The following is a 144,179-nucleotide window of genomic DNA, read 5'->3' as shown; positions in this document are numbered from 1 at the left end:
CTAGTTAAATCCAGGCAGGTCAACTCTGGCTAAGTCATTGTCATGGAGAATGAACCAGAGAATCTCCCAAGCTTTGGTTTAGTTGGAAAATGTACAATACATGGACATGTTTCCACAGGACAGGGCCCTGAGTGAATATATGTAGCTTCTGGCATGCATAAGTGAGCCAGACTGTGAGCTCAGCTGATAAACTTAAATTGGTTTTCAATTCTTAGTACAACCAGAATTGTTGAGCAATTGTTCTCCAGCTGTGACTTCAGATCGGCAGCAGTGTGCAGGTTAGATGGATTAGCCATGCTAAATTGACCCTTAATGTCTCAAGATATGTAGGTTAGGGGGATTAAATGCCAGGATGGGGCACAGGTGGGCCTGGATACAATGCTCTGTCCAAGAATCAGTGCAGACTTGATGGGCTGAATGGCCTCATTCTGCACTGTAGGAATTCTATGAGGATTCTATAACTCTTAACTGCTCTCTGAAGTAGCTTTGTAAACCATCTAGTTTAAGGGCAATTAGGGATGGTCAACAAATGCTGGCCTTACCAGTGAGGCCCACATCCCGTGCAAGAATAAATAGAGAAACTGCCTTTTGAAAAAGGCTTTGCTGAAAAATAATACCTGCCACGAGGCACTTTTCATCTTCTGAAGCAATCAGGAACGTGACTGACAAGTTGACCTTTGCTGTGACACAGCTCCCATCCAGAGAGACCTGTTAAAAAGAAAAGGGAATTCCTTAGAAATTCAATCCATGATACCCCTTGGACAGCTTGCAGAACCTTATAAAATATAGCACTAGCTGTGAAATCACAAAATCAAGGAAGGCCATTTGACCCGCCTGCCCTGAAACCTTTCCCCATCGCACTGACTATTGTCAGCTCTGTCCATCCCAGAATGCCATTTGTGTGCAGAGATTTTTTCTGAGCATGAATGAACTGGTGTCCACCCTCTGCCTGGTGGAGTTTGTTTTCAATAAGGGTAAAAATTTGAAGTTCCTCTGCCAGTATAGAATCTCACAAGATGCAAGCACTAATTGAAAAACTGGGGCTGTAACCATTGCCCTGGCATTGGATCAGTGCTCAGCACTGATGGGGAACCATCCCCGACAGTACAATCTTGTATTTTCCAGAGGGCATTTTGTTTGATCTGTACTTTATCAGCTTCCCAATATGTTGGTGGAATGGTATTTTCACTGGTCCAGTAATACAGAGACCGAAGCTAATGCTCTGGGGACCCAGGTTCAAATCTCATCACAACAGAATTTGCACAAGAGCAGTGGGAGAGATCACATCCTGAGTGAGACAAAGCCAGAGTGAATGTGGTTATCTGGGAATGTGGAACATCGTGGGATTTTGGTGCAGAGGGGAAGAGGTGCTTTTGGGTTTCTGACTTTTTAATCTTGTCCTGCTGCAGTAGAGGCTACAAGGGAGAGAGCTGATTGCTAAGTAAAGGGTAAGTATGGGTAAGTATTTATTACTTTAATTGCTTATAGTTTGTAAGGTCTTTTTTGTGGTTTATAATTTGTACGGACTATTTTCTATAATACAAAGAACAAGGAAGGACGGCCCTAGATTTATTGATGTTAGTTGATATTAAACACCTTCCAGAAGGTTTAATTCAAAGGGTAAGTCATGGGAGGAGAGCTCAAAGCCGTGGTGTGCTCCTCATGCTGTATGTGGGAAGTATTTCCTCTGTTCAGGGCCAACACATGTGCAGGAAGTGTCTGTAGCTACAGCTCCTGGAAACCCAAGTTTCAGAGTTGGCGCAGCGGCTAGGGATACTGTAGAACATCAACGAGGCGGAGAGTAGAGTGATTGGCACATACTGAGAGGTGGTCACACTGCAGGCTCGGATTCCACAGGCAGGAAAAGAAAAGGTGACCAACAGGCAGAGCAAGAGAACTAGGCAAGCAGTGCAGGAATTTTTTGTGGTCATTCCCCTCCAAAACACATATACCATTTTAGATACTGTTGAGGGGAATGGCCTGTCAGGGGAAAGCAGCAGCAGCCAAATTTGTTGCACCACAATTGACTCTGTTGTGCGGGGAGAAGTAAAAAGTGTGGGAATGCAATAGTCATAGGGGATTCAATTGTAAGGGGAATAGATAGGCATTTCTGGAGCAAATGAGGCTCCAGGATGGTACATTTCCTCCCTAGTGCTCAGCTCAAGGATGTCTCTGAATGGTTACAATAGTGAACAACAGTAGTTATGGTGCACATTGATGCAAATGACTGCTGGTAAAATAGATTTAAAAAAGGGATGAGGTCCTGAAAGAAGAATATAGGGAGGTAGAAAATAAGTTAAATCAAACATCAAAGTAGTGACCTCAGGATTAATACGAGTCTAGTCAGAGCAGAAATAGCAAGATATACCAGATGAATACATGGCTGAAGTGGTGGTGTGAGGGGGAAGGGCTTTAGATTTTTTTGGACGTTGGGATAGGATTTGGCGGGGAGTGGGACCAGTACAAACTGGGCTGGTTACATCTGAGCAGGACCGAAATTGATGTCCTGGGAGAGCACTTGCTAGAGTAGTCGGGAGGGTTTAAACTAACATAGTAAGAAGTCTCACAACACCAGGTTGTGAGATTTTAAACTAATACAACAGGAGTATGGGAATGTATGTAACGAGTCAGAGGAGGGGGAATGAAGAACAAGAACAAAAGACAGAAAGGGGAAAAAGTGATAGGCAGAGCCTATCACAGGACCACAGTCAAAAATATTAAGACTAGGACAAGTAATGTTACAAAGGCTTTGTGCATAACGTGCAGGGTATTCACAATAATCAGACTAATTAATTGAGCAAATAGATGTGAATGGGTATGATGTAGTCAGGACTACAGAGACATGGCTGTAGGGTGACCAGGGATGCTGTATTAGCATCCGGGGGTATTCAGTATTTAGGATAGAGAGACAAAAAGGAAAAGGTGTTAGAGCTCATTGAACACAAAAACATAAAAACTAGAAGCCCCTTGTGCCTGCTCCACCATCCAATAATCACTTGTGTATCTTCACTGGTATATACTTTTGTTGAGCACTGTGAAAAATTGCTTTGAAAGTCCACTGTCAAATGTCCCACCATAAAGTCTTTCTTCCCAGTCTACTTTTGCCATCTCCTCTCCCACCCCAAGTGTCCTTTGTTAAAGCACAAGATAATGGTATTGGACTTTACCTTCTCACGATCCATCTGTATTTTAAATTCAACCACACTGTGATTGCTCCTTCCAAGAGGATCCCTAATGTGAGATAATTATTCCTGTCTCATTACACAGGACCAGATCTAGGATAGCTTGCTCCCTTGTAGATACCAATGCATTCTGTTGAAGGAAATTATTGCACATTCTATGAGCTCCTCCTCAAGGCTGCCTTGATCAATTTGGTTTGACCAATTAACATGTAGATTAAAATCCTCCATGATAATTGCTGTACCTGTTTTACATGCATTAGTTATTTCTTTGTTTATAGCCTGCCTGACTGTGATGTTATTATTTGGTGGACTTTAGACTATGCCTATCAGTGACTTTTTTGCCTTACTATTTCTAATATCCACCCAAATGGATTCAACATTTTTCTCCCTGGAATCTTTATAATCTCTCACTAGTGCCCTGATGTCATCCTTAAATATCAGAGCTACATCACCTCCCTTACCTTGCTGTCTGTCCTTCCAAATAGTCTGATATCCCTGGATATTTAACTCCCAGTTGTGACCACTCTGTAAGCATGTCTCTGTAATGGCCACTAAATCATTTTCATTCGCGATAAGTTGTGCTGTCAATGCATTGACCTTGTTTTGAATGCTATGAGCATTTAGTGCCCTTATGCTAGTTTTTATGCTTTCCTTTTTGAATCCTAACACCTGCATTGATAACATCGCCTGAATTCTCCTTCCTTTCAGCATTTCTATAATTTTCCACATAGTTGAAACCTCCTCCCCACAAGCTAACCTGCTGCTTTGTTTCCTGTTAACCATTACGCTTCCTTTAATTTTACCCTTCCTTTCCCTCCCACTTGCTACTTTAAAGCTCTTGTGAGCACCCTATTTATCCTTTCAAGAACAACATTGGTCCTAGATTGGTTCAGGTAAAGACCATTCCAACGGTACAGATCCCTCCTGTTCTATTACTGATGCTAATGCTCCATGAAATGGAACCCCTCTTTCCTGCACCATTCCTTTAGCCTCGTGTTTACTTCTCTAATTTTCTGGTCAAAGAGGAAATTAACACAATAGTGAGGAAAGATATTAGCTCCAATGATGTGGAATGTGTATGGGTAAAGCTAAGAAAATCCAAAAGGGTGAGGAACATTAGTAGGATTGTATTCAGTCCCCAAACTATAATAATGTTGAGAATGGCACTAAACATGAAATTTGAGATGCATGTGATAAAGGAACATCTGTAATTATGGGTGACTTTAATCTGCAAATTAGTCACAAAACTGTAGAGGAGGAATTCTTGGAATGTACACAGGATAGTTTTCTGGACCAATATGTTGAGGAACCAATTGGAGAGCAGGCCATTCTAGACTGGGTATTGTGTAATGAGAAAGGAATAATTGGCAATCTACTGTATGAGACACCTTGAGGATGAGAACCATAATATGGTAGAATTCTTCATCAGAATAGAGAGTGACATAGTTGCTTCTGAGACTAGGATCCTGAATCTTAATAAAGGAAACTACGATGATATGAGGCCAAGTTGGCTATGATGGATTGGGAAACATTGCTTAAAGGGATGACGATAACAAACCTTCAAAGAGCACATGGATGAATGCAACAAATATTTATTCCTGCTGACACTAACTTAAAAGGGGAAACGTGTCCAATCTGTGTCTTACAATAGAAATTAGAGGTGGTATTGGATCCAAGGAAGAGGCAACGAATTAGCTATAAAAAACAACAGACCTGAGGATTGGGAATAGTTTAGAATTTAGCAAAGAACAATCAAGGGGCTGATTGAGAAGGGGAAAACTGAGCGCAAAAGTAAGCTTTAGGGACATAAAGACTGAAACCTGTAAGTTTCTATAGGTATGTGAAGAGAAAACGACTGAAGACAAATGTAGATTCCTTACAGTCAGAAAGAGGAGCATTTATAATGGGAAAGAAAGAAATGTCCGACCAACTCAATACAGACTTTGGTTCTGTCTTCACAAAGGAGGACACAAGTAAGATACCTGAAATGTTGGGCAACACAAGGTTTAGTGAGAAGGGAGGAACTGAAGGAAATCAACTGCAGTAGAATCATAGAATCCTATAATGCAGAAGAGGCCATTCAGCCCATTGAGTCTGCCCGACAACAATCCCACTCAGTCCCTATCTCCATAACTCCATGCAATTACCCTACCAGTCCCCCTGACAGTAAGAGGCAATTTAGCATGGCCAATCCACCTAATCCTGCACATTTTTGGACTGGACTTTGGGCTAGAGACACGGTGTTGGAGAAATTGATGGGATTGAAGTCCGATAAGGCCTCAGGGCCTGATGATGTACATCCCAGATTACTTATTGAAGTGACCCTAGTAATAGTGGATGCATTGGTGGTCATCTTCCAAGATTCCATAGACGCTGGAACACTTCTTACAGATCGGAGGACAGCTAAAGCTAAAGGAAGGTAGAGACAAAACAGGAAATTATGGACCAGCCAGCCTGATGTTGGTAGTGGAGAAAATTCTAGAGTCCATTATCAAATGTTTTATAGCAGATCATTTGGAAAACAATGGCAGGATTGGACAGAGTCAGCATGAATTTATGAAAGGGAAATCATGCTTGACAAATCTATTGGAATTCTTTGAGGATGGAACGAGCTAATGGATGTGGTTTATTTGGACTATCAGAAGGCTTTTGACAAAATCCCACAAAAGGGAATAGTGTGTAAAATTAAAACATATAGGATTGGAGGTAGTGTATTGAGATGGTTAGAAACTAGTTTGCAAACAGGAAATAAAGAGTAGAAATAAACGGGCCATTTTCTGAACAGTAGGCAGTGACTAATGGGATCAGTGCTAGGACCCCAAATGCTCACTATATATATATAATGTATATATTAAAGATTTAGATGAGGGAACTAAATGTAACATCATCAAATTTGCAAATGGCACAAATCTGGGTGGGAGGTTGAATGGGAGAAGGATGCAGAGATCTTTCAGTGTCATTTGAACAAGCTGAATGAGTGGGCTAATGCATTGAAGATGTAGTATAATTTGGACAAATGTGAGGTTATCCAATTTGGTAGCAAAAACAGGAAGGTAGGTTATTATCTGAATGGTTATAAATTAAGAGAGGGGAAGGCACAATGAGACCTGGGTGTCCTTGAACAGCAGTTACTGAAGATAAGTATGCAGGGGCAGCAGGTGGTAAAGAAGGCAAATGCTATGTTGGCCTTCATAGTGAGAGGATTCAAGCACAGGAGCAGAACGTCTTGCTGCAATTACAGTAAGAAGTCTCACAATACCAGGTTAAAGTCTAACAGGTTTATGTGATAGCACAAGCCACTTGCTTTCAGAGCACTGTTCCTTCATCAGGTAAGTGGGAGTTCTGTTTACAAACAGGGCATATAAAGACACAAACTCAATTTACAAAATAATGGTTGGAATGTGAGTCTTTACAGGTAATCAAGTCTTAAAAGTATAGACAACGTGAGTGGAGAGAGGGTTACCTAGCAGCACTCCGAAAGCTAGTGGCTTGTGCTACCAAATAAACCTGTTGGACTTTAACCTGGTGTTGTGAGACTTCTTATTGTGTTTACCCCAGTTCAACATTGGCATCTCCATATCATTGCTGTAATTACGCAGGGCTTTGGTGAAGCCATACCTGCAGCTTTGGTCTCCTTAGCTGAGGAAGAATGTTCTTACTCTAGAGGGCATGCAGAGAAGGTTTACCAGACTGATTCCTGGGATGGCGGGACTGACGTACAAGGAGAGATTGAGTCAGTTAGGATTATTTGCCAGAGTTGAGGAAAATGAGGGAAGATCTCATAGAAACCTATAAAATTCTAACAGCGCTAAACAGGTAGTTGCAGGGAGGATGTTTCCAATGGTAGGGGAGTCCAGAACCAGGGGTCATAGTCTGAGGATGCAGGTAGACGATAGGATAGAGATGAGAAGTTTATTCACCGAAGGAGTGGTGAACCTGTGGAATTTGTTACCAATGAAAGCAGTTGAGGCCAAAACATTGTAAGTTTTCAAGAAGGAGTTAGATATAGGTCTTGAGGTGAAACAGATTAAAGGATATGAGGGTAAGGCTATTGAGTTGGATGATCAGCCATGGTCATAATGACTGGCAGAGCAGGCTTGAAGGACCAATTGGCCTCCTCCTGCACCTATTTTCTACGTGCATATGTTTCTATGCACTCTGTGAATTTCCCTGGATCCCGAGTGAGGCTTTACCCAGGGTAATAGACTTCATTTCAGATCTGTTGCAAGTGCTAACAGTTCCTCATTAAGTCGATACTGCAGCTCTTCAACTAACTGTAGGAGCCCTCATAAATCCCTCATGCATGAGCTGCATTGGCCACAGTGGCACGGGTGGAATTCGCTACACCTGGGCCAATTGGGCAGGAATGGCCGTGTACATGAAGTCGGGTGACACAGATTTCAGGCCGTATAGAACATAGAACATAGAACATAGAACATTACAGCGCAGAACAGGCCCTTCGGCCCACGATGTTGCGCCGACCATTTAAAAAAAAACAACAACAATGACCCACTAACCTAAACCAATCCCTTTTCGTCCATAAACCTGTCCACAGACCTCTTAAACGCCCCCAAACTAGGCGCATTTACAACTGCAGCAGGCAGGGCACTCCAATCCCTCACCACCCTCTGGGTAAAGAACCTACCCCTGACATCTGTCCTATAACTACCCCCCCTTAGTTTAAAGCCATGCCCCCTCGTGCTAGATTTTTCCATCAGAGGAAAAAGGCTATCACTATCCACCCTATCTAAACCTCTAATCATCTTATATGTTTCAATAAGATCCCCTCTTAGCCGCCTTCTTTCCAGCGAAAACAACCCCAAATCCCTCAGCCTCTCCTCATAGGATCTCCCCTCCATACCAGGCAACATCCTGGTAAACCTCCTCTGCACCCTCTCCAAAGCCTCCACATCCTTCCTGTAATGTGGGGACCAGAACTGCACACAATACTCCAAGTGCGGCCGCACCAGAGTTGTGTACAGTTGCAACATAACGCTACGACTCCTAAATTCAATCCCCCTACCAATAAACGCCAAGACACTGTATGCCTTCTTAACAACCTTTATAGGTGAGGTGTGAGCATCTACTTGTCCATCATATAATACGCAACAAAGCACTTGACTTCTCCAGTCTAGAGGGTCAAAGTTTAAAGCAGGGGTTAGAAGCTTTGCTTTTTCCAGTGCTGTTCCTGCCTGATTGGTGAAGTTCTACAAGTTTGACACCAACGCTACTGATAAAGCATTGAGCCAAAGGGGTAGACCTCAAATACTGATTTTCCATACCATTGCCACAAATCCTTCATCGAATCCTACTGCTACTTTCTTCTGGTTTCTCAATGGAAAGATGCAGGTCGGGGTTGAGATGCTCAGGCCAGTGAGGCAGTGAGCGTTCTGCAGAGTGCCCTTGGTCTTGTCCCACACACATAATTTTCCCCCAAAAGACACGGTGAGCAGTGAGCTGTTGGGCCCGAGCACTGCTGTGCATGTTGTGTAGTCCAGGTTACCATCAGATATTTGGAACAGGGGTTCTCCATTCTTCAGGTGCCAAGCTTTAATCTAAATGGAAGTGACATTGCGAGACAGTTAATGAACAGCATTAGACTCTGCACGCAAGTGGGAATCTCTCAATAATAAATTGTGCAATGATCTGTCACCAACACCCTGCTCCCCCCCACCACCACCCCCCCTCCGCCCCTCCCTTCCCCTAGGTCATAGCAGAGATTGAGAGCAAACATGAGGATCTCATAAACCTGAAGGAGAAAAAGCTGCTCTCAACATCTGGCCTACAGTTTGATCAACTCCTCCATCTATGAATGGTCTCATCTGAAACACTACTCTCCTCTCTGCGGATAGATCTACCATCGATGCCTGTTTTTATCTCAGCGTATCTTTAATGAAATACAGAATCTGGTGTTGGAAGCTCGTATTAAAAATGGGAAAGATAGCATCAGTGCCGTCTCATGTAGGGAATGTCCGAATTGCTGATATGTGCTCGTGACATAAGAGGTTTGGTCAGGAGTTTCCATTCACTAAAACAGTGCTGTCATATACAGAGCCTTAAGTTTATCTCTGATCTTGATGTACAACACAAAGGCCAACTTGCTCTGCTGTGGATAGCACGAGGGAATTACTGAATATGGAATAAAGGTAGGTTAATAAATTTAAGATTCAGATCGGCCATAATGGCAGAAGAGGTTCTGGAGCTGAATGGCCTCTTTCTGTGTTAATAAATTCAAAACAATGTACTAGGCTTTCCACAAGTGTTCTGGAGCTACCTAAATCAGTTAGGGTTTATTAAAAGTGTCATTAAACTTTCTTTAATGAAAACATTGGAATGAGGACACTGGGACCAATAAGTGTCAATTGATGGTGAATGGGGCTGAAGCCATGTAGATGAGGAAGAACCCTTGTTTAATAGATGCAGGAAGGATGTTCCTGATGGTAGGGGAGTCCAGAACTAGGGTTCACAGTCTGAGGATTCGGGATAGACCATTTAGGACAGAGACGAGGAGACATTTCTTCACCCAAAGAGAGATGAGCCTATGGAATTCATTACAAAAGAAGCAGTTGATGCCAAAACTTTGAATGTATCCAAGAGGCGGCTAGATATACCACTTGGGGCAAATGGAATCAAAGGTTATGGGGAGATAGCAGGATTAGGCTATTGAGTTGGACGATCAGCCATGATTGTGATGAATGGCAGAGCAGGCTCAAAGGGCCGACTGGCCTCCTGCTGCTTCTATCTTCTACGTTTCTATGTTTGATACCTATCTGGGCAAAATTAAAATGGACGAATCCTTCAATCCCCACCAGTGCCCACTTGCTGCCTGACTAAGCGTTCATACCCACAGTGCAGATTCCTGCCACTACTCTGTAGGAAAAACAAGCCCCATTTCAGGGTTACCTCCCCAGATAAGGATCCTGAGGCTGATTGTAGCACGATCCTGTCCGAGATCAGCTCGACACAGAATGAGCTTCCTAAGCTCAGTAAAGTAGATTCTTTAAACTGAATGCATTGAGGGAAGATCCCACCAGTTCTCTTTTGGAATTGGAAAATGGAGTTTAAGGATTTTATTGACAAAAGGCAATCAGAGGACTCTTCTACCTGTGCGCCTGAGACCGAGTAGATCACGTCAGTAGCTTCATCCACCTGGAGCAGTGCAAAGTGATCATAGTTAGAGTGATCCTCTGGGATGGAGTAGATCTCTTTCCCAGTCAGTAGATTCCACAGACGCAGCGTATGGTCAAAGGAGCCAGACACAGCATGAGCCTTGTTGTGAATCACCTTGATGCATCGTACCTCAGCTATAACAGATAACCATCACATAGTGGGGATGGGTCATATTAAGTGTATTCCATATTTTCCTTAAATCCTGAAACTACTTGTTTCATTCAATCACGTTTTGTATGACCGTATTTACTGCCCATCTCTAATTGCCCTTGGGGAGGTAGCAGTGAGCTGCCTTCTTGAACTGCTGCAGTCCATGCAGTGTAGGTACGCCCACTATGCTGTTAGGGAGGGAATTCCAGGATTTTGACTCATTAATAGTGAAGGAACAGCGATATATTTCCAAGTCACGATGGTGATGACTTGGAGGGGAACCGCCAGGTGGTGATGTTCCCATGTGCCTGCTGTCCTTGTCCGTTCTTGATGGTAGTGACAACAGATTTGGAAGGTTGAAGGAACATTGGTGAGCTGCTGCAGTGCATCTTGTAGATGGTACACACTGTGTGTTGGTGATGGATGGAGTGAATGTTGAAGGTGGTGGGTGGGGGGGAGTAGATCAGAATAGTGTGTTCAACCCAGAGTTTCCATCTCAGTTGAATGTTTCTAGGGGTTGGGCAGATTAATCACATGATCCCCTATCTCCACTGCCCCACACCCTCCGACACTACTATCATTGGTCAGCCAACACAGCCTAGTGTTGTCCCGGCTTTCCAGCCCAATTGGAAGGCCCTTCCCAATCCAATTCGATGATTTGTTTGACTGAAATTCAAACAGGCTTTTCTCCACATCACCAATACTCTTATAATGAATGAATAAAATGAACAGCATTTTTTAATATCCCTTTGATTTTTCTCTGGTTTGTTTCCTGCAAGTATTCAGGAGATTAACCTTCAATTCCAGGACACTCCAGGAGAATCTTGGAGAGTTGGCAACTCCAGGGATTGTGAAGTCATGACAGGGACTGAGAACGATCTCTTCACATGTTCCAAGGGCTGGAATTTTACCAGAATGGTTGCCTAAGACCAAATGGCAATGCCGTTCTGCGAGCCTCGTCCGCCCTGATTTCGGGGCGTGTGGGCCAGTAAAATCAGGGTCTCGGTATTTGGGATAACACAGTGGATTAAACTTGTCCTTAACTTCAGCTTCAGATGCTACCTTGAAAGGAGCTGCACTATCTCAGGACATCTTTACACTGATGTACAAACATCGGAACAGAAGTAGGCCATTCGGCCCCTTGAGCCTGAGTTCCGTAAATTCATGGCTGACTTTTTTGAGTTTCAAGTTCCATCTTCCTGTCTACCCTTGATCACTTTTGATTCCCTTGACTAACAAGAATCTATTTATCTCCATCTAAAAGATATTCAGTGATCCCACCTCCACCACCTCCTAAGGCAGAGGATTACAAAGTTGCACAACCTTCTGAGAGAAAAAAAACTTGCCTTATTCCTGTCCTAAAAGGGTGATCCCTAATTTTAAAATAATGTACCCTCTGGACTTGCCCATAAGAAGAAACACCCTTTCTATGTCCATAATAGGACACTCAAACAATGTCAAGATCATTCAGGATCATATGTATTTCAGTCAAATCACTCCTTTTAAGCTCTAGTGGATGGAACTGAGTGTGGATAGGCAGTCCAAAACCAGCTCTTTCTGGTTTTGCTTTCTTTAGCTATCTTTCATTTTGTTGGTGAATTCCATGGGCAACAGCAGCCTTTAACTGCCTCACCAGTCTGCTGCTCTCCCCATGTGAACCCAGATAGAAAGTACTATCAGCCTATATAACCAGAACCAAATTGTAACAGCGCAGAAGGAGGCCAATCAGCTTGATGAGTCTATGCCAGCTCTCTGAGTGTCATGCCCTCTCCTGTAACCTTGCACATTCTTCTATTTCAGATAATGACCCAATTCCTTCTTGAAAACCTTGATTGACCCTGCTTCCACCACACTTGCAAGCAGCGCATTCCAAACCCTAGCCACTTGCGCTGTGAAACAACATTTTCCTCAAGTCGCTATTGCTTCTTTTGCCAATTATCTTAAAACTCAATGCTTCTGCCAATAGGAACAGTTCCTCCCTATTGACTCTGACTGGATCCCTTCCATAAAATCTTCCCTCAGCCTTCTCTTCTCCAAAGAAAACAGTCTCAGCTTTTCCATTTTATCCCACTGATATTCTTCATCCCTGAAACCATTCTCATGATTCTAGGAGTTGCGCAATCTGGTTTCCAGCCTACATTTGCACCTTGCAGACATTGATGAGGAGCAGTTGATTCCACTGTACACCCATTCCCCCCTTTCCTTCTCAGGCTGACTGTTGCTAATACTCTTATTCCTCATCAGCTGCAAATATACTTGACTTTCTTCTTTCCTATAACTCCTCTGTTCTGAAAACATGTCTTATTCCAGCAGCTCCTGCTCAATCAGAACCTCAAAAGATGCCAATCACCCCCTCCCCATCTTCCCCTCCCTACAATCCTGGCCCTTTCCAGCACAAACTTGACCTCACCAAATCATTCATTGGTGATTTACCTCAATTTGTCTTTCCTTCTTTTCAACTCGGCTGCATTTTGATCTTTCCATTAAAAAGGCTGACACTACAAGACAACTACTACACTACCAATCTGGGCTGGGAAGACCAAAACTAAGGAAGGTACTCACAGGCACTTAGGAAGAGACATTTATTCTAGAATTGCAGTGGCAAGAGGCTGTGCTCATTTTGTGTGCCCCGGCCTATGTTCAACCTCAGACTTCGCAAAATAATACATAGTGTCAAAAGGCATAGATTCACTCTGCAATGTCATGAACATTTAACAAACAGAACATCATTTATCAAGCAGGAGGTGTTAGCTCTACTTGGTATGACATTAAGGGAAGATCATTGAGAAATGTTCTGCCTCACCAGAATGGCCCATTAATGTGTGAATTACTTCAATGTCCTGTAGATTCCACACAATCATTGTTCCATCTCGTGAACCTGCCATCAGCACAGTGCCATCAGGACTTAGCTCCATCACAGTCACACCTGTAGGACAGAAGGGAGTTTATGAGTACACGAGAACCCCACAGATGCTGATATTTAGTGCTAGCTGAAAATTCTACAGAGGGCCTTTTCTGAAGCTGTGAATAAGAATAAGCTGTCATTGGATGCACCCAAACAAGGATGTGTGGAACATTTCAGGAGACTGGGAGTTAGCATTCAACTTAGGGGTGACACCATAATCTCACCTGTTATGTTTTCCATAGAGACAAATAACTTTTAAAGAGAAATTTAATCTTCCAGTGAAAGAATAACATGTCAAAGACTCACATTTCAAAAATTTTACTGTAACAAATGATTATGAAACGCTTTTGACTGAACACTATTTCCTTTTCATAGGCAACTTCTTCTTTAACTTACAGAAGAGATTTCCCTTTTAACTTTTAACTTGACTGAAAATTTCCTGAAATTACTTCCAGCTCCTGATGGCTTGCTTCTCTTTTCACTTTTCCAGCTTGGAAACATCTAATCCCAAAATCTGGGAGTTATAATGTCAATTACTTTCCTTTAGCTAAACTAAGTGAATTTTCTAGGCTTCTTTAAATCCTCATTAACTCAGTCTTTAATGTGAGCACAAGCATTGACTCATGGTGTCCGATAGTCCATATTTTCTCTGCTTAAGCCGAAAGCCTGGCTACTTCCATCTTGCTCATATCTCCCAGATAACCATAGACCACACAAGACAAAACTGCAAACTACTATCTGTGGTATTCCTAGGGAATATCTAAACTCAAAATGCCCATGGCAATGGGAAATGCATTATCTTTGTATCAAATTAGGAATACTAATTAGTTATCTTTCATGCCAAAAATCTAGTAAAACTAATCATTTACAATTTACAACTCAATACCTATAACATCTTTCTGGGACTTTAAAGACTCAGTTTCTACTCATCATATACCCAGAGACTGTACTTCTTGTCTTCAAGTGTAAATACCTTGCACCTTCCTTTCAGTAAAATAATCTAAGCCTTCCTTTGATCTCTCACAGTCAAACCAACCAGGTATACTGTAGGTAGACTGTAGGAGTGTAACAGAGCTGCCTTCGTTTACCCGAACTTTAAAGACACAGTCCGGAATTTTCCAATTCTTTTCAGTGTCACTGAGGAGAGGAGAGCAGCCAGTAGCCCATCAGCAGCTGAGTTTTCCTACCATATTTTTAGATACTCTGGGAAAAGAGTAAATGGGCATGTCCCACATCACTCAAAGCTATTCCACCTACAACTTAGGCTTTAAAGGTCAGGGCGTACTTACCAATCTAAAAAAGATAAAAACAGAAGGAAACTCCCCTCCCATGGCACAGATACCCTCCACCGACACGGAACCCCCCGCACCTCCCCAGGGGAACCTTTCCATGAGTGCCTGGGTGGTGCTCAGAGGCAATGCATGGGGCAGTGCAAAGGCAATGCCAGGGTACTGCCAGGCATGAACCTACATCCCTCGACAACTGTTCCCACCTGTGCTCCTCTGGCACATTCTGTTTGCCAGGTCTATGTCATGAGGTCCTGTTGGGTGGGATTTTATGGCCTCATTCATCTCAAAGCCATAAATTTGTGCCTGAGGTCAAAGGATCTTTCCATGGTCCACCCTTTGCCCGCTCTGATTCCTGTGGCAGGTGGGAAGTTAAAATTCTGGCCATCGTGATTCACATAGGTGTGCCACCAAGGGAGTCTATCAGTTGTAAACACCTGATATGCATTGGTAATTAGATATAAATGGAGATTGTTGGTGGGAGATGGGGTCAATCGAGCTAGGACAGCATCGTGGCACAGTGGTTAGCACTACTGCCTCACAGCACCAGGACGCGGGTTCGGTTCCCAGCTGGGGTGACTGTGCAGAGTTGGCACATTCTCCTCATGTCTGCATAGGTTTCCTCTGGATGCTCCAGTTTCCTCCCAAGTCCAAAAGACGTGCTGGTTAGGTGCAGTGACCGGAATAGGCACTGGAACGTGGCGACTAGGGGATTTTCACAGTAACTTCATTGCAGTGTTAATGAAAGCTTACTTGCGACACTAATAAATAAACTTTAAAATCCCGCTGGCATGAAAACCACTTTAGGACCCCCACTTGACTCTCTGCCCTCCCTGCCATTCACGCCTTCCAAAGATGGGGTCGGAAAACTCCCTCCCACAGTCCTAAAAACAAATGGGCTGGATTACCCAACCTTGCCTGCACCTGGGATTCTCTGGCCCCACTACAGTGAATGAAGATCTGGCTGAGTGCCAAATCCTCCATTCTCATTGGCAGCGGTGACTAGGCTCAAACAGCTAGAGAGATCTTGTAAACTAAAGAATACAGCTTTATATAATAATCCTATAAATTTCTGGTTTTTCCTCACTACAGCTTTCCAGCTCTCAGTTTCACTTTTCTCCTTTGAGACATTCCTTAAAACTCAGCCCCTTTATCAACTCTTTGGGCACTTTACCCAATAACTGTTGGGGTGGCTTGCAGAGATATATTGTTATACAATGCTCCTGTGAAGTATTTTTGGATGCTCCATTAAGTTAAAGATCCTATAAAATTGTAAATTGTTATTTTGAATCCTAGAGTGCAAAAGGAGACCATTCAGCCTAACTCTCCAAAAGAACATAATAACATAAGAACATAAGAACATAAGAAATAGGAGCAGGAGTAGGCCATCTAGCCCTTCGAGCCTGCCCCGCCATTCAATAAGATCATGGCTGATCTGTTGTGGCTCAGTTCCACATTCCCGCCCTCTCCCCATAACCCTTAATCCCCTTGCTTATCAAAAACCCATCAACCCGCGTCTTAAAAATATTTAGCGAGGCAGCCTCCACCACTTCAACGGGCAGAGAATTCCAGAGATTCACCACCCTTTGAGTGAAGAAGTTCCTCCTCAACTCCGTTCTAAACCGCCCCCCCTTTATCTTGAGGCTGTGCCCCCTAGTCCTACTGTCCTTTCTGAGCGGGAAGAGTCTCTCCGCCTCTATCCTATCCATCCCATTCATCATCTTATACGTCTCAATGAGATCTCCCCTCATTCTTCTAAATTCTAATGAGTACAAGCCTAGTTTATTGAGCCTCTCCTCATAGCTCAACCCCCTCAACTCCAGTATCAGCCTAGTAAACCTCCTCTGCACTCCCTCCAAGGCCAAAATATCCTTGCGTAAGTACGGTGACCAAAACTGCACACAGTACTCCAGCTGCGGCCTCACCAGTGCCCTATACAGCCGCAGCAAGACCTCCTTACTTTTATATTCAATCCCCCTCGCTATGAAGGCCAGCATCCCATTCGCCTTCCTGACCACCTGCTGCACCTGCAAGCTGGGTTTTTGCGACTCATGCACAAGGTCCCCGAGGTCCCTCTGCACCATCGCCTGCTGCAGTTTTTCGCCACGTAAGTAATAGTCCTTCCTACCATTATTCCTACCAAAGTGGACAACCTCGCACTTGCCAACATTAAATTCCATTTGCCATTTCTTGGCCCATTCGCCCAGCCTATCTAGATCCTTCTGCAGACTCTCCACACCCTCCGCGCAATTTGCCGTTCCACCAATCTTGGTGTCATCAGCAAATTTCGACACCATACACTCGGTTCCCTCCTCCGGATCATCTATATAAATGGTAAATAGCTGAGGCTTCAGCACCGACCCCTGGGGCACTCCACTAGTCACCAACCGCCAATCCGAATAGCACCCATTAACCCCCACTCTCTGCCTCCTATTTGACAACCAATCCTCTATCCACGCTAACACCCTACCCCCCACTCCATGTCCCCTGACCTTCTGCAATAACCTCTTGTGAGGTACCTTGTCAAACGCCTTCTGAAAATCAAGAAAGACCACATCCACCGGCTCTCCTCTATCCACCGCCCTAGACATATCCTCATAGAACTCCAATAAATTTGTCAGACACAACTTCCCCTTAACGAAACCGTGCTGCGTCTGCTCTATCAAGCAATTCCCCTCAAGATGCCTCGCTATTTCCTCCTTGATGACAGATTCTAACATTTTACCTACAACAGACGTTAAACTAACCGGCCTATAATTCCCCGCCTTTTGCCTGGCACCCTTCTTAAACAACGGCGTAACATTAGCCGTTTTCCAATCTTCCGGCACTTCCCCAGAATCCAGCGACGTCTGGAAAATAACCACCAAGGCATCCACTATCACCTCCGCCATTTCTTTCAGAACCCTCGGATGCATTCTATCCGGTCCTGGGGACTTGTCCACAATCAGCCCCTCCAGTCTGTTGAGCACCGCCTCTCTAGTAACAATAATGTCATTGAGACCCTCCAGCCCTACCACCTTTCCATCGCTAACACCCGGCAAATTATTCACTTCTTCCTCCGTGAAGACCGAAACAAAAAAGTTATTCAAGACTTCAGCCATTTCCCCATCCCCTACCACTAAGTCCCCCCTCTCATCCTCTAAGGGTCCAACGTTCCCAGGCCCATCCTACATCCTATTCCCATACCCTACACATTTACCCCGCTAATCCCCCAAACCTACATGTCTTTAAACACTAAGGGGAGTTTAGCATGGCCAGTCTACCTAACCTGCACATCTTTGGACAGTGGGTGGAAATTGGAGCACCTGGAGGGAGCCCATGCGGACATGGGAGAGTTGGGGAGTGGAGAGGGTGTGGGGGGTGGGGGTGTGGGAGAAATGTGCAAACTTCACACAGTCACCCAAGGCTGTAATTGAATCCGGCTCCCTGGTGCAGTGACTCATGATTATGCAAATTAGTTTTAAAGGTGACATGAAGCAGAATCTAATTACTGCAATTGAAAGTGTCATTTTACCAAGTGGAATTTCTACCCAGCACCCTCCATGATCAAAAACAATAAAAATAATCATCAAACATTGGATATTTTGCCAAATATGGCAAAATGTGTTAGCCATATTTGGGGAGTGTGTGGGTTGCGCTTCATCCAACCAATCAGCTGTCCACTGGTTACAGGTCTATGTAATCCATTGGGTCTGATATCTTCTAAATGTCAGAACAAACTCAAGTAGGTTTAGGCTTCACTACACAAACAGAACATGGAGTGTACCTTTGCTAAACCCAGTCAATGTTGTCCTTAGTGGCCCACCAGGTGGCTGGAAGAAGCCACATAGTGGAGTGAAGATTGGATTGGGGCACGCAGCACACCATTTTTCACACTGCAGACAGAGCTCACCAATCATTGGGTAAGAAACCTTGAAGAAATCAAGACGTGCCAACATCTCTGTGTAGAGGACACTCTCATCTACAAAGAAAATACAAAACAAACTCAATATTATTAAGGCTTTTTTCTGGCTAATCATGAAAGTATAGATCATGCTTTTCTAAGAATAACAGTTCCAATTCAAAGAGCATTTTTATCTCAACTGTTTCTGTTTTATCAGAGCCCAGGTATGAGCATGAACTCACTCACTTCTCCCTGATAATGCTAACTCACTCAGCTCTCTAAAAGAATTCTTATTCTCAAAGCAAATATCAACCCTTCCATTCTCTAAAGCTTTATAAGACACCCATTCTTCACAGGAGAGTTAACCCACTCCACTCTCTGTCTGTGTAATAATCTGTACCATTCTCCAAAAGACTGTTAAACAATTCCATTCTAAGTATATAATAATCCACTTATTCTCTCGAGGCTGTGTTAATTCACTCTAGTTTCCAAGATAATGATTACCCATTCTATAATCTATGATTGTTCTTACCTATTCCATTCTCCATGAAGTCTATTGTAGGCCAGATGAGTAACAGTGCATCTTGAATAAGCTTCACTTCTGGACAATCAACTTGCTTGGTACATGCATAAAAATCCTCAAGCAGGCTCTTTATTCCTGTGGCTTGTATCTTACAAACTATCCATTCCATATTCCCTGGGAATTCAAAATAATCCGAGGTGTTATCTCAAGTAGATATTACATTTTGAGCTAAGTATGAAGAACAAAGAAAATTATAGCACAGGAACAGGCCCTCCGGCCTTCCAAGCCTGCATCAGCCATGCTGCCCAAATAAACTAAAACCCCCTACCTTTCCAGAGACCATATCCCTCATTCCCATCCTATTCATGTGTTTGTCAAGATGCCCCTTAGAAGTCACTATTGTATCCGCTTCCACTACTTTCCCCGGCAGTGAGTTTCAGGCACCCACACCTTCTGTGTAAAAAATTTGCCTCGTACATTCCCTTTAAACCTTGCCCCTCACACCTTAAATCTATGCATCCTAGTAATTGACTCTTCCACCCTGGGAAAAAGCTTCTGACTATCCACTCTGTCCATGCCCCTCATAATTTTGTAGACATCTATCAGGTCGCCCCTCCATCTCCATCATTCCAATGAGAACAACCCAAATTTCTTCAGCCTCTCCTCATAGCTAATGCTCTCCATACCAGGCAACATTCTGGTAAATCTTTTCTATACTCTTTCCAAAGCCTCCATGTCCTTCTGGTAGTGTGGCGACCAGAATTGAACACTATGTTCCAAGTGTGGCCTAACTAAGGTTCTATAAAGCTGCAACATGACTTGCTAGTTTTAAACTCAATACCCCAGCTGATGAGGCGAAGGATGCCATATGCCTTCTTGATTACCCTCTCCATCACTTTCAGTGACCTGTGTACCTGTACACCCAGATCCCTCTGCCTATCAATACTCTGCTATTTACTGTATATTTCCTATCGGTATTAGACCTTCCAAAATGCATTACCTCACATTTGCCCAGATGAAATTCCATTCGCCATCTCTCCGTCCAAGTCTCCAGCTGATCTATATCCTGATGTATCCTCTGATGGTCCTCATCGCTATCCGCAAATCCACCAACCTTGTGTCATCCACAAACTTACTAATCAATCCAGTTACATTTTCCTCCAAATCATTTATATATATTACAATAGCAAAGGTCCAGCATTGATCCCTGCCACCAGTCATAACCCTCTATTCAGAAACGCATCCTTCCACTCTTACCCTCTATCTTCTATGACTGAGCCAGCTCTGTATCCACCTTGCCAGCTCACCTCTGATCCCATGCAGCTTCACCTTCTGCACCAGTCTGCCATGAGGTACTTTGTCAAAGGCTTTACTGAAGTCCATGTAGACAACATCCTCTATCTTACCCTCATCAATCATCTTCATCACTTCCTCGAAAAACCCGATCAAGTTAGTGAGGCACAACCTCCCCTTCACAAAACCATGTTGCCTCTCACTAATACATCCACTTATTTCCAAGTGGGAATAAATCCTGTCTTGAAGAATCCTCTCCAATAATTTCCCTACCACTGATGTAAGGCTCACCAGACTGTAATTATCTAGATTATTCTTGCTAGCCTTCTTAAACAAAGGAACAATATTGGCTATTCTCCAATCCTCTGGGACCTCCCCTGTAAAAAGTCTGACAACACCAGGTTTTAGTCCAACCTATTTATTTGATAATATACTCACAAGCTTTCAGGGTTAGTCCCTTCGTCAGGTGAATGGAGAGTTCTGGCCTCAGACAGAGCATATAAAGCACAGACAGTTTAGAGATTACTGATTAGAATGCGAATCCTTACACCTAACCTGCTGTTCAAGACCTGAAGCGGCTGATAATGTGAGTGGAAGGAGCACTGATCACAGTTTAAAGAGATGTGTATTGTCTCCAGACAGTACAGTAAGTGAGGTTTTGCAAACCCAGGCAAGTCACGGGGGTTACAGATAGTGCGACATGAACCCAAGATCCCTGTTGAGACCGTCCTCATGTGTGCGGAACTTGGCTATCAGTCTCTGCTCAGCGACTCTGCGCTGTCGTGTGTCGTGAAGGCCGCCTTGGAGAACGCTTACCCGAAGGTCAGAGGCTGAATGCCCGTGACCACTGAAGTGTTCGCCAACAGGAAGGGAACAGTCTTGCCTGGTGACTGTCGAGCGATGTTCATTCATCCGTTGTCGTAGCGTCTGCATTGGGGAGACCATGCAGACGCTACGACAACGGATGAATGAACATCGCTCGACAGTCACCAGGCAAGACTGTTCCCTTCCTGTTGGCGAACACTTCAGTGGTCACGGGCATTCAGCCTCTGACCTTCAGGTAAGCATTCTCCAAGGTGGCCTTCACGACACATGACAGCGCAGAGTCGCTGAACAGAGACTGATAGCCAAGTTCCGCACACATGAGGACGGTCTCAACAGGGATCTTGGGTTCCTGTCGCACTATCTGTAACCCCCGTGACTTGCCTGGGTTTGCAAAACCTCACTTACTGTACACTGTCTGGAGACAATACACATCTCTTTAAACTGTGATCAGTGCTCCTTCCACTCACATTATCAGCCGCTTCAGGTCTTGAACAGCAGGTTAGGTGTAAGGATTCGCATTCTAATCAGTAATCTCTAAACTGTCTGTGCTTTATATGCTCTGTCTGAGGCCAGAACTCTCCATTCACCTGACGAAGGGACTAACCCCGAAAGCTTGTGAGTATATTATCAAATAAATAGGTTGGACTAAAACCTGGTGTTGTCAGACTTTTTACTGTGTTTACGCCAGTCCAACGCCGGCATACCCACATCATGACCTCCCCTGTAGCCAGTGAGGATACAAAGATTTTTCTCAAGGCCCCAGCAATTTCCTCTCTTGCCTCTCTCAGTATTCTGGGGCATATCCCATCAGGCTCTGGGGATTTGACTACCTTAACGTTTCTCAAGAACCCCAATACCTCCTCCTTTTTGATCTCAACATGACTCAAACTATCTACACATCCTTTCCCAGACTCATCATCCACCAAGTCCTTCTCTTTGGTGAATACTGACGCAAAGTACTCATTTAATACCTCACCCATTTCCTCTGGCTCCAAGCATAGATTCCCTCCCTTGTCCTTGAGTGGGCCAACCCTCCCCCGGCTACCCTCTTGCTCCTTATAGATGTATAAAAAACCTGTATGTATAAAAGTATGTCGTATTAAATAAGGAGTGTATGGTACTGTTGTTAATTTCAGTCATTGTGGGTGGGAAAATGTCAGTGAGGTGTTAGAGATAGGCAATTGAATGTTGATGTTGGTACGATTACAGGACAAAACTATTTAAATAAATGACAAGGCGTGATGTAGGTGTACCTTTGGGTTTTTAAATATCTTGCTCTCTGTAGTTCACAGCCTTAGCTGATGTCATTTATGACGAGTCCTTTTATTGCTCCTTAAGTGGCTTTAATGGGGTTGTTTATTTTTACTTTGGGACCTAGTTTTATGTTCCTGCAGTATCAGGAGGAAAAATGTTTGCATGTCAGATGAGGGGACTCTTTCATTTTCAGTTCTGAGCTGCAGATTTTTGTTTCAGAAGGGGCATCAAGCTGGAAAGCAGTGCTGCTCTCTTTCTCTCTATCTGGTTTTGGGAAATTCTGCTGGTTAGCTGAAAGCCTTCCCGGAGCAGAAATTTGGCTATTGATGGCTTGACCAGAGTCTCTCCCTGGTGTTCTGGGAAGCTGTTCTGACTTCAAACTTGTTTTGAGTGTATGTGGCATTCATCCGAAGGTCTCAGTTCCACTATCAAGTCAGCATTTGTCTTTGCTATGTTAAACCTGTGGAAAGGGTTTTTTTGTCTAAAGGAAGTTTATATATTATCATGGTTGTTTTGTTTTTGTTTGTAATTGATAAAAATTAGTGCTAATTCTCTTTCCATGCATGTTAACTATATTTTAAAATAAATTTTGTTTGATAAAAGCTCCCTAGTGGGTCATTTGAATCATACCTGAAGTAAAATATATCATGCTTATCCTAGCCAAGTTCAAAGTGCAAAAAGTCTGATCCAGGCTGGCTCCATAAAACACTTTGAAGTTTCTGACCTGAACCAGAATTAAAACAAGAAACCCACAGATTTCTTGAAGGTAATTACGCTCACTCCTCTCAAATACAATAGAGACAATCAGAAAAAAGTGGTTCTGAAATGGTCCTGAACCAATAAGACGAAGAGTCAAAAGACTCAAATCATTAACTTTGTTACTCTTCTAATAGATGCTGTCAGACCTGCTGAGTCTTCCAACATCCTCTGTTCTTGAACAAAAGAAACTGTTCTTATCACCTGAAAGGAATATTTACTGAAACACCAGGAGCTTTGTGTTCTCTGTCCAGCTGCCTGTTATCTTATGAGAATAACTGACCAGCTCAAATAAGCCATTCAGTCTCAATTTCTGTGTTTCAGTGTGCCTTCTGTCTCAGTAAGAAGTCTCACAACACTAAGTTAAAGTCCAACAGGTTGATTTGGTAGCAAATGCCACTAGCTTTCAGAAGGCTGTTCCTTCGTCAGGTGAGCGGAGAGTTCTGATCAGATACAGGGTATATAAAAGCTCACACAGTTTACAGAATACTGATTAGAATGCGAGTCTTTACAGCTAATCTGCTATTCAAGTCTTCAAAGTGCAGACAATGTGAGTGGAGACAGCATTAAGCATAGGTTAAAGAGATGTGTATTGTCTCCAGACAAGACAGTAAGTGAGATGTTGCAAGTTCAGGCAAGTCATGGGGGTTACAGATAGTGTGACATGAACCCAAGATCCTGGTTGAGGCCGTCCTCATGTGTGCGGAACTTGGCTATCAACTTCTGCTCAGTGACTCTGCGCTGTCGTGAAGGCCGCCTTGGAGAACATTTACCGGAAGATCAGAGGCTGAATGCCGATAACAGCTGAAATGTTCGCCAACAGGAAGAGAACAGACTTGCCTAGGGATTGTCGAGCGGTGTTCATTCATCCGTTGTCATAGCGCCTGCATGGTCTCCCCAATGTACCATGCTTCGGGACATCCTTTCCTGCAGCGTATTAGGTAGACAATGTTGGCCGAGTTGCAAGGGTATGTGCTGTGTACCTGGTGGATGGTATTCTCATGTGAGATGATGTCATCCATGTCAATGATCCGGCATGTCTTGCAGAGGTTGCTGTGGCAGGGTTGTGTGGTGTTGTGGTCACTGTTCTCCTGAAGACTGGGTAGTTTGCTGTGAACAATGGTCTGTTTGAGGTTGTGGGGTTGTTTGAAGGCAAGAAGTGGGGGTGTGGGGATGGCCCTGGCGAGATGTTCATCTTCATCACTGACATGTTGAAGACTCCGGAGAAGATGTCGTAGCTTCTCCGCTCCGGGGAAGTACTGGATGACGAAGGGTACTCTATCCACCGTGTCCCGTGTTTGTCTTCTGAGGAGGTTGGTGCCGTCGACCGAGGTTGGTGTCGTTGGATCTGTCGACCGATGAGCACCATATTCTGTTCTTGTGAGGGCATCTTTCAGTGTCTGGAGGTGTCTGTTGTGATCCTCCTCATATGAGCAGATCCTGTGTATACGGAGGGATTGTCCGTAGGGGATGGCTTCTTTAACGTGTTTAGGATGGAAGCTGGAGAAGTGGAGCATCGTGAGATTATCTGTGGGCTTGCAGTACAGTGAGGTGCTGAGGTGACCGTCCTTATTAGAGATGCGTGTGTCCAAGAATGCAACTATTTCCGAAGAGTAGTCCATGGTGAGTCTGATGATGGGATGGAACTTGTTGATATCATCATATAGTTGTTTCAGTGATTGTTCACCATGAGTCCAAAGGAAGAAAATGTCATTGATGTATTTAGTGTATAGCGTCAGTTGAAGGTTCTGTGCAGTGATGAAGTCTTGTTCAAACCTGTGCATGAAGATGTTGGCATATTGAGGTGTGAATTTGGTCCCCATGGCCATTCCACGTGTCTGGATGAAGAACTGGTTATTGAAGGTGAAGACATTGTGGCCCAGGATGAAGTGAATGAGTTGTAAAATTGCATCTGGAAACTGGCAGTTGTCAGCATTGAGTACTGAGGCAGTTGCAGAAATGCCATTGTCATACAGGATGCTGGTGTAGAGTGCTGAGACATCCATTGTGACGAGGAGTGCCCCTCGTTCAACTGCTGCATGTGTGCTGAGTTCCTGTAGGAAGTCTATAGTGACGTGACAAAAGCTGGGGGTTCTTTGTACAATGGGTTTCAGGATGACCTCGACATAGCCAGAGAGGTTCTCGCACAGGGTCCCATTGCCCGATACGATGGGACAGCTGGTGTGTTTGCCTTGGGAGGCAGTAGAGAACAGTGACCACAACACCACACAACCCTGCCACAGCAACCTCTGTGAGACATGCCGGATCATTGACATGGATGCCATCATCTCACTTGAGAACACCATCCACCAGAGACCTGGGGGTGCAAGTGCACAAGTCCCTGAAGGTGTCGGTGCAGGTGCAGAATGTGATGAGGAAAGCGTATGGTATGTTAGCCTTCATAGGAAGAGGTATAGAATATAAGAGTAGGAGTCTGATGTTGCAGTTGTATAGAGCGTTGGTTAGGCCTCACTTGGAGTACTGCGTCCAGTTCTGGTCGCCGTACTACCGGAAGGATGTAGAGATCCTGGAGAGAGTGCAGAGGAGATTTACCAGGATGTTGCCTGGTATGGAAGGGCTGTCTTACGAGGAAAGATTGAATGAACTTGGGCTGTTTTCCCTTGAGAGACGTCGGCTGAGGGGGGATCTAATAGAGGTTTATAAGATTATGAAGGGGATAGATAGAGTAAATGGTGGTAAGCTTTTTCCGCTATTAAAAATGGATAGAACGAGGGGTCACGGGCTTAGGGTGAGGGGGGCTAGCTATAAGACAAATATTAGAGGGCAGTTTTTCATGCAAAGGGTAGTGGGGGTGTGGAATGCACTGCCGAGTAAGGTGGTGGAAGCAGGCACGCTAGGGTTGTTTAAGAGTCACTTAGACAGCCATATGAGCGGGCTACATATAGGGGGATATAGTAGGCCTTACTAAACATTGTAGGCTTGGGAATACGTTTTGCCTCAGGGATGTTAGTCTTTGCCTGTTTAATAATGAATTTTTTTGTCTCCACAGGCATTTAAGTCCAGCAAGGGGCATGCATGCGGCAGGTTGTAGTGGGCTGCTCTTGGACGTTGCTTCGGGAGTTGCCTATTGCTTCATGTCGTTAGTGTGCTTAAACTGGACCATCTCGAGGGCAACATGACAGCTCAAAGACTATCTCTGTTGCTGTGCGGACACATGGATTTGGGCCTGTGTCTGTGGGAGTTTGCACGTTCTCCCCGTGGTTGCGTGGGTTTCCTCCGGGTACTCCGGTTTCCTCCCACATCCCCCAAAGATGTGCTTTTAGGCTGATTGATTGGGTACTAAATTGTCCCTAAATTGGACCTCCCTATCCTCGCACGTTAGGCGTAGACTAAAATCATGAATAGGTCACTGAGACAGTGGGACAGCGGCGCGGGCTCGTTGGGCCGAAGGGCCTGTTTCCCGTGCTGTGTTGTTCTTTGTTCTTTGTTCTTTGTATGTAGATAGCATATACTCTTGCAACTCAGCCAACATTGTCTACCTGATACGCTGCAGGAAAGGGTGTCTCAAGGCATTGTATATTGGGGAGACCCTGCAGATGCTACGACAACGAACGAATGAACACCACTCGACAATCACCAGGCAAGACTGTTCCCTTCCTGTTGGTGAACATTTCAGCAGTCACGAGCATTCAGCCTCTGATCTTTGGGTAAACGTTCTCCAAGGCGGCCTTCACAACATATGACAGCGCAGACTCACTGAGCAGAAACTGATATCCAAGTTCCGCACATATGAGGACAGCCTCAACCGGGATCTTGGGTTCATGTCACACTACGTGTAACCCCCGTGTTACTTGTCTGAACTTGCAACATCTCACTTTCTGTCCTGTCTGGAGATAATACACATCTCTTTAACCTGTGTCTCCACTCACAATGTCTGCACCTTGAAGACTTGAATAGCAGATTAGCTGTAAAGACTCACATTCTAATCAGTATTCTGTAAACTGTATGTGGTTTTATAAGCCCTGTTTCTGATCAGAACTCTCCACTCACCTGACGAAGGAACAGCGTTCCGAAAGCTTGTGGAGTTTACTACCAAATAAACCTGTTGGACTTTAACCTGGTGTTGTGAGACGTGTTACTTTGTTTACCCCAGTCCAACGCCATCATCTTCACATCATGACTACCTTCTGTCTCACACGTAGACATACACACACAGACGCATACATCCAGATACACGTATACACAGCTGTGGTTTACTCTGCCTTTAGTCTCTATCTCTCTCTCTCACATACATATATACAAATACATAAATACTCATACAGACATATATCTGGGTCTTATTTCTCTCTCTCTCTCTCTCACACACACACACACACAAATACATAAACACTCACATACACATAGATATACTGACACACACAAACACACATTGACACGCAGAGATACATACACCACCCATGCACAGAGTATACAAGCCAACATACGTATATATATACATTCAAGTTTAAAGTTTTAAAGTTTAACGTTTATTTATTAATGTCACAAGTAGACTTACATTAACACTGCAATGAAGTTACTGTGAAAATCCTCTAGATACCACATTCCGGTGCCTGTTTGGGTACAGTAGGGAGAATTTAGCATGGCTTGGCTAATGCACCTAACAGGCATGTCTTTCAGACTCTGGGAAGAAACCGGAGCACCTGTGGAGCACTCACAGATAATATGCAAAGTCCACACGTACACCCAAGGCCAGGATTGAACCTGGGTCCCTGGCGCTGTGAGGCCACAGTGCTTACCACTCTGCCACCATGCTGCCACAAACACATACTAAAATACACACACACGTATTCAGACACATATATAGATGTGCACACCGAGCTGAGTGTTTCAAGTTTCTAGGTGTCTAGATCACCAAAAACCTGCCCTGGTTCCTCCATGCTAACATTATAGTTAAGAAACCCATCAACGTCTCTAATTCCTCAGAAAGCTAAGAAAATTCGGCATATCCTCTGTGACTCTCATCAATTTTTACAGATGGACCATAGAACTCATCCTTTCCAGGTGGATCACAGCTTGGTATGGCTCCTGTTCTGTACAAGACCACAAGAAACTACAAAAGATTTCAACATTGCCTACTCCATCACACAAAGTAGCCTCCCATCCATTGACTCCGTCTACACTTCCTGCTACCTCGGAAAAGCATGCACCCTGGACATATTCCCTTCCATCTTCATGCATTGGGAAAAAGACGCAAAAGTCTGAGAACACATACCAACCGACTCATGAACTGTTCTTTCCTGCTGTCATCAGACTTTTGAATGGGCCTACCATATAATTGAACAGATCTTTCTCTTCATCCTTTCTGTGACTGCAACTTTATATTGTCCACCCTTTTCTTTTCTTCTCCTCTATGTACTCTATGAACGGGTCTATGTAGCGCGCAAGAAAAAGTATTTTTCACTGTCTACCAATACATGTGACAATAATAAATCAAATCAAATAAACGCACACACGCATATAGAAACTCACATACATATACAAACAAACATATACTATGCACACTCATGCACGCACAGACACGCACACATGCATATATATAGACATATACACATATAGACATATACACATAAAGACACACATACATATCGACACACACATACATATAGATACACATACATATATAGATACACATTCATAGACATATGCATACACACAGTTACATGTACATTTATATATATATACATTCCCAATTTGTGAAACTGCCCAGTGGACAATGGTAGAACCCATTTCATGAACTGGACAAACCCATAGCACAGATTATAAAATAAGTTGTTTGATGGCTTATTTCATGAAATGGCCAGTGTTATGTATGAGTTTTAAAATCTTAGTCATGGAATTGCTGCTAGAGTCTGTTGCCCTGCATAAGCTTAAAAGTTGATCAATAACAGTATGAACATGTAAATTTGGAAAAGCAAGTTTGCCTATTAAGGCACAGACGATCATTTTTGCTGTCGTCAAGCCTGGAAAAACAGGACAAAAATTCTCAAGAGATGAATACCATATCCCGAAATCTTTCCTGCAACATCTCTCGGTAGTGTGGACAAGGTTACCAGGAGCATTGTTAAGCACATGGCCATCATGGAAACAGTCTTAAGTATCATGTGACAAGCCCACATTGAAACTAACCATGGTGGTGTAAAGAAGACTCTCGGGGAAACTGGTTGAAAATTATGCAAGCATCTCACAGTCTCTTATAGGACAGTTCATCAGTAGCTGTGAAAGATTCTTAGAAAAGCATTACTGACAGGAGAGAGCAACAGGGGAGGTTATAAGACTTCTGGCTGTCAATGATTTGAATGAACATGGAGAGTAGACCTAATTGACATGCAGACTGTGAGGATGGAAGTTACTGTTGCATAGTGCCCTATATGGAGGTCCCTGACCAAGCTCCACATCATTTGTCCTATGAAATCCAATGCAGCAGCTAAAGTTGCCCATGAACTGCTTCTCATATTTCTAGGCACCAGAGCCTAAAGTCAAGATAAAAGAGAGTCCATAACACAAGTCATCCATGAACTGGCAACACTCTGGGAAAAATTAGTGTTGGTCATTGGACATCCCATCCATCTCCAGAGTCAAGGTTATGTGGGATACAATAAGGCTGATAAGAGGCTGAAACTAATGGCCCGGATATGTGACAACAACATTGCTGTGTAGAGCTATGATGACCATCGTGTTCAGTGGGCAAAGGACAGCAGTTAGGTAATATTCCTGCTTGAAAGTTGGTTTCTGCTGCAACAGTACAGGTCATATCCACAAGGCCTGTGACAGTGTTTACTAGAGCTGATAGTGCTAGTATATTAAACATGGATGAATTGTATTTATGTGGTTTTTGTAAATGTTGATGTATAAACTTTCTGAAAGGTGTAGGTGTGAGCCTGAATGAAATATAATAGAACATGAACTAAATATGTATTAGTCACAAGTAAGACTTATATTAACACTGCAATGAAGTTACTGTGAAATGCCCCTGGTCGCCACACTCCGGCGTCTTTTCGGGTCAATGCACCAAACCAGCACATCTTTCAAAGTGTCGGAGGAAACCAGAGCACCGGAGGAAACCCACACAGACATGGGAAGAACGTACAAACTCCACCCATACAGTGACCCAAGCCAGGAATCAAACCCAATGTCACTGTGCCCCCCAATAAACCAATCAATTCGAAATGTTAGGATGTTGCAATCAACCCATAGGATCATAGGGCGCAATCTTAGCTGCCATTCACGCCAAGCTCCCACTACAGCAAGGTCAGAGAATTGACACTCAGCCAAATCTCCGTTCACTGCAGTGGGATGGGAAAATCCTGCCAGCGTGAATAGTCATAAGATCCCAGCCATAGAGTTTTGTAGCACAGAATGAGGCCCTTTGGCCCATCGTGTCTGATATGGCCATCAAGCATCTATCTATTCTAATCCAAAGCTACATATACACACAAACACATGCACACATTCATACACAAATGGACACACACATACACATCAAATATATGTGTGCACACATGTATACTCTACACATAGATCTCAGGATACCCAAAGCCCTTACAGCCAATGAAATCCTTTCAAAATATCTTCACTTTTGCAAAGTAGGAAACACAGCTACTAATTTACAGACAAACCGGAGATTGCAGAGTGAGATAATGCGCAATCTATTGAGGATCTCAGATAATCAGTGACATTGCCCTCTCTCACACAATGTTAGAACATAGAGTGCGTAAGACCACATCCTTACCAAGAACCTCCTGTTTCAGTTCATCAATGCGCCCCGCATTCAGCAACTGGTGCGGCAATTCACTCAGCTTACGCAAGTTCACAAGATCATCCCCAAATTTCAGTGGCTGTGCACAGACCTGGACCAAAAAAATGTTCAATTTGTTCCTTAGCACAACAGAGACTGGATTGTGAGTGCAGTTGGTATTCCTATTCCTGATTACAATCCAATGATCACTACTGAGGAGGGAATATGTGAGGGACCAGGGACCAGCTCTGATGCCATTGTAGTGGAATAGCTTATGATCACTCACACCCAATGGGAAAGGTAACAGAGAGCTGATATATGCCGAAAGGACCTCATCTCAGCCAGAGTTGAGAATGTTAGCAACTGAGCCATGGCTGACTCCATAATTGATGTGAATTGGCTATCCTTCTGGCCCACAGGACAGTCACTCTGTGCATGTGTAGTATGAGTGATCACCTCAGGTAAACGGCTCACAGTGAAAAAATGCTGACATCTTCACTCAGTTTCATGAAGATCTCCTACAGGTAATTCAGGATCATTGTAATAAGTCCCAAATAGGGAATTATTCAGTTCACATCATTCTGCAGAGCAGGCAGGATCACAGATAAACAGGGGCATTAACCTCTTATTAACTCATTTCCTTCTTTTCAGGGGGGAGAGGTTCTGGACTGGCTGCATGTGGTATCATCTTCAGCAGAAGGGCCTGCATGCATGGGCACTCCAACACAGGCTCACAATACCCAGCGGGGGCAATTCAAGAATAGGTAACTCTTCTCTTAGCACCTCACCTCACTCTCTCACGCACCCATCAGCAGAAAAGAAAAGAAATGGAAAACCTTGGCATTTGAACCCATCGTCATCTTGCTGAGAATGCTACTATCGCAGCCAAGCTGACAGAGACAGAGTCCAGTGCCCTGTAATACTGACAGGACCTGGTACATAAAGAGCAGCTATTGCATGTCCATGAGTGAAGGCCACATTTCTCAATCCCCTGATACTCACCGAGCCATAGCTGACACTGTTGGGAGCTGCAAAACACGGAGAAAGCGCATCCGCCTTGACACAGTGTCAGGAGGGATGGGAACTGAGAGTGCCCTCAAACCAAAAAAGATTTTATTCTGTGACACAACTCTGCGACTAACTGGCTGAACATTACCTTCCTGTCTGCAATCAGTGTCTCCTTCAGCAGTGGAAGTGTGATGGTCTTTCTCTTCCCCAGACTCCATGTTCCCTTGAAAAAATCAGCCAGTACTGCATGGCGTTTGGCTTTCTCCTTCGTTGTGAGATAGAGCTCATGTACCACCTCCACAAATTGCCTGAAATGAGCAGAAGTAACTATTTGGTTCTTGCGGCACTCGGATAACTGACAAGTGCGTTTCTGTGGTTAAGTTTCAAATTGTGGAAAATTGTACATAAATACAGGTTCAGCCTGTCTGAGCTGGAGCGTACATTTATCTTATCCTGGGGGCATGGCCCTCAGAGCCAAGCACTGCAGACCCAGTCACAGGTGAGTTTCTTGTCGACTCCTTAGGGGTTAGACCCTGCGGGTTTATCTGGAGCTGAGAGGGGAGAGGTTTCAGCAATCACCCACCTTAGTCTTGCCCCCTACACTCCCCCCACCCTAGGATAGGCCAGCACAGCTCAGGGCTTGAGTTGTTGGGTTGTCCTCATTTGCAGGGCTCCATAGTAACTTAAGACAAAAGTATCAAACTTGGTTTTCCATTTAAAAAATGTTGGTTTGGTCTGGTTGAGCACCCACAGTAATCACAGTGCAGGTCATGGCTAGCAACAACTAACATTACAAATGTATTACAAACAGGCATTAGCCCCCCCATTTACAAACACAATGGACTTTCTATGTCTCATTCAGCTGAAGTTGGAGTGACACTCCAAAAGCTTCTGCTACCAGATAAACCTGTTGGATTTTAACCTGGTGTTGTGGGACTTCTTACTGTTATTCAGCTGTATGTAGTGGATACTGTAGCGGTGGTTTTCAGGTAGCACAGAATGGTTGTTGAACACTGCCTCTCACTCTGAATATTTCAGATCACAATTATATCTCTGAACCTCAATCTTTAAATGGCAATGACATGATAAATGGGGAACTAATTTCATGATTTTATCCCTCACCCAACATTGTACAAGCTGATTTGTACATTAGGGTAGTGAGAATATAGGGACTAAATAGTGAAGTGCTCTGACCTATTTAACCAATTGGATGTTCAGAATGATTGAAAGACTTACTAGTGTAGAGAGAGAGAAACTATTTTCTCTGGTGGGGCAGGGGAGCCCAGAATAAGGAGCCAATTCCTTAATGTTTGAGCTAGGCTATTAGAGGTGAAATTAGGAAGCATTTTTTCACAAACAGAGCAGTGGAAATCTGAAGCTCTTTCCATCCATAAAGGATGGGAGTCAAGTGGAGCTTTCAAGACTGAGATGATTTTAGTCAGATACACATCAAAGCTTGGGTAAGCGGAGCTAAGGCACAGATGTTCTAAGATCTGACTGGGTGCTAGAACAGGTTTGAGGGCCTGTTCCAATGTTCCAATTCATGAGTTTGGATACAGGACAGTAAAACGTCCCTTCTATTCATTATTGCATTGTGTGATAAGCTTTTGATCTTGACTGGTCTAATCGGGGCTTCCCCACAGAGAGAGAATTTTAGAAGGCAAGTGACCCAAACTTCCAGCTGACAGGTATGGGCAGGTGTGGTCGACAATTGGTGACAAATTGGCTACACCATTGGGTGAAACTCTCCCACTGGCTGGATCTTCTGGTCCTGTTGAAGTCAATAGACTTCTGAACTGCTCACTAGCTTTTCCAGTCCCATCTCCCATCAGTAACCATAGGGTTTAGACTTAAGGTAAAGGACAAATTTGATGAAAAACCTTTTCACCCAGAGGGTGGTAGGATCTGGAACTCACTGCCTGAAAGGGCAATGGAGGCCGGAACCCTCACAACATTTAAGAAGCATTTAGATGGGCATTTGAAATGCCATAGCATCCAAGGCTATGGACCAAGGGCTGGAAAATGGGATTAGAATAGATAGGTTCTTGATGGCTGGCATAGACACAAGGCGCCAAAGGGTCTATGGCGGAATTTTTCCATCCCGCCTGCCACGGTAACCGTAGCGGTCAGGATCAGATAAAGATTGACCTCGGGTGGGATTTTCCAGTCTTGGAGTCAGCATGGCTGGATAATCCCGTCCTATGACTCTATGCCATCTAAAACACGGCACCTCCATCAGTGCAGCACTTTCTCACTCTCTGGGGTGATGGCCTTGATTTTCATACTGAAGCCATGGAGTGAGACTTGACTGAGAGGAAAGGTTGCTAACAACTGGGCCACAGCTCGCATCATACACAAAGGAAAAAGAATGTGTAAGAGCACAGCACAGCTGAATTGTTGGAGAGAGAACGCTGACTCAGAACAGAGACACAAACAGTTACCGGTGATAAAGTCCGAGGACTGGGAAACCATCTGCCTGCCTCTCTACCAGGTACTCTCCAATATCATATCGAAGCCGTGTCCATAATAATGGAGGGAGGCAGATGATGTCTTTGTTTGGAGGTGACCAATATTGGTAGATGTCACCAAGCACTTCATCATCCAGTGACAGGATCTCCTTTAGCTCAGCCTCTGACAACCCATTCCTGCAATAACAATGTGCCACATTGTAATCAAACAATATGGGGTTGGGAGTAATATATTACGCTGCAATTAATCGATAGATTATAAAGAGAATTTACGTTTATATGGCAGCTTTAGTGTAACAAAATACAACAAGGTTCTTCACAGGGGCTTTATCATCAAGCCACATCAACAGATGTTAAGGTCAGATGACTAAAAACATCTGCCTCATTCTGTTCCTGCACTGTTTCTCTGGTTCCCCACAAGGATCAACCCTTGCCTCCCCTCCCCTCCTATTTTTCATTTACATGTTGCCCCTGAGCAACATTCAGAAATGTAATTTTAGTTTTCAAACTCGATCTCACTGCCACCTCTCTCAGCTCCACTACTGCTAAATTATTCAACTGCTTATCTGAACTTCCAGTCCTGGGTGAGCAGTGGTTTTCTCCAATTAGGTATTGGGAAGGCTTGAAGCCATTGTTTTCGGACTCCACTGCAAACTTTGTTCCCTAGTCAAAAGAGGTAAGTTTTAAGAGGTGTGCAAAAGGAAAGAAGCTTGGTTTCATGGTCAGAACATTGACTACAGGAGTTGGGACATCCTGTTGAAGTTGCACAAGATATTAGTAAGGCTGCTCTTGGAATACAGTGTACTGTTCTGGTCATCCTATTACAGAAAGGGTATTATTATACTAGGAAAAATTCAGAAAATGTTTACTAGGATGCTACCGGCACTTGACGGTTTGAGTTACAAGGAAAGGCTGGATGGACTGGGACTTTTATCCCTGGACCGTAGGAGGCTTAGGGGTGATCTTATGAGGTCTATAAAATAATGAGGGGCATAGATCAACTAGATAGTCAATATCTTTTCCCAAAGGTAGGGAATCTAAAACTAGAGGGCATAGGTTTAAGGTGACAGGGAAGAAATACAAAAGGGGCCAGAGGGGCAATTTTTTCACACAGAGGGTGTGAGTGTCTGAAACGAGCTGCCAGAGGTAGCCATAGAGTCATAGAGTCGTGAGGTTTACAGCATGGAAACAGGCCCTTCAGCCCAACTTGTCTATGCTGCCCTTTTTGTTTAAAACTCCTAAGCTAATCCCAATTGCCCACATTTGGCCCATATCCCTCTATACCCACCGTGCCTATGTAACTATCTAAACGCTTTTTAAAAGATAAAATTGTACCCACCTCTACTACTACCTCTGGCAGCTTGTTCCAGACACTCACCACTCTGCGTGTGAAAAAATTGTCCCTCTGGACACTTTTGTATCTCTCCCCTTTCACCTTAAACCTATGCCCTCTAGTTTTAGACTAGTAGTAGTAGAGGCAGATACAATTTTGTCTTTTAAAAAGCATTTAAACGGTTACATTGGTAAGATGGGCATAGAGGGATATGGGCCAAACCCAGGCAATTGGGGCTAGCTTACTGGTTAAAAAAAAAGGGCAGCATGGACAAGTTGGGCGGAAGGATCTGTTTCCATGCTGAAAACCTCTATGACTCTAAGTGAGGTAGATGTTGGGGGGAAAGATAGGGAGGGAATTCCAAAGCTTCAGGACTAAAGAGTTCAGTGGTGGAGTAATTAAAATTGGAGCTGCACAAAAGGCCATAAAAAGAAGAGATATCTGAGATGTTGGAGAAGATGAGGGTGTTTGGGAGGGGCAAGATCATGGAGAGAGTTAAAAAATAAAGATAAGAAGTTTAAAATTGACCCAGAACCAGTGTAGGTCATTGGGCACAGAGGATTGAAACTTGGTGTAACTTAAGACACCAGCAGCAGAGTTTTGGACGATCGCAAGATTGTCCAGAGAGGCAATTTTTTCACACACTGAGTGGACAGGAAAATGGAGTTTAAGCCCAAGATCAGGCATGATGATACTAAATGGCTCCGATTTCCTTGTTTATCCCTTCCTACATTATAACTCTCTATGATACGTGGGCGTCAAAGTAACACAGTGGTTAGCATTGCCGCTTCACAGCTCCAGGGACCTGGGTTCGATTCCCGGCTCGGGTCATTGTCTGTGTGGAGTTTGCACATTCTCCTTGTGTCTGCGTGGGTTTCCTCCAGGTGCTTTGGTTTCCTCCCACAGTCCAAAGATGTGCGGGTTAGGTTGATTGGCCATGCTAAAATTGCCCCTTAGTGTCCTGAGATGTGTAGGTTAGAGGGATTAGTGGGTAAAATATGTAGAGATATGGGGGTAGGGCCTGGGTGGGATTGTGGTCGGTGCAGACTCGATGGGCCAAATGGCGTCTTTCTGTGCTGTAGGGTTTCTACGATTCTATGATATCTATGATCCTTTCATTCTGAGCCCTCAAAAAAAGTGAAAAAAGTAAATTTGTCACAAGTAAGGCTTACATAAACACTGCAAAGAAGTTACTGTGAAATTCCCTTAGTTGCCGCAGTCTGGCGCTTGTTTGGGTTAATGCAATTAACCAGCATGTCTTTCAGACTGTGGGAGGAAACTGGAGCAGGCGCGGGAATAGCATGCAAACTCCACACACAGCGACCCAAGCTGGGAATTGAACCCAGATCCCTGGCACAGTGAGGCAGCAGTGCTAACTACTGTGCCATTGTGCCAGGTTTGGTTGATTGGCCAGGCTAAATTGACCCTAGTGTCACCAGATTAGCAGGCAAATATGTGGGGTTGCAGGAACAGGGCCTGGGTGGGATTGATGTTGGTGCAGGCTCAATGGGATGAAAGGCCACCTTCTGTCCTGTAGGAACATTGTTAATTTTAATTGCTCAAACACTGGTGATTGTGCCTTTAACTGTCAGGGCTTTACATTCTGTAATTCCTTCGTTAGACCTCTCCGCCTCCCTGACTAACTGTCTTCCTTTTAAACCACTCTTAAAACTGATCTTTTTGATCAAGCTTTGGGCACCTGCTCTAATATTGTCTTAAATAGCTCGGTGCAAAACATTGTTTCATAAAGATTTCTGTGAAGCACCTTGTAATGTTTTACTACGTTAAAGACACTAAGTCATTGCAAATTGCTCTTGTTGTAATGAAACACCGGATGATAATCTAACAACCTGATCAGCTGATCTGTTTTTGCTGGTGTTTGAGAGACACTATAAAGAATTCTCCTGTTTCTCAAGCAGTGCTGTGGGATCTTTTGTACGCCCCCGCCCCCAAGAGTGGGTAGACAAGGTCAGTTTAATGTCACAACAGAAAGATGTCACCACCAATGGTGCAACAGACAGCCTGGATTATGTTTCTAGAATGGGGCCTTGTCCCACTACCTCTGTCTCAGAGCTGAGAACGATTCCACGGAGATAAGGCCGTGATTGCTATTGGCAGTCCAACTGCCCATTGAGTCTGCATCGACTCTCCAAATGAACATTTCCACATCTATCATGACTAATCCACTTAACCGGCACATCTTTGGAGTGTGGGAGGAAACCGGAATACCCGGAGGAAATCCATGCAGACATGGGGGAAGACATGCAAACTCCACACAGACAGTCACCAAGACAGGAATTGAACCAGTCGCTGGCACTGTGAGGCAGCAGTGCTAACCATTATGCCAGTGTGCCACCCACAGCAGAAAGCTGCAGGATTTTCCATTCATTCTGGTGAGAATGCATTGTGGGGTTGGCTGAACTTTGCACTCAGCTGTCAGTTTGGACAGGCAAGGCTTGCAACTCAGTGAAGGAGAAAATTCATCAATTCCATCCTAACAGAATGGGGGCATCACCTCAAACTGAAGCATTCCTGAGGCAGGAGGATAAAGCTCACTGTGGATTTCCCCGTTCTGCGACCCCATATCATGCATAACATAGCCTGGGTACAAAGAGAAGCTTCTCTGCAGGAAGAATACATCTTTAGCCTGTTCCCCAACATACATTTGTAAATGTCTGGGAGTTTCCCCATGGCTTCTCCCATTGGGGTTGGGGGGGGGGGGGGGGGGGGGGGCGGGGGTGGTGGTGGTGGGGCCACAGTGGCAGAGTGTTTAGCACTTCTGCCTCATAGTACCAGGAACCCAGGTTCAATTCCACCCTCGGTTGCTGTCTGGGTGCAGTTTGCATCTTTTCCCCGAGTCCACTTGGGTTTCCTCCCACAGTCCAAAGATATGTGGGTTAGAATGATTGGCCACGCTAAATTGACACTAGTGTCAGAGGGACTTACGGGGCAAATATGTGGAGTTGCAGGAATAGGCAATTCCTGCACCCCACAGGAATTGGGTGGGATTGAGATCAGTGCAGACTCAATGGGCCAAATGGCCTTCTGTACTGTAGCGATTCTATTAAGTTGTGTGTAGATTTCATTGCAGTGAAACAAACCAATTCTAGTGACTCTTGCCTTGCAATGGAAAGTAGTTTGACTAACCTTGAACAGGCGATGTAGCCCAGAGCGTGTGATACTAAGACTTTGCCATGCTTTTTCTCTAGACGTGCATACAAAAATCGCACTGCCTCCTGTGTGCCCTTAGCGACGTAGAGCTCAGAAGCTGGCATGTAAGAGCTCCACCTCTTGGCTTCATCAAAAGACAGCTTGAGCATGAGAGGCTGTCCGCACTGCCTGAAACTGTCCAGAATGAGCTCCTGCTGCTCTTCTGTAAGCTTCCGCCTCACTGTGGTCAACAGCATGTCAATCACCTGCTGGCCATGTTCACAGGACAGGGGTTCCACCTTGAAGTAGCACTCTTGGCTTGGAATGGCTTCTTGGAGGACATTTAAGATGTTGCATTCCTCAGGCAAGGTCGAAATGATGAGGTGAACCTTTGGAGGGCATTCCTTTGGCAGCCAGTGGAGTCTGTGAGCTCCATCATTGGAAGATAATTGGTCTAGGGAGTCAAAGATAAGGACAAGGGCCTCCTTATTCTTCTTGGACACAGTGCTCAGGAGACTGTGGAAAAACCGGACCAGCTCATTGTAAGAGTTAACAACGTGGGCCAAAGGCAGTTTGAATTTGAATGCCAGGCACACCTGGAAGCAAACACTTCTCAACACTGAGTGGATCTCTGAGCTCTGCGCTGATGTACCCAGCAGCCTGGTGACCACAACAGTGCCTTTACCCAGGCTTTTCCTGACCTCCTCAGCAAGTTTTGACATGATTGCTGTCTTCCCAGTCCCTGATGGACCATGGATAACCAATGGCCTGTGGATGCAAGTGTTCTGCCGTTCAGTGCTTCGGCAAATGCTGGCAAGGAGCTGGGCTCGCCCACAGAAGATGCTGCACTTCGTTTGGCAGAGTGCCGTGTGGTGAGCCAACTCTTCAAACAGCCAATTCATCTCATCCCGGGCATCGCGGCAATCCTTGACCCTGCTGAGGATCTGCTGCTTGATGTCTTCGACAAAGCTCTGGCACAGGTTATTGAGATATTCCCCGTGAGCTTCACTTTGCTCATCCAACACTCCATTCGACAATTGCATTTGGTGTACATGGAGGTTCTTTGAATATTTGGTGATGATTTGGCTCTTTAAGCTAGTGAGAAGTTCCTGAGCCTCTGTGTCGATGCTCCCATCATTTGTAACATCAATAAACTTGTGAAATTGTTGCTGGTCATAATGATCCTGGATGTTGGGGACATCACGGATGAAGATTGAAAAATGCACCTCCCTTTCTCTTGTATCTCGAAGGCCCTGGTCAATCTCAAACTCAGTGACTGTAACACAAGAGGGCAAAGTGACCATCACAAGGTCAGGATGATGCTGGACAGCAGTAACTAGAGTCCAATCAGTGAGAATGAGAGAAAATAGAGTCCCAATTTCACCCAGATTACCCTGCACAAATTGGGTGGGAATGTGGTTAAAATGGCAGTTGTAGGGGATGGTGGGAGTGAAGTTCCTAAAGTATTCCCAACTAAATCTTTTTTTACTTCCCAAAATACATGTCGGAGATGGTAAGCGGCAGGCAGACAGGTACTCACTTGAAATTCTAATGTCATAATCAAATAAAATCCTGCCGCTATTTACTCAGGATATCCATGAGTCACTAAACTCAGCAGTCCATACAGAGGGAGGGCAGAAGGGACAAGGGTAAGTTCATTTGTTTGCTTTTGTGTGAGCATTCCTCATTCCGCTAGATCAGGAGTTCATAACTAGATTCTGCGGCAAGTGGAGTTGGGGCCATGGAAGCCCAAGAGGAAGATGAGAGAGGTAGGTGAGGGTGTGGCTGAGAAGTGTGGGCGGGGAGTGTGGGTGAGGATGTGGGCGAGGATGTGGGTGAGGATGTGGGCGAGGATGTGGGCGAGGGTGTAGCTAGGAGTGTGGGTGAGGGAGTGGGTGAGGGTGAGGTGAGGATGGATGAGGACGAGAGTGGATGAGAGTGTGTATGGAGGAGGGTGAGTGTGAGTGTGGAAGAGGGTGAGTGTGAGGGTGAGTGAAGGTGTGGGTATGTGTGGGGAAGGCAGTATGTGTAAGTGGGCGCTCCCATTAAAAATGACAAAATGGTGAGTCTTGGAAGTATTTGTTGAATAACAGAAGTTTTTTGGTACCATAAATTTACACATATAAGACACAGAAGAACCTTTTAAGTTTGTTTTTGTATGTTTGTACCTATTACACAATAATAAACATTCTTTGTTGATTTTTTTTTCAATGTAATAAGAATATTCTTATGGGGTCTTTCAATATTCCTGGGAGGCCAAAAACTGTGGCTGGAAAAGTTTGGGAAACCCTGATCTAGATTAGAGCTGTGTTATATTTTAACTGTAACAAATCTATGTAGCTGGGTTCAGTCATTAATACTAATTAGGAGGACAGTACTAAGGAAACTAATGGGGATGAGGATATTAAAGGAGGTAGCTACGGAGATAGTGGAATAATCTTCTAAGAATCCTTAATTCCAGAAAAATCTCAGGATTGAAAAACTGCCGATGTAGTACCCTTATTCAAAAAGGTAACTGTAGTCCAATTAGCTTAACATCTGTCATGGGGAAAATGTTAGAGTCCATTATAAAGGATGTAATAGCAGAGCATTTAGAAATGCATAATATAATCAAGCAGAGTCAGCATGGCTTCATGAAAGGAAAATCATGCCTGACAAATTTATTAGAATCCTTTGAGGTGATAACAAGCAGGATAGATAAAGGGAAAGCAGTAGTTGTAACATACTTGAATTTCCAAAAAAGCATTCCATAAGTCAGTGCATAAAAAGTTAATTAATAAGATAAGAGCCCATGATGTTGGGGGGTAATATATTAGCATGGATAGAGGATTGGTTAACTAATAGAATATTAGAGGGTTGGGATAAGAGGGGCATATCTTCAGGATGGCAACCTGTAACTAATGAAGTGCTGATGTAGAGATGCTGGCATTGGACTGGGTTAAACACAGTAAGAAGTCTCACACAACACCAGGTTAGAGTCCAACCAGTTTATTTGATAGTAATTTCACAACCTCCATAATCTCACTGGATGGCATAGTAGACTCGATGGGCCAAATGGCCTACTTCTGCTCCTATGTCTTCTGGGACAATTACAAAATGCTGATGTTGCTGGGCTCATAATCTAGAGGCTGGGACCAATGTCCTGGAGACAGGAGTTCAGATCCCACGACTGCATTTGGGAAGGGCAACTCAAATTTGATTAGTAGTTTGGGCATCAAATTCTAGTTCAACTAAAAATGATCATCAGTTACTGGGTTATCATAACAATCCATTATGGATGGGAATCTGGCTTATGTGTAACTGCAGACCCACAGCAATATGGTTGACTCCATAATGGCTGAGCAAGGCACTCAGTTCAAGGGCAATTAGGAATGGACAATAAATGCTGCTCTTGCCAGAAAACAATCATATCTTATGAATGAGTAATCTTTAACTTTGATGACAGCCTTTCTTGCCCTTTTTAAGACAGAGAGCTTTGTCACCCAGAGTCAGCTAAGTCGGCACATTCCAGTCTGTGTTACAGAGAGGAGGAATGTCTTTGACTGGGTCTTGTGGAGTTTACCTGATTTGAAGTACTTGTGTTTTGCCTCTTTCTGTATTTGGCCCTCCTGTTCCGCCTGAGTGGCTGCTGTACGGAGTAGGTCAGCGATTTGTTGCTGCAGCTCTGACCAGGACTGCACTGCCTTCTCGTGTGCTGCCTGCTTCTCGGGGCACCTGTCGCTGTAATCTGGCAGATGTGTGGTGATAGGTTGAAGGATGTAGACGGGAGGAATGGCATTGTTGTCTTTCCAGAACCAATCCAGAAGCAGTTTAGAGGCCTTGGAATCTGAGGAGTACTTGGATAACAACTCCTCAAATTCCTTCTCTTCGATGACACGGGGAATAGGTCGATAACCATAGCGATTGCCAACAAGAGCCTGCCAGTTTCACATAAACATTGCAATTATTGCAGTGGCGAAGGACCAGAGTGAAAGTGATCACAAACACTTAGGGGAGGAGAGGAAAACAATGAAATACAAAAGGCAAAGGGCGACTTACAATAAAGGTGGGTCCCTTTGACATCCTTTGGCAGGATTCAATCTCCCGCAGGCAAAGTTCTGTACTCATGTGATCAGCAGTCAGTGCATCTGGCACTCCCCAACGCATGTCAACTACCTAAAGGATGTTAGTAGACCAAGATTAGCTGGTGTTCCTGCATTAATGATTAGGGTGGAATTTAAATCCCCAAGAATGGGTGGGTAATTAAACAATTAATTTTTGGATAGCATTTGCACCCTGTCTCCAACAAGCCCGCTTTTGGGTTTAATAAAGGTACATTTTGGAAATCAGAGCCCTAAGCAAATGCAGATTGGAGGCTTAGTTACTACAGTAATGAACATACTCCAGAGGCAGACGTGGTCTTCCTAGCTTGAATTTTGCTGACTCTAAATTTACCAACATTAGCAAATAATTCACAAAGCGAAAGAAAAGCAGCAGTTAAAGGGAGCATCCAGCAGTTAAGTCCCTTTCCAACACTGCTTCAGGGCTCGGGGGAGCAGGAGATCTTCCCCAAGCACCTCCCTTCCCTCATATACCCACTGTCACTCTAAAACCAAAATGTGATGGGAAACTTATGATCAGATGAATCTTCATTACTTCTCCCATTCCCTCCATCAATACTACCCCTCCCCCTGAAATAGTCAACATCCAATTTCCAAATTTAACAACACAAACTCAATCCCCACCAGGTCTGACACACTTCTGCTTGGTTCTCTCTCTCTCACACTCCCCCCACATTATAATTCTTCTCTGTCATATTCCCTCAGTGTCACTCTCCCTCTGTGTCATGCTCCCTCACTGTCACATCCCTTCTTCTGTCACACACCATATTACACTCCCTCTCTCTCAGTCTCGCTCACAGTCTCGCTTGCACTTTCTCTTACACTCTTGCTCACACTCCCTCTCTGCCACAAACCTGTCATTGGAATTATTAAATTACCACCATAGTTTTCACCCATAACAGAACTGACCCAATGATATATGTTGCTGAGCTGGCTGATGGTTTGACTCACCTCAAAGACTAGGCCCAACTTCTGACAGAAAGCCTGTACCTCTGGATAAGCCTTGTCCAGGAGAGCATCGCGTTCCATGGTCATATCTGGGATAGACAGGAAGAGTTGGTAACTGTGGGAATTCTGATTTTGTGCTGATCAAGCACCTTAAGAATCTGAGCTCCAATTGGGCCCTGATCAACTCTTGACCCTAGACCTGTGTCACCTCCACAAGACCAGAGCACTTTGCTCCATATCACCTAGGTTTGATGAAAAGTTAGGAAAATCCAGTGAGGACAGAGGAATTTTAAATATTAGAAACAGAATGTTAGCGCATTAGTTTACAGTATAACACAAGTGTTATACTAGACAACCTACAGTATATAATTCTGTTGTTAAGTTGCATATTCCTTTAAGGCTGAGAATACTCTGCTTGCTCAACACTTCAAACTTAGACAGATGACTCTGGATACAATGCCTATGTACAGAGCAGCAGATCTCCTGTAGTTTTAAGATTCATAGAATCACGTTGCCCGGTATGGAGGGTATTAGCTATGAGGAGAGGTTGGAGAAATTTGATTTGTTCTCACTGGAACGACAGAGGTTGATGGGAGACCTGAAAGAAGTCTACAAGATTTTGTGAGGCATGGACAGAGTGGATAGTCAACAGCTTTTTCCCAGGGTGGAAGAGTCAATTACTAGGGGGCACAGGTTTAAGATGTGAGGGGCAAGATTTAAAGGAGACGCCTGAGGCAGATTTTCAACACAGAGAGTAGTGGGTGCCTGGAATTCGTTGCTGGGGGAGATAGTGGAAGCGGATACGGCAGTGACTTTTAAGGGGCATCTTGAAAAATAAATGAATCGGATAAGAATAGAGGGATATAGTTCCTGGAAGAGTAGGGGGTTTTAGTTAAGTCGGGCAGCATGGTTGGTGCAGACTTGGAGGGCAGAAGGGCCTGTTCCTGTGCTGTAATTTTCTTTGTTCTTTGTGTGTGCGTATGTGTGTGTGCACGCATATGGCTGTGTGCATCTGTGCATCTTTGTGTATCTGTGTGTATATATCTGTGTTGTATGTGTGTGTGTACATGTGAATGGGAGTGTATGTATGCATGTGCGTTTGCGAGTGCTTGTGTCTGTATATGTCTGTGCATGTATGTGTGTGTATGTTTGTGTGTGTATGTGTGTGTATGTTTGTGTGTGCATGTATGTTTATGTGTGTTCCTCTAAGTGTGTGTGTTGGAGTGGCAGGCTGAAGGTTCACCAGGGGCAGTAAATACCCTTGCAGCAGCCCTGACTGAGGAGCCATAAAACCATTGTTATAAAAACCCATCAGGTTCACTAATGCCCTTTAGGGAAGGAAATCCATCAACCTTACCTGACCTAATCTACATGTGACACCAGACCCACAGCAATGGATCTGAAATGGCCAAGCAAGCCATTCAGTCCACAGGGAGATCAGTGCTGATCCAGCCACATCCAATGAATGAATTAAAAAAATTAAACCAGGCAGAAGGGGTTGGTAAGGAAATTGCAGATTGACAGAACTTACTGGAAATAAAGCCTTTCTTTCTTGTATCTAAAGATTCTAGAGAAGGGGGAGGGCAGCAGATACATGGGAACACCCTCCAAGTTTCCCTCCAAGCCACTAACTGTTCTGACTTGGAAATATGTCTCCATTCCTTCGCAGTATTAGAACAAGCATTGGCAAAACCAGGTGAAGGAAATATTCTAAGACACAGTCAGGACCTCAGTAGGTAACTCTGTCAGATTCCTGCCAGCTTCTATCACCCTGTTTGCATTTGAGGTATTCATCCACCAAATCTAGCTGTATTTCCTGCAATGTCCCATTTAATTCTTGTCACACGTTGCCCACCACAGCTGGCTACAACCTCCTGTTATTATCAGATACCTTCCCTGCCCCCTCCACATCAGATCTCCACCATGGGAAGAATAGAACAAAAAGAACAAAAGAACAAAAAAATCAGCCCGGGAAACAGGCCCTTCGGCCCAACGAGCCCGCGCCGCCATCTCAACACCACCAGTCCCCCTCTCTACCCATGACCCTTGTCTAATGTTTTATGGCCATCCAGATTGAGGGAAACTGATTTAGGGACAATTTATTCCTGCCAATCAGCCTAACAGCACATCCTTGGGGTGTGGGAGGAAACCGGAGCACCCGGAGAAAACCCACGCAAGCACGGGGAGAATGTGCACACTCCCACAGACACCGGCCCAAATCCATGTGTCTGCGCAGCAAACAGTGATAGTCACTGAGCTGTCGTCTTGCCCAGTATCTGGTCCAGTTTAGGCACACACTAACGACATGAGGCACTAGGCCAATCTCGAGCAACCAAGAGCAGCCCCAGTACGACCCATCGCGTGTATACCCCTCGTTGGACACGAGGTGGACCGACTTAAAACCTGTTAATTAAAAAAAAACATTATTATCATACTATACCCATTTACATAACCAGGGATGCTCCAATGCTAATGACCCTTATTTAAAAGGTTCTCCTATATCCACCCATCTCCAACTCAGTCATGTGCCTGTCTAAGTTACTCTTAAAGGACTCTAGCGTGTTTGCCTCCACCACCTTACTTGGCAGAGCATTCCATACCCCTACTACCCTCTGTGTGAAAAACCTCCCTCTAATATCTGTGTTGTACCGCTCCCCCCTCACCTTAAGTCCATGGCCCCTTGTCCTACGTGTCTCTATTATAGGAAATAGCTTACCTCTGTTTACTCTATCTATACCCTTCATAATCTTATATACCTCTATTAGATCCCCCCTCAGTCGGCATCTTTCAAGGGAAAAGAGCCCCAATTTCTTCAATCTTTCCTCATACCCCAGTCCTTCCATACCAGGCAACATCCTGGTAAACCACCTCTGCACTCTCTCCAGAGTCTCCACATCCTTCCGGTAGTAAGGCGACCAGAACTGTACGCAGTACTCTAAATGCAGCTGAACCAACGTTCTGTACAACTGCAACATTAGACTCCAGCTCTTATATTCTATACCCCTTCCTATAAAGGCTAACATACCATAGGTTTTCTTCACCACACTCTCCACTTGCACTGCCACCTTCAAAGACTTGTGCACTTGCACCCCCAGGTCTCGCTGTGACTCTATACTCCTTACGGGCTTACCCTTTATCATATAACTTCCCCCTACATTATTCCGGCCAAAATGCATCACCTCACATTTATCCGGATTAAATTCCATTTGCCATGTATCTGCCCAATCAACCAGCCTATCAATATCCCGTTGTATTGCCAGACACTGCTCCTCACTGCCCGCCAATCCAGCCATCTTGGTGTCATCAGCAAATTTGCTGATCACACCACTTACTCCCTCTTCCAAATCATTTATATAGACTACAAAAAGAAGAGGTCCCAGTACCGAGCCCTGTGGCACACCACTAGTGACAGACCTCCAGCTAGAAAAAGACCCCTCCACAACTACTCTCTGACTCCTCTTCGCAAGCCAGTTCTCTACCCATCTAGATACCTGACCACATATCCCATGAGCTTTAATCTTCTGTACCAACCTACCATGAGGGACTTTGTCAAACATAAGAACATAAGAACATAAGAAATAGGAGCAGGAGTAGGCCATCTAGCCCTTCGAGCCTGCCCCGCCATTCAATAAGATCATGGCTGATCTGTCGTGGCTCAGTTCCACATTCCTGCCCTCTCCCCATAACCCTTAATCCCCTCTCTTATCAAAAACCCATCAACCCACGTCTTAAAAATATTTAGCGAGGTAGCCTCCGCCACTTCAATGGGCAGAGAATTCCAGAGATTCACCACTCTTTGAGTGAAGAAGTTCCTCCTCAACTCTGTTCTAAACCGCCCACCCTTTATCTTGAGGCTGTGCCCCCTAGTCCTATTATCCTTTCTGAGCGGGAAGAGTCTCTCCACCTCTATCCTATCCATCCCATTCATCATCTTATACGTCTCAATGAGGTCTCCTCTCATTCTTCTAAACTCTAATGAGTACAAGCCTAGTTTATTCAGCCTCTCCTCATAGCTCAACCCCCTCAACTCCGGCATCAGCCTAGTAAACCTCCTCTGCACTCCCTCCAAGGCCAAAATATCCTTGCGTAAGTACGGCACCCAAAACTGCACACAGTACTCCAGCTGCGGCCTCACCAATGCCCTATACAGCCGCAGCAAGACCTCCCTACTTTTATATTCAATCCCCCTCACTATGAAGGCCAGCATCCCATTCGCCTTCCTGATCACCTGCTGCACCTGCAGGCTGGGTTTTTGCGACTCATGCACAAGGACCCCGAGGTCCCTCTGCACCGTCGCCTGTTGCAGTTTTTCGCCACGTAAGTGATAATCCTTCCTACCATTATTCCTACCAAAGTGGACCACCTCACACTTGCCAACATTAAATTGCATTTGCCATTTCTGAAATCCATATAGACGACATCAACAGCTCGTCCTTTGTCAACCGTTTTTGTCACCTCCTCAAAGAATTATACCAGATTCGTAAGGCAAGGCTTCCCCTTGACAAAGCCATGCTGCGTATCCTTAATCAGGTCGCAACGCTCCAAGTGCGCATACATCCTATCCCTAAGAATCCTCTCCATCAACTTACCTACCACTGACGTTAAGCTCACCGGCCTATAGTTACCTGGGCTTTCCCTCCTACCCTTTTTAAACAACGGTACCACGTTCGCTATCCTCCAGTCCTCTGGGACCTCTCCTGTGTCCAAAGAAGAGACAAAGATTTGCGTCAGAGGCCCAGCAATCTCATCCCTCGCCTCTCTAAGCAGCCTAGGATAAATGCCATCAGGCCCCGGAGATTTATCGGTTTTAATGCCCTCTAAGAGCCCTAACACTTCTTCCCTCGTAATCAATAGATCTTTCAATTGGTCTACCGCTCCCTCAATGACTGTACTCGACATCAAGCCCCTCTCCTTCGTGAATACAGATGCAAAGTATTCATTCAGGATCTCCCCCATTCCCTCGGACTCTAAGCACAATTCCCCACGTCTGTCCCTGAGAGGACCGATTTTACCCCTAGCCACCCTTTTGTTCTTAAGATAGGAGTAAAACACCTAAATGTTTTAAAATGGGATGGGATTTTACAATTCTCAATGAACATAACAACTGAACAGGAAACAAGTATTGTTTAGCTGTTTCCAGCACCTAACTCACCCATTTTCTCTCTGATGATCCTATCATATATTAAACTGATCTTTCTCTTCTCCCTACCTATAACTGTAACACTACATTCTGCACCCTCTTTTCCTTCTCCCCTATGTACGCTATGAATGGTATGTCTTGTCTGTACAGCGTGCAAGAAACAATACTTTTCACTGTATAGAACAAAGAACAAAGGACAAGAACAGGCCCTTTGGCCCTCCAAACCTGCACTGACAACACTGCCTGACTGAACTAGAACCCCCTACCCTTCTGGGGACCATAACCCTTTATTCCCATCCAATCATGTATTTATCAAGACGTCCCTTAAAAGTCACTATCATATTTGCTTCCACTACCTCCCCCAGCAGCGAGTTCCAGGCACCAACCACTCTAGGTGTAAAAAACTTGCCTCATACATCTCCTTTAAAATTTACCCCTCACACCTTAAACCTATGCCCTCTAGAAGTTGACTCTTCCACCCTGGGAAAAAGCTTCTGACTATCCACTCTGTCCATGTCCCTCATAATTTTGAAGACTTCTATCAGGTTGCTCCTCAAAGTCTATCGTTCAAGTGAGAACAAACTAAGTTTCTTCAACCTCTCCTCATAGCTAATGCCTTCCATAGCAGGCAACATCCTGGTAAATCTTTTCTGTACCCTCTCCAAAGCTTAAAGATCCTTCTGCTAGTGTGGTAGCCAGAATTGAATGCCACATTTCAAGTGCGGCCTAACTAAGATTCTATAAAGCTACAACATGATTTGCCAATTTTTAAACTCAATGTCCTGGCTGATGAAGCATGCCGTATGCCTTCTTGACTACCTTCTCCACCTGCATTGCCACTTTCAGTGACCTGTGTACACCCAGATCCCTCTACCTATCAATACTCTTAAGGATTCTGTCACTTCCTGCATATTTACCATATGTAATAGTCTTTCCAAAATGCATTACCTCACATTTGTCCAGATTAAACTCCATCTACTATCTCTCCACCCAAGCCTCCAACCAGTCTATATCCTGCTGTATCCTCTGCATACTAATACCTAACGCACTGCAGCAATTCACCAATGATTCTTAGACGGCAGCTTCCAAACACATGACTACTTCCATCTAGAAGGACAAGATACATGGGAACACCACCAACTGCAAGTTCCCCTCCAAGCCACTCACCGTCTTGACTTGGAAATATATTGCCTTGCCTTCACAGTCGCTGGGTCAAAATACTGGAATTTCCTCCCTGATGGCATTGTGGGTTAACCCACAGCACATAGACTGCAGTGATTCCAGAAGATGGCTCAGCATCGCCTTCTCAAGTGCAACTAGGGATGGGCAATAAATGCTGGCCAGCCAGTGATGCACATGTCCCACAAATGAATAAAATACATGTGGCAATAATAAATCAAATCAAATCAAAAGCCTCACTTGACTCAGTTACCTTGCACACCACCCTCTGAGTGGCCTAATAGTGAGGAACAGGAGGCGATTATCCCATGGAGTGCAGCACATCTGAGCATCATGTTGCTTTTAGCTGTAAATTCCTAGTAATGTCAATGGAAAGTGATGGGGCGAAATGTTCATCTGCCCTCTTTGGCCGCAACAGAGTTCAGCTAACTCAGTATAGACCTGGTATTGAAACTTGGTACTTGCAGTGTCCTTGGTTTAGTACGGCCCTCAGTGGGCCTCTGCCTTTACCTTTGTTTAAAGCACAATAGACAAGTGTTTCATACTGAACCTGTGAAAGTGGAGCTGATGAAAACCCGCACCACATTCGGGCGGTCCACAGGGATGTTCCTGAACTCTCCCTGGAGCAGAGCATCTCGATGACCAGCATTCATGGTATATCAGGCAGCCCTGACAATCCTTCACTAACCGTGTAATGTGATCTGTTTGAGCAGAAAGAAAAGAATTATTGAATTAAATACAACTTTGTTCTCTGATTCCTTCATTCTATTTTGCAACAAACAATATCCCTCTCTTCTGTTCTTTGATGCTCCGTCTCTGCTCTTCTCTTCTGTCTGTTTTTCTCTCTCCTCAGTCTCTCACTCTGCTTTGGTTCCCACATCTGATTGTGTTCAGGAATTTAAGCACCAGCTTTTCACAGAACGCCTCAGTTAATTTAACTGTAAAACTTCCCTCTGCTGCACACCTTTGATCCCCTGCCCCCACTCACCCCTTTTTATCTTCACTCCTCTGAGCTTTCTTTAGCTGCTCTCTTCATCCGTCACCTAAGCGTGCTCTGTGCCTGTATTCTGCAATCTCATGTATCTGTTTACCTTCAGCTAGGAGAAATATTACCATGACAGCAATTTCTTTTCATGTCTGAGCCAATCCTGAGTGATACTTTGTGGAAACAGTGGGATCTTTCTGTTATTAGGAACAAGAATACTCAGTTTAATTACAACGTCAGTGCTCTCAACATCAGCATGTAGACCCAATAACACCAAACAGTGCACTGAAAGCCCCCTTCAACTTCTATTCACCCTCTCTCCCACAGTGAAACACTAAACCCGCTTCTCTTTACATTTTATATTTTAATTTGTATTACAATTGAAAAATTCCAAAGGGCAGACATACCACGAGACAATGTTAGCAATAACTTCCAGTTAGTGCCTCAAGGGTAGAAAAATATTGCAAGGCTCTAACATTACCAGTTTGACATGAAGAAGGATGTTCTTTTTCTAGAGTGAGTGCAAACGTTTACCAGACTGATTCCTGGGATGACAGGACTGACGTATGAGGAGACACTAAGTCTGTTAGGATTGTTTTCATTGGAGTTCAGATGAATGAGGGAAGGCATCTCATAGAAACATGTAGATTCTAAATGGACAGGATAAGGTAGATGCAAGAAGGATTTTCCCGATGGTGAGGGTGCCCAGAAACAGGGGTCATAGTCTAAGGATACAGAGTGAATCATTTAGGACTGAAACGAGGAAATATTACTTCATCCAGAGAGTAGTGAGTCTGTGGAATTCACTACCAGAGAAAGCAGTTGAGGCCAAAACATGTATATTTTCAAGGAAGAGTTATATATAGATCTTCTGGCTAAAGGGATTAAATGATATAAGGAGAAAGTGGGAACTAGTTACTGAGTTCGATGACCAGCCATGATCATAATGAATGGTGGAGCAGGCTTGAAGGGCCAAATGCCTACTCCTGCTCCTATTTCCTACGTTTCTAACAAAGCAAACAAGGAGCTTCTTGCATAGGTCACCAGGGAGTTAGATATTAAAGTGTGTTTAAAGAAAGAGAGTTAAGAGAGGCAAAGGAGTGAAAGAGGGGTTTTCTAGGACTCAGGACAGCTAAAGGAATAGTCTCCATTGGGATGAGTAACACCAGGGATCAACAAAGAGTTAGAATCAGTGGAACATCAGAGGACTGGAGGAGATTACAGAGATAGGTGAAGACATGGGAACGTGATCAGAAGGGTACGAATTTTAGAATTGAGGTGTTGAGAGATCAGGAGCCAATATAGATCAGCAATGTTAGTCAGCAATGCCAGTACAGATATTCTTGATCATTGCTAGTACAGGAACATGAAGATGTATCATTGTGTCAGGCCCTCCCGTTGGCTCCATTAGAGGGTTCAGGTATTAGCTGAGTGACAAACTCCAGGAAGAAACTTGGCCATCACAATCCTTGTTAAGAAACAGAAAATGTTATTGAAACTGGAACAAGGACTTACACAGAAACAAAGAAACTAGTAGCAACAGTATACCATTCGGCCCTTTGAGCCTGTTCCACCATTCATTTTGAACATGGCCGATCACCAAATTCAGTATCCTGATCCCATCTTCTCCCCCATATCTCTTGATCCCTTTAACCCCTAGAGCTACATCTAATTTCTTCTTGAAATTGCACAATGTTTTGGCCTCAACTACATTGTGGCAGTGAATTCCAAACATTCACCACCCTCTGGGTGATGAAATTTCTCTCTCCTCAGTTCTAAAAGATTTACCTCTTATCCCCAAACTGTGACACTACTGGGAGCATTCTTTCTGAATCTACCCTATCTAACACTGTTAGAATTTTCTAAGTTTCTATGAGATCCACTTTCACTCTTCCAAACTCCAGTGAATACAATCCTAACCGACTTAGTTTCTCCTGATATCACAGACCTGCCATCCCAGGAATCAATCTTGTAAACCTTCGTTGTACTCCCTCTATAGCAAGGACATCCTCCCTCAGATAAGGACATCAAAAGTGCACACAATACTCCAGGTGTGGCTTCATCAACACCTTATACAACTGCAGCAAAACTTCTCTATCCCTATACTTAAATCCTCTCACTGTGAAGATCAACATACTATTTGCCTTCTTTACTGCCTGCTACACCTGTGCGCTTACTTTCAGCGACTGATGCAGAGGAAACTAGGTCTCATTGAGTATTTACCTCTCTGTTTATACCCATTCAAGTAACAATCTGTCTTCCTATTATTGCTACCAAAGTGGATAACCTCACATTTATCCTCACTTTACTGCACTTGCCATGAAGATGCCACACACTTAGCCTGCGCAAATCACATTGAAGCATCTCTACATCAACCTCTCAGTTCACCCAACTTTGAATCATCTGCAAACTTGGAGGTAATACATTCAGTTCCCTCTTCCAAATCATTAACATATAATGTGATCCAAGCACAGATCCCTGCGGAACCCTGCTAGTCACTGACTGCCAGTCAGAAAGAGATCCATTTATGCCAATTGGTGGATGCTGGGGATTTTCATAGTGATTTCATTGCAGTGTCAATATAAGCCTTCTTGTGACTAATAAATAAACTTTACTTTTTTCAATTGCTTGCCAACTCATTAGCCTCCAAAGTAAAGGGGCACCACTTTCATTGAGTTTTGTGAAAGCCTTTAAATGGTCTTGTGACATCAATCACATTAAAATTAATTCCTGCCTGCCCTCTCAGCTGATTAAATTGACAAAAATGTCCCCATCCCCAACCTAAAAAGAGTTTCTTCACCCTTTCCCATGAAGGCACTGCCTCTTCAGTGTTACACACAATTGTTGTCAAGAAAAACAAGGTGATCAATTGGTTTTAATTATATATATAGTCTTCCTAACTTTAAATGCCAGCAGTAATTATATTGTTGCTGCGTTTATTTCTGCATCTAGATATCTGGTACCAACACCGAAGATCAACTTTCCTCAGGTCAGCTGGTGAGTCATGAGGAAATCCTGTCCAACCTCAATGATTCAATACAATCAAAATTATCATCACAGAAAGTTCAGTGAAATGTCTATAATGTTCCTTTGATTGTATTGAAGCATCTTGGTCAGTAACACGGTCTATGTAGAAAACTTGAATATTATTGCACTTTCTGTGATGGTCGTTTTGAAATGTTTGTAATTTTTTTCATAGAAACATAAGAATGGGTGTAGGCCATTCAGGCCCTCAAGCCCACACTGCCCTTCAGTAAGGATGGTATAGTGGCACATTGGTTAGCACTGCTGCCCCACAGCTCCAGGGATTCGGGCCTTGGGTGACTGTGTGGAGTTTGCATGCTCTCTTCATGTCTGCGTGCATTTCCTCCAGGTGCTCTGGTTTCCTCCCACAGTAAGAAGTCTCACAACACCAGGTTAAAGTCCAACAGGTTTATTTCATATAAATGCCACAAGCTTTCAGAACACGCTGTTCCTTCGTCAGATGAGTGGAGAGTTCTGATCAGAAACAGGGCATATAAAGACATACACAGTTTACAGAATACTGATTAGAATGTGAGTCTTTACAGCTAATGTGCCAGGGCCATCCCCACACCCCCACTTCTTGCCTTCAAACAACCGCACTACATCAAACAGACCATTGTCTGCAGCAAGCTACCCAGCCTTCAGGAGAACAGTGACCACGACACCACACAACCCTGCCACAGCAACCTCTGCAAGACATGCCGGATCATTGACATGGATACCATCATCTCACATGAGAACACCATCCACCAGGTACACGGCACATACTCTTGCAACTCGGCCAACGTTGTCTACCTAATGCACTGCAGGAAAGGATGTCCCGAAGCATGGTACACTGGGGAGAACATGCAGACACTACGACAACGGATGAATGAACATCGCTCGACAATCACCAGGGAAGACTGTTCCCTTCCTGTTGGCGAACACTTCGGTGGTCACAGGCATTCGGCCTCTAACCTTCGGGTAAGCATTCTCCAAGGTGGATTCACGACACACGACAGCACAGAGTCGCTGAGCAGAGACTGATAGCCAAGTTCCCCACACATGAGCACGGCCTCAACTAGGATCTTGGGTTCATGTCACACTATCTGTAACCCCCATGACTTGCCTGAACTTGGAACATCTCACTTACTGTCTTGTCTAGAGACAATACACATCTCTTTAACCTATGCTTAATGCTATCTCCACTCACATTGTCTGCACCTTTAAGACTTGAATAGCAGAATAGCTGTAAAGACTTGCATTCTAATCAGTATTCTGTAAACTGTATGTGCTGTTATACACCCTGTTTCTGAACAGAACTCTCCACTCACCTGATAAAGGAACAGTGTGTTCCTAAAGCTTGTGGCATTTACTATCAAATAAACCTGTTGGACTTTAATCTGATGTTGTAAGGCTTCTTACTATGTTTAGCCCAGTCCAACGCCAACATCTCCACATTATTCCTCGCACAGTCCCAGGATTTGGTGGATTGGCCATGCTAACTTGTCCCTTAGCATAGACTAGGGGATTAGTGGGGTAAATGCATGGGGTTACTGGGATAGGACCTGGGTAAGATGCTCTATCAGAGAGTCCGTGCTCACCCAATGGGCTGAATGGCCTCCTTCCACACTCTAGGGATTCTATAAGCATGGCTGATCTGTGGCCTAACTCCATATACCTGGCCTCGGCCCATATTCCTTGATAGCCCCTGTTAATAAATATGTGTCTATCTCAGACCTAAATCTAACAATTGACCCAGCATCCACAGCTGGTTCACAAAGACAGTCCAAACCTTCACCACTCTGTGTGTAGAAATGTTTTCTAACATCTCTTCTGAATGACTTGGCCCTAATTTTTAGATGAAATTCCCTGGTTCTAGAGCTGTGGAAACAGTTTATCCTTATCCACCTTGTCCTTCCTTGTAAATATTTTGTAGATTTCTATCAGATCACCTCTCAACCTTCTGAATTTGAGAGAATAATGGCCTAATTTGTCCAATCTCTCCTCATAACCTAAGCCTTCAAGTCTAGTTATCATTCCTGTAAGCCTGTGTTGAGCTCCCTCCAGGGCCAAAACATCTTTCCTAAGGTGCGGTGCACATACCTGCTCACAGTACTCTAAGTGGGGTTTAACTAGGATTCTGTACAACTTCAGTATAACATCTGTATCCCAATACTCCAGCCCTTTAGAAATGAAGGCCAGCATTCTATTGGTCTCCTTGATTATTTTCATGGCATTTTAAGGAGCGATGAACCTGAATCTCAAATCTTATTGGACATTCACTGGATTGGTGCCTTCTAAAAAATGCCCTGATCTATCCTTTCTTGATCTGAAATGGATAACCATACACTTTTTTATGTTAAAATCCATTTGCCACATTCATCCAATCGATCAATATTCTGTTGTCGTTTTATGCTGTCCTCAAATATTGAGCAAATTGGGGCTGTTTTCCCTTGAAAGACAGCGACTGAGGAGGGATCTAATAGAGGTATATAAGATTATGAAGGGTATAGATAGAGTAAACAGAGGTAAGCTATTTCCTATGTTAGAGACACATAGTATGAGGGGCCACGGGCTCAGGGTGAGGGGGGAGAGATATAACATGGATATTAGGGGGAGGTTTTTCACACAGAGGGTAGTGGGGGTATGGAATTCTCTGCCAAGTAAGGTGGTGGAGGCAGGCACGCTGGAGTTGTTTAAGAGTAACTTAGACAGGCACATGAGTGGGTTGGAGATGGGAGGATATAGGAGATTGTTTTAAATAAGGTTCATTAGCATTGGGATGTCCCTGGTAATGTAAAAGGATGTGGTATGACACTAATGTTTTTCTCTCTTAATTCACAGGTTTTAAGTCGGTCCGCCTTGTTGTCCAACAAGGGGCATACACGCGATGGGTCGTACTTGGGCTGCCCTTGAATGTTCAAGATTGGCCTAGTGCTTCATGTCGTTAGTGTGTGCTTAAACTGGACCAGATACTGGGCAACACGACAGCTCAGTGACTATCACTGATTGCTGTGCAGACACATGGATTTGGGGCCAGTGTCTGTGGGAGTTTGCGCATTCTCCCCGTGCTTGCATGGGTTTTCTCCGGGTGCTCCGGTTTCCTCCCACACCCCAAAGATGTGCTATTAGGCTGATTGGAAGTAATAAATTGTCCCTAAATTAGTTTCCCTCAATGTGGATTGCCATAAAAACAATAGATAAGGGTCATGGGTGGAGGGGGGGGATGGTAATATTAAAATGGCGGAGCAGGCTCATTGGGCCGAAGGGCCTGGAAGGGCCTGGAACAGCCCAGGAAGGGCTGCTTCTGTTCTTTGTTCTTTGTTCAACACTATCTACAATACTGTCCAGTTTGTGTTGTCTACAAATTTGGATATTTGACTTTTTATGCCATTATGTAAGTAATTAATGAATATTGTAAGTAATTAAGGCTCCAAGACAGACCCCTGAGGGACAGCATTATTCACATCTTCCCAATTTGAGAACTTACCCATTACTACAGCTGTTTCCTGTTGCGTAACTAATTTCCTATCCGTGTCAGCAATTTCATGGGCTTCCACCTGAGTTAACAATCTTTTGTGTGGGACTTTATCAGAAACCTTCTGGAAGTCCATATAAATGACTTCCATTGACTTTGCTCCATCCACTGTCACCTCTTCAAAGAATTTTATGTGGTTTGTCAAGCATGATGTTTCCACAGTTCTAAGAAGTGCACAGGGACAGGAGGATTGTGGGTTCATGTACATAGATCTTTGAAGGTAGCAGGAAATGTTTTTGCTTTTATTCATTTATGGGATGGGGGCATTGCCCATTCCTAATTGTCCTTGCCCTGAGTGGCTTGTCAGGTCATTTCATGTTGATCCAGCAATCTTCAGTTATAGGCAATAAAATGAAACAAAACTTACTCCAGCAGATAAATCAAAGAAAAAGCTTTATTATTCCAACACTTGCAACCTCACCCTGGACCACTCCAAGCCCCCCAACAATTCCCATCCAGTTCATATTTATACTGAGTAAGCTGGTCAGCTGATCATCACATCATTTTGTCATTGGTTACCTAGTTTATTGGGTCAGCTGACCCTTACAGCTTGTTATCATTCGTCACACTACAACAGATCCAATATTAACATTGGTTACATTCTAACGTTTCAGAAGGTATTTAGAAGTCAACCATTTTGCTGCGAATCACATGTAGGCCAGACCAGGGAAGTACCACTGATTTCCTTCCTTAAAGCACATCAGTGAACCAGATGGGTTTTTATTTCAATCAATAATCAGTTCACGGTTATCATTAGACTTTTCATCGAACCATGGAATCCTTCAGTGTGGAAGGAGGCTATTTGGCCCATTGAGTCTGCACCGATCACAATTCCACCCAGGCCCTAACCCCATGCATTTACCCTAGCTAGTCTCCCTGACAATAAAGGTCAATTTAGGATGGCCAATCCACCTAACTGCATATCTTTGGGCTGTGGGAGGAAACCAGAGCACCCGGAGGAAACCCACGCAGATACAGGGAGAATATGCAAATATGCAAACTCCACACAGACAATGGCCCAAGCCGGGAATCGAATCCAGGTCCCTGGCGCTGTGAGTTAGCAGTGCTAACCACTGTGCTACCATGCCGCCGCTTTTAATTCCAGATTATTATTGAATTCAAATTTTACCATGCCATGGTGAGATTCATGCTGTGGAGATGCTGGCGTTGGACTGAGGTAAACACAGTAAGAAGTCTGACAACATCAGGTTTAAGTCCAACCAATTTATTTGATAAATAAATTGGATGGACTTAAACCTGGTGTTGTCAGACTTTTACTTATGGTGAGATTCAAACCAGGGTTTCCAGAACATTACTCCAAGTCTCTGGATTACTACTTCAATGACAATACCACTATGCTGCCATCTTCCCAGAGATATTAAGAGATTAGTTAGCTAATCATATTGAATCTTGGATTTGTTAAATGGAGGTATTGAATACAAAAGTGATGCTGAACCTGTAAAAAGCTCTGGTTAGGCTACATTAGAATATTGTGTCCACTTCTGGTTGCCAAACTCTAGACAGGTTGAAAAGGTGCGCAGAAGATAAACCAGAATGATTCCAGGCATGAGGGATTTTAGCCACAAGGTTAGGTTAGAGAAGTTGGAGTTGTTGTCCTTGGAGTAAAGGAGATTGAAGGAAGATTTGACAGAGCTGTACAAGATCATGAGAGATTTAAATAAGATACATAAAGCAAAGCTATTTCCATTGGCTGATGGACATGAATTTAAGGATTTGGGTAAAAGATATGGGGGTGGGGTGGTATGTGAGGAAGAATCTTCTTTACACTATGAATGATAATGACCTTTTGTTGTCTAAGAGGGTGGTGGACACAGAGACAATGAATAATTTGGAAAGGCAATTGGATAGGCACATGAGGGAAATAAGTTCGCAGAGCTATAGGAATCGAGCAGGGGAGTGAGTCTCGGATCATGCTACAGAGAACCAGCTTGTGATTGATGGACCATATGATCTCTTTCTGTGCTGTCTTGACTCTACGACACTGACCTAAAATAGGATTTTAGTCTGAGCTCCAAGCTGAGGTTGCCACTTCTGAGTGAATGCATTGCTGGAGGTTTAATACTTGATCTGCTGTCTCAAACTGTCCCACACCTATTCTCCCAGCGATAACCCATCCTCATGGCACACTGCCCTTTCACACTCATTGAGAAGCAAGGATCCACATCACCCGATTAGATGATTGTTGACTGTTTGTCAATCCATCCCCATATCCTTTTATTCCTTTCTCCCTCATGTATTTATCCCCTTGAATGCTGTTCTATTCAACTCAACTGCTCCATTGTAACCGTCCTCTGGGCAAATAAGTTCTCCTAGATTCTTTATTGGATTTATTAATGGTTATCTTTGTACCCCCTTGCCCACAACTGAAAATATCTTCTCTATTTTTAACGTTACAAACCCTTTCAGAATCTTGTAAACTTTAATCAGATCATCCCACAGTCTTTCCTTTTCTAGAGAAGCTCATTTATTCTTTGCTGATATGCTTAACTTCTGGGTTCTGGTATCATCCTCATACTGATGTGACAGTAGTTTCTCCTGTTTTTTACAGGCAAGGGAATCCTGGTAATTTTCCAAATTGCTGGATCTTGTAATTGTACCAGAACAGGTTAGCTACTGTCACAGATAGTTCTGGAGTATGAATCCTCACAGTACAGCCTTGCTGCTGCTGCAGATAACAACCTCTGTTAAACCTGATGCACTCCATCCTTTCTCAATATTTTTTAGTGTGAATTTGGTTGAAGACTAATTAATGTCATGGTGAGAGTACAGGAGGAAGTCGCCATGGAGTATCTTCTCAACACATCTGGTTGAAGATGGTTTAAAATACTTCAGCCTTCCCTTTTGTGTTCTCCACCATTGAGGATGTGCATTTTCATGGAAACTTCTCCACTTAGTTGTTTAACTGTCCATTACCATTTACTTTGGATGTGGCAGGGACTGCAGAGCTTTGATCTAATCCACTAGTTGTGGGATTGCTTAGTTCTCTCAGTAACAAGTTGCTTCTCCTATTTGGCATTGTCCTGTTTGATAGGTTCAGCAGGTTGGCACCTCATTTTTAGATATTCCTGATTCTGGTTCTCGTATACCCAGCTGCACGCCGCATTGAACCAGGGTCCATGTCGGTGAGGAACTAGGGAATCCAACTGTTTCATTAAACAAAGCATTGTGAAGGCTGTAGATTGGTATCGATGCAATGTGATTTCAGCCCACTGCTCTGACCATCAAAGAGAAGACATTCAATGAAGTATGGGTAAATGGCAGGAGCAACCATGGCTGTCTGGAGTAACTATGACTGCTCAAGTAACAATGACTCTCTTTTGATCTCTTAAATATAAGCATATGGCAGTGAGAGTCACAGGTTACAGTACCTGTGGTAATCTTGGGTGCTCCAGGCCACAGTGAGTCATACCTCAATCTGGTTCTACTGGGCAACATCACCATGCGGTACAATGTAATTTTGGCCAAAGCGACTGGCTGGGAACATCAACTAACAAACTTTCAGAACTCAACTCTCATTTTCTGCAAGTTAATGGTTGTGCATTCTGAGAGAAGGCACACTGAGATGTGATGCCATGGGATTGCCAAGGAACATGCATCATCAAACCATTTTACTTGTTGTGAGGGGAAGAAATGATAAGCTGACACCTTCAAGAGCCCAGCAGTCAACAAAAGACAGTATTCAGGATGGAAATAGGTGTGCGTTTCCAATCCTTGCTGACCTGGTATAATTGCTGTTAGGTTTACAAGGTTCATTGAGACTATTCCCTTTAATTTTTCTCACAGCATGTGATTGGGGTCTGGAATGCACTGTCTGGAAGTATGGTGGAGCCAGGTTCAAGTGATACATTTGAGAGAGCATTAGATGACTACTTGAATAGAAACAACGTACAGGAATATTGCACTGAAGTTATGATGCACATTTGGACAGCTGGTGCAGACACAATGGATTGAATAATCTTCCACTGCGTTGTAACAACCCTGCAATACATGACCAATTTATGCTAACCCCCCAGTGGGCGGTAAGGACTTACAGCAAAAAGCCAGATGATCTTTGGTTACTGGGTAAGGTAGCAAGCATTGCTCCAAGCTATGGAGCACAATTTTTTGTTCTTTTTTTTGCATTTTTGCTACTAAACAACGCATCAGGGGACCTGCTTATGGTACATCTCCAGATAAATCAAACAAATACTCTTACCGCAGCTGCGTCCCTCTGTTGGCACACTTCTCCCTGCTTGGTTGAAATCAAGTTACTGTCTCAGGTCCTCTCCAGAACCGAGCCAATGTCCTCGGTTGTGGTCATTTCAGCAGACAATTGCAATGTGGATAACCCAGGTTAAAATTCAGAACAGACATTCTTTCTGGTGTTGCAAAATAGCCAATGTCCTCATCATCAAAGTAGTAATGCACATGAACAAATGAATTGGATTCCCACCGTCCCTCCCCATTATCGAGCAAAACCACAGGAACAGGCTTGACAGAATCAGTGGGGAAAGAAGATCCTGTTGACCTGACTTGGTGATACTAATAGAGTAAGGGATCTGCTACGTCATGAGATTGCCAATTGTAGTTGCATACGATTCTGCTGTTAATGTCCCAACAGATTCAGCACCTCATGAGTGCCCAGTATTGAGCTGTGGTGTGGTGTTCTGAGTCTATCCATTTAACATGATGGTAGTGCCACTCAGCCCTTCATTTGTCTTCAGGAGACTTGGTGAAATGGCACCAAGGTTAAAGGTGACCAGCTGCAAGATAACAATGTAGATCTTCATTTCTTCTTTCAGGAAAGAGTAAAATGGATGATAACTAAAGGTGTTGCTAGTATTGATGACTTCTCCTAGGAGGAGATCCTGAACCTTGCTTTACTTTTTTGAAGACAATGTAAAGAACAAAGAACAAAAACAGCCCGGGAAACAGGCCCTTTGGCCCAACGCGCCCGCGCCACCATTTTAACATTACCAGTCCCCCCTCCACCCGTGACCCTTATCTATTGTTTATGGCATTCCACATTGAGGGAAACTAATTTAGGGACAATTTATTACCTCCAATCAGCCTAATAGCACATCTTTGGGGTGTGGGAGGAAACCGGAGCACCCGGAGAAAACCCACGCAAGCACGGGGAGAATGCACAAATTCCCACAGACACCGGCCCAAATCCATGTGTCTGCACAGCAGTTATAGTCACTGAGCTGTCGTCTTGCCCAGCATCTGGTCCAGTTTAAGCACACACTAACGACATGAAGCACTCGGCTACTCTCAAACATTCAAGAGCAGCCCACCCAGACCCTCTCCCCTTAACCCCAGTCCCCCTTACTCTAAGGATCAATTTAGTATAGCCAATCAACTTAACCTGCACATCTTTGGAGTGTGGGAGGAAACAAGAGCACCTGGAGGAAACCCACGCAGACACAGGAGCATGTGCAAACTCCACACAGACAGCGATCCAAGCTGGGAATCGAACCTAGGTCCTTGATGTAATGAGGCAAGAGTGCTAACTACTGCATCACCATTTTGCCCGCAGATGTTGATGATGACACAGCCCAGATATCCCTGTAGAGGGGAAATCAGCGAATTGTTCAAGAAGGCGATAAAAAATTTCCTCTACGTGCAGATGGGTGTTGTCTTCACAAGATCCGGAGAAAGCATCTCTGTAGTTTTTTTGATCTTCAGATTCACCAATAGCAGGATTTTTTCTACAATTTTGGATCTTGGTTCTTCATTGTACAAAAGAGTTGCTGCATCAGGTTGTTGCTGAACTTCATTGGCATCTTCAGCAGAACAAACAGATGGATTTGCATCTTAATCACTTTCTTTAATAATATGCTGATTTGCTCATCTACTGTCATCTTGAAGCTGGCCACCTCCAACCTTGGTGCACCCAGTTCATCTAGTCTCCCCTCAAAAAGAAATGAAAAGTGAGAGGCTCCTGTGGTGGTAGGGGTGGAGTTGTGAAGACTGATTCACAATGTTCTCAGTAAACTTGAGTTTGTCTGCATGTGGTGAATAAAGATGTTAAAGATATATAAGCTTCTCCCTTCAACAAGGAACAATGTACCACAGAGCCATAGATTCCCTCCATGGCAGAAGGAGGTCACCCGACAGATCGAGTCAGCACCAACTCTCTGAAACAGCATCCCACCCAAGCCCTCCCCTCCATGCTATCTCTGTAGCCCTAAGTATTTACCATTGCTAACCCACCTATCAACACACCTTGGGGAAACTAACAGGCAATTTCCCATGGCCAATCTACCTAACCAATAAATCTTTAGGCTGTGGGAAGAAACCAGGGTATACAGATGAAACGCATGCAAATATGGGGGGAATGTGCAAACTCCACACAGACAGTCCTCAAGGCTGAAATTGAACCTGGGTCCCTGGTGCTATGAGACAGCAGTACTAACCACTGTGCCACCTTCCTGATGTAGATGAGTGCCACCTTCCTGATGTAGACACATATAAGCATTATAGTGAAATATAGCAGTTATCTCTCCTTCCACCTTAAGCGGAATACGTCCTGCGTTGTAAAGTTGAATGGGAGCAATTGGAGAAATTCAGGCCTTAACCGTGAGTGCGGCATCAGAAAGAATGGATACTCCTGCTCCTGTATCCAATATAAAACTCATCTTTCAGCCATTAACTGTGATAGTTATATACCAGAAAGACTCTTGCAGTTCTGTCACATCACCCAAGATGAATTCAGCCTGCTCTTCAATACTGTCAATTTTCTTGGACACTTATGGATTGGAATAGTCTGTCTTTAAATTTGAAACTGAAAATGGATGTTCCTGGTGCTGTTACACACTATTTTAAAATGCCCCCTCTTGTGGCAGAAGTGGTACTTGGCATTAATGACTGGGCAACTTCATGCTGATGATCTGTCACAAAGTGAATATGGAACAATGGTGCATCCGTGTCCTCTTCATACTGGCTCTCATTTCTGGCAGGTGCGCTGATAGCCCTATGGTACACAAATTAGACTAAGTTGGTTGCCTGCCCCCAGGAAGGCACCTTTCACCACAGATGAATAGCCTCTCTTCTTTGAGAAGTTCAGCCTCCCTGGCTAATTGTACAGCTCTAGGCAAACTGACATCTTTTCTGGACTGTAAGAAATCTGACAATACTTCATTGACTACGCCTGATGTTCTTTTCTCTCAATGTTCCATATTCACAAACCTAAGGACAGGAGTCGACTCAAATTCACTTAAACAAACTTTCATTTATTTAACACTTTTGGTACCAAATTCAAACTCACAACAGTTGCAACACTTTAACTTTTTAAGTTTAACTGAAGATGACTATTACCTGGTTGAGAATGAAATGGCCAGGTCCATTCCCAATATAGATTCCTTCCCATGGTTGTCTCCATTGAAATATCCAAGGGTTAGATTTATTGCTATGCAAAATTGCCTCTTAGTGACAGGGGGATTAGCGAGGTAAATACATGAGGTTACTGGGATAGGGCCTGGGTGCAATTGTGGTTGGTGCAGGCTCGATGTGCCATATAGCCTCTTTCTGCACTGTATGGATTCTATAATTCTCTGAAGGTGTTCCCCCGGGCACATTTGTAATGATTGCTCTTGAGTTATGACTGAAATATATTTCTTCATCCCCAAACCTTCCCAATCTTCCAGAAAGTTCTCTGGACGAGAACTCAGCCAGTGATATCATTGGAAACTGATTACAATGTTCGATGATGGCCAATGGAGTTACTCATAAACAAATCCCAAATTTTTATACCAAACTGCACATAAGTGACATAGCCCCACCATATATGCTAATAATGGCAGCAGGGCATGTCTAGTATTGTCCAAACAACTGTCCTTATTTGATCAACACGGGAAGTGTCAAGCCACAGCTCACTGGCCAGATCACTATTCACTGCAGCTTTCTAATTTGCATCTTTGTTCAGTTATAACTTGACCAAAGTTCCCAGCGTGCTTGACTCTCATTGTCACAATTGCTCTTATAGCTAATATTGCCATTGCTGTTGTTGTGGTAATCATTGTTGTAGTCATCCCTCCGGCCATGAACTATTCACCCTTTACATGACAATTAATTCAGGTCTCTGGAATATTGGTTCAGTAACATAAGCACTTTCAGTATGTTTTGTGTGTGTTCCTGAAGCATTTGAAGAAAATTAAGAAAACATAGTTGTTTTTCACCTCTCTGTGGATAATCTCCTTGGTTGCTCAAAGTGATATCCTGGGGAATTAACTTTCAATTCCTGGGAATGCCAGGGGATCCCTGGAGGATTAGCAATGCCAACCTATGCTAGTCATCTATGAGGCACTATACTGCGGGAACTTGGTCAGTGTGGTCAAAGAACAAAGAACAAAACAGCATGGGAAACAGGCCCTTCGGCCCAATGAGTCCACGCCGCCATCTTAACAATGCGTTTTTCCTCCTCCACCCTTGACCCATGTCTATGCTTATGGTACCCCCATTGGAAACCAGATTAAGGGGAGAATAATTTAAGGACAATTTGTTACACCAATCAGCCTAAGAGCACATTTTTGGGGTGTGGGAGGAAACCGGAGCACTTGGAGGAAACCCACACAACCACAGGGAGAATGCGCAAACTCCCACAGACACCGGCCCAAATCCATGTATCTGCACAGCTAGCAGTGATAGTCACTGAGCTGTCGTGGTGCCCATCTGCTGGTCCAGTTTTATGCATACACAAATGACGCGAAGTACTAGGCTACTCTCGAAACATCCAAGAGCAGCCCACGCACGACCCACCGTGTGTATGCCCCTTGTTAGACAACAAGGTGGACCGACGCACCTGCAGAGTGAAAGAGAAAAAACATCAATACATGTAACATTAGATTTCCAGGAAGGTCCCAAGGCTCTGATCTTTATTTAAAACAGTGTCCTATAACCCTGCATCCCTCTTTTGCTCATGTGTCTATCTATGTAAACCTTAAACAAGTCCAGTGTGCCTGCCTCCACCACCTTACTTGGCAGTGCATTCCATACCCCCACGACCCTCTGTGTGAAGAACCTCCCTCTAGCATCCAAATTATACTTCTCCCCCCTCACCCTAAGCTCATGGCCCCTCGTGATATTTGTCTCCAATCTAGGAAAAAGCCTGCCACTGTTTACTTTATCTATACCCTTCATTATTTTATACACTTCTATCAGATCCCCCCTTAATCTCCATCTTTCTAAGGAAAAGAGCCCCAGTTTACCCAATCTTTCCTCATAACCCAGTTATACTTGGCATCTGTGCTATATTGTTCAACGGAAATGGTAAGGCTGGCTAATGTGTGTGGGTGGCATCTTAACTGGTAATGTAGTGATAGCTGGCCATAAGCTTCAGTTACCTGCTTCTCTGTTGATAACTGTGCTCCTTCTAGCTCACTGCTGACCTGAAGTAGATTGAGGGGTATGGTCTCAGTCATTGCAAATGGAGGTTCCCAGGTTTTTAAGTCTTGCTTTTTTAAAAGGCATTTTCGGAACAAACATAATTTACAAATCAAAAAGAGAAGACCCTTAAACTACATTTTTTAGATCTCAGAAATGTGTTTCAAATCGCCAAACAAAGCATTACTTGCAAAGATTAACACTGCTTCATCATAAAGCCTCCAGTGCTGGACAAGGAAAAAATGCAGCACATCCCAAAGGATTGTGCTAGATGGTCATGTGAATATTTTTGCAGTCAGTAATAGATTCACATGGCACACAGAAACTAGGCTGCAATATCTTTCCCTTCAAGTAATTACTCAATTCTCTTTTGAAAGTTACAATTGAAGTTGCTTCCATCAGATAATGCATTCCATATTATAACAATTAGAAAGAAACATTTATATTTATATAGTGCTTTTCCCATCCATTCAATGTTACAACCTTTGGTCCAGAAGCTGTACAGTAAGAAAAAAATTGTAATTCATTTGAAATGTCTGTGGAATCTGTAATTATTTTTGAGAATGTTCAAAAAATATTTTAAAAAGTTCACCATGAGGATATATCCAGATATCACTGATGTGGGTGAGGGTGTATCCAGATGTTAGGTCTGTGACCTGAATGCCAGTGAGAGTGGCTGGGTGAGGCTTATGGGTCTGTTACCTGGGGCAACCTGAGAACTTGCAGTGCAGTGCCATATGATGTGAAGATCCATTGCTGACACTGATCTATCATGTGAGATGATTTTTGACACTGCTACGATGGCCTGGGGAGACACTTGGAGCATTCAGATGCAGAGCAACATTTTTCCATGTTTGTTGGAGCGTGTTCTTTGAAGATATCCTGACTCTGGCTAACCTCACACTGCCCCCCACCCCCCCACCACCACCATGTGTGAAATATCCCAGCAGTCAGTGCACAAGTGCAGCTCCTTTGAGAGGGACAGCCTGCCTTGAAGAGCAGCAGGCTGGCTGCACTATGTGGTTTCTACACAATGTTATCAGGCCTACCTGCAGAGCTCAAAAGGAAACAGCAGTGCAAAGAAGAAGGAGGAAGGAGTTGCCTGGCCATACACTACAATAATGCAAATGAGCAAATTTATTTCATTCAAATCAGTAAGCGGAGGTTGTGAATCATTGCACATGAATTTTGAGCCCAATATTTTAATATTTGAATGAAGTAATGAAAATGATGTGTGCCTGTGTAGCTTAAAATGAATTGAGAATCTCTTTCAATGGATCATATTGGGCCAAACAGATCAAATGCTCCAAAATTGATCTGCTAAATATAATTGGGTCAGGCGGGTAGGACTATAGCTCACTTGGTGCCCTAAGCTAGTGAGAGGAAATGTAAATCATGATTACTGCTCTTGTTCCTACTTCTGTGGATTTATTGGGATAGGAACATTGGTCCAAATGTGACTCCAGTTTGACAACAATATTTGGCTGATCTAGAAGCGAAATAGCTCAGCAAGTGTAGAAGTGGGCAGAGCTGTGCTGACTCTCACTGTCAATAGTAAAACAGACTACTGAACATTGCTGCAGTAAGTCAGTACAGTGAGGCCATTTGAGAGAGTTACTGGAAGGCAGCATCATTCATGGAACTATACTCCAGCTAGAGGCAGTCTAAAGAAAGACTTCCCTATGATTGCTGCTGTTGGCAGTATGGGAAAGATTGGACTTGGATTCCAATTAGACTCCCTCCTGTTCAGTGAAGAACGGTGAAGGTTCAGTGCAGTCAGAAAGAATGCAGTAGATCTTCGAGTGGATCTTCATAGGGAACAGATGTTGCTGCTTTCCTAGACATTGCTAATGATGAATTGAGAAGGATGGGTTGTCTCTGGCAATGGAGGCTAGGATGCTGTTCTCTTCTGAACAATTTTCTTCTTGATGCAATGGATTTGATTCAGTAACACAACTGTCAGTGAGATGATGGCAATCTGAAAATGAGAAAAAAGCCAAGATTATGAGGAAGCAAACCAAAATTGCTACATTCCCCCTCTCTTCTGTAGAAGTTGACTCTTTTTAGAGTACAGATGGATGTTTTTTCTGAGCGTAGACAGTCTATTTAACCAGGTCTCAGTAACACAGCTCAGTGCACAAACACATGGATAATGATGGCAAGAAAAGACCCTCTGGTCTATCCAGCCATGTCTCACATGCCTACAATATATGCACCCTACCCAGTCCCACTCTGCCCACCATCATCCTGCCCATCCCACTGACCCACCCATCCCCCCACTCCATCCACCAATCCTCACCCCACTACTGTCTTATCTGCCAATTCCCACCCCATCCCAACCTCCCAACCTCCCAACCCCACCCATCCCCCACTTCGGTCCTGGCCCCGTCCCAAACCAGGTGAAGAACTCATGCCAAACCTTGCTCTTGTATTGCAAACTCACACTCGCTTAGCTAGGTTTAAACCGTATCAACCTCCCACCAAAAGATACTTAGGTCAATTATGGTGCTAGTTTAATCAGCTAACTCAGCATGGACCATATGATTCTCAGCCCCACTTCAAAAAGCTATTGGGAAAGTTATTATCCACCAGATGTGCAGTTTGCTGGGGCTGACTGTTATACAATGAACTGGACTCATTGCACATTGCGAGAGCTGGTAACCCACTCAATGGAGAATTCATGTCATACAGCATATTAATCTCACCAAACTCTCACTTGGACTAAAAGAATTTAATTGTCTTTGCTGGTTTAAATTTGTAGTATTGTTTTGAATTGGAAGTTGAAGACTGCAGCAATGCTACAAACAGTAGATGGGAACGGTAAAGTAATGGCAATGTTACTGAACTAAAAATCCAGAGAAACAAACTAATCTCCCCTAGACACGAGGCATGTAACCAGTAGAATTTAAATTCAGTTTGAACCATAGAAGGAGGCCATTCGGCCCATTGAGACTGCACAGACTCCCTGATAGAGTTAATTAACAAGGCTGCAATTAAAAGCTAGTCTCAGTAAGTTAATAACTAAATTGTCATAAAAATGCATCTGTTTATTAATGTATTTTAGGAAAGGAAAGCTGCCATTCTTACTGACTTCGTGACTTCACATCGATAACAATAGTGCTCCCTGAAATAGCCCACCAAGTCATTTGGTTGTACTTCTATGGAAATATTGAAGACAAATAAAACTGGACCTCCTAGGCATCAGAAGCCATAATGCCATCCAGCCCTGCCAGCTCTGCAAAGGTTCCCTTACTAACATCTGGAATTATAGACCAGTGAGTCTCAGGTCAGTGGTAGGGAAACAAAATTGGCAGAATTGTCCCACAGACTTGTCAAGCAATAGCCTGGAATAGTCAGGCTAACCAAATCGCACCTTACACATAATGTCCTGAACACCTCCATCATCATCTCTAGGCATGTTCCATTTCACTGGCAGCAAATACACACATGGTGGCACAGTGGTGTACAGGTGGGCAACAGGTGCTTTGGATGTTCTCAACATTTAATACAAACTCTGTGATGTCTCATGGCTCCAAGTCAGACATTGGCATAGAAATCTCCTGCTGTTTACCCTGTCTCAGTTACCCTGTCTCATCACCCTGTCTCAGTTGCTGAATCAGTACTCTTTATTGAACATCACTTGTAAGAAGCACTGAGGGTGCCAAGGGTACAGAATTGTAGAATCATTTAGTAAAGAAAAGGCCCTTCGGCCCACTGAACCTGCACCGACAAAGTAGAAATGCCTGAACTCCCACCTAATCCCATCTGCCAGCACTTGGCACATAGCCTTGAATGTCATGATGTGCCAAATGCTCATCCAGACACTTTTTAAAGGATGTGAGGCAACCCAACTCTACCACCCTCTCAGGCAGCGCATTCCAGACCGTCACCACCCACTGAGTAAAAAGGTTTTTCCTCACATCCCTCCAAAACCTCCTAGCAAGGCACCAGCAAATTCACGCAAGGGAGGAGTCATCACCTGCGGCCATTGTGGAAAGAGATTTGCCACCTCAGCCAATCTGCTGAGACACCAGCGAGTTCACAAGTAACTATTGTGATTGGATTTTACTGTTAATCATATTCAAACTAAATCATGTACACTTGGGTCTGTTTCTGCTGAATTGAAAAACAACTCCAGCTCTGTTAAAGGTATCCGGTTTTATTTGTTTTCAATGTTTCCATCGAGATACAACTAAACGATTTGGTGGGCTATTTCACAGGGCAGTTATGCGTCAGTGACTATTGTTGTAGGTATGGAGTCACATTCAGACCAAAAATTTAAACCACTTGAACCTATGTCCCCTCGTGACTGACCCTTCAAACAAGGGGAACAATTACTCCTTACCCACTCTGTCCATATCCCTCATAATCTTGTACACCTGGAGCAAGTCGCCCCTCAGTCTGTCTCTTACAACTGAGCCAATATTGAGTCCACTTTATCAAATTACCTTGTATCCCGTATGTATTTACCTTCTTTACAAGTCTCCCATGTGGGACCTTGTCAAAGGCTTTGCTGAAATCCACGTAAACTACATCGACTGCATTACCCACATCTACACATCTGGTCACCTCCACAAAATTCAATCAAATTTGTTAGGCATGACCTCTCTCTGACAAAGCCATGCTGACTAACCCTGATTAAATCTTACCTCTCCAAATGGAGATAGATTCTCTCCTTCAGCGGTGTCTCTAATAGTTTCCCTACCATTGACGTGAGACTCACTGGTCTATAGTGCCACGGCTTATCTCTATAACCCTTCTTAAATAGCAAAACTGCATTAGCTGTTCTCCAGTTGTCTGGCATCCCCCACGGCCAGAATGTATGGATCCTTAACTTCAGTCTCCATCATCAAGACTGGCAACAAGACTGATGGAGCTGGTAGAGTCCTGCAATAAGTGGAGAGGGAATCAACAAGTGGCAAAACATCTGCTTAACCTCATCCTCACCAATCTAACTGTCGCCGATCATAGAATCTCTGCAGTGCAGAAGGAGGCCATTCGACCCAGCAAGCCTGCACCGACTCTCCAGCAGAGTATCTTATCCCTGTAACCCCACATATTTACCTGATTAACCCACACATCTTGGGACACTAAGGGCCAATTTAAAGGATGACCAATCAACCTAACATCTTTGGAATGTGGGAAAAAACTGGAGCACCCTGAATAAACCTACGCAGACACGTGGAAAACATGCAAACTCCACACAGTCACCCAAGACCAAAATTGAATCCAGGTCCCTGACATCCAGTTTGGGTTCCATCAGGGCCATGCAGTTCCTGACCTCATTACAGCCTTGCTTCAAATGTGGACAAATGAGCTGAACTCCAGAGGTGAGATAACAATGATTACCCTTGACATCCAGGCAACATCTGACTAAGTTCAGCATTGAGGAGTCCAAAGAAAACAGGAGTCAATGGGAATCAGGGGGAAAACCCTGGAATGATGGAGGTTGAGGGCTGATAGAGATTTACAAGATTATGAGTGGCATGGGCAGAGTGGATAGTCAGATCCTCTTTCCTAGGGTAGAAGAGTCAAGTACTAGGGGATATAGGTTTAAGGGTGCATGGGGAAAAGTTTAAGGGAGATGTGTAAGGCAAGTTTTTTTTTACACAGGACGAATCCAACCTGGCCAATTACTGCCCAATCAGTCTACTCTCGATCATCAGTAAAGTGATGGAACGGGACAAAACAGTGCTGTTAAGCAGCACCTGTTCAGCAATAACCTGCTCAGTGATGCCCAATTTGGGTTTCACTAGGGTTACTCAGCTCCTGACCTCAAACATGCGCAAAAGAGCTGAGTTCCTGAGGTGAGGTGAGAGTGACAGCCTTGACATCAAAGCCGCATTTGACCAAATGTGGCATCAAGGAGCACAAGCAAAACTGGAATCGGGGGCAAACTCTTGGAGTCATACCTGGTACATAGGAAGATGGTTGTGGTTGTGGAGGGCCAGTTATCTCACCTCAGGACATCTCTGCAAGAGTCCCTCAGGGTAGTGTCCTAGGCCAACAATCTTCAGCTGCTTCATCAATGACCTTCCCTCTGTCATAAGGTTAGAAGTGGGGATGTTCACTGATGATTGCACAATGTTCAGCACCACTCGCAAATCCTCAGATACTGAAGCAGGCCGTGTTCAAATGCAACAAGATTTGGACAATATCCAGGTTTGGGCTGACAAGTAACATTCGCACCACACAACTGCCAAGCAATGACCATCACCAATAACAGACACTATAACCACTGCCACTTGACATTCAATGGTGTAACCATCACTGAATCCCCCACTGTCAACATCCTTAGGGTTACTGCTGACCAGAAACTCAACTGGACTCACCAGATAAACACGGTGGCTACAATAGCAGGTCAGAGGCTAGGAATACTGTGGCGAGTAACTCACCTTCCGACTCCCCAAAGTCTATCCACCATTTACAATACACAAGGCAGGACTGTGATGGAATACTCCCCACTTGCCTGGATGGGTGCAGCTCCAACAACACTCAAGAAGCTTGACATCATCCAGGACAAAGTAGCCTGCTGGATTGGCACCACATGATGTAGAGATGCCAGTGTCAGACTGGGGTAAACACAGTAAGAAGTCTCACAACACTAGGTTTAAGTCCAAGGTTGGACTTAAACCTTGTGTTGTGAGACTTCTTACTGTGTTGGCACCACATATACAAACATTCAATCCCCGTATGTTCAGTAGCAGCAGTATGTACTATCAACAAGATGCACTGCAGCAATTCACCAAAGATCCTTAGACGGCACCTTTCAAACACATGACCACTTCCATCTAGAAACAAAAGGGCAGCAGATAAATAGGAACATCATTACCTGCAAGTTTCCCTCCAAGCCACTCGCCATCCTGACTTGGAAACATATCGGTGTTCCTTCACAGTCGCTGGGTCAAAATCCTGGAATTCCCTCCCTAACGGCATTGTGGGTCAACCAACAGAATAGGGACTGCAGCAATTCAAAAAGGCAGCTCACCACCACCTTCTCAAGAGCAACTGGGAATGGGTAATAAATGCTGGCCAGTCAGCGACGCCCACGTTCCACAAATGAATAATAAAAAAAAGTACAGTGTGGTGAATATCTGGAAAGCCCTGCCTGGAGAGGTAGCATGAGCAGCTATGATAATGACATTTAAGGGGCAACTAGACAAATACATGAATAGGATGGGAATGGAAGGATATGGACTTCTTAAGTGCATATGGTTTTAGGTTAGGCAGGCATCACGATCAGCGCAGACTTTGAGGACCAAAGGGTCTGTTCCTGTGCTGTACTGTGGATAGTCAAAATGGAAGATGGTTGTTGTTGTTGGAGGCCAATCATCAGTTCCAGGACATCACTGCAGGAGTCCCTCAGGGTAGCGTCCTAGGCCCAACCATCTGAAGCTGTTTAACGACCTTCTTTCCAACAGAGGTGAAATATTAGGATGTTTGGTAATAAGCTCCAACAACATTCAAGAATCTTGACACCATTCAGGACAAAGTGGCCTGTTTGATTTCTACCCCTTCCACAAACATTCACTCCCTCCAGCACTGCAGGAACTCACCAGGGTTTCTTCAGCAGTACCTTCCAATTCCAAGACCACTACCATCTGGAAGGACAAGAGCAATAGAAACCTGGGAACACCTTCACCTGGAGGTTCCTCTTCAAGTCACTCACCATCCTGACTTGGAAATATATCACCATTCCATTACTGTCGCTGGGTCAAAATGCTGGAACTCCCTCCCTAACAGCACTGTGGATGTATCTACACCTCGGACACTGCAGCTTCAATAAGGCAGCTCACCACCACCTTCTCAAAGGTAATTAGGAGCAACTTTTTGTGCATTTGAGTTGATGTAACATTGAGATTCACATAATGTTGGGCGACTCCGCTTACACTTAACGAGAAGGACCCAGTACTGCTTTTGCCCGATTTCGAACAGGGGACTTCTCGCGTGTGAGATATACGTGATAACCACATTCATACAGTACTGAAACAGCTTTTTTTCTTGGGCCTAGTAAATGATACCCACATCCCATAAATGATTTTTTTAAAATTTAAAATAATTGTACAGTATTCAGTAATATTTGTGACTCCTCAGATACTGAGGCAGTGTGTGTCCATGTGCAGCAAAACCTAGATAACATTCAAACTTGGCTGACAAGTGGCATGTAAAATTTGCACCACACAAGTGTCAGACAATGATTATCTCCAAGAAGAAAGAATCCAACCCTCTACCCTTGAAATTCAATCACATTACCTTTGCTGGATTGCCCAATATGATCACAGAATCCCTACAGTGCAGAAGAGGCCATTCGACCTGCACTGACTCTCTGACAGAGTACCTTACCTAAGCCTATTCTGGTAACCCCACAAATTTACCATGGCTAATCCACGTAACCTCCACATCTTGGGACACTAAGGGGAAATTTAGCATCGCCAATCAATCTAACATATACAGCTTTGGGTTGTGGAGGAAACCAAGGCACCAGACGAAACCCACACTGACACAGGGAGGATGTACATACTCCACACAGTCACCCAAGGCTGGAATTAAACCCAGGTCCATAGCGCTGTGAGGCAGCAATGCTAACCACTCTGCCACTGTGTCGCCCTGTTCTGGGCTTACCTTGATCAGGAATTTAACTGGACCAACAAGATGAATTTGGAACAGGTCAGAAGCTAGAAATCCTCTGGGCTCCCCAAAACCTGTCCACCATCTGCAAGGTTGTTCATGTCAGGAGTATGATGGAATGCTCTCCACTTGCCTGGATGGGGGTGCAGCTGCAACAACACTCAAGAAACTTGACGTCTTCCAGGATAAACAGGCCGCTTGATTTGCTCCCCAAGACATTATGCCAGCACTGACTCACTCTACCGACATGCCAGCAATGTGTCACATCTACACGGTGGCCAAATGGGCCTCTAAAATGGTGACGTGTAAAGCACTCTGGCACAATTGGGCAAGAACTAAACTAAAAGGCTGTAGTGTAAAAGACAGAGATAGATAGGCTGCAACTCAGATGAGTGAATAAACAGGATATGGGTCATCTCCAGGACAACAGAGACTTTCTGGTCAAACTGGGTTGTTTATCAGACATAAAGGTGCCGTAATTCCTTATTTGGGAGGGAGGTGTGAACACTATGTGCCCCCAGCACCTGCAGACATGGCTGTTGGGAACACACCCAGAGATTGGTATGGCAGCACCTAATTGGACTTTATCGATCAGGGTGATCAAGTCCTAACGGATTGATTGGCAATGGCCAAAAGGAGCGCGAAACTCAACGGGGTATAAAGGGTGCTGGACAACCAAGAATCTCTCTCTCTGTCTCCGACCCCATGAACAAGCTACAACAATGATGACCATTGCCAGCAATGACCACAAGGAGAGCCACCACACTCAAGAGAGAAGGAAGACCAGAGTCAGAGTACTAAACCAGATCAAAGGACCAGACTACACAGAGGATGACTGAGACTAGTGCAAAGATAAAGGCCAATATCTGCTTGGGTACTTGCCAGTCACGCAAAGTTAAGTCAAGGTCTTGTGTTGGACTTGAACTCTAGTATTTTCTTTAAGATAACTTATTGTTGGTTGGGTGGGTGATTATTGATTGTGTGTCTTAAATAAATATTGATTGCACAAACAAGACGTCGACTCACAGTTATTTGTCCACCGTTTAACGGTTAAAACAGACTGTGCGGCAGGCACAACAATTGGCAACTCCACCAGGACATCGACAAGAAGTAACTTTGTTGATCTGATATCGAATCCCGCAGAATCTATATTACACGATTATTTAAAACTCAGAGCCAACAGGTGTAAACCCCCTATTGGACAAATAACTGCTTTCGGGAAATTGTTTATTGTGCATGCATTGTTACTAACAAGGAGGATAGGATAAACTCCATATGTTTGCATTAAAATCCGGAGGGATTAGGACCGGAACATTGCCCAAAGCCGTCCGATCAACTCCCTACCCCTTGTCGTTGAATATAGAATTGCTGGAAACAGCACAGAGACAGAGAAGTGTCCCATATGGGAAACAAAAATCAGGGAATTTATTAAGAAGAAAGGGTGGCCCTTATGGGCAGAATCTTGTGCCAATACTGAGACAGGACTGGGATCCCTAGGACAGAAGTATTGGGATGATCTAAGGAAAGTTCAGGGAAAACGGGCAGACAAACGTGAGAAAGAATTGCCATTATGAGCTGCTTAGGACGGCTCCTAGGAACAGAAAAAGAATTAAACACATTTCATAGGGAACTGAAGGAGTCGAAGTGGGCACAGGAGGAAAAGGAGGAGGAGATTAAGAAACTAAAGGAACAACAGCAGGAGAGGGATAGAGAATAAAAGCTGAAAAGGACAGAGAGGTCGACGAATTAAGGAAAACCAACCAGACAAATTTATTACATCTGGGTAATTTTCAACCCCAGTATGAGAGAGTCTACCAACATGCCCAGCGTGCTGTCTTGGCCAAAGGTGAAACCAAGTGGGCAGTAGCACAATTGGGAGCTAAGTGCACTGATCTGCAGATGGCAATAAAAGCCATCAAGCCAGTAAAGAACAGAGACAGGCAACCGCTCACCACTCCAAATACCAGCGAGAAATTTCACGGCTGGAATCCCTATTATCGGTTCAGAACGGATTTATGTGTACTTTCGGGACAGTAGAGGAAGAGGAGATAGAGAATGCAGGTTGGGGAGAGTTAGAGGAGAATGCTAGACTTTACGTTACACAAACCAAGGATTGGGGTCCACCACCACCTTTCCCAGGGCAAGTCATACCCACGGCACCCCCAGATTCACCTTCAGTGCTGATGCACCCAGTGACGGCTGAATGTCGGGTAGGAGAGACTCAGAGCACAGCTGCTACATACACGACCCCGTTTACGGTGGCACAATTGGCCAAAATCTCAAATAAAATCATAACTTTTGAGCCATTGGCTGATCCACACAGTTTCTTTGAGAATGTTAGGTAGCAGAAGATAATGCATGGGCGAGATGAAAGGGAAGGGGTGAAGCTGATAGCCACATGCTTAAGCAAGTCTATATGGTCTGCCCTGCCAAAAATGTCAGGGAAGGAACTTTAAATGAAATTAAGGAAGCGATATTGACAGGTGTAGGATTTAATAAAGGGGATCCTGTAGATGGGTTAAATAAATGTAGACAGAGGAAAGAGGAACACCCAACTGCCTTTGCTGGTCGTTTATGAATCCACTTCTTGGGAGTATATGGGGAATTAGATTGGGCTAGATTAAATGAGGCTGATTCATCCAAATGGGTTTCGCTTACCACAGAGGAAGGCAAGAAAGCCTGGTTGTCCAGCACCCTTTGTACCCCGTTGAGTTTCGTGCTCCTTTTGGTCATTGCCAATCAATCCGTTAGGACTTGATCATCCTGATCGATAAAGTCCAATTAAGAACATAAGAACATAAGAAATAGGAGCAGGAGTAGGCCAACTAGCCCTTCGAGCCTGCCCCACCGTTCAATAAGATCATGGCTGATCTGTCGTGGCTCAGTTCCACATTCCCGCCCTCTCCCCATAACCCTTAATCCCCTCTCTCATCAAAAACACATCAACCCGCGTCTTAAAAATATTTAGCGAGGTAGCCTCCACCACTTCAACGGGCAGAGAATTCCAGAGATTCACCACCCTTTGAGTGAAGAAGTTCCTCCTCAACTCTGTTCTAAACCGCCCCCCCTTTATCTTGAGGCTGTGCCCCCTAGTCCTACTATTCTTTCTGAGCGGGAAGAGTCTCTCCACCTCTATCCTATCCATCCTATTCATCATCTTATACGTCTCAATGAGATCTCCCCTCATTCTTCTAAACTCTAACGAGTACAAGCCTAATCTATTCAGCCTCTCCTCATAGCTCAACCCCCTCAACTCCGGCATCAGCCTAGTAAACCTCCTCTGCACTCCCTCCAAGGCCAAAATATCCTTGTGTAAGTACGGCGCCCAAAACTGCACACAGTACTCCAGCTGCGGCCTCACCAATGCCCTATACAGCTGCAGCAAGACCTCCCTACTTTTATATTCAATCCCCCTCGCTATGAAGGCCAGCATCCCATTCGCCTTCCTGACCACCTGCTGCACCTGCAAGCTGGGTTTTTGCGACTCATGCACAAGGACCCCGAGGTCCCTCTGCACCGTCGCCTGCTGCAGTTTTTCGCCACGTAAGTAATAATCCTTCCTACCATTATTCCTACCAAAGTGGACCACCTCACACTTGCCAACATTAAATTCCATTTGCCATTTCCTGGCCCATTCGCCCAGCCTATCTAGATCCTTCTGCAGACTCTCCACACCCTCCGCACAATTTGCCGTTCCACCAATCTTGGTGTCATCAGCAAATTTCGACACCCTACACTCAGTTCCCTCCTCCAGATCATCTATATAAATGGTAAATAGCTGAGGCCCCAGCACCAACCCCTGGGGCACTCCACTAGTCACCAACCGCCAATCCGAATAGCACCCATTGACACCCACTCTCTGCCTCCTATTTGACAACCAATCCTCTATCCACGCCAACACCCTACCCCCAACTCCATGTCCCCTGACCTTCTGCAATAACCTCTTGTGAGGTACCTTGTCAAATGCCTTCTGAAAATCCAGAAAGACCACATCCACCGGCTCTCCTCTATCCACCGCCCTAGACACATCCTCACAGAACTCCAGTAAATTTGTCAGACACGACTTCCCTTTAACGAAACCGTGCTGCGTCTGCTCTATCAAGCAATTCCCCTCAAGATGCCTCGCTATTTCCTCCTTGATGACTGATTCTAACATTTTACCTACAACAGACGTTAAACTAACAGGCCTATAATTCCCTGCCTTTTGCCTGGCACCCTTCTTAAACAACGGCGTAACATTAGCCGTTTTCCAATCTTCCGGCACTTCCCCGGAATCCAGCGACGTCTGGAAAATAACCACCAAGGCATCCACTATCACCTCCGCCATTTCTTTCAGAACCCTCAGATGCATTCCATCCGGTCCTGGCGACTTGTCCACAATCAGCCCCTCCAGTCTGTCGAGCACCGCCTCTCTAGTAACAGTAATGTCATTGAGACCCTCCAGTCCTACCACCTTTCCATCTCTAACACCCGGCAAATTATTCACGTCCTCCTCCGTGAAGACCGAAACAAAAAAGTTATTCAAGACCTCAGCCATTTCCCCATCCCCTACCACTAAGTCCCCCTTCTCATCCTCTAAGGGACCAACGTTCACCCTAGTCAGCCTCTTCCTTTTTATATATTTATAAAAACTCTTGCTATCCTTTTTTATATTAAGCGCTAGCCCAGCTTCATAGCTTCTCCTACCCTTCTTTATCAACTTCTTTGTCAATCTTTGTTGACATTTAAACCTCTCCCAATCCTCTTCTCGCCCACTACTCTTAGCTACTCTAAACGCCTCCGCTTTTAATTTAACATTTTCCTTCACCTCCTTCGTTATCCACGGCTTATTACCTCTCCTCCTACTGTCCTTTTTGACCATCGGAATAAATTTCTGCTGAGCACCAAGAAAGATCTCCTTAAAGATCCTCCACTGCTCCTCAACAGACCTTCCTTCCAACGCCAATTAGGTGCTGCCACACCAATCTCTGGGTGTGTTCCCAACAGCCATGTCTGCAGGTGCTGGGGGCACATACTGTTCACACCTCCCTCCCAAATAAGGGATTACGGCATCCTTATGTCTGATAAACAACCCAGTTTGACCAGAAAGTCTCTGTTGTCCTGGAGATGACCCATATCCTGTTTATTCACTCATCTGGGTTGCAGCCTGTCTATCTCTGTCTTTTACACTACAGCCTTTCGTTTTAGTTCTTGCCCAATTGTGCCAGAGTGCTTTACACATCACCATTTTAGAGGCCCATTTGGCCACCGTGTAGATGTGACACATTGCTGGCATGTCGGTAGAGTGAGTCAGTGCTGGCATAATGTCTTGGGGAGCAAATCAAGCGGCCTGTTTATCCTGGAAGACCTGATCCTGCAGAGACCACACAGAATGAAGCATGGGTTCTCCGATTCTGGGAACGGGAAGTTCAGGGACACTCAATGTCACGGTCAGAAAGAATGCTTCTGAAGACGGCTAGCCAGGGTCCAGTATGGAGAAACAAGGATAGAGGGGATCACCAATACCAGAGAGGTACAGCTCCACTTTATACAGCAGCCCCACGGAGAGACAGAGGGGCAGCCAGGACACTTCGCCCAAGATTGTAGGAGATACCTGCCACTATATACACGGTCCCTGAAACTACTAGGACCACCGGCTCCACTAGTTAGGGCAGCTCCTAGGTACGAGAGAGAACACTGCCCACCATCGATGGAAGGTCCCAGTCAACCCAAAATACTATAAGCATGAGTCCATCACTGTATCCAACTGTCCCCGCCTATGGAACCCTAGATTGATGGTCCCTGGCCTACCCAACCTGAACCTGTAGCACCAGTGGGATAGCGTAGGGAGACCCCTAGTTAACAGTGAGGTAAGATGCCACCTGGTAGAATTCCTTTGGGATACCAGAGGCTCCTGAACTACCCTAAATGTATCAAAATTAAAAACAGACATCTCTTGGCCAACTACGGGCACAATTACACTCAGTGGATTCACAGGACACATGCAGGAGGGATGTATTACACACCATGTACAGGTCTGCCTAGATAACATGGTGTGTGACCATCTGGTGGTGTTAGTTGACCTTCCCCCAAATGCTGAGCACATCCTGGGGTCCGATTATATGAATAAATGTAATCTTTCATTTGATCCAGCAAATCGATGCATTTGGCAGATGATTACGATTAGCAGAGCGCCATCAATCATTCCAGCAGGGACATATACTGATAGGATTAGTACAACAGGGGACTCCTTTTTGATCCCTTAACAATTAGCAGTGATCCAGCCATCAGGGAGGTGCTTCAAAGAAACAATGGGGTGTTTGAGCGGCATAAACATGATTGTGGCTGGATACCCGGGGAGGTATTAATTGAAGGGCTGGATCCAAAACCACAGACAATACCGTTTCCCCAAACAGGCAGGGGGGAGGTGGCCAAAGTAATTGATAGTCTATTACAGCAGGGAGTGTTGAGACGAGTGGTTCCACAAATAATGCACCTATATGGCCCATGAAGAAGGTAGATGGATCATGGAGGTTAATGGTCGACTACCAGGAATTAAATAAAGTTACCCCGCTCACGGCCTCCACAGTAGCCACAAGCCCCATCACCATGATGAGACAGGGAGCCCAGGCAATGATTTTCATGGTACTAGATTCTAGTAACTGGTCCATCCCTTTAAATCGGTCTTGCCAGTACAAGTTTGCCTTTATCTTCCAAGGACCGCGATACACTTGGACTTGCCTACCCCAGGGTTTCCATAATTCCCCATCCATCTTTCAAAGGCAACTACCTAGCGGACTAGAAAAGTTTTCCCGACCTGAGTGCTTGGTCCAATATGTAGATGATTTATTGTTACAGACTAACACCAAGTGGAGCATATACCATTGTTGGATGAATTACTTGTACTGCTCCACTCATTAGCGTGCAAAGTCAACCCGAAAAAGACCCAAGTTTGGCAACCCAAGGTTACATACCAAGGTACAGTGATTATCCATGGAAAGAGGGAGATTGAACAGAAAAGGATAGACTCCATACTGCACTTCCCACTGCCCCGACATGTGAGTGCCCTCCGATTTTTCCTTGGTCTGATGGGATACTGTTGGAACCATATAGACAGCTTCACCACCAAGGCAGCCCCACTTTCCTAATTGCTAAAGAAAAGCGTGACCTGGAAGTGGACTGTGCAGCACACAGCTGCAGTAACCGATTTAAAGCACACCCTCGCCACAACACCAGCCTTACTAGTCCCTGACCCAGGTCTACCATACGCCTTAGAAGTTGCAGCCACTGACCACACACTTTCAGCAGTACTATGAGAAGAAAGACATGGTAGACCAGGCCCAGTAGTCTATGCCTCACAAGCGTTAGACGCAGTCGAACAAGGCTCTTCCGGTTGTGAATGACACCTACTCGGGGTATTTTGGGCCGTGCAGCATTTCACCGATATCACTGGACTGAACCCAATAACCGTTCTCACTGAACACACCCCAACCCAGCTTCTGCTGGATGGCCGCCAGGTCCGCACGAGCCATTGGACACGACTACTGCAGGGTGGGGACGTCACTGTAAAGCGAACTAAAGTGTCCAAGTTTCTGGCAGATAATTTAAATTATGGGGGAGATCTGCACGAGTGTCAGGTTATAGCCACAAAGAACCCTACAGGTCCGTTTATCCCGAAACAACAGGAGAGACGATCAGGGACAAAACAGATAGTCACCCAAAGGGCAGACTCAGCCACGAGAATTTATATAGACGGTTCATCTACTATAGAGAATGGGACCAAAATCACAGGATGTGGCATTTATATGCAAAATCAACAGGGACAGCCACTAATAAAACTCGCTCTCAAATTACCCAGCCATTTGAGTGCTCAAGCTGCCAAACTAGCAGCTGTCACATATGTAGTGAGCCACCCAGTTCTATTTCCAACCCCCTGCCAACATACACTCCGATCGTATGTACGTGTGCAACAGCCTGACTGAGTTCCACTGTTATGGGAAGCCAGAGGCTTCGTATCTGCGGATGGAAAGCCCCAACTGTCAGCCCCCTTATTAAAATACTTTCTGCAGGCCACTGAAGGGCGCATATATGGGATCATTAAGGTTAGAAGTCACCACAGGACCTCCCCACCTGGTAACTGTGAGGCTGACGCACTAGCCAAGGTCAGTGCTCGTAAGAGAGTTTTGGCAGCCACCTGTAGGAGAGCGAGTAAATGCTGTGAACATTTGCCAAACTAATATAGCCAGCCTCGTCCAGGGGCAGCACACTGACAGTTCCCTAAAACAAAGTTTAGACAGAGTCTACCCAGCCCCATATGAGAAATGGAAGGACAAAATGCAGATGGTTTGATATTAGAGATAGGCATATATGTAGTCCCTACCCAAGATAGAAATCAGCTCATCTACCAGTACCATGATGGACATGGCCACCAGGGCATGAGACAACAATCGAGCGATTAAAAGAATTATTTTGGTGGCCCAAACTGCACGATGATGTTGCTCATTGTATCGACAATTGTTTAATTTGTGTCCAGAACAACCCTGATAGGGACGCCAGGAAAGCAGAGCTGAGACACACGCATTTGTCCAGTAGAAGGCCCCTGGACAAATCTCCAAATTGATTATATTGGCCCACTGCCGCCATGTAGGAATGGATTTAAATATGTCCTGGTCATAACAGACACTTTCACCAAATGGGTCAAGGCATTCCCCACAAGATCCAACACAGCTCAGGCCACCGCCAAGGAATTAGCCCAGCAGGTGTTTACACAATGGGGTCTTCTCCATGGCTTAGAGTCCAACCAAGGGTCACATTTCACCAGGTGGGTGATGCAGAACGTTATGGCTATGTTTGGCTTCAAGCAGAAATTCCATATCGCCTACCATCCACAATCCAGCGGAATCATAGAATGCATGGACCAAACGCTCATTAGCGAAACAACACAACATGGGATACAGTATTTCCCTTTACCCTCATGATGGTACATAACACTGTTTCCAGTTCTACTGGATTCACCCCCCCCCCAACACAATAATGACTGGCCAACCTATGAGAGGAGCCGGATATTTATTGGGATCACAGCGTTCACCCATGAGAAAGCCGTCCAGCAGCTAACCAAAAACATTAAAACAGACCAGTAAGCAGCAGCTGCCGATTAGGAGTTAAAAAGAAACTCAGCAAGGCATATTTTGATAAAAGGGTACACCCGGTAGAATATACAGTTGGCCAGCAGGTAATGATTTCCCTCTACAACCCTAGTTCTTTCTTGTCCTTGAGATATGTGGCTCCGCACACCATCATCGACAAAATAAGCCCCTCCACGTATAAAGTCCTAATTGCCGACAGGGAAACTGGTTGGTTCCACGTCAATCAACTGAAAGCTTATGAGACTCAGAATTATCACTTCCACCATCTCTCATTAGAGATAGGGGAGGATGACACTAGGCGACTGGAATGGTCTCACCAAGATACGTATTTCCCCGGACACCTTCTCATCTACTTTCAAGTTCAGACCAGACCCTTACCCCTACCACACTACAGCCCACAGCTGAAGCGCCTACAGGGGTACTGATCAACCCAGACATAACAGGAGACATGCACGCCCTACAGGACTGGCGCGACTCACCAGATATCAACCCTCGCAGCATTATGGATTCTCCCATAAACATAAGCCTAAACAGCCCCAGGCCCAACAGTGAAAAATGTATTAAACGACATTGGGTTATTTTGATGGGGACATCCGATGCTGCATCCCCCACATGGATAAGGGACCAGACACATAGATTAATTAGACTGGGACACGAGGATGAAGGACCCCTGATTCAAACGCAGATCCCACAGTGCAGTCCAACGAACAGACACGGGTATGGAAACCAGGTGAGGAGATAATGATGGAGCCCCATGAGACAAATGATTCAGAAGATGAGTCTCTGTTGGGCAACTGGTTAACAAAAATGCTGAATGAAGGAATCTAAGCTACCCCAAATGATGAAATTCAGCCTGCAGGACAGATCAATGCAAGGTACAAGAATCTCTGATGGGAGCACCCACTTACAAGCAGTTGTATACTGCAAGAACAATTAACCAGATTACTTATACAATCTGACGCCTGCTCTTTCACCACTTTGGGAGTTAGTTAAGACAGCATTGAGCCAACTGTACAAATCTTTGGGTCAGATAGTTACATTTTAAAATCTTTGAGGCAGCTATGCTAAATGTTAAAATCATTGAGGCAGCTATGCTAAATTTTAACGTCATTGAGGCAGCTGTGCTAAATTTTAAAATCTTCATGGCGACTGGGCTACATTTTCAACAGGAAGTGAAACAAACAAAACTCTTACAGTGCAAAAGCCTGATATAATATGCAGCTGTTCTTAACCTGGCTCCTTAGTGTTCCAAGTGACACTTATTTCTAGTGTTCTAATGATAGAAGGGCCATCTCTTTACCCCTAATGTTAAAGGGACACATTTTCAACTCTTAGAGGCACTTGTGCTAAATTTTACATGCTCAAACTCAACACACTTACAGAACAGACACTTCTTCAGATCATTACAGACCGACTCCAGTGCAGTTCAAATCCCTATAATTAATGGTGACTGCTGCTTTACTAAAACTGGTCGCCTTGATTTTGCTGGCCAGTTAAATAAGCTCTTTCTGACAACCCCACGACATTTATTCATTGATCTGAACAAAAAATTGCTCCACAGTGCTCCACAATTAGAATTAAAAGAAAAACTATGACATGCAAGCGACACTTGATATACCTGGTTCCTCCTGACCACACCACTGTCGAATGAATGTTCAAAAAAAAGGGGGGGCAGCATGGACACTTTAAATATATGCATATACATCAAATATTAGATGTGACCACAGCAGAAATGATATTGATTTTCTCAGGATGGCAACGGACAACAACAGAGATGCAACCTGTGATCTACCTTATAGGACTTACCATCAGGATAAGCACACAGGACATTCCAAGCGAGATGAACTTGTGGTATCCCAGTTACTTATGGTTTGTCCCACCTGACGTGGGGGAATGTGAGGAAGGTGTGTTATGGGTACACCCTGAGAAGAGTATAATGTTTGGATGTAACAACCAGCAGCTGGTATACAAAAAAAAACAAATGGCGGTTCAACTGAATGTTATCTGAGTGTCACCATACAAGGGGATTGATGGGGATTTTCAAATAATGGGCGCCTTGAGATTGGATGTCTGGCCAACAGCCCAGAAAAAGGATTGGAGCTCGGGCAGCAATGCCCCAGGACACTCACTGAGGACAGCTTTGCCTTGTATGAAGTAAGAACTGGGCCAAAGCCAACCGCAGGCCCATTCACTCGATTTGTCTTGAAGCACAGAATGGATTGATACTGAAACACACAGGGGAAACCTTGTATGACAACATTCACCACGAATTGGTACCTGTGGTGGTGGATATAGCTGGCACCCAACTGCCAGAGTGGTGCTGTCCCCAATTTAAGAGGTTATACCTCCACTTAACTCACAGACTGTTAGGATGGAAAGTAGGAAAGGATGAAAAACAGGAAAGATCCAGGAGGGAGTTAGTCAATGACCTGGCCACAGCATATGGGGCAGGGGTAGCAACCATCAAAACCCGTGATTTAGCTGACCATGACAATAAACTAGGGATTCTGACTCAACAGGTTAAACAGACACTAAGTTCTATCAATGAGGACAATCAGCAAGATGCTGAAGTGATGAACTGACTGGGAACACAGCCAGCAGCTGTGCCAGAAGGACACACCAAGACAATCAATCAAATTATCAGGGAAAAATTAGAGGATGATGACTGACAACAGAACTGGACTTTATGTAGTGCATATGGACAGTGGATGATAGAACAGCTAAGGGAAAACCTAGAGCAGGTATGCAGTGGACAGGTTCCATCTTAGATTAGTGACGAACAGATGGAACACCTGTCTACGGGAAAGAAACGCCCCGAGTTATCTGACTACCAGGCACGACAGATGACGAAAGTCTGGTTCAAAGGGACTCCAGGGAAAGCCCTGGGAATGATCTTAGGGCTCCCCATAATCATTGACAACCAGGTCGGACTGAGGGTCTTTGAAGTGGAGAATAAAGGGACTATCCATGAGGATATCTGGATAGGGTACGATGGCACTTTGCCATATGCAGCGGAGAAAGAAGGGAGGCTCATAGGCACTACTCTGGACAGATGTCAGCAAATGTTTACCAGACATAGGAGCACCATAACCCCTTATTTGGGAGAGAGGTGTGTATTCTATGTGCAGCTAGCACCCACAGACATGGCTGTTGGGGACACACCCAGAGATTGGTGTGGCAGCACCCGATTGGACTTTATCGATCAGGGTGATCAATCCTCATCGATTGATTGGCAATGACCAATAGGAACGCGAAACCCAACAGGGTGTAAAGGGTGCTACACAACCAAGAATCTCTCTCTCTCTCTGACGCCACGAATGAGCTACAACAATGGTGAACATCACCAGCAATGACCAGCACAAAGAGAGCCACCACACCTAAGAAGGAAGGAAGACCAGAGCCAGAGTGCCAAACCAGACCAAAGGACCAGCGCACAGATAAAGGCCAATATCTGCTTAGTACTTGCCAGTCATGCAAAGTTAAGTCAAGGTCTTGTATTGGACTTGAACTCCAGTATTTTCTGTAAGATAACTGATTGTTGGTTGGGTGGGTGATTATTGATTGTGTGGCTTAAATAAATATTGGTTGTACTAACAAGATGTCTACTCACAGTTATTTGTCCACCATATAAGGATTAAAACAGACTGTGCGGCAGGCACAACAACAAGATTTACTGCTGCAACTGACTAACTTTCTTCAGCAGCACCTTCCAATCTCGAGACCTCTACCACATAGAAGGGTAGAGGCAACAACCACCACCTGCAAGTTCCCCTCCAAGATACCCACCATCCTGACTTGGAAATATATCGCTATTGCTGGGTTAAAAATCGAACTTCCTCCCTAACAATACCTACACCAGATGGACAAGGCAGCAGATCATGACAACATTCTGAAAGACAATTAAGGATGGGTAACAGATTCTGGCCGTGCTAGCAATGCACACACCTCATAAATGCATAAAAAGAAAGCAGGACTAAAGATCAATGTTTTGGAGATGCCAAAGTTGACTAAAGGATTGAAAGATCATAGGAAGCGTAACTAAGGGAAGAATGGAGCTGAAAGGGTGAAAAACAGCAGTGAACTCTCTTGGTTCCAGCCCTGTGAGGCTACAGAAAAAAGAAATCAGGAATAATAATTAAAAAGAGGAATACAATGTGATTTTCCTCTCTTCAGCCTCGGAGACTGAGGAGCTTGGAGAAAATTCAAAGGAACAATGAAGCCAGTTCTACTTATAAAATAGACTGAATGACACAGACCTCCAACAAAAGTAGGCCAAGGCCTAGACCACCAATCAGAAACAAGTTCTGCTTTCCCCAATTGACGACCATCTCCATACATCCATTCGTGTAAATTTGTTTCCGAGCTGTCCAATTTTTCATTGATTGAGTCTCATATCCACACATGGTGTTGAGTACCTGTCAGGAAGAAAGTGTTGTAAGAATTGTTGTCACATAAAGAGATCTAGAGGCCTGTATAACTGAACAATAACTGTTTATTAATAATTCATAACAATACATATAGGTGTAGGATACACTCCTGATTAGTTATTACTGTGATGATACTGTGCCTTTAAGAAATATACATATATCATGCTTTTTATAAAGGATATGTTTAAAATTCAGATGTGGTTAGCAAGGTGCCAATTTGTCTAGCAAAACCTCTAAGTTGGTAAATGGGACCACAGGATATGTATTATCATTTTAGACCTGGAGTATTTGTTTTAAGCAGAGCTGATGCATTTGTGTTTACTTGGGTCTTCCCTGGGGGAGTGTAGAGTTTTGACTAAAACAGAAAATACTGGAAAAACTCAGCAGGTCTGACAGCCTCTGTGGAGAGATAATAAAGCCAATGTTTTGAGTCAGGATGACCCTTTGTCTGGGCTGATTAGGTTGATTGACAGAGTCATGTGTTTAATGGGAGGAGCTAATCTTGAAGATATACTCTTTCAGTTTCATTTTTAAAATACAAGCAGTTGCTGCTTCGGCTGCCAGAAGAAAACATCTCTCTCTCTCTCTCTCTAGAGGTGTTCTGGAAGCTCCAGGACTGTTAACCTAAGTCAGGCAAGTATACCTGCGTTTTACTAACTAATATTATCAAATCCTGGCAGATTTGGCTTGATTGGGATGTTAGCCTGCTTTCCTGGACAAGATTCAGGATAAAATAGCAGTCTGGTCCCAAGATGCCACCAGAAGTGGACCTCCCTATTTAAAATTGCGGAGTCCTTACTGTCAAATCTTGAACCCCTCCTTTCCTTTTTACCACATTCCATATAGAAGTTCTACTGGGCTGGGCTCAGTGCAGCAAATTAATCCCTCACCCTCCATACCCCAATAATTGAACTGCTTGCTGTGAAGAAAGGACAATAAGACCAGGTTCTACCAGACATTAAAGAGCCTGAGTGGATGTTTTGAGTAGAGAAGACCAGAAAGGAATAAAGGAACAAGAATGGGCCATTTAACTCTGAGGTTGTTCTTGTTGTATACTGCACTCATTGGATAAGAAGAATAGGGAGTTGTAGCACATGGAGTTGAGTACAAAACAACAAGGCAGCTTTATTACACAGCTGTTAACGTTACAAAGGCTTGATCTAGACTGAGGCAAAGCCTGTGGATCAGCCAATGATATTACAAACTATACACATGACTCGACTCTTAAAGTGACCATGCAACAACAACCCCAAATACAAAACAATTATACTATTCAAATAGACCCTGGCTGACCTGTGCATCAACTCAATGTTCCTGTCTTGGCTGCATACATGTAGATACCCTTTTCCAACAAAAATCTATGGATTTTGGTAACACAATCGCCAATTAACCTCCAGCACTAACAGCAGAATTTAAAATTTCCAAATTTCCATTCCCCTCTATGTGGGAGAAAGTGCTTCCAGATTTCAATCCGAATGATCTGGTTCTAACTTTAATAAGAAGGCTCTACATTTTTGATAAAATAGTTTTTCTATATTTGCCTCTACAGGCACCATGCCTTAAGAGGGAACTGGTAATCATGATTTCCATTAGATTGGTCCATGTCTATGCTTAAAGTGTTAAAGTTTATAAGTTTTCAAAGTTTATTTATTAGTCGCGTGTAAGGCTTACATTAACACTGCAATGAAGTTACTGTGAAATTTCCCTAGTTGTCACACTCCGGCACCAGTTCAGGTGAATGCACCCAACCACCTTGTCTTTCAGACTGTGGGAGGAAACTGCAGCACCTGGAGGAAACCCAAGCAGACACAGGGAGAACATGCAAACTCCACACAGACAATGACCCAAGCCAGGAATCAAACAAAGGTCACTGGCGCTGTGAGACAGCAGTGCTAACCACAGTACCATCGTGCTGCCCTTAGCTAAGCTAAGTATTGCAATGGTTTGCTGTTGCCTTCTACAGTACAGTTGACCAGGACATTCTCCCACTCTTGGTCTAGTAGAAGGATTTACAAGCTAATAATCAACCTGTTCCGTAACATCACAAACATACCTTCCTTGGGATTTGAACCCGGAGCTTCAGGCCCAGACGTAGAGACACTATCATTTAAAGACCTTGATGAGCTCATCTTGAACTTTCTTTACTTAATGGAATAGTTGCTTCCTAAATAATTAGCTGAGATTATGAAACCAGCGCTCAGAATTCAACCACGAAGCATTGCAGCATTCAGGTGAATTTGTGTTGTATCGTCTCCAAGCCTAATATATTCTCTTTTCACCTTCACCCCATTTCCATTTCTATTATTTCTTCTTTTTTATCTTATTTATCCATCGTTATCAATTTATATTCTTATTTTTACTTTTCCACTCTAAAATCTCGCTTCCTATCTTGTTTTCCACCCCAACCCCACTAGAGCCTGTTGCCACATTCCTCAGGTTGTCTTTTGACACTCTGCAGTTTTGTTCTGCCATTCTCACACTCCGATCTCTGAATGGACACTCGTAGCGCCATTCTCAGCTTTATTATCACCGTTTATATTCCCTTTGTCTTTTTGTCTATGCCAGTCCCATCAATTACAGCCACCCCAATGTCCCCACCCCTTCACTCTCATACTATAAATCTTGCCCAATTTTCCTTCTCTTCAGCTCTGACGAGCGTCATCCAGACTTAAAACATTAGCTCTATTCTCTCTCGACAGATGCTGTCAGACCTGCTGAGATTTTCCAGATGTTTCTGTTTTTGTTGTTGTTAATATATCCTACCTGTGATGCAGAGTGCAAAATTGAGTACAGTGCTCCTCCCCTATCCCAGTGGTTAAGACCAATATATCATGACTCATTTTGCACCTGTGTATGATCAGTTCTTATAATCTTCTTATAACGTTGTGTAAAAGTTCATTCTAAATTCCTATTCACATTCCAGCACCTAACAAAAAAATCAATGCTTAAAGAGAAAGTGAACCTTTCCTAGGCCACAATGATAGTACAAGGCAGCACTTCCTCACCTTTTCAGTGCCCAAGATACAGCAGGAAAATGGGACTCCGCACCGTTCCAGACTGGGATTAGTAGCCGCACAGCTGAAATACACATTCTTGGACCAGTCCCTGAAACTCAACACTCCACAACATTTGAACTGAAAGGAAGGTAAAAGATCACATTCACAATCATTCAGCAGCTTCATCCTGGAAGAAAAGTACCTGTCACTTAAATTTTCCTCATCAATTTGCTGCTGATTAAGACATTTCAGAGTTGGGAAATACAGTTATTTCAAACAGGGTATATGGTTCCTTTACTGCAGATTGTAATGTACAAGTGGACCTGGTGCATAAGATGACACAGTAAGAAGTCTCACAATGCCAGGTTGAAGTCAAAATAGATTTAGTTGTTAGCACAAGCCATTAGCTTTCGAAGCACTTCTCCTTCATCAGGTAAGTGGGAGTCCTGTTCACAAACAGGGCATATAAAGACACAAACTCAATTTACAAGATAGTGGTTGGAATGAAAGAATGGTTAGAACCATAGAACCATTGAACATTACAGCACAGAAACAGGCCTTTTGGCCTTTCTTGGCTGTGCAGAACCAATTTTCTGCCTAGTCCCACTGACCTGCACCTGGACCATATCCCTCCACACCCCTCTCATCCATGTACCTGTCCAAGTTTTTCTTAAATGTTAAAAGTGAGCCCGCGTTCACCACTTCATCTGGCAGCTCATTCCACACTCCCACGACACTCTATGTGAAGAAGCCCCCCCCTAATATTCCCTTTAAACTTTTCCCCCTTCATCCTTAACCCATGTCCTCTAGTTTTTTTCTCCCCTAGTCTCAGTGGAGAAAGCCTGCTTGCATTCACTCTATCTATACCCATCATAACTTTATACACCTCTATCAAATCTCCCCTCATTCTTCTACGCTCCAGGGAATAAAGTCCTAACCTATTCAACCTTTCTCTATATCTCAGTTTCTCAAGTCCGGGCAACATCCTTGTAAACCTTCTCTGCACTCTTTCAACTTTATTAATATCCTTCCTATAATTAGATGACCAAAACTGCACACAATACTCTAAATTTGGCCTCACCAATGTCTTATACAACCTCACCATAACATTCCAACTCTTATACTCAATACTTGGATTCATAAAAATTAATGTACCAAAAGCACTCTTTATGACCCTATCTACCTGTGATGCCACTTTTAGGGAATTATGTATCTGTTTCTTATTCACTTCGCCTTTAATCCTGACAGGAACATACAAACTCTGCACTCTAAAAATTTCTCCTTTGAATGCCTCCCACTTACCAATCACATCCTTGCCAGAGAACAGCCTGTCCCAATCCATGCTTTTTAGATCCTTTCTCATTTCTTCAAATTTGGCCTTTTTCCAGTTCAGAACCTCAATCCGAGGACCAGATCTATCTTTATCCATGATCAAGTTGAAACTAATGGTGTTATGATCACTGGAACTAAAGTGTTCCCCTACACACACTTCTGTCACTTGTCCTAACTCATTCCCTAATAGGAGATCTAATATTACATCCTCTCTAGTTGACACCTCTATATATTGATGTAGAAAATTTTCCTGAACACATTTTACAAACTCTAACCCGTCTAGACCTTTAACAGTATGGGAGTCCCACTCTATATGTGGAAGATTAAAATCCCCTAATATCACAACTTTGTGTTTCTTGTAGTTGTCTGCTATCTCTCTGCAGATTTGCTCCTCCAATTCCCTCTGGCTATTTGGTCGTATATAATTCAACCCCATTAATGTGGTCATGCCTTTTCTGTTTCTCAGCTCCACCCATATGGCTTCGTTAGACAAGCCCTCTCATCTATTCTGCCTGAGCACTGCTGTAACATTTTCCCTGATTAGCAATGCCACTCCCCCCACCCTTCATCCCTCTGCCTCTATCACAACTGAAACATCGGAACCCAGGAACATTGAGCTGCCAGTCCTGCCCGTCCTGTAGCCAAGTTTCACTAATGGCTATAATGTCATAATTCCATGTGTCAATCCACACTCTCAACTCGTCTGCTGTCCCCACAATACTCCTGGCATTGAAATAGACACACCTCAGAAGATTATTACCACCACTCACAACCCTTCTATTTGTGATTTTGCATGAACTATTAACATCATTTGTTTTTACTCCCACTCCACTATCTGCTCTGGCACTCTGGTTCCCATCCCCCTGCAAATCTAGTTTAAACCCTCCCCAATAACACTAGCAAATCTCCCTGGTTGACTCACATTCCAACCATTTTTATTTGCAAATTGAGTTTGTGTCTTTATATGCCCTGTTTGTGAACAGAACTCCCACTTACCTGATGAAGGAGCAATGCTCCGAAAGCTAGTGGCTTGTGCTACTAAATAAACTTGTTGGACTTTAATCTGGTGTTGTGAGACTTCTTACTGTGCTTACCTCAGTCCAATGTGGCACCTCCACAGCATAAGATGACCCCATTTTTCCAGCTCCAAAGATGGTGTTTTTGTATACAAGTTGATCTCAATCTTTCAGCCATGACATTAGTTTTGACCCACATATGCACGTAATGCTTAGTTTATAACAAAGTGCAAGGGAGCAAGAGGTGATACAGGCCACGTTGCGAAGATGCACAGGAGTTTAAGACATACCCACACAAAGCAGACTGAGTGTGGTAAATCATGAAGAGCACTAAGTCTTTCAACAAAACAAATGAAGCTGGTTTTAAGGCTTGTCAAATGCACCACAGTGAGGTAGTTCAGTGTTCATGAAAAACTGGTGCAAGAAGGGATGATCATAAATTCCCAAATTGCAGAAGGAGGCCACTTGACCCATTAAGCCTGCACTGACAACAATCCCACCCAGGCCTTATTCCCCGTAGCCTCACATATTTACCCTGCTAATTTCCTTGACACTAAGGGTCAATTTAGCATGGCCATTCAACCTAACCTGCACATCTTTGTAATGTGGGGGGAAACTGGAATGCACAGAGGAAACCCACACAGACACAGGGAGAACATGCAAGCGCCTGAGGCTAGTATTGAACCTGGTCCCTGATGCTGTGAGGCAGCAGTGCTAACAATTGTGCTACCATGCTGCCCATTGTCCCAGGTGCCCAAGAGCAAACGCTTCATGCAAACAAGGCCCAGCCTCTGGCCTGATCTTGAGAAACGTATCAGAAGGGGTCCTCGGAAATTATCAGAATGGTCTCATTTTCTTCAGAAGTGACGCGTATAAACACACCTAAGTGAGTCAAATCAATTCCTAAGACCCGCAAAGATTTCCAAACAGCAGCTCATTGTTGCAGCTGCTTTATGGAATGAAAATAGGGTCATAGGCTGGAACTTTCCAGCCATTCACATTGATCTTCAAGTCCCACCTATAGCATACCCCTGCTGTTGGTTTCCCAGCAGTTTGGAATGGATTCCATGGGAATCCCATTGATAGCAGCAACAGGAAGATCCCACTGCTGGTGAACGGTGTCTCCTGCTGCTGAGAAACACATAACGGTGCAGCACAGCAAGAAACTCTTCAGCCCATCACATCTGTGCTAGCCATAAGCATCTATCTATTCTAACCCCATTTTCTAGCACTTGGTTCATGATGTTTCAAGTGCTCCTTTATCTGCTTCTTAAATATTATGAAGGTTCTTGTCTCTACCAACCTTTCAGTCAGTGAGTTCCAGATCCCACCACCCTCTGGGTGAAAATGTTTTTCCTGAACTCCCCCTTAAATCTCCTGCTCTTTATCCTAAATCTATGCCCCTGGTTATTGACCCCTCTACTAATAGGAAAGGTTCCTTCCTATCGAACCTTCATAATTTTGTACACATCAATCAGGTCCCCCTCAGCCTTTTCTGTTCTAAGCAAACCAACCCGGGCCTAACCAGCCTCTCTTCATAGCTGAAACGTTCCAGCCCAGGCAACATCCTACTGAGACTCCTCTGCACCCTGTCTAGCATTGAAGCAGAAGACCAAGATCAGCTCAGACTCATCAAAAGACCCTGACAGGCCATTCAAAAATCATGTTTGCATCAAATGTGATCGGTGGATAGTTGATAAAGAAAAAGCCTTCACAAAGAGTGGAAATGCACACGTTGCCTCACTTGACATTTTGCATGGTTCGACTATTGACTGATGGGATGCTGTCTGGTCACATTTTGTCATCAGATTGTTCAAAACAAGTGGAATATCTAATTCAATGAATGGAGAGGAGGGATGATTCTGAAACCGAAAGCACCAGACCTGATTGAGAATTGGGATCCTGAAAATAATTCCATAGCTAAAGTAACTTAGACCAAACTCTGTGTTGGATGCTGTTGTAAAACAATTTAATTGAGGCTAAAGGTATTTATGTACTATTAGTGTATTCAATAAACCCTGCCACATGATGATGAATCGTATCTCTGGGCTCCTGCCTGAACCGAGTGCAGACGGGTGTAGGGTTGACAGGATTAAGGAAGTGAATGGGTGGCTCAGGGATTGGTGTGGGAGGAATGGGTTTGAATTTATGGGGCATTAGCACCAGTATTGGGGTAGGTGGGACCTGTTCGGGCGGGATGGGGTTGGTCTGAACCGTGCTGGGACCAGAGTGCTGGCGAATCGAGTAAAGAGGACTGTAGACAGGGCTTTAAACTAATTAGGGGGGGGGGGAGGGTGCGAGGGTAGGTGACATTACAGGGTCTAAAGTTAAGGAGAGGGTACAGGTAAGGGAAGAGGCCAAGGATGTCCCAATAATAGAGGGAGTAGGGGGCGTGAGCATGGTTGGTGGCGTTACGGCAAATAGGGTCCAGGTGAAGGCTGGGATGAAAGCACTTTATCTGAATGCACGAAGCATTCGGAATAAAGTGGATGAGCTGATGGCGCAGATCGACACAAATGGATACGATCTGGTGGCCATTACAGAGACGTGGCTGCAGGGTGACAGGGACTGGGAGCTGAATGTACAGGGCTATCAAGTGTTTAGGAAGGATAGGCGGGAGGAAAAAGGCGGGGGGCGTAGCTCTGCTGATTAAGGATAGCATCACGGTGGTAGCAAGGGATGATATTGGAGCCAAGGAGCAGAGGGTGGAATCGTTGTGGGTGGAGATTAGGAACAGCAAAGGGAGGAAGACGCTGGTGGGTGTCGTCTATAGGCCCCCGAATAATGATCTGGAGGTGGGGCGGGCTGTTAACGTGCAAATAAGTGCGGCGTGCAGGAATGGGACGGCCATAGTTATGGGGGATTTCAATCTGCATATTGATTGGTCGACCCATGTTGGACGTGGTGGGCTCGAGGAGGAGTTCTTGGAATGCTGCCGGGATAGTTTCCTCGAACAGTGTGTGTTGGAGCCGACGAGGGAGCGAGCTATCTTGGATCTGGTGCTATGTAATGAGGCGGGTAGAATTAGGGACCTTGCGGTGAAGGATCCTCTTGGGGAGAGTGATCATTGTATGGTGGAGTTTCTGGTGCAGATGGAGGAGGAGAAAGTGGGTTCCCGGACACGCGTACTTTGTTTGAATAGAGGGGAGTATGGTAGGATGAGAGAAGAATTGGCGAATGTGGACTGGGGGAGCGCGTTGGAGGGAGGGTCTGCTGAGGAGCAGTGGAGGATCTTTAAGGAGATCTTTCTTGGTGCTCAGCAGAAATTTATTCCGATGGTCAAAAAGGACCGTAGGAGGAGAGGTAATAAGCCGTGGATAACGAAGGAGGTGAAGGAAAGTGTTAAATTAAAAGCGGAGGAATTTAGAGTAGCTAAGAGTAGTGGGCGAGAAGAGGATTGGGAGAGGTTTAAATGTCAACAAAGATTGACAAAGAAGTTGATAAAGAAGGGTAGGAGAAACTATGAAGCTGGGCTAGCGCTTAATATAAAAAAGGATAGCAAGAGTTTTTATAAATATATAAAAAGGAAGAGGCTGGCTAGGGTGAACGTTGGTCCTTTAGAGGATGAGAAAGGGGACCTAGTGGTAGGGGATGGGGATATGGCTAAGGTATTGAATAACTTTTTTGTTTCTGTCTTCACGGAGGAGGATGTGAATAATTTGCTGGGTGTTAGCGATAGAAAGGTGGTAGGACTGGAGGGTCTCAATGACATTACTGTTACTAGAGAGGTGGTGCTCGACAGACTGGAGGGGCTGATTGTGGACAAGTCCCCAGGACCGGATGGAATGCATCCGAGGGTTCTGAAAGAAATGGCGGAGGTGATAGTGGATGCCTTGGTGGTTATTTTCCAGACGTCGCTGGATTCCGGGGAAGTGCCGGATGATTGGAAAACGGCTAATGTTACGCCGTTGTTTAAGAAGGGTGCCAGGCAAAAGCCGGGGAATTATAGGCCGGTTAGTTTAACGTCTGTGGTAGGTAAAATGTTAGAATCTGTTATTAAGGAGGAAATTGCAAGGCATCTTGAAGGGAATTGCTTGATAGAGCAGACGCAGCACGGTTTCATTAAAGGGAAGTCGTGTCTGACAAATTTACTGGAGTTCTATGAGGATGTGTCTAGGGCACTGGATAGAGGAGAGCCGGTGGATGTGGTCTTTCTAGATTTTCAGAAGGCGTTTGACAAAGTACCTCACAAGAGGTTATTGCAGAAGGTCGAGGGACATGGAGTTGGGGGTAGGGTGTTAGCGTGGATAGAGGATTGGTTGTCAAATAGGACGCAGAGAGTGGGGGTCAATGGGTGCTATTCGGATTGGCGGATGGTGACTAGTGGAGTGCCCCAGGGGTCGGTGCTGGGGCCTCAGCTTTTTACCACTTATATAGATGATCTGGAGGAGGGAACCGAGTGTAGGGTGTCGAAATTTGCTGATGACACCAAGATTGGGGGAACGGCAAATTGTGCGGAGGGTGTGGAGAGTCTGCAGAAGGATCTAGATAGGCTGGGCGAATGGGCCAGGAAATGGCAAATGGAATTTAATGTTGGCAAGTGTGAGGTGGTCCACTTTGGTAGGAATAAAGGTAGGAAGGACTATTACTTATGGGGCGAAAAACTGCAGCAGGCGACGGTGCAGAGGGACCTCGGGGTCCTTGTGCATGAGTCGCAAAAACCCAGCTTGCAGGTGCAGCAGGTGGTCAGGAAGGCGAATGGGATGCTGGCCTTCATAGCAAGGGGGATTGAATATAAAAGTAGGGAGGTCTTGCTGCAGCTATAGGGCATTGGTGAGACTGCAGCTGGAGTACTGTGTGCAGTTTTGGGCGCCGCACCTGCGCAAAGATATTTTGGCCTTGGAGGGAGTGCAGAGGAGGTTTACTAGGCTGATACCAGAGTTGAGGGGGTTGAGCTATGAGGAGAGGCTGAATAAACTAGGCTTGTACTCGTTAGAGTTTAGAAGAATGAGGGGAGATCTCATTGAGACATATAAGATGATGAATGGGATGGATAGGATAGAGGTGGAGAGACTCTTCCCGCTGAAAAAAGACAGTAGGACTAGGGGGCACAGCCTCAAGATAAAGGGGGGGCGGTTTAGAATGGAGTTGAGGAGGAACTTCTTCACTCAAAGGGTGGTGAATCTCTGGAATTCTCTGCCCGTTGAAGTGGTGGAGGCTGCCTCGCTAAATATTTTTAAGACGCGGGTTGATGGGTTTTTGATAAGAGAGGGGATTAAGGGTTATGGGGAGAGGGTGGGAAGGTGGAACTGAGCCGCGACAGATCAGCCATGATCTTATTGAATGGTGGGGCGGGCTCGAGGGGCTAGATGGCCTACTCCTGCTCCTATTTCTTATGTTCTTATAATGATATGAATTACCAATATTTTCTTTCCACATTTGAAAATGGCAACCATCCACATTCTATAAATCAACCCTCATTTTTGGAACAAATTTTGGAGGTTTCAAAGGTCAACTTAGATATTAATATCTACACTCCTGTCTTATCATACACAGGATGTACATGAGGTACAGGATGTAGTAATTGCAGTGACACATACTCATATATCTTCTCCCATCATCATATGTCAACCACAACTTCAGAAATGCATCAATGTGACACTTTTTGATGATCAATGTCAGATCCTCTCTAGAAGAAATCACCTACTTAGTTTGTGTTTTGGGTCCTTCACCAGGGAATTAAGTTGAACTTGTTTTGCATATATCCCATACAGCCTGTAAGCTGGAGATGGATAATAAGGTTGGCAGTGCCATTAGCAATAATAGCTAGCTGGGTCCTCAAGCACCCTTGCACGAGTATGTTATACGCTGGAGTAGAAAGACGAGTCAATCTCTATATTGGTACCATGTTTTGCACTGACTCCTGTTACAATCCTTGGCCAGACCCCCCAGGTTCCTGTGAGATCCACCTAGGGACCTTGAAACACTTTGTTTCAAGTTGACAAAGTTTGAGATTTAAGGCACACACTGATTGAATAAAGCTTCAAGCTTCCACAAGATCTAAACAAATAAAAAGTAACTTTACTGCACAAGGTCAGAAAGAAGAAACAATTTACAATATTTATCTTCACTCTAACATTCAAGATGAGTATGAAGCACATGTGTATTTACAAGCGAGTTGTGGTCAGACCCACAGCACTGCACAATAAATAATAAATGCGACCAAAGTATGTACCTATCAGGCAGAGAGGAAGTGGTCGAGTGAGGGAACCGTGGTTTACTAAGGAAGTTGAATCTCTGGTGAAGTGGAAGAAGTAGACTTATGTAAAGATGAGACGTGAAGGCTCAGTTAGGGCACTGGAGAGTTATAAATTAGCCCGGAAGGAGCTAGAGAGAGAGTTAAGAAGAGCCAGAAAAGGACATGAGAAGTCTTTGGCGGATAGGATCAAGGAAAACCCTAAAGCTCTCTAGAGGTATGTCAGGAATAAAAGCATGATTAGGGCAAGATTAGGGCTAGTCAAGGACAGTAGTGGGAAGTTGTGCATGGAGTCTGAAGAGATAGGAAAGGCACTAAATGAATATTTTTCATCAGTATTCATGCAGGAAAAAGTAAATGTAGTTGAGGAGAATACTGAGATACAGGCTTTTAGACTAGACAGGATTGAGGTATAAGGAGGAGGTGTTAGCAATTCTTGAAAGTATGAAAATAGATAAGATCCCTGGGCCAGATGGGATTTATCCTAGGATTCTCTGGGAGGCTAGGGAGTAGATTGCAGAGCGTTTGTCTTTGATCTTATGTCATCATTGGCTACAGATATAGTGCCAGAAGACTGGAGGATAGCAAATGTTGTCCCCTTGTTCAAGAAGGGGAGTAGAGACCATCCTGGGAATTATAGACCGGTGAGCCTTACTTCTGTTATGGGCAAAGTTTTGGAAAGGATTATAAGGGATAGGAATTATAATCATCTAGGGAGAAATAATTTGATTAGGGATAGTCAACACGGTTTTGTGAAGGGTGGGTTGTGTCTCACAAACCTTATTGAGTTCTTTGAAAAGGTGACCAAAGAGGTGGATAAGGGTAAAGCAGTTGACATAGTGTATATGGATTTCAGCAAAGCGCTTGATAAGGTTCCCCATGGTAAGCTACTGCAGAAAATATGGATGCATGGGCTTGAGGGTGATTTAGCAGTTTGGATCAGGAATTGGCTAGCTGATAGAAGACAGAGGGTGGTGGTTGATGGGAAATATTCAACCTGGAGTTCAGTTACTAGTGGTGTACCGCAGGGATCTGTTTTGGGGCCACTGCTGTTTGTCATTTTTATAGATGACCTAGATGAGGGTGTAGAAGGGTGGGTTAGTAAATTTGCAGATGACACCAAAGTCAGAGGAGTTGTAGACAGTGAAGATGGATGTTACAGTTTGCAAAGGGACATAGATAAGCTGCAGAGCTGGGCCGAGAGGCGGCAAATGGAGTTTAATACAGAAAAGTGTGAGGTGATTCACTTTGGAAGGAGTAACAGGATTACAGAGTATTGGGCTAATGGAAAGAATCTTGGTAGCATGGATGAGCAGAGAGATCTCGGTGTCCATGTGCATAGATCCCTGAAAGTTGGCACCCAGGTTGATAAGCATACGGTGTGTTAGCTTTTATTGGGAGAGGGTTTGAATTTCAGAGCTGTGAGATCATGTTGCAGCTATACCAAACTCTGCTGCGGCCGCACTTGGAGTATTGTGTACAGTTCTGGTCGCCGCATTTTAAGAAAGATGTGGAAGCATTGGAAAGGGTGCAGAGGAGGCTTACCAGGATGTTGCCTGGTATGGTGGGAAGGTCTTATGAGGAAAGGCTGAGGGACTTGAGGTTGTTTTTGTTAGAGAGATGAAGGTTAAGAGGTGACCTAGATAATCAGAGGATTAGATAGGGTGGACAGTGAGAGCCTTTTTCCTTGGATGGTGATGGCTAACATGAGGGGACATAGCTTTAAATTGAGGGGTGATAAATATAGGACAGTTGTTAGAAGTAGGTTCTTTACTCAGAGGGTAGTAAGGGTGTAGAATGCACTGCCTGCAGCAGTAGTGGACTCGCCAATTTTAAGGGCATTCAAATGGTCAGTGGATAGGCATACGGATAATATTGGAATAGTTTAGGTTAGAGGGTCATTAGATTGGTTCCATTGGTTGGCGCAACATCGAGGGCTGAAGGGCCTGTACTGCGCTGTAATGTTCTATGTTCTACGTTGTATCTACTAAAATAGATTCTATGGATTTCTGAAGAATCCACCCAGACATTAGTCACAGAGTGAGTCAACCAATTTAATTGAAACTCTGCCTGTCTTACAAAGGTTTCCAAATTACAGCTTCGCCTTAGAATTCTGTCCAAACATCCCTCCAGTTCAGACAGTTCCCATGATGACCAACCTCGCCCATGCACACTTTCCAGATTTAACTGCAAAACAAGCCACTCAATCCAAGGACAATTAGGGGACAGGCAACAAATGCTGACCCATGTCTCATGAAAGAATAATCAAAAAATTCACTAGCCCTGCCGTAAGATGCCATCATTGTGTTTGAATTTTATTTGAGATTGAGTTCATTTAAATAATACAAACTAAAAGTGGGAACAGTACGAAGTCTCACAACACCATGTTAAAGTCCAACAGATTTATTTGGAATCATGAGCTTTCGGAGCACTCACCTGATGAAGGAGCAGCGCTCCGAAAGCTCATGATTCCAAATAAACCTGTTGGACTTTAACCTCGTGTTGTAAGGCTTCATACTGTGTCCACCCCAGTCCAATGGCAGCAGCTCCACCTTAAAAGTGGGAAGTGACAGGAAGACAAATGACTCTCATTTATATTGTTTAAGCTTAATGCATTGCACTACGAGAACGTATCACATTTAAGTGATTCCACTGAAAATGAAAACCAATCATTCAGCTGCAGATTATAACCAGAACACCCTGGCTGATACAGCAGATTCAATCATTAAGACAAAAACAAATTACTGTGGATGCTGGAATCTGAAACAAGAACAGAAAATGCTGGAAAATCTGAACAGGTCTGAGAGTATCTGTGAAGAGAGAAGAGAGCTAATGTTTTGAGTATGGATGATCCAATGTCATAGTTGACTGAATGATTCTTTATCAGACAAGACTCTGATGACAGGCGATATGTTGGCACAGTGGTTTGCACTGCTGCCTTATAACACCAGGGACCGGGGTTCAATTCTGGCCTTGAGTGACTGTGTAGAGTTTACAAACCTGTCTGCATAGGTTTCTTCTGGGTGCTTTGGTTTCCTCCCACAATCCAAAGATATGCAAGTTAGGTTTGGCATGCTAAATTTCCCCTTAGTGCCCCAATATGTGTTGGCTAGGTGGATTAGTGGGGTGAAAATGTCAGGTAATGGGGATAGGGCCTGGATGGGATGCTCTATCAGAGAGTCAGTGCAGACCCAATGGGCTGTATAACCTCCTTCTGCTCTGTAGGGGTTCTATGATTGTCTCTCCACAGATGCTGTCAGACTTGTTCAGATGTTCCAGCACGTTCTGTTTTAGCAACAGCAGAATCAAATACCTTTTTCTGGATGTAATCAATAAGATTCTGCAGGTCAAGGTCATCCCTGTATCTGATTATCCCTTTCTCGAATAATGCCACACTCTTCCTTTCAACCTGAAATGAATGAAATTGAATTAGGATTGATGGGAATTTTTGTATGCTACTATATCACTGAAGCCTGACAGACAGGAAGGAAGACCAACTGATTCCATCCTCATTGGGAAACTGCTAATGGCACTAGAGGGAAAGGCCTCCTTGTTCCTGAATGGTTCAACATGCCAAGGCTTCAACTATTTCAAGCGCCTGACAGTGATCAGAACTCTCATCTAATGCCAACCAATGACAGATATCCATCACGGTGAGTTCATACCAGTCAGTCACATTCCCCTGCTCTTTCTCTAAAGCTTTCTCAATTGCAGTAACTCCAGAAGAACCAGATAAGTTGTTTATCCACGTTACGCGTGGGTGCTAAACTGAGGACTGCTCGTGCAAACTGTTTCCAGATTCTTCTTTCCCTCTGCACTAACATCTGCCACTTGACCAGCTGGGAACTTCCTGCATAAAGAAAGATAAAAATAAATGAATATTCATTTTACCTTTTCGGAGAATACGAAGCAAAGAATGGCACCTATTACCTGAAGCAACAGGATGACCAGGAGCGACCACATAAACTGCAAATATAGACACAAATCTCAGGTTATGCCGTACAGACTAGTGTTACAATAATAGAGAAACATTTGAAGAAATACACTGGTATATTGGACTTTAAAATGAACCTGAGTTGTATATATTTTAAAATGGGACAAGACACCAAAGATGGCTGACAAATGTACAGTACCCACTGACAGGAATGACTGCAGGTGGTCTCTACAGAACAATGCTTCCAGCCAATCCAAGGCATTTATAAAACACAAACTGATTCCTGGAATGTCCTAACTATGTTAGCGGTTGTGGGTTTCAAGCAAAGTTCTGGTTTGCATCAGGTTTCAATCTTCCCCAGATAAGGGGTAGGTGCCAGAGAGTTGGAAAGGGACAATTGTAGCATCCTCACTCAAGAAGAGGTGTAAGGGCAATCCCAGTAAGGCCAGTTGGTCTAACATCAGTGGTTGGCAAAGTTGTAGTAACTTCAATCAGGGGGAAAAAAGTTGAGGCACTTAGAGAAGTTTGAGAGCCAGGGCAGATTTGTAAGTGGCATATTGTGCTTAACTGATCTAACTGAATGTTTTGATGAAATAACAGGGAGTTTTGGTGAAGGGATTACAGTGAAGGTTGTGGGCAGCACGGTGGTACAGTGGTTAGTACTGCTGCCTCACAGTGACAGGGACCTCGGTTCAATTCCAGCCTCGGGTTGTGTGTGGAGTCTGCACATTCTCCCTGCGTCTACATGTGTTTCCTCCGGGTGCTCCAGTTTCCTCCCACACTCCAAAGATGTGCAGGTTAGGTTGATTGGCTATGCTAAATTGACCCTAGTGTCAGGGGGACCTGCAGGGTAAATACGTGCGGTTATGGGGTAAGGCCCGGGTGGGATTGTTGTTAGTGTTAGCTCAATGAGCCAAATGGTCTCCTTCTGCACTGTACGGGTTCTAAATTATGTTGAATCTTCATAAAGCTCCGGCTAGACCCCAACTAGAGAGTATTGTGCCCCATTGTGGGCACAATCGGGAAAGTTAAAGTTTATTTATTAGTCACAAGTGAGGCTTACTGCCACTACTGTGAAATTCCCGTCAAAATTTCCATAGTGCCTCAAGAATTTCCAAAGCACTTTCCAAAGGATGATAAGGCTAGTGAGAGACTGCAGAGGGAGATTTACCAGAATGGTTCTAGGAATGAGGGGATTGGCAGGAGATGCAAGGGGAAGATGAGGAAGAACTTTCTCATGCAACACGTGGTGAGGACCTTGAATTCACTGCCCACAAGAGTGGTGAAAATCAAAGCAATCAATGACTTTGAAAGGAAATTGGATGGGTATTTGAAAGAAATAAACTTACTGAATTATGGGGATCGAACGGTGAAGCAGATGGGACTGGATTGCTCTGCAGGGAGCTGACGTGGGCTCCATGGACCAAATGACCTCCATCTGTGCTGTAAATGGCTTTTATGAATCTCAATGGGCTCATTTGAAAGGATTGGTTGGCTGGTTCAGATGCTGCTGCTGAGCACTCCCTCATATGCTCCTTAGGGGGTGGGGAAAGGGCAGGAGGTGCTGGATAAGGAATCAGCCATATAGGCACCTCCGTCCCATGGGTGGATGAACCTACTCAGAAAAGCCTGAGTCATATCTCGAGGGTCACAGCAGGATCAGCCATATTTCTGTTGATTTGTGAAAATCCTACACACATACAATACTGCAGTCAGTTCAGGTTCTGTCCCGTTCCTCAACAAACATCACTAAAAACAAGTTTATCCACTCATGATCTCATTGCTATTTAAGGGAGCTTGCTATGCAGAGGTTGTCTATCGACAACTCTCAAAAGCACTACATTAACTGGAAAGTGCTTTGGAATTTCTTGAGGCATTATGGAAATTTTGAGAGATGGTAGCATAGTGCAAATGTCACTGGACTAGTAATCCAGAGGCCTAGGTTAATACTCTGCGGTGTTAAAATGTAACCGGTGACAACTTTATATTGGATGTAATGTGACCAATGGGAACAAGATGGAAGGGTCAGCTGATCCAGCAAACCATGGAACCAATTACAGAGTGAGGTGATAGTCAGCTGATTCACTATAAATAAGGAACTATGTAGAGTTGTGGGAAGCTTAGAATGGCCCAGTGCCAGGCCCCAAGTTTGGAGTAATGATGTTTCTTTATTAAACCCCTTCTTTGATTTACAAGTTGGAGTAAGTTTTGTTGTATTTTCATTAGTTGCATTTTGAAATGTTCCTTCTGAAGAATCATGGGGATATGGGTTCAAATCCCACCATGGCGACAGGTAGAATTCAAATTCAATGAATAAAACCTGCAACATAAAGTAGTGTCAGTAATGATTGTTGTAGATTGTTCTGAAACATCCTTTAGGAAAGGGGAATGTACAGTGAGGCCTGGATGTCCTCATACACCAGGCACTGAAGGCACAGCAGGCAGTAAAGAAGGCAAATGGTATGTTGGCCTTCATTGCGAGAGGTTTCAAAGTACAGCAGCAGAAATGTCTAACTGCAATTATACAAGGCCTTGGTGAGGCAAACCAACCTCCCATCCATTGACTCTGTCTATACTTTCCACTGCCTCGGCAATGTATCCAACATAATTAAGGACCCCATACACCCAGACATTCTTTCTTCCATTTTCTTCCTTCGTGAAAAAGATCATGCATCAACCGACTCAAGAACAGCTACTTCCCTTCTGTTGTCAGCGTTTTTAACGAACCTACCTTGCATTAAGTTGATCTTTCTCTACATCCTAGTTATGACTATAACACTACATTCTGCACTCTCTCATTTCCTTCTCTGTGAATGGTACGCTCTGTCTATGTAGTGCGCAAGAAGTAATACTTTTCATTGAATGCTAATACATATGACAATAATAAATCAAATCAAATCAAACCAAAATCTTTATCTGAGAAAGGATGTTCTTGCTCTAGAGGGTATGCAGTGAAAGTTTACCAGACTGATTCTGGGGATGGCAGAACTGACCTCTGAGGAGAGCTTGAGTAGATTAGGATTATATTCACTGGGGTTCAGAAGAATGAGGAGGGAATCTCAGAAACCTACAAATTCTAACAGAACTAGACAGAGTAGATGCAAGAAGGATGTTCCCAATGATGGAGTTGTCGAGAACCAGAGGTCACAGTCTGAGGATATGGGTTAAAACTTTTAGGACTGAGATGAGTAGAAATTTCTTCACAAAGAGAGTGATCAGCCTTTGGAATTCACTACCACAGAAAGTAGTTGAGACCAAAATGCTGGATGTTTTCAAGAAGTAGTTAGATATAGCTCTTGGGGTGAAGGGGATCAAAGGATATGGATGGGGTAAGGCAGGATCAATGAGTTGGATGATTATCCATGATCATAAAAAATGGCAGAACAAATTCAAAGGACCGGATGACCTACTTCTGCTCCTATTTTCTATGTTTCTAAATATGCCGTGCTTAACTGGTCTGGCCTACATATGATTCAAGATCCACAGCAACATGGTTGATTCTGAACTGTCCTCTGAAATGGCTTAGCAACCACTCAGCTCGAGGGCAATTAGGAACAGGTGACCAATGCTGGCCTTACCTGTAATGCCCACATGCTGAGAAAGAACGTGAGGTTTTCTTTATTTTCTTTAACCTCTAGGTTTTGGAAGACTATCAGCTTGGTTCCTTTATAAGACCACCATACAGAAGGAATTATTCAAATAATATGCAACTGGAAACACGAGATTATTTGCCCACATTACTACTCTGTGAATTAAATGACCTAAAGTAAGACATGTTTCAGCTTCTAGTCTTACAGCATTTCTGACTTTTCTAAATGTAAATCGATTCTTTCCTTTGCAAGAGTTATGGACACTCACTATTTGCAGCAGAATTTGAATATCACGCAGAGCTCCAGTGCAACCCAGAAAAGTGATGCAGAATATTAAACATCCAACAATAATCAAGAGTAATGCTGGGTCCGCAGTCAGAGAATCCACAGCATCTGAAAGGAAAATGGAGGATTCGCCATGATTTCTACCCACAGTACATCACAGTCAGCACACACACCATAGCCACTCACTCACCACAGAAAACCACAATGTGAATTTCCTTTGTAACTCGAATATAAATTGTGCCCAGTGGACAGAGGAGGAGAGAGGCTAGGAGATCTGATGGACCATTTAAGAGATGGGCTCTGAGAAGTAAAGACGTTGTCAGAATTCTCCAAACTCACCCACGGCCTGGATTCTCAGGTCCTGCTGCAATGGATGGAGTTTTGGCTGAGTGCCAAATTCTCTGATCTCACTGCAGTGATAGCGGGGCATATGACATTTATTTGCAGGATGTCGGTGTCGCTGGCTTGGCCAACATTTATTGCTATCCCTGTGTGGTGGGGTGCTGTCTTCTTGAATCACTGAAGTCTGTGTAGTGTAGGTACACCTATAGTACTGTTAGGGAGACTATTTTCAATGCAGATAAGTGGCTGGCCAGGAGAGCCAACACACATGATCCTACATCCCTCTTCCCATTGAGCACCAACATAGCTACAGACATCTGGAGGTGAGTATGAGGAGGCAGCTACAACAGGTGAGACAGCAATTGATGGTGTCAGAGGAAGAGTAGGAACCTGCTTTCTGAATGGCGCTGTGGTGGCTCCAGTGTGTAATGTGATAATACTGCGCCATTGATATATTTTACGTAGAATGCTTAAAGTTCTGTGTTTCTTTTCTCAAAGCAGTTGGTATGTCTGGTGGGAACACAGCAAATGCTGGAAAGCAAGATAATTACTTAACCTTATTCAAAATAGAACTAATTGCATTTTTTTTATAAATGCAAAAAGACCCCTGGAGTATTTTTTGATTCAAGTAGCAGAGGGTGAGTTAGGTATACAGGGTTATATAATCACGTGATGCTAGACATGGAAGGAGCTAAGTCTGTAGCAGAAAAAAAACAGCTTTCTGTGTTCAGTTGCCGGAGAGGGCTGTTTAAAGATCGAAACTTACATGCTGTTCTCGCTCTGTCTCTCTTCGAAAAGTCTCTCTGGAAGCCTCGCAGCTGTGACCACAATTTAAAACAAGTACACTTGAATTTGCTAAATATATTTAAAGTGAGGTTTGAGTCTATGGGAAGATTGTTGCTTACTTAGGACTGAAGTAGTGATAAGTTAGAAATTAAGAGTTGTTTCTTTTTATGTTTAAGAATCGTTCAACGGTAAAGAGTTAAGCTGTTAGTTATATTTAAACTATACTTATGAGTAAGCTTCCTTTCCTCACATTTATGCCAAAATAGAAAAGTTGTTGGGGTCAAATCTGGTTTCATAATCTACCTCGGAGTTCTGGTCTAGCACCCTAACAGTAATAATGTAAGGAAATTGGTGGGAACAAGTTGTTGTCATCCTTCCGTGAGAAAGGAGGTGAAAGGGCTGGCCTCGCTGCGCAATTATCAGTCGCTGTCTTGGTATATGAAAGGGAGAGTTGTTTCTCTTTCCCTTCTCCCTCATAACTCAGCATGGTCTCCTTCAAAGACTGCAATTCCTGAATATTTCTTCTCTTTGTGATGACTCCTTTGAATTTTGTGCCCCCTTTCTCATAGGAACATGGGAAAAGGCCATTCGGCCCCTGAGCCTGCTCTGTCAATCAATTGTATTGTGTCGTATCTTCCATCTCAATGCCCTCCCCATATTATCCCCATATCATAGAATCCTACAGTGCAGAAGGAGGCCATTTGGTCCATTGAGTCTGCACCAACAACAATTCCACCCACGCCCTATCCCCATAACCCCATGCATTTACCCTAGCTAGTCCCCCTGACACTAAGGGGCAATTTAGTATGGCCAATCCACCTAACCCACACACCTTTGGACTGTGGGAGGAAATCGGAGCACTCAGACGAAACTCACGCAGACATGGGGAGAACGTGCAAACTCCACTCAGTGACCCACGCCGGGAATTGAACTGAGTCCCTGGCACTGTAAGGCAGCAGTGTTAACCACTATGCCACCCTGCTATCCTTTGACATCTTTAATATTTAATAATTTATCCTTCTCAGTCTTCAACATACTCAGTGACTTAGTCTCCACAACCTTCTAGGATAAAGAATTCCAAAGATATACTACCCTCCAAATGAAGAAATTCCTCCTCATCTCAGTCCCAAACGGCCTGCCCCTTATTCTGAGACTTGGGGTCAGTTAGGTCAGTTGGCTAGATGGCTGGTTCATGGTGCAGAGCAATGCAAATAGTGTGGGTTCAATTCCTGTACCGGCTGATGTTATTCATCAAGGCACCACCTCCTCAACCTTGTCCCACATGACTCTGGTGATCCTCAATTTAACTCACCACCAGTCAGTTCTCTCTCAAAAAGTGGAAAGAGTAGCCGATAGTCCTCAGGGACTTTGGTGACTTTCATTTCATACTCTGAGACAGTGTTCCCCTGAATCTAGACAGCCCAGTCAGAGGAAACATCCTTTTTGCAACTATTACTGTTAAAAAATGAATATGCAAACAGTGAAGTCTTTACATGTTAACTGATGCAACGTCCTCAGCCATAAGATGAACATTCTCAGCCAATGACATGCCTATAACTGCAATGCAGTGCAAGTGCCTGTGCAAAAAAAAAGGGCATTGAGAGCTGTGTGTACCACCTACAAGATGCACTGCAGAAACTCATCAAGGTTCCTTTGGCAGCAACCCACAGCCGCTACCATCAAGAAGGGCTTTGTGAGTGTGTCTCACAAATTTTATTGAGTTTTTTGAAAGGGTAACCAAGGAAGTAAATGAGGGCAGTGCAGTTGATGTTGTCTACATGGGCTTTAGCAAGGCCTGTGGCAAGGTACCGCATGATAGGTTGTTGCTTAAAGTTAAATCTCACGGGATCCAGGGTGAGATATCTAAATGAATACAAAATTGGCTTCTTATCAGAAGCCAGTGGGTAGTTGTGGAAAGTTGTTTTTCAATCTGGAGGCCTGTGGCAGCGGTGTACCTCAGGGATCAGTGCTGGGCCCACTGTTATTTGTCATTTATATTAATGATTTGGATGAAAATATAGGGGGCATGGTTAATAAGTTTGCAGATGACACTAAGATTAATGGTATGGTGGACAGTGAGGAAGGTTATCTCCAATTGTAGTGGGATCGCGATCAATTGGGCCAGTGGGCTGACGAATGGCAGATGGAGTTTAATTTAGACAAATGCGAGGTAATGCATTTTGGTAGATTGAACTAGGCCAGGACTTAGTCAGTTAATGGTAGGGCACTGGGGAGAGTTACAGAACAAAGAGATCTAAGGGTACATAAGAACATAAGAACATGAGAAATAGGAGCAGGAGTAGGCCATCTAGCCCTTCGAGCCTGCCCCGCCATTCAATAAGATCATGGCTGATCTGTCGTGGCTCAGTTCCACATTCCCGCCCTCTCCCCATAACCCTTAATCCCCTCTCTTATCAAAAACCCATCAACCCGTGTCTTAAAAATATTTAACGAGGTAGCCTCCACCACTTCAACGGGCAGAGAATTCCAGAGATTCACCACCCTTTGAGTGAAGAAGTTCCTCCTCAACTCCGTTCTAAACCACCCCCCCTTTATCTTGAGGCTGCGCCCCCTAGTCCTACTGTCCTTTCTGAGCAGGAAGAGTCTCTCCACCTCTATCCTATCCATCCCATTCATCATCTTATACGTCTCAATGAGATCTCCCTCATTCTTCTAAACTCTAACGAGTACAAGCCTAGTTTATTCAGCCTCTCCTCATAGCTGAACCCCCTCAACTCCAGTATCAGCCTAGTAAACCTCCTCTGCACTCCCTCCAAGGCCAAAATATCCTTGCGTAAGTGCGGCGACCAAAACTGCACACAGTACTCCAGCTGCGGCCTCACCAATGCCCTATACAGCTGCAGCAAGACCTCCCTACTTTTAGATTCAATCCCCTCGCTATGAAGGCCAGCGTGTTCATAGCTCCTTGAAAGTGGAGTCACAGGTGAACAGAGTGGTGAAGAAGTCTTTACATGTTAACTGATGCAACACCTTCTGTCTATGGACAAGGCAGCCGATACCTGGGAAAACCAACACCTGGATGTTCCCCTCCAAATCACTCATCATCCTGGAAATATATCACTGTTCCTTCACTGTCGCTGGATCAAAATCTTAGCACCCCCTCACTAACAGCACTGAGGGTGTACCTACACCACATGGGCTGGTGCTCACCACTACCTTCTCAAGGGCAATTAGAGATGGGTAATAAATGCTGGCCTAGACAGCAGCACCCACATCCTGTAAACAATTTCAATAAGAGGGTTACAATGCCTTACAGCTGGCCCCTTCCTGACCCAGAACCAGCACTGGCTGGTTAAAGTCTATAGATATGGCACATAAGAGTATTTTGGTTTATGTGCCAACTCAGCTCCCTGGCATGGCATCCTGCATCACATCAATGTCCTTTCACTGAACTTGGCATTTTACGTACACATATATTTTCAAAATGGATGAGAATATCTATGCTTTGATTGGGCCGCAGAAAAGTGGAGGAATACTTAGTTTTGGAGAGTTTGGAACTTCTGTGGGAGGAAGAGAGTTTAGAGAAGCACTGGCTATAATAATGTTCATCAGAAAGAGGGAGAGATAAAGTTTGTTATTGAGACAGATTGAAAACAACAACTAAAACTGTGCATATCATTATTAAACATTAATAAGTTGAGTAATAAACATCAGCATCCCAACTTTACTCATTCTGTATTAATGATTTACCTCCCTCCATTGCAGCTTTTGCATAGATACCCACAGCTATCATCAGCCCACTTGCTACCTGTTAAAGAGAGAATGAAAAAAACGAGAGTCACTCCAACAAGAACTACTCCAACATTTATTCAAAAACCTTCCATCAATCTATATTTTATATCTATATATCTCACACCTACAACCACTTCCTCTCAACCTGTCACATTCAGTTCACAGTAAAAAGTCTGACAACACCAGGTCTAAGTCCAGCCGATTTATTTGATAGTAAACTCACAAGCTTTCGAGGTTTCCCACTTCTTCAGGTGAATGGAGAGTTCTGGCTGAGGCCAGAACTTGAACTCTGACTTTTTACTGTTGTCAGACTTTTTACTGTGTTTACCCCAGTCCAACGCCGGCATATCCACATCATGACATTCAGTTCAGAACAATCACAAACTCATTCATCTCCTGCTCTAAAGAGCACAACATAATGGGTGACAGTCTCACCAGCAGACAGGTTGAGGCAGCAGCAGTGATAGAAATACTACAGAGGTTGATGTGCAAGTTGACCATTCCTCACCTCGATGAGGGCAGGGGAGCGGGTCAACCAATATATCAGAAGAGACAAGTTTGAGACCTTCATATAACTGAACTTTATCAACAAATCTTAGAACACTTAACCTAAACTGATTTACTAATGAATGATTGGGCAAAAGGCTAAGGTATTACCCACATGAAAGCAGGTGATCAAGCTCATGTCAAAGGGGATGAGTCTTTCACTGCAGTTCTTGTTGCAAGGGTTGAGGGTTACCCCAGGTTTTCGCTGCTCGATGTTCTGAATCTTTGTTCTTCTATTCAATTTTCCATGGAATACAGCAAGCCAGCACCTCCCTCCCACAGACACATCCCCCACACCTGCTCATCCCACACATACCCTACCACGAGCCCACTGACAACTCCCCACCACCACACACACACAAACACACACACACCCCCCCGTCCAACCCCCCCCGACCACCCTGAGGACCATCTGTTCAGCAACTGTTATGAATGGACTGTTAATCTTCCTTTACAACTGCAGAGTTGTAGGTTAATTGACTAACAAGGATACTACCCAGATGTGAGTTTATTAAAACTGGCTGTATAACTCTCCTACTCTCACAGAACCTACAGGGTTGGATTATTTTCCAATCATGCTTTAAATCCATAGAATTCATAAAATCTCTACAGTGCAGAAAGAGGCCATTCAGCCCATTTAGTCTGCGCTGACTCTCCAACAGAGCATCTTACATATCCCTACCCATTTACCTTTAATCCCCTTAATCTCCACATTTTGATACACTAAGGGACAATTTAGCATGGCTATTCCATCTAATTTGCACATCTTTTGGAGTGTAGGAGGAACCCAGAGCACACGGAGGAAACCCACAGAGACAAGGGGAGAACGTGTAAACTCCACACAGACAGTGACCCAAGCCGGGGTTGAATCTGGATCCCTGGCGCTTTGAGGCAGTAGTGCTTAGCCAACATGCCATTTACAGCTGAAACTGCAACTGTAGCCATTTTAACAACTGCAGACTTGTCTATTTTCTCAATAAGCCTCAGATTCAGCCGTGGAACCCGTAGCTAGGGATATTTTAATAATGAAGAGGATATGGGGTCAGGAGCTCGACTTAGTGTTTCGCACTGGGTCAGGAGATTGTTGGTTCAGAGTCCATCCCATGAATTTGAGCACATAATCTACATTAGCACCTCAACACAGTAACGAGGGGTATGCTGGCTGGGATTCCATGACTGGCTTTCTTCAGTTCTGTGGCCAAATTCTCCATTCTTGCTGCAGTAATGGCAGGGCAAATGAAATCACAGAATTCCACCAGGTTTCATACAAAATGTTAAAACAGGATTGCAACTGGCCTTTCAAGTTGACATAAAGGGATCTCCTTCCATTTTTTGAAGAGGATTAGAGGAGTTCTCCCCAGTGTCTTGGCCAATGCTTATCTCTCAACCAAAAACAATAAAACATCTGAGTCATTCAACAGAGATGAGGAGAACATTTTCTCTCAGTGTCGTGAGTCTGTGGAACTCTCTTTCCCAAACTACAGTAGAGATTGGGCCACTGAATATCTTTTATGGAAGAGGTAGATAGATTCTTGACTAATGAGGCAATGAAAGGTTATTGGGTTTAGGCAGGAGACGAGGCCAGAATCAAATCAGCCATCATCTTATTGAATGGAGGAGCAGGCTTGAGGGGCTGAATGGTCGACTGTGAATGAGATTTTCACAATAAATTCATTGCAGTGTGAATGCAAACTTACCTGGGATGAATAAATAAACTTCACTTCTCCTGCTCTTAATTTGTATGTTTGTAGGTAAACACAAAAGCCTTTCTTTCAAATACTTACACGAGGTCCTCTCGTGCTGTTCACTCAGTTTCATTTGTTTGGCCCCAGTTTGTATCCCAGACAGGCCACTACAGTGGACAGAGCCTCAGAAAATCAGTCTGAAAGATACAGATACAGCTGCAGTCTCACTGCAGCTGGAGCCTTTGCAACAATGCTACTTCCCTTTGTTATATTGAGATGTTAAGCGGTTAACATCCCATGAATCTCCTATGATCTTGGCCATTTGTAAAAGGGTTTTGCAAGCTGAGATCCTGCAAAATTGCAAATGCAGCTGGTTGGTTTAAGATAAAGTGAAAAGTCTCCATTAGCTTAAAGCTGTGATTAACTGCATCTTGTTTGAAACAACCTGTGCAGTGCATACTCCCTTATTCTGAACTGTCACCCTGCCCTTGTAAATAACGAAATATAACAAAACTTTTGCTTTATTAAATCAGTCTAGACTGGACTTGACTAAATGCTATCCTTTTTGAAGGATATAACATTCATTTTATGGGCAAAGTAACATCCCAGGATATATATGAGAACTGCTATTATTTCACACTGGAGCAATGGTGGATGTGCAGTTTCAATGGCAACTGTAGGGTGGCCGGTGGGGGGGGTTGGGTAGACATATTTTTACTCAATACTGTATTTGTATTTACTTTGGCTGTTGCTAAGCATGTGATCTGGGTGAAGTTATACTATGTGTACGTGACTAATTGCTGTAAAAAGAGTATAAAGGAGGAGAACCGTTCGAGGGAGTATCACTCAGCTAAACTCAGGACACTGTGCTGACTTAGTGAAACGATCCTCAGAGAGCTTGTACTTGCTTGAGAATAAAGAACGGGGTTTTCTTATACAGATCAGTGTCTTGTTCTTGCATCAAGTATGTAAGGGTCTCTGAAAAATGAACCTGACAATTTGATGCTGAAATGAGGATCGTTTTACCAAGTCAGCACAGTGTCCTGAGCTTAGCCGAGCGATACTCTCTTGAACGGGGGGATTCTCCCTCTTTATATTCTTTTTACAGCAATTAGTCACGTACACACAGTATAATTTCACCCAGATCACGTGCTTAGCAACAGAAAAAGTATGTACAAATACAGTATTGAGTAAAAATGTCGAAACCCACCCCCCCCCAGTTGCCATCGAAACTGCACGTCCACCATTGGTCCAGTGTGAGATAATAACTGTTCTCATATATATCTTGGGATGTTACTTTGCCCATAAAATGAATGTTATCTCCTTCAAACAAGGATAGCATTTAGCCAAGTCCAGTCTAGACTGATTTAATAAAGCTAAAGTTTCGCTATATTTCGTTATGGCCAAGGTGACAGGTCAGAATAAGGGCGTATGCACTGATATCAGCACAGGTTGTTTCAAACAAGATGCAGTTAATCACAGCTTTAAGCTAATGGAGACTTTTCATTTTATCTTAAAGCAACCAGCTGTGTTTGCAATTTTGCAGGATCTCAGCTTGCAAAACCTTTTTACAAATGGCCAAGATCGTAGGAGATTCATGGGATGTTAACCCTTTAACATCTCAGTATTTTATGTTTGCAAACATAAAACCACAGGTTCCATTTGCTGTCCCATTGCATAAAATACAAAGCAAAGGAGATCACATTGTACTTGTAAAAATTCCACTTGCAATGAGTCTTTACAAGCAGTCTCAGTATTGTTATTCAAATTGAAAGGTTGGATTGTTTAAATGAAAATTTTGTTACTCATCGTGGAAAACTAGTTTTTTATATATTAGTTCATGGGCAATGCTGGTGGGCCAGCATTTATTGCACTTCCTTGAATGCATTTATACCATATTGGGGTGGCACAATTCCGGCCTTGGGTCACTGTCTATGTGGAGTTTGCACATTTTCCACATGTCTGCGTGGGTTTCTTTTGGGTACTCAAGTTTTCTCCTACAGTCGAAAGATGTGCAGGTTAAGTGGATTGGCCACGCTAAATTGCCCCTTCGTGTCAGGGGGACTAGCTAGGGTAAATGCATGGCATTATGGGATTAGAGCCTGGGTGGGATTGTGGTCAGTACAGACTCAATGGGCTGAATGGCCTCCTTCTTGTACTGTAGGATTCCATGATTCTATATCATGGTTGTGTCCTGGCTGAGTACACCTGCAGGAAGTACACCCAATTCCAGCTCCTTGAAGACCGTGTTAGGGACCTGGAGCTGGAACTGGATGAACTCAGGGTCATTCGGGAAGCAGAGGCAGCTATAGATAAAAGCTACAGAGAGATAGTTACTCCTAGACGTGATTCGTGGGTGACTGCTAGAAGGGGGAAGAAGCAGTCAGAGCAGCGATTCCCCCGTGGCTGTTCCTCTGCAAAACAAGTACTCTGTTTTGGATGCTGCTGGGGAGGACGACTCAACGGGGGTAAGCCTTGGGGTACACGTCTCTGGAGCAGAGTCTGTCCCTGTTGCTCAGATGGGAAGGGGGAAGAAGAGTAGAGGATTAGTCATTGGGGACTCCATAGTTAAGGAGATAGATAGGAGATTCTATGGGAACAAGCGAGACTCGCGGTTGGTGTGTTGTCTCCCAGGTGCCAGGGTCCGTGATGTCTCCGATCGCGTTTTCGGGATCCTTAAGGGGGAGGGGAACCAGCCCCAAGTTGTGGTTCACATAGGCACCCATGACATAGGTAGGAAAAGGGATGGGGATGTAAGACAGTAATTCAGGGAGTTAGGGTGGAAGCTTAGGGCTAGATCAAACAGATCAAACCTCTGGTTTGTTACCCGTGCCACAGGATAGCGAGGAGAAGAGTAGAGAGAGAGACCGTTTGAACACGTGGGTAAAGCGATGGTGCAGGGGAGAGGGTTTCAGATACCTGAACAATTGGGGCTTATTCTGGGGTAGGTGGAACCTCTACAAAAGGGATGGTCTACACCTGAACCAGAGGGGTACCAATATATTGGGGGGAAAATTTGCCAATGCTCTTCGGGAGGGTTTAAACTGATTCAGAGGGGGGATGGGAACCTGAATTGTATCTCCAGTGTACAGGAGGATGAGAATAGGGAAGTCATGGATAAGGTTTCAAGGTCGCAGCAGTGTATTGGCAGGCGGGAGGGTGGTCTGAAGTGTGCATACTTTAACATAGGAGCATACGCAATAAGATGGCTGAACTTGCAGCTTGGGTTGGTACCTGGGACTTTGATGTTGTGGCCATTACAGAGACATGGATAGAGCAGGGACAGGAATGGTTATTGCAGGTTCCGGGGTTCAGATGTTTCAGTCAGAGCAGGGAAGGTGGTAAAAGAGGGGGAGGCATGGCATTGTTAGTCAAGGACAGTATTACAGTGGCAGAAAGGACGTTTGATGAGAACTCGTCTACTGAGGTAGTTTGGGCTGAAATTAGGAACAGGAAAGGAGAGGTCACCCTGCTGTGAGTTTTTTATAGGCCTCCAAAAAGCTCCAGAGATGTGGAGGAAAGGATTGCAAAGATGATTCTGGGTACGAGCGAAAGTAACAGGGTAGTTGTTATGGAGGACTTTAACTTTACAAATATTGATTGGAAAAGCTATAGTTCGAGTACTTTGGAAGGGTCAGTTTTTGTCCAATGTGTGCAGGAGGGTTTCCTGACACAGTATGTAGATAGGCCAACAAGAGGTGAGGCTACATTGGATTTGGTACTGGGTAATGAACCAGACCAGGTGTTAGACTTGGAGGCAGGTGAGCATTTTGGTGGTAGTGACCACAATTTAGTTACATTTACCTTAGTGATGGAACGGGATAGGTATATACTGAAGGGCAAAAGTTACAGCTGGGGGAAAGGAAATTATGAGGCAATTAGGCGAGATTTAGGATACATAGGTTGGAGAAGGAAACTGCAGGGGTTGGGCACAATTGAAATGCGGAGCTTGTTCAAGGAGCAGCTATTGCGAGTCCTTGATAAATATGTACCTGTCAGGCAGGGAGGAAGTGGTCGTGCGAGAGAACCATGGTTTACTAAGGAAGTTGAATCTCTTGTGAAAAGGAAGAAGGAGACTTATGTAAAGATGAAATGTGAAGGCTCAGTTAGGGCACTGGAGAGTTACAGGTTAGCCAGGAAGGAACTAAAGAGAGAGTTAAGAAGAGCCAGAAGAGGACATGAGAAGACTTTGGCAGGTAGGATCAAGGAAAACCCTAAAGCTTTCTAGAGGTATGTCAGGAATAAAAGAATGATTAGGGCAAGATTAGGGCCAGTCAAGGACAGTAGTGGGAAATTGTGCATGGAGTCTGAAGAGATAGGAGAGGCACTAAATGAATATTTTTCATCAGTATTCACACAGGAAAAAGTCAATGTAGTCGAGGAGAATACTGAGATATGGGCTTTTAGGCTAGACGGGATTGAGGTACATAAGGTGGAGGTGTTAGCAATTCTAGAAAGTGTGAAAATAGGTAAGTCCCCTGGGCTGGATGGGATTTATCCTAGGATTCTCTGGGAGGCTAGGGAGGAGATTGCAGAGCCTTTGGCTTTGATCTATATGTCATCATTGTCTACAGGTATAGTACCAGAAGACTGGAGGATAGCAAATGTTGTCCCCTTATTCAAGAGAGGGAGTAGAGACCATCCTGGGAATTATAGACCAGTGAGCCTTACTTCTGTTGTGGGCAAAGTTTTGGAAAGTATTGTAAGAGATAAGATTTATAATCATCTAGAGAGAAATAATTTGATTAGGGATAGTCAACACAGTTTTGTGAAGGGTAGGTCGTGCCTCACAAACCTTTTTGAGTTCTTTGAGAAGGTGACGAAAGAGGTGGATGAGGGTAAAGCAGTTGATGTGGTGTATATGGATTTCGGTAAAACGTTTGATAAGGTTCCCCATGGTAAGCTACTGCAGAAAATACGGATCCATGGGATTGAGGGTGATTTAGTGGTTTGGATCAGGAATTGGCTAGCTGGAAGAAAACAGAGGGTGGTGGTTGATGAGAAATGTTCAATCTGGAGTTCAGTTACTAGTGGAGTACCGCAGGGATCTGTTTCGGGGCCACTGCTGTTTGTCATTTTTATAAATGAACTAGATGAGAGCGTAGAAGGATGGGTTAGTAAATTTGCGGATGATACTAATGTCGGAGGAGTTGTGGACAGTGCGGATGGATGTTGCAGTGCGCAGAGGGACATAGATAAGCTGCAGAGCTGGGCTAAGAGGCGGCAAATGGAGTTTAATGCGGAAAAGGGTGAGGTGATTCACTTTGGAAGGAGTAACAGGATTACAGCTAGTGGAAAGAATCTTGGTAGTGTGGATGAACAGAGAGATCTCGGTGTCCATGTGCATAGATCCCTGAAAGTTGACACCCAGGTTGATAAGCATACGGTGTGTTAGCTTTTATTGGTAGACAGATTGAGTTTTGGAGCCATGAGATCATGTTGCAGCTGTACAAAACTCTGGTGCGGCCGTACTTGGAGTATTGTGTACAGCTCTGGTTGCCGCATTATAAGAAAGATGTGGAAGCGTTGGAAAGGGCGCAGAGGAGATTTACCAGGATGTTGCCTGGTATAGTGGGAAGGTCTTATGAGGAAAGGCTGAGGGACTTGAGGTTGTCTTCGTTAGAGAGAAGGTTAAGAGGTGACATAATTGAGGCATACACGATGATCAGAGGATTAGATAGGGTGGTCAGTGAGAGCCTTTTTCCTCGGATGGTGATGGCTAACATGAGGGGACATGGCTTTAAATTGAGGGGTGATAAATATAGGACAGATGTCAGAGATAGGTTTTTTACTCAGAGGGTAGTAAGGGCGTGGAATGCCCTGCCTGCAGCAGTCGTGGACTCGCCAACTTTAAGGGCATTCAAATGGTCATTTGATAGACATATTGGATAATGTTGGAATAGTTTAGGTTAGAGGGTCAGTAGATTGGTTCCACTGGTTGGCGCAACATCGAGGGCCGAAGGGCCTGTACTGTGCTGTAATGTTCTATGTTGCTGTGGATCTGGAGTCAAAATTAGGCCAGATCAGGTAAGGTTAGTGAACTGGATTAGTAAACCAGATGGGTTTTTACAGCAACAATAATGGTTTCATGGTCAACATTAAACTTTCAATTCCAGATTCTATTGAATTTAAATTTCACCATCTGCCGTGGTAGGATCTGAACTACTGGTCCAGCTTGGGTCACCAGTCAATTGACAATACTGCAATGCCACCGCCTCCCCATTCTTTCAGTTAGATTATTTATTTTTTAAAACAACAAAAACAACTTGCATTCATAGAGTTCACTTAACGTAGAAAACCATCTCAAGACATTTCATAGGAACATTAAAAAAAACAGAGCCAAAGGAACAAACATTTGGGTTGGTGACCAGTGCAAGAGGGTAGAGTTGGAGCAATGGAGTGATCATGGACATTGATAGAGCTGGAGGAGGTTACAAAGATATGTGGGGAAAATGCCATGGAAAGATTTGAATATGGAGACTGGAATCTTGAAATGAAGGCATTCAGGGACTGGGCACCATTGTAGATCAGCAAGCACAGGGTGATACGAATTAGGTTAACAGGCTACAACATTTTGGATGAGCTCATTTATGGAAGTGGGAAACATTCAGAATATCATGGGAATGGTTGAGTCTGGAGAGAGAGTTGCCAACTGTTTTCTTGAGACTTAATCACATGAGGGAACAGGAAGCCTGTTGGTTCCCCTCCTCTTCCATCACTTTACATCATGTACTGGGAGCTTTGCCATCAATGGAATAGCAGCGAGGGGTTGACCACGTTGTCCTCTAAGAGCAGGAAGTGTGAATATTTAGAAATTTGTAAAATTGCCACCACCCCCTGAACAATTCCTATGACAGGATAGCCTACTCCAACAAACATATGAATTCATCTAGATTCATATGTCATCCAAATAACGTTTGAATTCCCTCTGAGGGAGGGAGGGTAAGTATTTCAGTAGCCTATCTAGGAGGAAAAGCCAGATCCACGGGTGAACATCTCCTGATTAATGCACAGGATTCTGTGTTCCAGCACTATTCTGCCAGTTTTGTAATCTGCTTGTAGTTGGAGCCAGGATAAAGAGCGTTCAGTTTCTGATGTGGAATAAGGAAAGGTGGAGCTGGAGGTTTGTACAGAAAATCCTTAGATTAGGATATTGCGCCTGTTCCCAAACTCTCTTAGATCTGCCAACAAATTTGCTTAGACAATGAGAAAAAGTAAAAATCACATTTGTGCAGGTTTTGGATATTAATTCACCAGGGATTATCATAGAATCACAGAATCCCTACAGTGCAGAACGAAGCCATTCAGCCCATCAAGTCTGTACCAATAACAATCCTATCCTATCCCCATACCCCATACCCCTGACACTAAGAAACAATTTAGCATAATCAATCTGCACATTTTTGGACTATGGGAGGAAACTGGAGGAAACCCACGCAGTCATGGAGAGAACGTGCAAACTCCACACAGTCACCCAAAACCAGGATTGAACCTGAGTCCCTGGTGCTGTGATGCAGCAGTGCTAACGACTGTGCCATAATGCCACCCTTAAGTTTTTAATTTATTAGATATGTACTAAATGAAAGACAAAATAAAACTTAATGAAGGTATTCAAAGGATTCAATAGACACATAAGGGCAGTGGTCTTGTAACCATACTAAAGTAGAGCCATGAAAGTTTAGTCATGGCTAGCTTTGATAGGACAGTAATATTAACTCAATTACTCCTGTCTGTCTGTTAATATGACCACGTGACCTCCAAAACAAAGTGTATTTAAACAAAGGGCCTCTATTGTAATGGTATGTGAAGGGGAAACATTGAGAACAAACCACTTTCTCATCCTAGTGAAGAGATAAGCAAATGAGAACAAAGAACAAAGAACAACACAGCACGGGAAACAGGCCCTTCGGCCCAACGAGCCCGCGCCGCCGTCCCATTGTCTCAGTGACCTATTCATGATAAAAGATAAAAGATAAAAGCAAGCCTGTTTAAATTCTTTTGATATGGATTCTTTATCTTGGGTTCATGTCACACGAGGACAGCCTCAACCAGGGGTCTTGGGTTCATGTCACACTATCTGTAACCCCCATGATTTGACTGGGCTTGCAAAATCTCACTAACTGTCCTGGCTGGAGACATTTCTTTAACCTGTGATTAACCCTCTCCCCACTCACATTGTCTGTACCTTTAAGTCTTGATTACCTGTAAAGACTCGCATTCCAATCATTATTTTGTAAATTGAGTTTGTGATAGCCTGGGATAACCAACAAGTAAAAAGTCTGACAACACCAGGTTTTAGTCCAACCGATTTATTTGATAATACTCACAAGCTTTCGAGGGGACTGCCTCTTCGTCAGCTGACTTTTTACTGTGTTTACGCCAGTCCAACGCCAGCATTCCCACATCATAACCAACAAGAACAGAGGAATGGGTGGTACAAGAACACAGCTTGTGCAGAAGTTAGGGTAAGGAGTTGGTGACATGAGCTATAAATGATAGCTTTAGTACTCCCAGGTTTAACTGAAGGAAATAGTACCCTCTGCAGAATCGTCACAGGTGGGATGGACAATTTATTGGACCATTTAAAGGTCTGTTGACCTCGGGTGGAATGTCCTGTCTTTGCTAAAGATTCTGTGGCTTAGGCTGGACCAAGCAAGGACAGTGTGGCTAGAGTTATGAGTAAAGGTGAGCTGTTTAAAGAGCAAGTGGATTTGACACCAAAGGCTTGCAGGGATGTAGAGGAACTGTTCCTACTTTGGATCATGCTGTTCCAATGCTACAGGGGAGTGGAAATCTGATTTCCTTCTGTGAGTAATTATTGGCACCAGAAAGGGAATTTACATTTTGAAATACCGAAATCCTGTGCAGTAAAAACAGATCAATCAGCTATACAGATTACAGTACCATGCATTCATAATTTTACATTCCTCCAAAAGCTGATAGGCTTGCCACAACTAATCACTGCATTCCTAACGAACAGTCCAATGGAACCAAGAGCCAGCCACAACTATTCAAATAACCTCAAGGCTGTATTTTCAGGTTCCCATCAACAGCAACAATAACAAGAAAACTTTGCAATTATCTCACATGTTTAACTTCATAAAATGTCCCAGAGTAATTCACAGCAGCATTATCAATCAAGGTTTGGAGCAACATAAAGAAATGAGGTAGAAAGATTTAGGACAGGAATCTCAGAGATTAGGAACAAGATTACTGAAGGCAGGCCTGCCATAGGTGGAGCGATGGAAATCAGGGAAGCACAAGAGGCTGGAATGGAGAAGTGAAGAGTTTCCGCTGGGCACAGAGAAAGGGAGGGAGGTCACAAAAAAAGGGAGGAAGGTCACAGAGAGATAGGGACGGAGATCACAGAGAAAGGGAGGGAGGTCACTGTAATAGGGAGGGAGATCAGCGTCAGCAAGGAAATCATCCCAACTGACACTGCCTGAGGGTAGGGGAGGGGCAGGGGGGACAATGGGAGGGATGGAGGGAGAGGGGCAGAAGGGAGAGAGGAGAGGAATGGGGTGGACAGAGGGGTGGAGGGGAAGGTGGAGTGGGAAGAAGGCAGAGGGGAGGGGAGGTAGGGTAAAGAAAAAGGAAGAGTAGTGGGAAAGCAGTTAATGAGTACAAGGGGGAGAAGGGTTGGTGAGGAAGGGGGTGCAACAAGGGGTTGGTGAGTAGGGGGCGTGGAGAGGGGTTGGTGAGTAGCGGGCTCACATACCCATCACGATGGATGCGGATGAATAAGTGAGCACGGAGATTGAGTGTGAGCCTGACACACACACAGTATACACACACACTCTCTGACCCTCTCACTTGGTCATTTAATTAATTATGCTTTTTTAACTTATTAAGTTGTTGCTCTGATATTGCTTTGCTGTGCAAAATGTTATCTTCCTGAAATTTTCTCACTGGCCGCTTGGATGAGTAAAAGATCCAAATGTGACTCCCTTGAGCAAAAGGTGAGACAAGCCTGTACTGGAGGGTGATGCTGGTTGTGGAGTTGGCAGCAGTTGCAAATGGAAATGATTGACATTAAAGAAAGGGAAGAAGAAAAGAGCATGTTAACTCACTTACCCAGAAGATGAAGCAGAATGCGAACAGCAAATATTTAATTAGCCGATTTGTCTTCATATTCTGATGGCACTGACAGAGCCAATAACAGCAGCCGTTGAATTACACTGTCTATTTTAGCTGCATTCAGCGCAGTCTGATCGGAGGGAGTGCCCACATCTGAAATAAGTGATCTTGTCTTGAAATTGGGCAAAGTTAATCATTGTTCAGTGTACAAACAGCAGATACCAATCTGTACCCAGCCAAGACATTGAATTCTAACGCTCCCTCTGATAGTAAAACAAATTAAGGCACTGGTTTATCCACTTATTTTTTAATCCCTTTTCTATCCAACTCGCACTGCTGAGTGGATTTGTGAAATTTGTCAGTTCCTGCATTCCTGATTACCTGAAAACAGCAAGTCTGGATTTGCTAAGCACTAACCACTCACCCACAAAGCAGCCTGTGTTTGACGTGTGACAGAAAGTGGAGCCCCCATAAACTTGTAACTTGAAAACTTTCAACAAATATCATTTTTGGCATTGATTTAATTAGGATAATGTGAATTTAAAATCGCTTCTTGGCCTTTTGGCTAAGATCAAGTGTAGTATCGACATGCTGTACTTGGTTGAAGTCATTAGGTTACATTTTAGCTTCATTTGAACCATTTTTTAAAAGCAGCATCTCGGATTTTGGCTAAGATGCAAATGAGACCAAGCATAGAACATAGAACACTACAGCACAAATATGCCCTTCGGCCCACAAGTTGCGCCGATCATATCCATACCTACCAGGCCTATCTATAACCCTCAATCCCATCAAATCCCATGTAATCATCCAGGAGTCTCTTAAAAGACCCCAACGAGTTCGCCTCCACCAACGGCAGCCGATTCCACTCACTCACCACCCTCTGAGTGAAAAACTTACCCCTAACATCTCCTCTGTACCTACTCCCCAGCACCTTAAACCTGTGTCCTCTCATAGTGACCACTTCAGCCCTGAGAAATAGCCTCCGAAAATCCACTCTATCTATACCTCTCAACATCTTATAAACCTCTATTAGGTCGCCTCTCAACCTTCATCTCTCCAGGGAGAAGAGACCTAGCTCCCTCAATCTATCCTCATTAGGCATGCCACCCAATCCAGGCAACATCCTTGTAAATCTCCTTTATATCCTTTCAATAGCTTCCACATCCTTCTTGTAGTGAGGCGACCAGAACTGCACACAGTACTCCAAGTGGAGTCTGACAAGGGTCTTATAAAGTTGTAGCATTATCTCCTGACTCCTAAACTCAATCCCTCTACTAATGAAGGCTAGTACACCATATGCCTTCTTGACCACATCCTCCACTTGCGAGGCCAATTTAAGAGTCCTATGGACCCGGACCCCAAGGTCCTTCTGCGCCTCTACACTGCTAAGAGTCCTACCCTTGATATTGTACTCCTTCATCCCATTGGACCTGCCAAAATGGACCACTACACATTTATCCGCGTTGAAGTCCATCTGCCACTTCTCCACCCAGTCTTGCATCCTATCTATGTCTCGCTGCAACTTCTGACATCCCTCCAGACTATCCACAACACCACCAACCTTCGTGTCGTCGGCAAACTTACCAACCCATCCCTCCACTTCCTCACCCAGGTCATTTATGAGCCTTGGAGGAGTTGTTATGCCTACTCCAATCAGCTTGGAACATGTTTTGGCCTTCCACTGACTTCCCTCCATGTTGACAAATGTACCAAATCAAGCCCAAGACAGGAGGTGAGAGCCCTGTCTTGTCAGCTTGGATCGGGAATGTCTCAACTTATTGAGACTCTGAATTGGACTTGATTTGATTGAATTGGATTAAAAAAATGTGAATTTAAAATGGACTGTAGTTGGCTGGAGCTGAAACATAGGAGACGAGCAGGTTTGTGTCCACTTGGAAGAGAGGTGTTTCAGGAAGGCTTTTGATGAGCTGTGTATTGGGATGAACAGCCAATGTTTAAGTATCGGTTATTCATGTTCTGCATGTCCAGCCTCAATAACACTGCTGTGCGTAAGCTTCCTGCAGTGAAAACATCATGGGCAGCAGCTCTGCTGCTGCTGTCAGGTTTAAAGGCCTGTAGCAGACTAAAGGTACAAAGCATGATGATTTGGTACATTTGTCAACATGGAGGGAAGTCAGTGGAAGGCCAAAACAAATGCTTTGCACCACAATTTTCTTGTTTGGCACTCCTTACAAACCTTGCAACTTTGTTTGTTCCTGCTCCATGCATTCAGTCACCTGGGCCAGCTCCACAATTTTTTGAAGTAACCTTTTGTGAATTATTGAGCTGTTTTTACCACAGACTATTCAACTTTTAGCATTTGAGTTAATGTTGGGCCAAATTCGCAGTGTTCTGCTAATCCCTTAAGTCTTGCCACAAAGCCTAAGTCTTCCCTGCCTAACAGATTGCCAGATGAAATTTGTATCTCAGCATAATGATCAAGGGTCAGGGTTAAAATGATTTTTGACCATCTCCACAAGCTGGTCAAATTACTTTGTATCTGGAGCATCTGGTGATGTTAATTTTCTCACTAAACTATAGGTCTGTGATCCATAGACTGTTAACAAAATAAACTCCTTCTTGTTTTCATTTACAACAAAGTAATATCCCAGCCTTTCTATCTACCGTTCGAAGTCATCAACCTCTGGTTCAAATGGCTTGATCTTTCCTATTCTAGGCATTGCTAAATAAGTGTACCATACTTCCTACTCTCGATGCTGAAGTCTCCTCTCCCTCTAGCTGGACACTGTGATCCCCAATGACTTTGATGCTTTGCTATGTTGCCAGTGTAATAGATCGAGGGCAACTCCATTCCACTGTTGCCAGTGGAATAATTATATACATGTACAAAAAGGTAGAACTAGACTGCAAATGCAACTGTCCTTCTGGATTTGAGGGCTCTAACTATCAGTTTCTCCTCAACTGGTGGTCTGCACCCTCCTGTTGATTGGCTCAGCTTCCTGCCAGGGTAATCCATAGGGTCACATGGCTTTTGGAGTACGTCCCCCTCACCCCCTGCAAGGGCCACAGCATTCTACTAGAAACAGTGTAGTCTTTGAGCTTGTAACAAATACATCACCACGGCCTTTCTGCTTCAGTTCAGATGTTCCTGCTACCTGGCCTCCAGCCTCGCTGTTGCTTCACTTCCCTGAGCCTGGCTGCCCTCAGCACGCTCTCCAATGTAATGTTAGCTTCTCCTCCAATCAAACACTCTGTCACTCCCTCATTTGCTGCTGATAGGCTCACTAGTCTGCTTTTCACTAGGAGCAAAGATGGTGAGAATCGGTCTGTGATTGGAGGAACAGCTCCAAGAAGAATCTTCCATCGGAATGCACGTCTTTGACTGAGATTTAAATAAACTGAAACTAGTACCAGGTTCTTGCCATTTACAGTTGTTTAAAATTGCCCTTCAGACAGAGATAGAAAGTCTATCAGGACAATTGCTATATAGAATACATGGATGTGTTTTTATAGCCCATCACAGGGAAGAATGGTCCATTCAAAAGTGATGGCTGTGACATTAAAGGAACTAGAGGCCATAATGCAATAGCCAAGGTCTGTCTAAGCACGAGCTATTCAGTTACCTTCTGTGGAAACCCAGTTCGCTGTGGAGACACCACGTTACCAGAATAACCAATTTGAATTGTATTTTATCATAACTCGCAAGCTTTTAAAGGCATCTAATGGAGCAGCAACATCATCATCATCTCTCTTTCTCTGTCTCTCTCTCTCTCCTGTTCTCAAGTTTGGAATGCTATGACTAGTGCAGTTTGAATCATCACATGGATAGAGAATTTCAATTGAAAGAAAGCTCAACAGCAATATCATCCACTTATGGAAAAGGCAGGTTCCATTTAAGAAAAGAGATTTTCTCCAGAAATTACATTTACTTATGAGGAGGGATTGAGTTGGTTGGGCCTGTACTCATTGGAGTTTAGAAGAATCGGAGGCAACCTTATTGAGACATATAGGGTTATGAGAATAAGACAGAAAAGTGGAGTCATGAATAGCAGAGCAGATTTGATGGGCTGAATGGCCTACTTCTGCTCCTTACTCTTAGATCAGCTCAACCCAACTAGAATTTCAAGGCCAATGTGAAAAAAATCTAACTCAGCCAAAAATACCAATGAAGAACACGCATACAGTGAACGCTCTATTTTTTTACTTATTATCTTTTAAATCTCAAATTTGGCCAAAAGGTAACTTCCTCTGAATAATATGTTTGCATGTGTACGCGTGTTGCAAAAGTGGAATGAAGGTTTACTTTTTTTAAAAACATCTTTGTGTCCTTATGTGGCTATGTTTTTAGCACAATAAAATTTATTTATTCGTCACAAATAGGCTTACATTAACTGCAATGAAGTTACTGTGAAAATTGCCTAGTCGCCACACACTGGTGCCTGTTCGGGTACACTGAGGGAGAATTTAGCATGGGCAATGTACCTCACCAGCACACCCTTCAGACTGTGGGAAGAAACCAGAGCACTCGGAGGAAACCCATGCAGACACAGGGAGAACATGCAGACTCCCCACAGACAGTGAACCAAGCTGGGAATCAAACCAGAGTCCCTGGCGCTTTGATGCAGCAGTGCTAATCACTGTGCCACTATGCCATCCTAAAAGAACTAATGCCTTTGTGTTTAAACTCAAGAAAGCCTGTTGGACTGTTTGTTTCGATCAGCATTTAAAAGGTTAAGTTCGGACACAGAACCAACACCTTCTTCCTTATCAATGACAAAAAATCCAGTCAAAATTACAATCATTCGAGGAGTAGGAAGGAAAGTCAAGTCTTGACACATGTCCTGACCAGTTGTAACAAGATAGGAACTACTTGGAATTATCCAGTACCTTTCTCATATCCTTAGGGCACCTCAAGGTACTTTATGTTGATTTAAGTTGATTTTGAATTATTGTAAGGGTTGTCTTGTAGGTGGAGCAGAGAGACACTGGTTTCAGCTCAACAATTCAACATGCTCAGATACACATGGACATTCCTGGCTCTGGCATCAGAAAAATGGAAATTAAACAAAGTTTTGTTTTTTAAGGGGAAACTGTATAACCTATTACAAACAGAGTCAAGTTCCACTTTAGACAACAATAGTACTGATTTTAATTCCAAGGAGGGAAGTGGTGGTCAATTGCACAGGAATGAGGAAGCCTCCCAACTTCAGAAAGTTGTTGAGATTTGTTTCAGGAAGCAGTCAGTGGGGGAAGAGGATTCTCTCATTCGACGAAGGAGGAAGGATTGGGATTTTATTTGTGGACCCAGGCGAGCATTACCAGCTGTTCCTGACTCCATGACAAAGTGAACAAACTGAGCTGTTTGAGTATCTGTTCCCGGCTCCAGTTGCCCTTGCTGCCTTCACACCATCCAGCTACAATTATAGCCAGATCATGCTGATGGCAACGGAACTGAACATACCTACAAAAAGAAATGTAGAAACATAGAAACTAGGTACAGCAGTAGGCCATTCGGCCCCTCAAGCCTGCACCATCATTCAATACGATCACGGCTGATCATGCACTTTCAGTATCCCACGCCTGCTTTCTCTCCATACCCTTGTGGCCAAATGGGCCATCTAAAATGGCGATGTGTAAAGCATTCTGGGACAATTGGGCAAGAACTAAAACGACATGCTGCAGCCTAAAAGACAGAGATAAACAGGCTGCAACCCAGACGGGTGAACACACAGGATATGGGTCATCTCCAGGACAAAAGAGACCTTCTGGTCAAACTGGGCTGTTTACGACATAAGGGCACAGTCACCCCTTATTTGGGAGGGAGGTGTGAACCCTACGTGCCCCCAGAGATTGGTGCGGCAGCACCCGATTGGACTTTATCGATCAGGGTGATCAAGTGTTGATCAATTGATTGGCAATTGCCAATAGGGTATAAAGGGTGCTGGACAACCAAGAATTTCTTTGGGATACTGGAGGCTCACGAACTACCCTAATTGTATCAAAATTAAAAACAGACACCCTTTGGCCAACTACGGGCACAATTAGAATCAGTGGATTCACAGGATACATGCAGGAGGGACGTCTTACAGCCCCTGTACAGGTCCGCAAGTAACATGGTGTGTGACCATCCGGTAGTGCTAGCTGACCTTCCCCCAAATGCTGAGCACATCCTGGGGTCCGATTATATGAATAAATGTAATCTTTCATTTGATCCAGCAAATCGATGCATTTGGCAGATGATTACGATTAGCAGAGCGCCATCAATCATTCCAGCAGGGACATATACTGATAGGATTAGCACAACAGGGGACTCCTTTTTGATCCCTTAACGATTAGCAGTGATCCAGCCATCAGGGAGGTGCTTCAAAGAAACAATGGGGTGTTTGAGCGGCATAAACATGATTGTGGCTGGATACCTGGGGAGGTATTAATTGAAGGGCCGGATCTGAAACCACAGAGACAATACGGTTTCCCCAAACAGGCAGGGGGGAGGTGGCCAAAGTAATTGATAGTCTATTACAGCAGGGAGTGTTGAGACGAGTGGTTCCACAAATAATGCACCTATATGGCCCATGAAGAAGGTAGATGGATCATGGAGGTTAATGGTCGACTACCAGGAATTAAATAAAGTTACCCCGCTCACGGCCTCCACAGTAGCCACAAGCCCCATCACCATGATGAGACAGGGAGCCCAGGCAATGATTTTCATGGTACTAGATTCTAGTAACTGGTCCATCCCTTTAAATCGGTCTTGCCAGTACAAGTTTGCCTTTATCTTCCAAGGACCGCGATACACTTGGACTTGCCTACCCCAGGGTTTCCATAATTCCCCATCCATCTTTCAAAGGCAACTAGCTAGCGGACTAAAAAAGTTTTCCCGACCTGAGTGCTTGGTCCAATATGTAGATGATTTATTGTTACAGACTAACACCAAGTGGAGCATATACCATTGCTGGATGAATTACTTGTACTGCTCCACTCATTAGCATGCAAAGTCAACCCGAAAAAGACCCAAGTTTGGCAACCCAAGGTTACATACCAAGGTACAGTGATTATCCATGGAAAGAGGGAGATTGAGCAGAAAAGGATAGACTCCATACTGCACTTCCCACTGCCCCGACATGTGAGTGCCCTCCGATTTTTCCTTGGTCTGATGGGATACTGTTGGAACCATATAGACAGCTTCACCACCAAGGCAGCCCCACTTTCCTAATTGCTAAAGAAAAGCGTGACCTGGAAGTGGACTGTGCAGCACACAGCTGCAGTAACCGATTTAAAGCACACCCTCGCCACAACACCAGCCTTACTAGTCCCTGACCCAGGTCTACCATACGCCTTAGAAGTTGCAGCCACTGACCACACTCTTCCAGCAGTACAATGAGAAGAAAGACATGGTAGACCAGGCCCAGTAGTCTATGCCTCACAAGCGTTAGACGCAGTCGAACAAGGCTCCTCTGGTTGTGAATGACACCTACTCGGGGTATTTTGGGCCGTGCAGCATTTCACCGATATCACTGGACTGAACCCAATAACCGTTCTCACTGAACACACCCCAACCCAGCTTCTGCTGGATGGCCGCCAGGTCCGCACGAGCCATTGGACACGACTACTGCAGGGTGGGGACGTCACTGTAAAGCGAACTAAAGTGTCCAAGTTTCTGGCAGATAATTTAAATTATGGGGGAGATCTGCATGAGTGTCAGGTTACAGCCACAAAGAACCCTACAGGTCCGTTTATCCCGAAACAACAGGAGAGGCGATCAGGGACAAAACAGATAGTCACCCAATGGACAGGCTCAGCCACGAGAATTTATATAGACAGTTCATCTACTATAGAGAATGGGACCAAAATCACAGGATGTGGCATTTATATGCAAAATCAACAGGGACAGCCACTAATAAAACTCGCTCTCAAATTACCCAGCCATTTGAGTGCTCAAGCTGCCAAACTAGCAGCTGTCACATATGCCACCCAGTTCTATTTCCAACCCCTGCCAACATACACTCCGATCGTATGTATGTTGCAACAGCCTGACTGAGGTCCTGCTGTTATGAGAAGCCAGAGGCTTCGTACCTGCGGATGAAAAGCCCCTACTGTCAGCCCCCTTATTAAAATACTTTCTGCAGGCCACTGAGGGGCACACATATGGAATCATTAAGGTTAGAAGTCACCACAGGACCTCCCCACCTGGTAACTGTGAGGCTGACGCACTAGCCAAAGCCGGTGCTCATATGGGACAGTTTTGGCAGCCACGTGTAGGAGAGCAAGTAAACGCTGCGACCATTTGCCAAACTAATATAGCCAAGCTGATCCATAGTCTGACCAAGGGACACATTTCACCGGGTGGGTGATGCAGAACATTATGGCTATGTTTGGCATCAAGCAGAAATTCCATATCATCTACCATCCACAATCCAGCGGAATCATAGAGTGCATGGACCAAACGCTCAAAAGGAACATTAGAAAGACAGTGCAGCGAAACACCACAACATGGGGTATACTGAGAGTTCCCTAAAACAAATTTTAGATGGAGTCTACCCAGCCTCATATGAGAAATGGAAGACAAAATACAGATTCAGGATAGTTTGATATTAAAGATAGACACATACGTTGTCGCTACCCAGGACAGAAATCAGTTCATCTACCAATACTATGATGGACATGGCCATCAAGGCATTGAGATAACAATCCAGCGATTAAAAGAATTATGTTAATGGCCCGAACTGCACAATGACATTGCCCATTACACTGACAATTGCTTAATTCGTGCCCAGAACAACCCCGATAGGTATGCCAAAAAAGCGGAGCTAAGGCACACATGGTCAGTAGAAAGCCCCTGGATAAATCTCCAAATTGATTATATCAGCCCACTGCCGCCATATAGGAATGGATTTAAATATGTCCTAGTAATAACAGACACTGTCACCAAATGGGTTGAGGCATTTCCCACTAGATCCAACACAGCTAAGGCCACCGCAAAGATATTAGCTCCACAATTAGAATAAAAAATTACGACATGCAAGTGACGCTTGAGATACCTGGATCCTCCTGACCATGCCACTCTCAAGTAAGTGTTTAAAAAAAGGAGGCGGGGTAGCATGGACACTTTAAGTATATGTATATATATCAAATAGTAGATGCGGTAGCAGCAGGAATTGCATTGCTTTTCTCAGGACAGTGACGGATGACAACAGAGATGCAACCTGCAATCTACCTTATGGGACTCATCATCAGGATAAGCACACAGGACATTCCAAGCAAGATGAACTTGTGGTATCCCAGTTACTTATGGTTTGTCCCACCTGACGTGGGGGAATGTGAGGAGGGTGTGTTATGGGTACACCCTGAGAAGAGTATAATGTTTGGATGTAACAACCAGCAGCTGGTATACAAAAAAAAACAAATGGCAGTTCAACTGAATGTTATCTGAGTGTCACCATACAAGGGGATTGGTGGGGATTTTCAAATAATGGGTGCCTTGAAATTGGATGTCTGGCCAACAGCCCAGTAAAAGGATTAGAGCTCGGGCAGCAATGCCCCAGGACACTCATTGAGGGGAACTTTGCATTGTATGAAATAAGAATTGGGCCAAAGCCAACCCCAGGCCCATCCCACTTGATTTGTCCTGAGGCTACAGAATGGATTGATACTAAAACACACAGGGAAAACTTGTATGACAACATTCACCACGAATTGGTACCTGTGGTGGTGGATCTAGCTGGGACCCAACTGCCAGAGTGGTGCTTTCCACAATTTAAGAGACTATACCTCCACTTAAATAAACTAGGCTTGTACTCGTTAGAGTTTAGAAGAATGAGGGGAGATCTCATTGAGACGTATAAGATGATGAAGGGGATGGATAGGATAGAGGTGGAGAGACTCTTCCCGCTCAGAAAGGACAGTAGGACTAGGGGGCACAGCCTCAAGATAAAAGGGGGGCGGTTTAGAACGGAGTTGAGGAGGAACTTCTTCACTCAAAGGGTGGTGAATCTCTGGAATTCTCTGCCCGTTGAAGTGGTGGAGGCTGCCTCACTAAATATTTTTAAGACGCGGGTTGATGGGTTTTTGATAAGAGAGGGGATTAAGGGTTATGGGGAGAGGGCGGGAAAGTGGAACTGAGCCACGACAGGTCAGCCATGATCTTATTGAATGGCGGGGCAGGCTCAAAGGGCCAGATGGCCTACTCCTGCTCCTATTTCTTATGTTCTTAACTTAGACTGTTAGGATGGAAGATAAGAATGGATGAAAGGCAGGAAGGATCCAGGAGGGAGTTAGCCAATGACATGGCCACAGCATATGGGGCAGGGGTAGCAACCATCAACGCCCTTGATTTAACTGGCCAGGACAATAAACTTAGAGTTCTGACCCAACAGGTTAAACAGACACTAAGTTCTATCAATGAGGACAATCAACAAGATGCTGAAGTGATGAACTGACTGGGAACACAGCCAGCAGCCACATGGTAGCTGTGCTAGAAGGACACGCCAAGACAATCAATCAAATTATCAGGGAAAAATTAGAGGATGATGACTGACAACAGAACCGGACTTTATGTAGTGCATATGGACAGTGGATGATAGAAAGCTAAGGGAAAACCTACAGCAGGTACGCAGTGGACAGGTTCCATCTTGGATTAGTGACAAACAGATGGAACACCTATTTATGGGTAAGAAACACCCCGAGTTATCTGGCTCCAGATGCGACAGTGGACCAAAGTCTGGTTCAATGACTGCAAAGGGACTCCAGGGAAAGCCCTGGGAATGATCTTAGGGCTCCCCATAATCACTGACAACCAGGTTGGACTGAGGGTCTTTGAAGTGGAGAATAAAGGGACTATCCATGAGGATATCTGGATAGGGTACGACAGCACTTTACCAGATGCAGCGGAGAAAGAAGGGAGGCTCATAGGCACTACTCTGGACAGATGTCAGCAAACTGACGAAAAAAATCGCGTCTCCATACCCAGTTTACTTAAATGAGCATGCACTGTGTGGCTTCAGAACAAACGCTAGCCTAAATTGTTCAGTAGAAGCTCGTAGCCTGGACATAGACATAACACGGGTAGCTTACAAAGGAGCAGGGAGTTACTGTCTCACCACCTCCCTGAAACAATATCAATATGGCGCGACACATTGTAAGATTACTAACACTACACTCTGCATCAAACCAGACTGGGCCTCATTCAACTAATAGACATTCATAATAGGGAGGGGGTAGATTTGAACGCCACCGAAGAGCTCCAACAGACTTTATGGGAGTACCATGAGAAATATGACACAAGCCTAAAACTCCTGCCGGAGGAATTGAACCTGATTCAGGCAAAATTGGCTGCAGCCTACAGAATCTTCACCAAAGTAGTACAGCAGACCCAAGAGATGAAAAGGAGAATTAAAGAAATTAAAGTCACCTCTTGATGGGATGACCTTTGGAACTGGGGCTCAAACATCCAAATCCATCCATTTGTTCACATAATGTCATACCTGGCAGTAGTACTGATTTTGTTCACCCTGGTATACTTAATCATCCTCACAGTTCAATTCAGCTGATGGAAAAAAAGGATTACCGGAGGCAAAATGTAGGATCTGCCCTTGAACCACGGTCACCTCTACTTCAGTAGAGCAATATTTACAGGAAGCCTGCCATTTTGTGATTTGTATTAATGAGCCATTGGAGACCCTACTGTCAAAATGTGCCTCAGATGTGCAAATACTTTATTCTAATGTTTGTTTGAATGTTGGTTTATAATTAGTTTACTGTAATAATGGTGTTTGGAATATCTGATTGTCTGTATTTGTGGGTAATTAGCTTATTGTAGTAATGGTGTTTCGAATATGTGGTTGTTTTTGTAGAGGGCTGTTGGCTGTAGATTCTGGAATATGTTGTCGGAATGTAACCTCTTATTTAGAACATAGAACATAGAACATTACAGCGCAGAACAGGCCCTTCGGCCCACGATGTTGCACCAACCAGTTACAAAACAATGACCCACTAACCTAAACCAATCCCTTTTCGTCCATAAACCTATCCACGGATCTCTTAAACGCCCCCAAACTAGGCGCATTTACAACTGCAGCAGGCAGGGCATTCCAATCCCTCACCACCCTCTGGGTAAAGAACCTACCCCTGACATCTGTCCTATAACTACCACCCCTTAATTTAAAGCCATGCCCCCTCATGCTAGATTTCTCCATCAGAGGAAAAAGGCTATTACTATCCACCCTATCTAAACCTCTAATCATCTTATATGTTTCAATAAGATCCCCTCTTAGCCGCCTTCTTTCCAGCGAAAACAACCCCAAATCCCTCAGCCTCTCCTCATAGGACCTCCCCTCCATACCAGGCAACATACCTGGTAAACCTCCTCTGCACCCTCTCCAAAGCCTCCACATCCTTCCTGTAATGTGGGGACCAGAACTGCACACAGTACTCCAAGTGCGGCCGCACCAGAGTTGTGTACAGTTGCAACATGACGCTGCGACTCCTAAATTCAATCCCCCTACCAATAAACGCCAAGACACCGTATGCCTTCTTAACAACCTTATCTACTTGACTCCCAACTTTCAGGGATCTATGTACACATACACCTAGATCCCTCTGCTCATCCACACTATTCAAAGTCCTCCCGTTAGCCCTATACTCGACACATCTGTTATTCCTACCAAAGTGAATTACCTCACACTTCTCCGCATTAAACTCCATCCGCCACCTCTCGGCCCAGCTCTGCAACCTGTCTAAGTCTTCCTGCAAACTATGACACCCTTCATCACTATCTACCACACCTCCGACTTTGGTGTCATCAGCAAATTTACTAATCCACCCAACTATACCCTCATCCAGATCATTAATAAAAATTACAAACAGCAGTGGCCCCAAAACAGATCCCTGAGGCACACCACTCGTAACCGAACTCCATGATGAATATTTACCATCAACCACCACCCTCTGTCTCCTATCCGCTAGCCAATTCCTGATCCAATTCCCTAGATCACCCCCAATCCCATACATCTGCATTTTCTGCAGAAGCCTACCATGGTGAACCTTATCAAACGCCTTACTAAAATCCATATACACCACGTCCACTGCCTTACCCCCATCCACCTCTTTGGTCACTTTCTCAAAAAACTCGATAAGGTTAGTAAGGCACGACCTACCCGCCACAAAACCATGCTGACTATCTCCAATCAATTCATTACTCTCCAAATAACTATAAATCCTATCCCGAATAATTTTTTCTAAAACCTTGCCCACAACAGAAGTGAGGCTCACCGGTCTATAATTCCCGGGGAAGTCTCTGTTCCCCTTCTTAAACAATGGGACAACATTCGCTAACCTCCAATCTTCCGGTACTATACCAGAGGCCAACGACGACCTGAAGATCAGAGCCAGAGGCTCTGCAATCACTTCTCTTGCCTCCCAGAGAATCCTGGGGTAAATCCCATCCGGACCAGGGGACTTATCTATTTTCAGACCCTCCAGAATATCTAGCACATCCTCCTTATCAACTGCAACACTGTCAATTCTACTCCCCTGCAACCCAGTGTCCTCCTCAGCTATATCCATGTCCCCCTGTGTGAACACCGAAGAGAAATATTGGTTCAATGCCTCTCCAATCTCCTCCGGTTCCACACATAACTTCCCTCCGCTGTCTATAACTGGCCCTAATCTTGCCCTAACCAACCTTCTGTTCTTGACATACCTATAGAACGCCTTAGGATTCTCCTTAATCCTATCAGCCAAAGTCTTCTCATGTCCTCTTTTAGCCCTTCTTAGCTCACTCTTCAACTCCCTCCTAGCCAATCTAAAGTTTTCTAGTGCACTACCCGAGCCCTCACGTCTCATCCGAACATAAGCCTCCTTTTTCCTCTTAACCAACGAAAAAACTTTTTTGGTGCACCACGGTTCCCTAGCCCTACCAATTCCTCCTTGCCTGACAGGGACGTACCTATCACGGACTCGCAGTAGCTGCTCCTTGAAAAAAACTCCACATTTCAGACGTTCCCAGTCCCTGTAATCTCCTAGTCCAACCTATGCTTCCTAATTCTCTCCTAATAGCCTCATAATTACCCTTCCCCTAGCTAAAACCACTAGCCCGAGGTTTGGGAGGGAGGTGTGAACACTATGTGCCCCCAGCACCTGCTGACATGGCCATTGGGGACTCACCCAGAGATTGGTATGGCAGCACCTAATTGGACTTTATCGATCAGGGTGATCAAGTCCTAATGGATTGATTGGCAATGGCCAAAAGGAGTGTGAAACTCAACGGAGTATAAAGAATGCTGCGCAACCAAGGATCTCTCTGTCTCTTTGACCCTATGAACGAGCTACAACACCAATGACCATCGCCAGCGATGACCAACATGAGGAGAGCCATCACACCTGAGAAGGAAGGAAGACCAGAGCCAAAGTACCGGACCAGACCAAAGGACCAGACCAAGCAGTGGATGACCGAGATCAGCGCACAGATAAAAGCCAATATCTGATTGACTTAACTTTGTGTGACTGGCAAGTACCCAAGGTCTTGTATTGGACTTGAACTCTAGTACTTTCTGTAAGATAACTTATTGTTGGTTGGGTGGGTGATTATTGGTTGTATGTCTTAAATAAATATTGATTGTACTAACAAGACATCTACTTGCAGTTATTTGTCCACCGTATAAGGGTTAAAACAGACACAACACCCTTGATCCCTTTAGCTGCCTAGCTGCAAAGACCAAGTCCAGCTCTCTCTTGTACATAACTGGCCCCAACAGCCTTCTTTGGTAGAGAAGTCCACAGATTCACAATTCTCTGAGTGAAGAAGCTCTTCCTCATTTCAGTCCTGAATGGCTTACCCCTTATTCTTAGACTGTGACCTCTAGTTCTGGCCTTCCCCAATATCAGGAACATTCTTCCTTATCTAGCCTATCCAGTCCCATCAGGATTTTATGTTTCTATGAGACCCTCCCTCATTTTTCTAAATTCCAATGAGTACAAGCCCAGTCAATCTAGTCTCTTTTCAAATGTCAATCCTGCCATTCCAGGAATCAGTCTGGTGAATCTTCGCTGGACTCCCTCAATAGCAGGAATGATCTTCCTCAAACCAGGAGACCAACTGCACACAATATTCAAGGTGTGGCCTCACCAAAGCCCTGTATAACTGCAGCAAGACATCCTTATTCCTAAACTCAAATTCTCTTGGCCAGAATGCTGTTAGCTTTCCTCACCACCTGCTGTGCCTCTGTACCTGTATGCCAACCCTCAGCGACTGTTCCACCATGATACCCAGGTCACTTTGCACTTTCTCTTTTCCTAAACTGCCACCATTCCGATACTAATCTTCCTTCCTCTTTTTGCCACCAGAGTGGGTAACCTTACATTTATCCACATTATGTTGCATTGCCAAGTATTTGCTCAGTCAGCCTGATCAAGTCACCCTGCAGCCTCTTAGCATCCTCTTCGCAGCACACATACTGCCACCCAGCTTAAGGTTGTCTGCAAATCTGGAGATATTGCATTCAATTCCTTCATCCAAAACATTAATGAAGGACCCTGTTAGCTATTTCTGGATCTCCTTGTTCCTTCAATTAGGGTTAATACCTGAATAAAAAGATTTCAGGCAGATTTTGGGCAGGTAGAGCAACCAAATATGCAGGTAAATATGGCATGTTGGTCTTCATTGCAAGAGGATTGGAGTACATCACATGGAAGTCTTGCTACAATTGTATAGGGCTTTGGTGAGGTCACACCTACTGTAGGATGCATTGTGTTGATACAAGTGTGCTGGAAGCAGCACAACGTTGGGTCACTAGATTGATCTGTGGGATGAAGGGGTTGTCCCATGTTGAGAAGACTGAGTAAATTGTGTGGCAGATTAAGTTAATAGTTATCGTAATGACTTTGTGATGTGTACCTGATGTAGTGGTGACATCAATATTGGTGTGCTGGAGAATCTGTAGAGCAGATGGAATAGTCTGCATACAAGAAAGATGTGGTAAAAAGTCTGACAACACCAGGTTTTAGTCCAACCTATTTATTTGATAATGGACTCACAAGCTTTCGGGGTTAGCCCCTTCGTCAGGTGAATGGAGAGTTCTGGCCTCAGACAGAGCATATAAAGCACAGACAGTTTAGAGATTACTGATTAGAATGCGAATCTTTACACCTAACCTGCTGTTCAAGACCTGAAGTGGCTGACAATGTGAGTGGAAGGAGCACTGATCACAGGTTAAAGAGATGTGTATTGTCTCCAGACAGTACAGTAAGTGAGGTTTTGCAAACCCAGGCAAGTCACGGGGGTTACAGATAGTGCGACATGAACCCAAGATCCCTGTTGAGACCGTCCTCATGTGTGCGGAACTTGGCTATCAGTCTCTGTTCAGCGACTCTGCGCTGTCGTGTGTCGTGAAGGCCGCCTTGGAGAATGCTTACCCGAAGGTCAGAGGCTGAATGCCCGTGACCACTGAAGTGTTCGCCAACAGGAAGGGAACAGTCTTGCCTGGTGATTGTCGAGCGATGTTCATTCATCCGTTGTCGTAGCGTCTGCATGGTCTCCCCAATGTACCATGCTTCGGGACATCCTTTCTTGCAACGTCGGGATGTCCCGAAACGTGGTACATTGGGGAGACCGTGCAGACGCTACGACAACGGATGAATGAACATCGCTCGACAATCACCAGGCAAGACTGTTCCCTTCCTGTTGGCGAACACTTCAGTGGTCACGGGCATTCAGCCTCTGACCTTCGGGTAAGCATTCTCCAAGGCGGCCTTCACGACACACGACAGCGCAGAGTCGCTGAACAGAGACTGATAGTGCGACATGAACCCAAGATCCCTGTTGAGACCGTCCTCATGTGTGCGGAACTTGGCTATCAGTCTCTGTTCAGCGACTCTGCGCTGTCGTGTGTCGTGAAGGCCGCCTTGGAGAATGCTTACCCGAAGGTCAGAGGCTGAATGCCCGTGACCACTGAAGTGTTCGCCAACAGGAAGGGAACAGTCTTGCCTGGTGATTGTCGAGCGATGTTCATTCATCCGTTGTCGTAGCGTCTGCACGGTCTCCCCAATGTACCACGTTTCGGGACATCCCGACGTTGCAAGAAAGGATGTCCCGAAGCATGGTACATTGGGGAGACCATGCAGACGCTACGACAACGGATGAATGAACATCGCTCGACAATCACCAGGCAAGACTGTTCCCTTCCTGTTGGCGAACACTTGTGGTCACGGGCATTCAGCCTTTGACCTTCGGGTAAGCATTCTCCAAGGCGGCCTTCACGACACACGACAGCGCAGAGTCGCTGAACAGAGACTGATAGCCAAGTTCCGCACACATGAGGACGGTCTCAACAGGGATCTTGGGTTCATGTCGCACTATCTGTAACCCCCGTGACTTGCCTGGGTTTGCAAAACCTCACTTACTGTACTGTCTGGAGACAATACACATCTCTTTAACCTGTGATCAGTGCTCCTTCCACTCACATTGTCAGCCACTTCAGGTCTTGAACAGCAGGTTAGGTGTAAAGATTCGCATTCTAATCAGTAATCTCTAAACTGTCTGTGCTTTATATGCTCTGTCTGAGGCCAGAACTCTCCATTCACCTGACGAAGGGGCTAACCCCGAAAGCTTGTGAGTCTATTATCAAATAAATAGGTTAGACTAAAACCTGGTGTTGTCAGACTTTTTACTGTGTTTACGCCAGTCCAACGCCGGCATACCCACATCATTATAAGAAAGATGTACTTACTGTCTAGCTTAACCTGTACATAGTGTTAATAAAGCAGTTTTCAAGTAACCTACATGAGTTGGTATGGGAGTAGAGACTGAGCTCATCAGGAGGTTGGCCAGGGACCAGGAAAATTAGCACATCAGCATCAGCACCCTCACTGTAGACTGGCTATATCTGCATATATATGAAAAAGGCAGCACAGACAAATATGGATGTTTCAGTATATCTATCAACAAGACACAGCTGAATGTCCTTGCTAATAGCACTGAAACTGTAATAAAGACATGATTAAGTGACCACTGTCTGAATGGACATTCCATCCATCTACCTCTAAAGATTATGACATTACCAATGGGATGCGATTAAACAGCTATTATCTAGGGTTTACTTTTTTGTATCATATGTAAATAATTTACCAGTGTGCATGACAACAAACAATTAGCTTTACTAGAGCTTATAAGGAATGCTCTCTAAAAAAGATTGACTGTACACAATAGAGCAGAGCAGACTGAAGAAGCCTTAGGAGTTCTCCAGTACTCCTCTCCTTATCGATAAAAAGGCAATAAAGGATTG

The 144,179-nt window shown here is 44.3% G+C and overlaps 2 protein-coding genes and 1 pseudogene across 4 annotated transcripts in view; 1 reads left to right on the top strand and 2 right to left on the bottom strand.

The window, feature by feature from the left end:
- The window catches only part of nwd1 (NACHT and WD repeat domain containing 1), a 71,446-nt gene extending 20,484 nt beyond the window's left edge, over positions 1-50,962 (bottom strand). The window contains exons 1-14 of the mRNA XM_080191483.1: positions 50,860-50,962; positions 43,994-44,079; positions 42,981-43,097; positions 42,505-42,859; positions 38,940-40,218; positions 34,433-34,636; positions 32,140-32,299; positions 30,978-31,095; positions 19,109-19,273; positions 18,460-18,654; positions 13,301-13,428; positions 10,287-10,481; positions 8,465-8,737; positions 618-708 (exon numbers count right to left, since the gene is read on the bottom strand). Coding sequence (XP_080047609.1) covers positions 618-708; positions 8,465-8,737; positions 10,287-10,481; positions 13,301-13,428; positions 18,460-18,654; positions 19,109-19,273; positions 30,978-31,095; positions 32,140-32,299; positions 34,433-34,636; positions 38,940-40,218; positions 42,505-42,859; positions 42,981-43,097; positions 43,994-44,079; positions 50,860-50,962 — 3,469 coding nt within the window. The remainder of the gene's footprint in view (positions 1-617; positions 709-8,464; positions 8,738-10,286; positions 10,482-13,300; positions 13,429-18,459; positions 18,655-19,108; positions 19,274-30,977; positions 31,096-32,139; positions 32,300-34,432; positions 34,637-38,939; positions 40,219-42,504; positions 42,860-42,980; positions 43,098-43,993; positions 44,080-50,859) is intronic.
- A 17,210-nt stretch (positions 50,963-68,172) lies between these two features.
- LOC145344486 (tetraspanin-33) lies at positions 68,173-126,268 on the bottom strand. Of its 3 annotated transcripts, none has more exons than XM_080191661.1 (8): positions 125,938-126,268; positions 113,591-113,648; positions 108,735-108,859; positions 104,834-104,908; positions 104,256-104,351; positions 92,408-92,536; positions 89,232-89,390; positions 68,173-69,200 (listed from the first exon to the last, which is right to left on the bottom strand). In XM_080191661.1, exons 1-8 carry the CDS (start codon positions 125,992-125,994, stop codon positions 69,114-69,116), a joined length of 786 nt encoding a protein of 261 aa, XP_080047787.1. In that variant the 5' UTR covers positions 125,995-126,268; the 3' UTR covers positions 68,173-69,113. The 3 variants fall into 3 exon arrangements, with proteins under 3 accessions (XP_080047787.1, XP_080047788.1, XP_080047789.1); XM_080191662.1 differs by having other exon boundaries at positions 104,873-104,908; XM_080191663.1 differs by lacking the exon at positions 104,834-104,908.
- A 217-nt stretch (positions 126,269-126,485) lies between these two features.
- LOC145344662 (U2 spliceosomal RNA) lies at positions 126,486-126,583 on the top strand (annotated as a pseudogene).
- The last annotated feature ends 17,596 nt before the right edge of the window (positions 126,584-144,179 follow it).

Source organism: Carcharhinus amblyrhynchos, chromosome 6 (genome assembly GCF_965287045.1).
Source record: "Carcharhinus amblyrhynchos chromosome 6, sCarAmb.v2.hapA, whole genome shotgun sequence".
Classification (NCBI taxonomy): Eukaryota; Metazoa; Chordata; class Chondrichthyes; order Carcharhiniformes; family Carcharhinidae; genus Carcharhinus; species Carcharhinus amblyrhynchos.
Note: the sequence above shows the minus strand (reverse complement) of the source record. Positions and strands in the feature narration are given on the sequence as shown.

Coding starts and splice junctions, on each gene's coding strand:
- LOC145344486 (XM_080191661.1), bottom strand. CDS start 125,994: ATGAAGACAAATCGGCTAATTAAATATTTGCTGTTCGCATTCTGCTTC. Junction 113,649..125,937: donor CATTCTGCTTCATCTTCTGG/GTAAGTGAGTTA, acceptor TCTCTTTAACAG/GTAGCAAGTGGGCTGATGAT. Junction 108,860..113,590: donor AAAAGCTGCAATGGAGGGAG/GTAAATCATTAA, acceptor TTTTCCTTTCAG/ATGCTGTGGATTCTCTGACT.